The sequence below is a fragment of the Miniopterus natalensis genome, chromosome 8 (genome assembly GCF_054644295.1).
Source record: "Miniopterus natalensis isolate mMinNat1 chromosome 8, mMinNat1.hap1, whole genome shotgun sequence".
NCBI classification, from domain to species: Eukaryota; Metazoa; Chordata; class Mammalia; order Chiroptera; family Miniopteridae; genus Miniopterus; species Miniopterus natalensis.
Window position 1 is genome coordinate 35,555,435 of NC_142088.1, and position 144,179 is coordinate 35,699,613.

At 39.0% G+C, this 144,179-nt stretch overlaps 1 protein-coding gene across 3 annotated transcripts; it reads left to right on the forward strand.

The window, feature by feature from the left end:
- The first annotated feature begins 72,643 nt into the window (after positions 1–72,643).
- On the forward strand, positions 72,644–121,007 carry CWC22 (CWC22 spliceosome associated protein). 3 transcript variants are annotated; one of them, XM_087819736.1, is made up of 21 exons: positions 75,947–78,142; positions 82,544–82,712; positions 84,912–85,049; positions 88,628–88,695; positions 90,017–90,127; positions 92,632–92,883; positions 94,918–95,046; positions 96,721–96,889; positions 97,261–97,314; positions 99,332–99,467; positions 99,563–99,769; positions 99,855–99,917; positions 103,931–104,035; positions 105,349–105,430; positions 108,515–108,575; positions 112,154–112,231; positions 113,067–113,219; positions 114,609–114,736; positions 116,294–116,395; positions 116,491–116,711; positions 119,524–121,007. In XM_087819736.1, the coding sequence occupies exons 3-21, from the start codon at positions 85,023–85,025 to the stop codon at positions 120,108–120,110; spliced, it is 2,733 nt and encodes a 910-aa protein (XP_087675862.1). In that variant the 5' UTR covers positions 75,947–78,142; positions 82,544–82,712; positions 84,912–85,022; the 3' UTR covers positions 120,111–121,007. The 3 variants fall into 3 exon arrangements, with proteins under 3 accessions (XP_016066582.2, XP_087675862.1, XP_087675863.1); XM_016211096.2 differs by lacking the exons at positions 75,947–78,142; positions 82,544–82,712 and adding an exon at positions 72,644–72,713; XM_087819737.1 differs by lacking the exon at positions 82,544–82,712.
- The last annotated feature ends 23,172 nt before the right edge of the window (positions 121,008–144,179 follow it).

Sequence of the window (144,179 nt, forward strand, 5' to 3'; positions counted from 1 at the left end):
CTTTGCTTTTAGCTGGACTAAATCCCCAGCTATAGCTCTTCTATGACTGGACTAAGAGAAATGGGACTCTGGAAACCCAGAGATTTAATTCCACGCAAATAAAAATCACTCATCCTCCCTTGTGAGTCTCAGAAAATTTTTTTCCTCGAGATATCCTAGGGATCCCACCCCTGGCACCCAGTGGGGAAAAGGGTCCCCCGCTTTGTCCGATAACACCTTCTAGTTCTGAAAGTATAAGACTCTAGGTAGACTAGAATCTGTTACCTAAAGCCTATGCAAAAGTGACCAGTGAACTTCAAGAGAAAGAGAAAGCACATGGTAATTTTTTTTAAAAATCACTGTAGTTATGCTTCTGACAGTACAGTTTTAAAGTAATTATGCTTAAAATTTTGTTAAATGATTTTTAAATAACATTTATGGATTTACCCTTCAAAATTGAGGGAAAGTGTTATATTTCAAGTTTTTATGTAATACAGAGTATCTTTCTCCAAAGAAATGAGGTTCTTTAAATTTCAGCTTATTGGGTAAATTTCTCCATATTATCAGTATATTATTCTAAAGGCTTGTACGGCAGAATCTCAAAGTGTGGGCAAAACCACAGGTGTCAGATCACCTAAGTTATATTTAAAATATGCAAATTCAGAAACCCCATCCCAGATATATGAAAGCAGGATGTCTAGGATTTTGCACTTTAAAATCTCCCCAGTATTCTTAAGCAATAAACTCACAAGGCTAAAGTACTTACATGCTCAAAACAGAGTGGAATATCTGCTGTTTTGGAATCTGCACTTGTGAAAAAATTCATTTTGTAATAGTGACTAAATAAAATCTCCAGTTGTCAACATCACCTTCTATAGAAAATCAGCTTGGTTTAATGATTAGGACTCCGCACCAGAACCAACAAGTGTTTCATTCCCTGTGCCACCATTTCCCTGATGAATGATATCAGTAAATGATTTAAATTCATTGTGATAAACAGGATATACAGTAATTCCTTTTTCCTGCCTCACAGGCATAGCATGAGGTTAATTAAATAACAGCTGCAAAATACTTTTAGCTCCTTAGAGAAAGACATTATATAAGACGTTGTATTATATATGCAGCATTCTTTCCTCTCCTATGAAAATAGGGCTAATTGTTCTTGAGAGCTCAGCCCATGGCGGAGAAAACAACCATGACAAGGCTTTCACAGGCATTAAATCCACAAGGGCAGAATTCTGTAACAGTTGGTGTCAGGCCCAGTGAATGCTGTGCTTCTATTCTTTGCACAAAGACCACTGCCATCTTGTGGAACACAGTCACTGTCCTTATCTTGGGCTTCTGTTTCATTGGTGTGAAATGGTGACAAGATAATTTGGGTTTGCTGCTATCAGGATTTGTGACATACGCAGTCTCAGTCATCCTGAGGCCTGTTATCTGTGGCTCATGAGGGCAATGTGAGAACACCCGGAAGGTCAGGTAGTGTTAATGGAAGGAAGAGCTTTATAAACAAGACATTTCCCAGGGGCTTTGAACTCTACTTAACTCTCAAATGGGGCTTGCCACATAAACCTGCTTTTGTGTTTCATTATAGTCTGGAATTAAGGCTAAAAAAGAGGGGAGGGAAATCATCGCTGGCGATCATTAAATCCAATGATGATTGCTCTGGGAAAAATATGTCAGTCTGTAAATGTTGTTTGCATGCATTAGTCAAAAAATGAGAGGGGCTGATTACAGAAAATTAATAAAGACCACCAAACAGCCCTGAAGTCTATCAAGTTTGATAAATAATTGTCATATTTTGATAAACATGATGAATTTTTTAAAAAATATGTCTTTATTGATTTCAGAGCGAGGGAGGGAGAGAGATAGAAACATCAATGATGAGAGAGTCGTCATTGATCGGCTGCCTCCTGCACGCCTCCTGCTGGGGATCGAGCCCACAACCCGGGCATGTGCCCTGACCAGGAATTGAACCGCGATCTCCTGGATCACAGGTTGATGCTCAACCGCTGAGCCACACCAGCAGGGCAAACATGATGAATTTTTAAATCTATCCCATGAAAATAGTTTTTCATGAAGAAAGATTCCTTCCTTGCTTTCCTCATATCAGTTGAACGACTTAGACATACCTAGAGAAAATATAGCAAATGTCTTTCATTTATTCAAGAGAAAATTTTGCTTCAAGAAGTAAGACTACGTGATAAAAGATACTCTTGCTGAGCAGAAATATTACCTTTTACTTCTATACAGCAGGAATTCCTTGAGAACAAATATGTTTGGGTTTTCTTTATTTGCATTTTTAAAATTCTCTGTGGCTGAGTCAGCCTTAGGCAAAAAATAAAAATAAAAAAAATGAAGAGATGAAACTTGTCTTTGATACCCTCATCTTCTCACTTTTACAAATATCTTCCCTCAGGTGGGAGTTTTCTCACCTCCGCTGTGAGGCCTTCACTTCTCATCAGAAAACTGAAATCTAAATCAATATACACTAAAACATTAGAGACTGAAAACATCCCTCCACTGAGGAGACAGGCACATCTTTGGATAATTATCAGTCAGTCACTGCTTAATCCAAAGGTAGAATATCAAAAGGAAGATTCTAGAAAACTGGGCAGGGAAGAGAGTCCAGTGAATTTTTTTTTTTTTTTTCTAAAACCCAAGATTTCATTACACGGGCAGTCATCTATCTGTTCAGCTTATTGGTTTTTAAAAGTTCAAAACAACACTCGGGCAAGAATGATATCCTAAGTCCTTTGAATCAAATGCTCTCTTCTTACCCCAGCCTCAAATCTGAGCACAGTTGTTACAGCCAAAAGAAATAAAAATCAGATGACCCAAAGTGTCAAAGAATAAAGATGAGTTTACTGAAATATCTTAAAGAGGCAGCAAAAGGAGGGATGCCAAGTACAACACAATTCAGAGACAGTTTTCCTATAACCTGCTTTCGGTAGGTTTTTCTCTGAACTTCATGAATCAAAGCAATTAATCCCCTAAACTTTCCATCTTTGTGTTTCCCAAAGCACCCCCATCCTTCCGCCCATCACTTACCTCCAGGAGAAACGTTTCCTTTATGCTGCATTTCTACCCAGCGTCCCAGCCAGAACACCAGAAGCCCAAGAACCTGGCAGTGAAAGCAGAGAGTTCCCCCTGCAGTGTGGAGAGAGGGTAAAGGCTATGACCACATAGCCATCAATAATTTTCTCCTTTAGCATAAGAATAATATCTTATCATCAAAAAGGGTAGTCGTCTCTGAGCATCATTTTATCCCAGTCGAGGCTGGTCCCCACGCAGCTCCCTGAAGTGTAACAAGTATGCAAATAAGCGGTGCACTGGAGGACACGTTGCTCAGGTCTAGGTGTACCTGAGAATTGCATGGATTGCCCTTCTCCTTTGCTAGCGGGAGTGGGGTCCTTGGGGTACCACCGGAATAAGGATTTCAGGAGGCCCCCATGGGGGGATGAGATGTGGAGTTACAAAGTCCCGTTTCCCTTAATCCAGTCCTGGAAGAGGTGCAGCTGGGGATCAGGCAGAGCTAGAAGCAAGGCCAGTGTCCAGAGTTTCCGTCCCAGGGTGGAGTTGAGTCCGGCACAGCATCAGGCTGGTTCCAGCCCACCAGTCTATTACGTGTGGGCCTCATGGCCATGAGCCACGTGGGCAAATGCAGGGGAGCACATGCCCTGCAATAAGAGATTCGGGAGCCCAGCGCACAAGAGAGCAACAAGAAAGAGCGCTCCTTTGTTTAAGAGCTTGAGTATCTCACATCTTCCCAGGCTTGCAGTGGCCACACCTCCCCTGGCCAATGACCTGTTCCCAGCTGTGACTGACAGGCAAGTACCTTGGCTATGTCACCCAGATTTCACTGGGCATGCATCTGTTTGGCCTTCCCTTTGTCCTTTCCAGTTAATTAATAACTGGATTCATTACAATATCACTGGTACACAGTCACTTAATGATAATACTCATCCTGGAGCACCACTTCCCATGCCATGGCCCAGCACACTCCAGCTCCTATTTGAAGAGCCTCTGTTAACATTGACAGGTGTTCTCTGGCAGAGATTGCTAGGTACTTTCTCCCTCACTCATAATTTGTTTCTCACAGTGATAAAACTCTCAATTTTTTAGCTGAAGGCATGGCCGCCCATAAGAAAGAATATATTTCCACTTCCCACTTGTCTTTCAGTTAAATATGGCCATAGAAGTATCTTCCAGCCAATGATATGTGAGCTGAAAGGATGGTTCATCTTCTGATTTGTGCTCTTAAGAGAATTCTCAGTGGCTTCAACTTCCCCACTTTCCCTTTCCTGCTGGCTACAGTGAGGATGTGAGTGGGAACCATCACGGACCATGTGGATGAAGCAACACACTGGAGAAGACAAAGCAACCAGATAGAAGGAACCCAGAGCCTTGATACTTGGGTCTGAGTATACAAACTCAAGAGTCTTCCATCATTTCCAACAGCACCCTGTGCAGGCATCTCTTGAGCCACTGGTTTCTTTGGATTAAATAAATGGCAGTTTTCTTATCCATAGACTGTAAACTCAGGGTAGACAGACTATCCTGTTAATACCTGTATTCCTGTATCAGGTACATTGTATGTATACAATAAATATTTGCTGGCTGGATAAATGGATGGATGGATTAGTGGATGGAGAGATGGAAGGAAGGAAGGAAGGAAGGAAGGAAGGAAGGAAGGAAGGAAGGAAGGAAGGAAGGAAGGAAGGAAGGAAGGAAGGAAGGAAGGAAGGAAGGGAGGGAGGGAGGGAGGGAGGGAGGGAGGGAGGGAGGGAGGGAGGGAGGGAGGGAGGGAGGGAGGGAGGGAGGAAGGAAGGAAGGAAGGAAGGAAGGAAGGAAGGAAGGAAGGAAGGAAGGAAGGAAGGAAGGAAGGAAGGAGTGATCAGTCTGTAGTCACTCAGATTCAAATATTTTTACCTTATAACTTGTAGTCTGCAGCTTAAATGCTCCATGAATAGCTCTCCTGTCTCAGGATGGCACTCGCTTGTCTGGCATGACTGACCACATGTTCCTGAACTTTTTGACCGCCACTAGCAATACTGCCCACTCTAGCTTCACAATTTGCTGGTCGGCTCATGCTTTTAAATTCTGTTTTTCCCTTTGGGGATTTTCTTGACCTTTAGTTTTTACTGTTCTTTCTGTTCTCTCTTTTCAGCGAGTCAGACATTATTTAGCCTGCCTTCAGAATGCAGATGCAAAACACAGCAGTCAGGGAAGCACCTCTGGGAGTATTGCTTCCACTCCATGTCCCTTCCCTCTTTCCATCCCAACCCAAGACACACGAACACACACCCTCTCTGTGACCTTTCCCTGGGCTCCTTTCACAACTTTTCCCTCCACAGCTACTGTGAAACAAGGGTCAAAATGCTCCTGCTTATTTTGCAAAAGCTGCAGCTGGCATTCAAACTGCTGCTGCACTTGCAGAAAAATCATTTTCAATATTTGTTCTCCTTTAACTCTTTCACAATCCACTTTATGTGTTTCATTCTAGTTATTAAACAAGACCTATAAAGCACAATCTTGTCCTTTAGAGATTTTATTCTAAGAACTATATATACATACATACATAATATCAAAAAGCCCTATTCCTATATGTAATATGTCTTTTATTGTTACGATGTACTTTATGTTTATCTCTCTACAATAGCCTACAACATCGTGCTATGAATTGAGCTCATTTGCCTCATCCATGTCTTGGAGTTGGAAACCAAAGTCCGGGCAATATTCATTAAAAGGAGACCTGAGTAAGTTATTCTGTTTTCCGTTTAAACAGATAATCCATTTCAGATCTGGCTTCTCTTACGTACAAATTCACAACTCTCTGTGGCTAAGCCAGTGTTCATCCTTCCATCTGGCGAACTGTTTTTAATTTCTGCATGAATGCCAGGAGAGTTTCCTTTAATCATGTACCTATAATGTACTGAGTCAGCTATCAAAATACCTTAGGCCCCTCCTACAGAAATACTTGGAAAACCATACAGTACATACTCATTTTTTACTCAGCTAACCCACATATTATCAGTGCCAAATTCTGATAGCTCAGCTTTTTTACTGCCTTTTATATAGTCATTTGTCAGACTTATAGCTTTCTTGTTCCATTGTCTATTAGCCCAGTTCAAATACTGCCATTTACTAGGCTTTACTCAATATAATCCTCTCAATTTTTCCTACTGAATTTTAGGTTTCACTCCTGAAATATCCTTCAAACCTCATTTCACGCGATAGTGCTAATACATTTCAAATTGATGGGCTTCAATCCAGGAAAATACATGGCAGGAAGCTGAAACATGACTTGTGAAACTGTGTTTCCCAGACCATTTCTCAGAACACTTGGAAAATAAACTGTGGGTTTGATCATTCTAAATTTTCTTTATAGTGAACCTAAGGTAAATATCCCAGATACACGTGTTAAGATAAAGCACCTTCTCAGGGTGAGAATCATTAAATTACTTCTGTTTAGCAAAAGGGATGCTAAGTGTCTCCAGCATGTTTTCTTAAGGCAAATATAAGTGACATACACTTTCTGACACAAAAATGTTGAGGCATGCCCAGCTGGAGTGGCTCAGTTGGTTGAGTGTCGCCCTATGCCCTGAAAGGTTGCTGGTTCGATTCCCGGTCAGGGCACATGCCTGGGTTGCAGGTTCAATCCCCAGTTGGGGTGTGTACAAAGGGCGACTGATCAATGTTTCTCTCTCTCTCTCCCCTCTCTCTAAGCATGTCCTCAAGTGAGAATTTTTTTTTAAATGTTGAGGTACATGACACAGTCACAGGTATAAATAACCACTTTCCATATTTTGACTATATGCATTCCAGTGCTGTTACTTTCACCCTTTAAAAAAAAAAAATCTTTAAAATTGGTGAAGAAATAAAATAGTCCCATACTGTGGGTCCTTTGTGTTACAAGCCACAGAGGAGACAGTCTGGGGAGCAGAGAAACAAAGCTGGGTGCTTAAAAAGGTTAAAAGTGGTAAAATGGCTAGCCTTGAAAGACTATTTTAAAACTGATGAAATGGCTACTTTAACTAATAACCCATTTTGAACATACATATTTTAATTCTGAAATTAAATTATTAAAATTAATTACTTAATCTGTAAATTTATTCCAAAATTGAAACCAACAAAGTGGGAAGGGCGGGAAGAGTAGTGCTTGCCTTTCTAAATCGGGAACTTTTTAAGCAGCAGGCCTCGCACAGACGTGAAAGGAAGGGGAGACCATGAGCTCTACAGAGACACCAAACCGGCTGACTGCGTGATGGGATGACCGGATTGAGGGCTGAAACCAAACCAATGAATAATTGATAAGAATATCAAGTGAGTAAAGTAGCAGGTCAGAAAGGCACAAGCCACTAAATTAGAAAGACAAGTCCTGAATGCCTAAATCTGCCTCATTTGCTTTTTACGATAGGTACCTGTCATTTTTGTTTAGAATTTTTAGACCACTTTAAATGGCCAGGGTAAATTAGAGATATTTTCTCCATCGATCACCACTCCCTTAGCCCCTGTTTGCTGATTGTGCTATACACATTTTCTATTAAAAATAAAGCTCAGTAAAATCACAAGGGAATTTCAAAGTGTCTTTATAGATGGTACATTCTGGAAATGAAAAGGGAAACTCCATCAGGTTGTTTAATAAATTCATTTATTGATTAATAAGTATTTAATGTATAATTGATTTAGTTCCATGGGCAAAACTGTCTATGTAGCATGAGCTACATAAGTCCTTTAACATTAAAAAAAAAATCTGCATTTATTTTTCATTATTTCAGCTGGACGTAAAGAAGATATTTTTATTTTGTTTTGATGTTATCATTGGCTCAGTAAAAATGAGTCTAATGTAATGTTTCTAGAATTAGTTGTGTGTGTGTGTGTGTGTGTGTGTGTGTGTGTGTGTGCAGTTTTCAGCAGTTTTAGGGAGGAAAGTTATGTTTTGGATCTTTTTTATTCCCTGTTGATCAGAAGTTCTCAGAGAACTCTGCAAACACATCTGGGACTTTTGCTGATTCTTCTCTTTAGGTAAAATTATATACATATTTTCACTTATAGTAAGTGTCCCTCCAGGCTTGTTTGTTGTCACTGTTTATAGTGTAGTTCCAAACCTTCTATAAAATACTTTTACTTTGACATATATAAGTCTTTTAAGAATTCATTTGGCAGCTGGCCCCACTGCTAACATGCCCATTATCAGCAGCATGCCAAGGGGAGAGGTACCTTACTGAAGAGAGTCAAGAAGTACATACACTGAATGAGCATTTATTGAGCATTTTCTTTGTGCCCAACACACCGCTAGGCAACAAGAATATGAATTTGACACCAATCAGTCTACATCTGAGAAACACATGCTTTTATCATTGTTAGTTTATATATGTATTCATATGCATATTCAATCATTCATTTGATAGGCACCTAACAATATAGTAAGAAGTACTAGGAACTATACTAGTCCAGAGTTAGAAATTATATATATATATATATATATATATATATATATATATATATATATATATACAGCCTTCTGGATGATCACTGACAAAGGAGAGAGGGGAGATGTCTAATGGAGAATCTCTGTGATAACTAAATTAAGGGAAATATGCCAAAAATACTGTGATAGCACAGAGTAAAGAAAATTGGTTTTATCCAGGGCCACCAAGAAAATCCATATAACCATTGCACATGCCTGAGGCAATACTGTTACACAAATAAGGAAAGGAGTCCTTGATTTTCTCATGCATTTGGGCAAGTTTCCTACCAATGTGTCTCCATTCACCCTAAAAGAATACCACCTTTAGACCACCCACCAAACGGCTGTTTGGTCACAGTCACCACTTGGCATCTGCTGAGATGTGCAGCAAGGGTATTAATTACTGCTCACCATGTGATTAATGTGGCTGATAGTTCTTGATGAGGTCAGTGTGTTTTGTGGATCTTAGATTAATGATTCCAATTTGACAGACAGCAAGCCACTAAATGGTTACCAGGTGGCAAAAATATTGTGTTACCCTAGGCAGAACTGAAGCGAGTAATATAGCTAAGAAATCAGCTCAGAGCAAGATTAATTACTTGAAAGCAGTTTTTCCATATTTTCCCAAATAATCTTAAACAGAAATTCTAATTTTCTCCCATTGGTTATTTTTAGGAAACAAACTGACTTCTCAGTGGTTTCTACCAAAAAAAAAAAAAAAATCAAAGAAATTATTTGAAGATAAAACATAGACTGGACTCCAGTGCATCTTGGTGAGGGATATCAGTTTATGACGCACAATGAATGTCTATCTAGCCTTTGGATGGAAGGGGCCACATAAATGTCAAGAAATTTAACCTTATTGCTTACAGATTTAACCATTTAGATAAACTACATACATTTATGAGAAGACATTTAGCAGAAGACATTTCCTGAGATTCTTCAAGAAAATTCTATTAGCATATTGTCTTAAACGAAGTGCCTAATTCTAAAAAGAGATAAAAAGAAACAGAAGTCAAGAGAAAATCTAATAGAAGAAAACTGAATGGGACAGTTATACTTCTGTTTCCGCTCTAGTGAGAACAGCAAAACCCTACCGTACAACTCTCTTAAGTCTTCCCCAGGCCGTGAGCTCCTGGAGGAAGCAGCATTCATTACGTACTTTTATACTCCCAGCCCTGAGCACAGGGGCCAGCATGGGCGCTGAACATTTTGCTGAGTTGTTTATTAACCACATCTGGAGCATGGAGACGTAGCCCTGGCGTGCACGCCACTGGGCACACAGGACCTCAGCTTCCCATATCTGGAGTCGGTCTGCAAAGAGGCAGGCATTGCCCGTGCCCGAGCACACAGGGCACAATGTGTGAGGCGACAAAAACAGAACTTACAGTCACTCTCCTTCAGGACCTTCATAGAGTTCCTAAAGCGGGATTACTGCTGATGGGTAGGAATATTTTTTGTCCCAAGGACGGGAGCATTTCACCTCACAATGCTTTCTATGTGTTCCACTCAAAAATATTGGCCTAACTTATGACCCCTCCACTTATGCAACTTTTATTATCATAAACAGGCTGCTAAAGTGACAATAAAATCTCATATTGTTAGTCAGAGTGACACTTTTCAAAGGTCAGTGGTCGTGTCACTCCTTGGTAAACCCCTACAGTGACTTTCCCATTTCCCTTTATCCCATTGGTAAAAGCCAATGTTCGTGTAAAATGGTCTTCCTTACTTTCCTGACCTTCCTTTGTCCCTCTTTGAGCCCTGTCAGTCCTCTCCTGTCAGCTCTTGCACTGAACTCACAGTTCCCTCACCTTAGAACCCCCTCTTTTCACTCCCTTCCTGTCTTCAAGTCTTTGCCCAAAGGTCGCTTTCTCAGGGAGGTGCGCCCCAACCATGCTTACAGTCAGCACCTTTCTCAGGGAGGTGCGCCCCAACCATGCTTACAGTCAGCACCTTTCTCAGGGAGGTGCGCCCCAACCATGCTTACAGTCAGCACCTTTCTCAGGGAGGTGCACCCCACCCACCCTGCACTTCCCATGCCCCTTATTCTGTTTGTTTTCTGCACAGCACTTATAGAATACTCTAACATACTATACATGTACTTATTTATTCCATTTAGAATTGGCCTCATCTACTAGAAAGCAAGTTCCATAAGGACAGGGACTTTTATCTCTTGTTCTCTGCTGTATCCTCAGTTCTAAAGGGGTGCCTGACACATAGGAGACATTCAGTATTGTTGAATAAATGGATCAATCAATCACCATGGCCTTTGTATACAGGAGCTGCACACAGGAGTTCATAGAGATTAGAAAAAATTAGAGTTTAATTTCCTACTGGGATGGGAGAGTAAGGGACCACTGACGAAGTCAAGCTGGACATGCTCCTTCCCCAACATTTATTATAAAAGATTTTCATAGGCACCCAATAAATACTGTATTGGTAAGGAACAAAATTAATAAGAAATGATCCTTATTTTGAAAGCAGTTTTGAGGCTTGAGGAACAATGAAGAATGTTTCACTAAAGTAAATTTACCAGCAAAGGAAGACTCTGGTCCTGGACTTCACCTGTCAAAGCTTCAGGCAGTCTCAACTCTGCAGGGAAACCCCTTCCAATGACACATATGTCTAAGTGAGTGCTACAGGCGTGTCTTGTTTCAGTACTATTCTAGCCCATTTTAGGTAACTAGCCCAAAGTCACTTACAAAAGAGTTTCTAATAACCAATACAAACTCATAAAGCCTACATATATGAAATATTTCCTCATGTATTTTCATAATCAATTTTAATGTTTTATGATGTTTAAAAATGGATATCCAGGAAAAGCACATAAAATTATACCCTAATGCTTACGGAAAATAAAAGTTCAATTAATAGCAATTAACTTGAGAACCTTGTTCAAAATAAATTAGGTGAGAGCCAGGAGTGGTAGATGTCCTCAGCAGTATGCCTCAAGGGGCTCTAAACTGTGATGAATTTCCACTATATAGTGCTCTCTATTTCCTCGCACTCAGAACATTTTGGGCTTTGGGTGTGTAAAAACACAAGAATCTTAATTGTACAATTAACTATAAAAGCAAAAACTGGTTTTAAGTCCCTTTGGAAACGTAAAACTGTTAAATCACTGTTAATTCCAAATTTAAATTAGTCGTGTGTCATTTAAATCTATGATGCCATTCATTGTATAATGCATCATTATTCTATGTCACCAAGAAGGAATAAAATGTCAGTTATAATTGTGAAATGTCATTGATTATTAGATACATCCCAATTTCAGAGATTTTAAAATGAGAAAAATGTCAATCTGAATCAATGAATCATTTACTAGTTTTTAGGGGATTTATAACCTAGGTGGCCAAATAGTCTCTTTTTCTAACAAGGAAAAAATAAGAGTAAATTAATTTCTTGAGTAAGCTACTATTTAATAAAAATGCTCTTGTGACAGACACTACAGATTATCAAACACTACCCCAGAGACAAGAAACACTGCTGACTATCCTAGAATGAAGGAATTCTGACTGGCATGAACCATACAATTAATCACGATCCACAAGAACAAGATCTTGAAAAAATTAGCCTCGATATAAAAGAAAATGCATTTCTGCTATTGTCTTATAGAAGGAAATATGATGTTTCCCAAAAAGTAATATTATCTTAGGATAATATTGGCTGTTCTTAAATTCATGAAGTAATTGATTTTCTCAAATTGTTTTTAGTGGAATTCTGAGTTTTCACAAAATGGCTTTGTCTAATGAAAATATTCACCAATATGATCTTTTATATCCAATTCTTTTTCATGCTGTGCTCTAATGGGAAAATAGAAAATGTCATTCTAAAAATTGTTTTGACAAATAGCAGGTAAATCACAAAACATACGCAAGATAATGCTCAGAATGAGAAAGGGTTTGGCAGCCAAATAGCCAAGAAAGAAAAATGAAGACTATTAGTACAAAGACTGAAAGCATTTACAGAATTTCAAGAATGCGTGACTAGATCCTTCAAGATGGGAATTATAAACAATAAGAAATGTCACGCAGCAATTTCATTTTATGTAGAACCATGTAAGTAAATGTACCATTTGATTTGATAATGAAAATGTGAAAAAGGTAAACTGTTAACAAAATATAGTCTGCAGTAGCTTTCAATAATAGTGTATATGTTTTAAAAGGAGAAAGTCAATAGATGTAAGATTAGAAAACATTATTCATCTCCTTCTCGCAGCAGGGTGATTCAGCCTGCTGTCGCCAGGCATGCTACCTCACTGTTCCCCGGTGCAGTTCCTTTAATAGGCTCAGATGAATGCAAGCGTTTAACTATTTTAACATATCAACAACAGAAAATAAAAGCAGCTATTGAAACAAAAGATGTGGCTTCCCACTCATTGAACAGGTTTATGTCTTTAGATAGAAAGGCACTGACACCTGAAATTGGTATAATGCCCTAGGAATAGGGGTTCACCAATTAAAGGACAAATTACGGCCAATACCAGAGAGGTCTCTCAAACACTTTGCCATCCCTCGTAGAGAAGTGCTTACCGTCTGCCAGGGAGTCTGTGTGTGTTCATTTTAAATGTAAACTGACTCTAAGCCATGATTTCAAAAGTTTATCACTTATTAAATAATCTTGGTCCAAATGCAAGAAGCTGTCTAAATTATTGACAGGTCACACTGCCTGGGACCTGTGCACAGTGATGAGGGAGGTCGCTAGAATCCAGAAAACCTGTCTGAGATGCAAGGCACGAGCTAGCCCGTAGCTTTTGTTGTTGCATAAGGCACCACAAACCTATAAGGGATCACTTGCAAAAAGAGCACTAATCCTGCAAATGAACCACTTCAAGATTTCCATTGGTTTGGCGCTGACCTAGCCTTCAGCCCAACTGAAAGCTAAAATCGCCTTAATTTCCACTTTAATTTGCTTTCCTTCCATTCCCACCTGTTATTCCTTCATTGGGCTCCTTCTTCCTGAGCCGCCCAATTTTCTCATGGAACCTCTACTCACAGAGTAGAGCTTCGGCAGAGGAAGAACCTAACGAATTATTTCTTTTGGTGTACGTTTCCAAAGGTGATGCCTAGGGAAGGACTGGTAACGGATCACCTACATTGGAATTTCTGGAGATGCTTTTTAGGTCCCCCTTTTGGTGCAAAGGCCTAAGCTCAGCCTCATCTCTGCTTTTATGCCAAGTTGAACCATAGTTCATATTTCACATGTCACAACTATGTTTCCTTCCAGGCTTCATTCTACCCGTTATTAAGAGTTTTGCAATGAAGTGTATAGGAGTTTCCAGAATAAATAGAAAATATTCACACATACTCATAAAAATATTCACAAAACTCACCTTGTTCAATACAAAAGGAGTTTTGAGATTAGAGAATAATTTCCAACTCCAGTGAGTAAATCTATGGAATTATGCAAGCAGCTATTATACAATGTTTTCGTTCTAACTAATCAGCATGAGCTAATGAGATGAAAATAGCCTTTCATCAAGCCCAAGCAGAATGTTTACTATTATAGCCTTTAAAATAGGGACTGCAGCCTGAGGGCACCTGAGAACATGTGACCAAAGGCAAAAAGGGAAAGGATTTTGTGGTTTAGAATATTTTAAACTCAGAACATTGATTACAGTGTATATTTTTGGTCAAAATTCTCCTTTTAAGTAGGGATGGTATGCTCTAATTTGTAGCCACAATTGTGGATTTTCAGGAAGGAAGGAAAAGAGGGAGAGAGGGAGGGAGCCTGAAAAGGAGGAAGGGGGAAGGTTGTAAGGGAAGGCCAGGGATCCTTTTCTGTCCCACAACAAAATCTCCCTATTTTGAATATTAAAAGCACCCAAGACAACAAGCTCATTGTTGAAATTTACACTAGGGTATGCGGCAACGACCAAGGCTTCTTCATGGAAACAATTTTGCTACAAGGTTACTCCTAATGTTCCCAGCCCTAGAAACACACGAGAACCGCCGGGGAAGGTTTAAAACTGCACTGAGGCCCTGGAGCTACCCCTGAGACCCTGGCGGGGATCAGCCTGGGGTTCAGCCAGGGCATCCCGAGATTTAAAAGCTCCCGGGGTGATTTGCCCGGGCTGGTGCTCAGCGCTCATTAAAAGACAAAAGACAGCTATTGCAGACACCGGTCGGGACTGACGCCTCCGCCGGGCCCGGGTCAGCGAGGTCGGCCTCCTGCTGACCCTTAGAGCCTCCCCACATCTACTCGGGGACCTGGGGGGCAGTGGGGGCTCGCAGTCTTGCCTAGCAGCTCTCCGACCCTCCAATCGATTTCTGGTTCTCCCCCCCTCTGGGTTCTGACTCCTGCTGCAGGAGAGAAAGACAAATAGCCGGGCCTGTAAAGGACCGCGCCGCTGGGTCCCCGTTCCTGGCCACAGCGACCAGCCAGAAACTGGGGTTCAGCGAGGCAGGGGCGGCGCAGGAGCGACGCTGCCACCCGGCGGCCTTCCTGGGTATCTCACCCTCCTTTCTCAAGGGACATGTCCAGGACTCACCACGCTCTCCCTCTTAATTTACAGGCTAGAAAGGGGCTTAAACGTTCCCCTGCAATGGAGAGGCGAGGCGCCCCGTGGTGACGGGCAGAACCTGAAGGGAGGGCGGAGCCAGCCCTCGGGAGGTCAGATGGCTCAGCTCCTCTTCAAAAATGTCCTTCACCCGCCTGTCTCTCCTTCAAGGACTTGCAGGAGAGAGGCTAGCCCAAATGGGGGAGAGTTCTGGTACCAGGAAGGATGTAACGCGGCGGTTCTCACCTTTGGGGTGCATTAGAATCACCTGGAGGGCTTGGGAAAATCCATATTGCTGGGCCCCCACTCCCTGGGTCTTCCCATTCAGCTGATCTGGCTTTGGGCTTGAGAATTTGCATTTCTAACAAATTCCCAGGTGGTGCTGCTGGTCCAGTAACTGCATTTTGAGAACCACTGGACAAAGTGGCAAAGATGAGTGAATTGTTAATAGTAATCTAATAAATCCATCCGTCCCCTCAGTCAGCCTAGGCGACAAGACTGGGTGAAGCATCCACCGACTCGAGCAGCAGCCAGGGTCAGAGATGTCACTACGAGATTGTTCCTAGATATCAGTGGAGTTCTATAAAGAACACAAAAAATACCAGCAAAGCAGTGGTCTGAAGTATAAACTGGCAGCTACAAAACAGTCAAGGGGATGCAAAGTACAGCTTAGGGAACATAGTCAACAAATTTGCAATAACTACGTACGGCGCCGGGCAGGTACTGGAAATATTGGGGGGAAACTTAAGTATATGATTATCTAACCACTAGGCTGTACACCTGAAACCAATACAAAATAATATTGAAAGCAAGCTGTAACTGAAAAATAAATTTAAAAAAGGAAGTGGCCTGCATGAGGATTGGACAAAACATGTCTGTTCACTGTTTTGCTTGGGGTTCTCTGGGAGCCTCTGGGAAACATTCATGCTCTCTTACCTCAATACCAAGTCATCCCGACCCATTTAGTTTAGCAGGGAGCAGACCTGATTCACACACCAAAAGCACCAGCTACATACAACAGGTTTCAAACTGAGGGTTTTATAGAGACATCCAAGGACCAAAGGTACATTCTTTTGCATTTCAATGGCTCCATCTAGTGGAATTTTGTTTTACATTCAACAGCCTAAAATGTAGGTGGTTTATTTTTGAGGGGAACATGCCACATCATTTGCTAATTATGACACAAGTCAGAAGAGTAAGTAAACAAAACAGTAAACCGTGGCTGTGTGAAAGACATTTTTGAAATTAGGCGTAATATTTTTTAAGAAAACAGAGCAAAGCCATTAGCTGAGGAACTTGCAAACGCAGAGAAATATGTACACATAGCTTTTGTAGAGAAGTCTGGTAAGAATAGGCAGTGAAAATGGAAAAATTATATTATGTCAAAACATTATGTTCATGGGTTGTACTTAAATGCTAAACCTCAAATCTCCTCATAATAACTGACAGATTATATGAAAATAAGGGTAAAAAAGCTTACGTTCTGTATAAATGCAAAATGATTCCTATAACCACACACCTTATAAACAGCTGAACAAGTTAAATTCTCTGCTCTCTACTACAGACCCCAGGAAGAGTCAGGGTAAGGAGGAAAAGAGATGCTCAATCGCTGCCGCTAGCCCTGAGAAGGAATCGAACAGGAAAAAATTCAAAATGTTAAAACTCTGCTTCACTGGCCACAAAATGTTCAGTGCAAAACTCTTTCCTAGGTGAGCTAATAGCTTAAGGGTAACTATTTGCTGAACATAAGTTACACATTAACAAGAGGCAATTTAATTTCTCTAATCATTGCTTCAAACATGATCGGCTGACTGCTGCTTTCCTGCTTCTGAATATCTCAGGCAGTTCCACTGATGGCTGTTCATTTTTATGATTCATAAAAATAAAATTTTACCTAGACAGGGCTAGTGAAACTGATGAGCGACAGGGGTCTGGCCTGACCCTCCTCCTCTGACTCCGACGTCATGAGGCCAATCTGGGAGCTTGTTAAAAATGCAAATTCTCAGGCCCGAGTCAAGAGGAAGTCCTTTCAGCATTTGTTATCTGAAATTAAATGCAGGGTCTCCCATTCTGTCGTTTGTGGTATAGCAATAACACACGACTGCCTTGACACTTTGCTGCCTGGTCCCACACCATTCCTCAGATATTTTTATAAATATCGTTGATAAAAATCTTACCTGCCCCCTATTTCTTACCCTAAGTAAGATTTCAAAATGTCCAGTTCTGAAATTACATTTAAGAAAGTACATGTAATTCTATAGAGAACTGTGTATATATTATACTTTAGTACCTTCACCTAAGGCTTTATTAAATTGTATTCCTATTTCTTATATCAAGAATCCCTGTTCGAATAAACCTCCACTGAACTATATATGTGCTCAGTGCTATGCTTTGAAGGAAAGATAAGTATTTTAGGTCCGGTTCCCAAGAAGCAGACTCTCTGAGATGGGGATTCGAGAGCAAGTGATTGATTAAGAAGGTGCTCCCGGGGGAAATCAGTGAGAGAGAAAGAAAGCAGAACAGGGAGGAAGGCCACTGGGGGATGTGTTTCATACTAAGTCCCATGGAGGGTGGCCTCAACCTGAAATGAATCCAAACTGGAAGCAAAGGAGCCGGGCTTTCGTGACATAAGGAACCTGACATCGGCCCAGGAAATAAAGTTCAGAGGTGCTGGCCACTGAAATCAAAACCATGACAAGGCTGGGGGACTGAGGGGGGCAAACAAATGGGTAAAAGAAAACGAAGGGACCTGGGTGGAGCACCAACAGTCCACTTCCAACAGTCTACTTCCAGTCTACTTCCAGCGTCGAACTTGTTTCCTTTCCCTTGGCATTCTAGATGAGTAACAACAAAAAATTGGATGCCAATATTAAACCAAATATAGCCAAGTGAAAAGAAGTCACGGTACAGCTGAAGCCCATTGCGGCAAACTTTGCCACAGGTTGCAATCAGCTGGGGTCTAAAACACACTGACAGCTGACTCCACCCCTAGGCGGTCTGCCTTCTTTGGTATGGAATGCAATCCAGTCGGAATTCTGAAAGCCTCTCCCACCTCCAGGTGATTCTAAACTCCAGGAAAGTGTCTGAACCGCTGACCCAAGGCAAGAGAGACCAGTGTGAAATGTTTCCACGGGGGAAGATACATCAAGAAAAGGGTGATGTTTAAACTGGGTCGGTCTTGAAAGACGGTTAAGATGGGAGTAACAAGAAATAGAAGGAGCAGACGTTACCCGCAAAAGATATAGCAGAGTTGAAAGGCAAAAATTAGCTTGATGATAAAGAAAATAAGGGGACCAACTTGAAAAGTTCTTGCTGAGACTAGTGAGAATAAGGTTTGATAGATAAAGTGAATCTCTATTACAGGTGGCCCAGGAGTCAAGCAAATAGTTTTGAACTTGACCCAGTGAGCAACCACTGTAGATTTTTTTAAAATAGAGGAGTGAAATAATAGAAGTGGTGTTTAAAGAAAAGTATTCCACAACAACACAGAAGACAGATTCAAACTGCAGGAGATTTGAGCTCCTGAGGTCTGCCGAGAGGCCATTTCCGTAATCCTGGTATTTGATGGGGTCTCCACTAGGGCAGCAGCTGTCAGAATTGAAAGGAAGGCGCAAATACAGAAAGGTATTTTAAAGAAAGGAGAGGTCTTGCAGCTTGGCTATAGAAGCCAAAAAGAGGAAGGAATTAAAGATAAGTCCAAACTTAATAAGCGGTTGTAAGTATTAACTGATGTGTTTTCTCCACAAGTATATTAACACCCTGACCCACTTTCAACTGGGCTGTGGGACATGAGGCAGGCTTTGCTCTATTCTGAGATGTCAAAGAAAGATTTAAAAAAAAGCAAAAAACAATCCTTTGCTTTAAATGAAAGTTAATAATAATAATAATAAAGCTTCACCGTGCACACAACAGAAAACGTTCAAGGAAAATTGTTAAGGAAGATTTCTCAGCCCTCCCTCCACGCAGACTCTCCCTGGAAAGGTAGATAATTAGGGGGGAGAAGAGATCGTAGATACTTTGGACCCTGCCCACCCCCATTCCTCTGACTCCTCCGCATTCCTAAGTGTGGATCAGAGAGAGTCAGAAAAATGTGCAGCCCTCCTTTATCCTTAGGGATCCAAGGATGGAGGGAAACAAACCCTCCTTTTTGTTCCCCACGTTGGCATCGGGCTTGTGAAGTCAGGGGCACGCATGTTTTGATGATGCCCTTATCTGTTGACAGCCCCCGAGAGAGATCCCCGGGCAACTGAAGGTATTTGAGACTCGGTGGCCCAAAAAGGTGTCCGAAATGGTGATGAAAAATTATGGCAGCAGAAGGTGACATTGGACCCTCAGTTCCCCCACGGTGGGGCAGGCAAAGACATCTTGGCAAAAGGAAGAAGCGATGCTGACAACCCAGAACGATGGCAGGGGGACTCTGCATCTCAGCCAGGGGCCGAGTGGGGCAGAGCAGGGCGGAGGCAGGGATCCCTCCCCACCCACAACGCACCTCTGCAGAGGAAAGAAGAAGGGCAGACAATATTTTCACATATAAACATATAAAATTATATGATATAATAAATCTATATGTATTTATGTGTGTATATATATATGAAATGTAAATATTAAACATGAGTGACCGGGAGCTCGCTGAATTTGACTGAGTTTAACGATTAAGACATAGTTAAGGTGACAGCTTCCCTAGAGGTGATGGGGTGGCTTCGTCGCTGCGAGAAGGAATGCTGCGTGCAGTGAAAGTCGTATTGACTTCACAAGGTTTCGAGCTAATAAGACAGGAAAAATGGTGGTGCCAAGGTGATGAGTCTGGCTTGGGGGCATGTCAAGTTCAAGTAACAAGGCAGGCGGCAGAAATGTTCTGTAGGCTGATGGAGTGCAAACCTAGAGCCAGACTAGAAGATAAAGGCAAAGTTACAGACTAATTCAGTTGTCATTAGAATGGAGGTGATCACTGAAGCCCGGTGAATGTGCGAAGGAAAGCACATCTGCAGGAGCTCTGAACCTCCTGAACCGCTCCTGTCGGCCATAAAAGTGAGCCCGGTACTTTAAATATTGATGGAATTATCCAACTATATAAAAGGACACAATACAAAAGGTACACGTTTTTCCTCTGTCTTTTTCCTGTGTTCATTTTAATCAAATGAACAAATCAGGAGAATTTAATAGGCCTCTATTTTTTCAATTCTTTATTTCACTAATTTATATACTTTAAATTTTTCAAATAGTATAGGTACATGGAATGGGAAAGAGATCTCAGAAATAAAAATGTGGATTGCTGAAATACATGACAAAGGCTGAGAGATAAGGTTGAGAAATTTTCCCAGAATAAAGAGCGAAAGCAAAACACAACAAAATCCAGAAGATGGGAAATAAGAGAGAAATGACAGGTGATATAAAGGAGTCCCAGGAGCTCCAACCTTCTAAATAATATAAGTTAGAGAGAGGGGAAGGGGAAAGGGAAAGGGAAGGGGGGGGAGGGGAGGGGAGGGGAGGGGAGGGGAGGGGAGGGGAGGGGAGGGGAGGGGAGGGGAGGGGAGGGGAGGGGAGGGGAGGGGAGGGAAGGGAAGGGAAGGGAAGGGAAGGGAAGGGAAGGGAAGGGAAGGGAAGGGAAGGGAAGGGAAGGGAAGGGAAGGGAAGGGAAGGGAAGGGAAGGGAAGGGAAGGGAAGGGAAGGGAAGGGAAGGGAAGGGAAGGGAAGGGAAGGGAAGGAGACAGAGAAGATAAAAGAATGAAAATTATCAATGAAATAGTAGAATTTCCCAGAGTAGTTTCTACAGTATATAATATTTACATATTCATTGTACGGTAATCTCTGTTTATTGATTATTTCACAGAATCAACCCATCAGCAAGTCACAGAAAATATCATTCTAATTCTAGCATAGAGCATACATCCTATGAGCCTTGACAATGTTCACACTGTAATTTAACACCCATGGTTTGAGAGGTACAGACAGGGAAGAAACCTGATGGAAGTATGGGAACCCAGCAGTCTTCAAATTAAATAGCATAGAGGGAAGAGAAAGTATTTTAAGGTAATAGACTACAAGATAAAGTTTTGAGAATGTTATTAAAAGTCGTAATAGTGACCAACAGAACTAGAAATAAGATCATATCTGACTAAATAAGGAAGGCAGAGAAGACGAGGTGGTGAAATACTGTGTGACTGGGCAAAATTCCTGTGGTGGGCAGCCTCTAAGACGGTCCCCAGTGATTCCTGCCTCCTGCTATTACTCTCTTTGTAAAATCCCATTCCGAGTCTGTACTTAGTGACTCACTTTTAACAAATAGGTTATAACACAAGTGATTAAATGCCACTTCTTGGATTAGGTTATAAAGGGATTTGGCTCCACACAGGACTGGCTCTCTCTCTCCAGCGGCCATGCTGTGGTTGTCCACATGACAAGGAACTGAGGGAGCCACCAGCCTCTGAGGAACTGAATCCTACCAACAGCCATGCGCCTGAGCTTGGCGAGTTCAGATGAGAATGCAGCTCTAGCTGACACTTTGATTACAACCTCTGAAATACTCTAAGATGATTGACTTAGCTAAGTCATGCCTGGATTCCTGACCCGCTGACTGTGAGATTAGTGTACTAAAAATTGAATCACTCATTTAGAAGAAAAACCAAAGAAGCTGTCTAAGAATGAGAAGGTTATGGGCAAAAGTAGGAAAATTATTAATGCAAAAATAACAGACAAAAAAATCCAACTTCAGAAAATAGGCCTTTGCTGCAAATTAAAACCACAATGAGACATCACCTCACACCTGTCAGAATGGCTATCGTCAATAAATCAACAAACAAGTGCTGGCGAGGGTGTGGAGAAAAGGGAGCCCTCGTGCGCTGTTGGTGGGATTGCATATTGGTGCAGCCACTGTGGAAAACAGTATAGAGGTCCCTCAAAAAATTAAAAATAAAGTTATCATATGATCCAGCAATTCTACTTCTGGGTATTTATCTTAAGAAATCAAAAATACTAATTTGAAAAGATATGTGCATCCACACATTTATTGCAGCATTATTTACAATAGCTAAGACACAGAAACAACCTAAGTGTCCACCAACGGATGAGTGAATGAAGAAAATGCAGTGTGCACACACACACACACACACACACACAATGGAATATTATTCAGCCATAAAAAGAACTAAATTTCACCATTTATGACACAGTGGATGAATGCTGAGGGTGTTATGCTAAGTGAAATAAGTCAGAAAGAGAAAAACAAATACCATATGATCTCACTTATATGTGGAATCTTAAAAAATGAGCTTACAGATTCAGAGAACAGACTAATGGGTGTTAGGGGTGGGCAAAAATGGGTGAAGGGGGTCAAAAGCTAGAAAATACCAGTTATAAAACAAGTAAGTCATGGGAATGTAATGCACAGCCTGGTAATGTAGTTAATAACACTGCATATTTGAATGTTGCTAAGAGAGTACATCTCCAAAGTTCTCATCACAAGAAAAAAAAATTGTAACTGTAAGGTGACAGATGTTAGCTAGACTTAGTGTGACCATTTTGCAATATATACAAATACTGAATCATTACATCATCCCCCTGAAACTAATATAATGTTATATGCCAATCATACCTCAATAAAAATATTTAAATTTGAGGATATGCAAACTGTTTGGCACAGCACTTCTATCTCTACCAGTGTACTTGAGAGAACTGCTAATAGCATAAGGATGCACATTGCTTTAGCAGCAAAAATTTGAAAATAATGTAGATAGTCACCAAACACAGAATAAATAGTCTGTGGTGTATTCATTACAAAGCTTTTGAAATTAAAAAGAGAACTACTTCTATATCGTGAATTAATCTTGAAAACACTGTTAAATAAGAAAGCAAATAAAAATCCAACTATCTATAGTCACATTATCTCATAGTTAATGTTAAAATAAAATTTAAATAAATGCCCAAATTTTGGCTCTTGAATTAAACCTTGAACTCTGTTGTTTAGTATTGTTTCACACATTTCAGTAAAATCAACTCAGGCTAATTCATTGTGCGTACTCCTAAAGGACACTGGGATCTAAAAATAACTGAATTCTTTACTTGCAAATATACTCTCTGATTTATAACTGAAATTACAATGTATAAAATTCAATAGAGATAATTAATGGGCAGTAAAGGATTCTTTAAAAAGAAGTTCAATAAAGTGAAAATGTCATATAGGACACAGGCTCAAAATGAAAGTTAAAAAAGCAAAACACCGAGCACGCTGAGGGAAGACAGGGCCCCTAGAGGTGTTCAAAGGACGTCTAAGAGCTTAACCTCCCTGACCTCAGCATAGCAGAGCAGAAAATAAAACTTATTTAACGTTCCTTGGGCTTCAGAATGCATTGTACATTGAAGGAACACAAGATAAATTATTTAGACGGTTTCAACCAATATTGGCAAAGTCCCAAGCTGTCATAAACAGGGTTTAAAAAGCTTGATACCGCATAAATAATTTATAGTTTCTAAACCAGAGAACTTCTAAATTTGAAACCCTGCATTGAATAGAAGACTATCAACCGCGGGGCACTCATCTCCCTTCAGGAGCTGACTGAGATCCTTCCTAAAAAGGTCACCATCCTCAATAAAAGCACAATATTTTATCTCTTATTTCCTTTTCTCAGAAACGTAAGCCAAACACAGGACACTGACGAGATAAGCCACAGCAATTTTTAAGTAAGCAAGGACGACAAAAATGCTGCCTGCCTGCATTTTTTGTATTTATCACGGGAACTGCGCGTCAAATTACCCTGAACCTTCCTTGTCATAGGACGATCAGGTTAATTCTGTATTTTCCCAAGTTCTAGATCGTAAAATACACCCACGATATAATGAGCTTTTAAAGTGAAGCCAGACTTACAAACCCCTCGGGAGGAAATCCGAAAACAGAATATTTCTAGATTTTTATAAAAATGCTTTCTCTTTTACATCTTCTTGCCCACAACTAATGGCATCATTTTTTAACGCCTCGCCTCTATCAAGTGTACCCAAAGCGCTGGCCAAGGTTCACGCAGAAACACCTCCTCCTCCCACGCTCGCGCCCCGCTGCTCCTGTAACAGGTCACTCAGGCTGCAGGATGGACGCAGCAAAGGCGACCGACGCCCAGGCCCGGGGGCGGCGCGGGTCACCTCCGGGGCGCACGCGTGGGGCCCCTGCGCATGGGTCACCATGTCCTGAAGCACGAGGAGAGCCCCGGTCAGCCGCGAGTCGTCCGGCGGGGGTCCCACCGGCGCCCGTCTGCGGCCAGAGGGAAACGGCTGCCCGTGGGCGGTCCCCGTGGGCCCTGGCCTCGGCCAAGGGCTCTGCCGGCCACCTGTCTGACTTCAGCGTGTCCGCAGGCAGTGAGTGCTCCACGCGACAGTGCCCCTCACACACGAGCAGATTAGCCAGCCTTCTTTTTCAAGAGTGATCACGGCACCCTTCCTAGAGTTCCTGTGCATTTAAAGCCCGGTCATGCGGCCCCAAGTGACCCACCGCTCCTGCCTGCCACGCCTTCCCGCCCCGCCCCGCCCCGCCCGCCCGCAGGAAGGTCCGCCACTGTCCCCACAGCCTGTCCCTCAGCCAAGAGGTTAAGGGAGAGCTTCGAACTCAGCCCGCGGGGTCGTCTCCATTCTCTACACTTACTGGGTTGTCTCCAGACTATATAGTATAAAATATATACTATAAAACATAGATTCTGACGGGACTAACCACTTGCATGTTACCCTCACTTAACCACTCCCCTGGAGCTGTCATTATCAAGGTCACAAATCACCTCCCCACTTTCAAACCCAGTGGCCAGTCTCAGGCCATCTGATCTGACCTGTGGGGAGCACCTGCCGCTCCCTTGTCCTTGACGGACTTTATTTGATTCCAGCGCAGCCGCCTTCCTGGTTCCCCCTTCTCCCCGGCTCGCCCCCCTCAGACGTCTGCTCTGACCCCCCCCCCCCCCCCCCCCCGCAGTGCCCCGGGCTCAGCCCTCCAACTGCCGCTTCACTCCCTCTGGCGAAGTTGTATAGTTTTAAAACCTGACGCCTTCTGCACGCCCCTCTCGCGCCCAGGCCTCGGCCCTGAAAAGCCCCCACAGCCAGCCCTCTGCCGCCCTCTGCGCCGAGATGTGCGGGGCCTCCCGAGCCTGCCGCCTCCAAGCCGGGGTCCTGGGCGTCCCTCCCACCCCCCCGCAGTCAGCCGCCAACCGGGCAGCAACACAGTGGCTTTCCGCTCACAGTACATCCGGAGTCCACACATGTTGCTTCACTGCCTCAGGACCATCATCCTCATCCAAGACATTATCTTCTTTTATTATTTGTGAGGCTCTTAACAGGTAACAGTTTTAAAACTTAGACTGGAGATATCAGGGGAAACACTTCGTAAAGTAGATGATCGCCTAATCAATACGTTGTACACCCAAAACCAATACAAAATAATAGTGAATGTGAAAGCACGGACCATGAAAGGAAAAGACTGACAAATTGAGGGGAAAAAAGTTATACCAGACATAACAAAAAGCCAGCAGTCTACTATCCCCACCTCCAACTGCCACATCGAAGAGGCAACTGTTTTCATATCTTTTAACTTTTCCTTATGGGGTTTGTTGCCATTTGTTTAAACAATATGCGCATGTTGCTACTTCCTGTCTGTCTGCTTTAGATATCTATTTACTTGCTAGAATAACATTATTTCAATATCTTGTAACACACACTTCTACTCCCTATGCCCCATTATAGTTACAGAGTAGTTTTTGATACAAACAAATACTAAATTTTATGCTATTGTAATTTTGCAAATCTTATCCACAATTGAGCCATACTGTGACCTTTGCTGATGTTTTCTGTCTTGAATATTTTTTGTTTGCCCTAAGTCAGCTTACTCATTTTATCAGTGGACATGTTCATCAATTCGTCTCTAAACCCACAGCCCAAAATGTGGATTTCTCTTCAACAGAGTCAAACACATCAGGCAATCTCTGCATTTCTCTTGTCTGTCTTGGAGAAATTACTCACGAAGCCTTTTATGTATCCTTTATCCAGACTGGTTGCTCTCTAGGCCCACAGCACATCTGACTGTGATCCATTGATTTTCTATCACCTTCATCCTAGGAGTTTCCTTAGCCCCTTATCAATGTTGGAAACCTTATTTCCAATAACACTTGATTGATAGTTTGGCTCAATATAGAATTCCAAAACAGGTCCCGTCTCTTTTTATTTTTCTCTATTTTCTAGAAATTTCTCAATCTTTCTATTACTTGTGATGATTTTTTTAAAAATTTCTAGTCCAACCATTTTTTTCCAGGGACTCTTTATATTTTACAAAGTACTTTTATTTATACCATCCTTTCCTTGTTTAGGAGATGCCATATCTTCTATGCTGCACATTATTACTAATGTTAAATAAAATCTGATTTGTCTCTGTTGCAGACACAAGGAAGAGGGCACCTCCCCACTTCTCGAAGTCAGCATGGCTGTATCTTACTTTGGACAAATAATTGGAGGAAAAATTACCTGTGTCATTTCTAGATGGAAATATTTTAAATATTTCCAGTGCTCTAACCCTCAGCCACTCTTTTTTATAGTGATGGTGGAAATATGTACTGACAGGGAGATCCAAACAGCTTGGAATACTGAATACATGAGATACAAGAGCTCGCGAGAGACACCTGGGCCAGCTGCAGGCATTAAACAAGCAAGCAAAAAATATGTAGTTGTATTTAGGCACCCAGATTTGGGGGCTGTTTGTTAATGAAGTATAAATTATGCTAACCTGACTGATTCAAACGTTGATACCACAAGTGGGGCATCACCATAATAATAAACATTAACTATGTAACAAAGGCTTAATTCCCGAATAGCAGGTGCTGAAGGAATTGATACCAGAGGCAGGAAAACGGCAATTCATGCTATGTAGTTGCAAAATATTTAGTACAACAATGAACTCGAATACAGGTTGTGTTATTATCTTGTCCTTCCAAAGGTAGAGGTAGGAAAAATAGGACTGAATTCAACGATATGTTTCTGTAGATAATATGTGACAAAAGATTACAAGAAGTAGATAAAAAGTAGTAACGAAAAGAATGAAAGAAAGTGAGTACAAAGTTTGAGGAATTATAGGTTAGAAAGAAGTAACTAATTTTCAAACAAAAACAATAAACTATAACATTGCGAAAGTGTTAAAATAAGGGGAAGCTCATTAAAACTCAGTCTTAGCAAGGATCAAAATACAGGTATAATTTCCATAACCATTATCAAAACCTCTGAGAAGTTTAAATGTCCTAAGGCCACTCAGTAAATTCTTTCAATTGGTTCAGAAGCATAAGGAAATGCTAATTGATGCCTCTCACAAAAGTCTAATAGACACAAAATCTTGAGCTGCTAGATTTCCTCAGAGGTGAATGCTCCAATCTCCTGCCGGGGGAGTATAAGCCTGTCCAGAAGAACTCAGGGGCTGGAGGAAGGGGAAGGGCTGGGAGGTTGGCTATTCAATATGAAACCTTCATTTAACCTCATTGCTCTTTAAGATGACACCCAGCCCGGCTGGCCGTGCCTCAGCAGTTGAGCGTTGACCTAGGATCCAGGCGATCGGGGTTCGATTCCCAGTCAGGGCACATGCCCGGGTTGCGGGCTTGGTCCCCAGTCGGGGGCGTGCAGGGGGCAGCCGATCAATGACTCTCATCATTGATGTTTCCATCTCTCTCTCTCCTCCTTTCCTCTCTCTGAAATCAATAAAGATATATATATATATTTTTTAAAAGTGACACCCAAAGCTCCAGAGAATAAACCTCCATTCTCCTGCTCAATACATATAATGCAGCTATTGTCATCTCCCAACCCATGGTGGTGTGTTTTTTCCTGAGTTCACTTCTTTTTGTCCCTCCTCTGTCATTTTAGCTGAGTTACAGGAAGGAACAAAGGCATCCAACCTACCATATTTAACTGGAAGGACACACTGCCCTTTACCTGATCTCCCTCCTCCTCTCCAGTGCCCTATAAACCATTCTCAGTACCACAGCCTGAATGGTCTTTAAAACACAACCCATATTCTTTCCTTGTATTAAAGCCTCTAATGGATGTCCACTGCGTCAGAATCAAATTCGGCCCCGATCATGGTCTACAAGCCCACACCTGACATGAGCCTTGTGTATATTTTGACCATCACATCGCTCGTCCCCTCATTCTCAGTTTAAGCCTCTCTAGATGCTTGTATGTTCCTTGCACATGCCAAGATCATTTCTACCTTGGGACCTTTTCTCTTCCTGGTCCTTGTAGGAATCTTCTGTCCCTAAGTTTGCACAAGGCTACTTATCTTGCATTTAGTTCTCAGCTCAAATATGACCTGTTCAGAGATGTTCCTGACCGTAGACAGTACTCAATCTATGACAGTCTAATTCCACCCCAATTCCAGCCTGGGTTTTTCTGTATTTTTAAAGATATCAAGTCTGGAATTTAAAACCTTCCAACAAAGAAATCTCTAGGCTTATACGCCATCATCAGAAGAAACATCAATCTGGCACAAACTCTTCCAGAAGTTAGAAAAGGAGGAAACAGTTCTCAATTCATTTTATGAGGTCGACATAAAGAAAAAACCTAATGCACATTAACAAGTCAGGAAACTCATAAGCTAACCTCTCCTGAGCTTGGATGCAAAATCCTTAAGCAAAATATCAGCAGCAAATCTAACCCGGCAGCACGTCAAAAGGATAAGACACATCATTACTCTGGATTATTTCAGAAATACGAGATTAGTTTAATATTTGAAAATCAATCCGTGATTTTCCCACAATAACATAATAAAAGAGGAGAACCACATGAGCAGCTCACTAAACGCATATTTGATAGAAGAGAAGTTCTGTGATCTGATACTAAGCCTCTACAAGAACACGACAGCAAACATCATTCCTATTGGTGAATTATTAAAAGTTTTTCCTCTAATATTAGGAATGAGCACCTTCTGGTGCTCCTATCACTACTGCTATCCAACTTTTATCCCGGAGGGCCTATAAAATGCAATAGAAAAGAAAAATAAATAAGAGTTGGAAAGGCCAAAAAAAAATGACTCATTATTTGAATATGTTATGACAGGACACTTTGGAAATCCAAAAATTTCTTCCAACTTTGAGAATCAATAAATGAATTTTCCAAGGTCAAGGATGTAAGGTCAGCACTTAAAAGAACTGTGTTCTTCTAAGCACCCACAAAAACTATAAAAAAACGAAATTTTGAAATTATACTGTTATAACGGCATTACAAAGGACACTAGGACAATTTTACATCTGTATTTTCAAACAGGGAATCTTGATGTCTTACTCACACCACACCCAAAATTCTACAGCTGGATTCCAGATTGAAATGTGGAAGGTAAGCTATAACACATCTGGAATAAAGCATAAAAGAAATTCTTCATGAACCTGGGGTAGGCAAAGATTTCTTAAACAGTACCCAAAAAGTGATAACCATAAGAAGAAAAAAAATGATATAGTTGTATAGATTAAAATTTAAAACTTCCATTCAACTTAAGACACCAAAAAGAGTGAGGGCAAACCACAGAGTGGTAAAGGTAACACTGCCACACATATTTCCAACAAAGGACTTGTATCCAAAGTAGGAATCTATACCTGTGTCTGTATCTGAATCTCTATCTATATCATCTACATCTATAGCTTTATCTTTACATCTATTCATTCAAGTCAATATCGCAAAGATACAAAAAATAGACACCAAAGCTTCATAAAAGAGGCATCTCAATCACCGATAAACATGAAAAAAAGCTGAAATTCATTAATCATCAGGAAAATGAAATTAAACCACAAGGGTATAACAAGACACAACGGAATGTCTAAATTTCAAAGTGGTGGAAAATATTGAGGTTTTAATGAGGATATGCTTCCTGCTCCACTGGGAGGAGTGTAAGTTGATATAATCACTTTGGAAAACGGTACTCTTTACTAAAGCTGAAAACAAACAGGGCTCCCAGCCTGTACACCTACCGAGATGCATGCGAATGGTAACCTAAAGGCCTTCAGGACAGCGTTCATCGTGGCACCGTTCACAACAGCCAAAAAACAAAACCAACCCCAATGTCTACTGGCGTCAGAACAGAGCAACCGGTTACGGCACATCACCCCGTGGACACTGCGCTACCCAGTGACGAGGGCGCACAAAGGACGGGGGTCATCATCACAGGAGGGACAGCGACTGCAGTGGTGTACGGTGCAGGGCCTCTGGCGGAATCCCATTTCTTGATGTGGTTAAGCAAGGCTGTTCGAGAACATCTTGAACTATCCTTGAGATGTACACCTACCGTTTGTACAATTTATTTGTTATAACTCAATTAATATTTTACTTTTTTAAAAGGTTTGTCAGATTGTTATATGGAGAGAGCCATTTGAGATTATGGCCTGGACACTCAGCAGCACAGGAAAGGATATGCAGATTCTGCAGGTTGGTTCTTGTGCACTGTAGAAGCCAACTGACTTTTCCTGATGCATCTGGGTAAAGGGAGTGAAGTTACATCTTAGACGGAGATTAGATAATAAAGAAAGCTTTTCATAGTTGAACAGTGAAAACACATTTTGTCTAAATTACCCTTAGAAGTCCATTAAAATGGTAAAATATTGGAAACCCCCTTCCTTTTTCTAAATCTAAAAAACTAATTTTTCCTTCTAGTATTGGAACACGTCACTCTTTCTGTGACTGAGCACGTATTGGCTGGCATGTAGGGGATTATGGTACATGGGAAATTGATAACTTCAAATGTGAGAATAATACTAGCAGAACAAGATGCCCAGAGGAGCTGAGAAGGAAGGAACAGCAAGCAGATTGACAGCTCACAGAAAACACTCACTCTGGAGCAAACCAGCCTGGTGCAGAGGTGGGAGGAGCCGCCCACCTGTCAGCCCACCTGTCAGCCCACCTGTGGGCTGTCCTCTCTGCTCCTCTTTCCACCCCTCCCCTCTCCTCCCCACGCCTTTCTCTCTTCCCTTTAATGGATCTCTCCCTCTCCGCCCCCCCCCCTTCCCTCTCTCTCTCTCTCAGTCCCTCTCATTTTTTTGGTCAAGTGCATATGGTTTCATTAAATGTGCATAAATATTTGAACATGGAACAAAATCCTGTTCTCACAGATATGCTGACAGTTTTTCAGATGGGTGGGAATACATTATTATTAGAGAAATAGCTACCCTTTCTCTGAAGCACCATTACTCTAATTTATATAATTTTTTCATTTGGTTTGGGAGATACTAAATGCTAAGGATGACCTTGGGCAAGATGCTTCATTTCATCAACCATAAAGCGGGGATGATAGCTCGTGGCTCATAGGGTTGCCATCACCTAGAACAGGGACTGACAAATAGTAGGTACAATACAAGTATTTTTAAAATAAGGAAGTAAATAAAACTGACCACTTGGCTATCAACACTTTAAGCATGTAAGCTGAGAATAAGAAATTCACAATAAAAATGAAAAGGCTCTTTGACCTCCTGTATTTATGTTAGTGTTTCCTTTGCTACTTTGTCATAACAAATCCAACTCAATAATATTTCCTTCCCAAAACTATATGTACTCTTCATCCACATCATTTAACCAAAAGTCATAAGCTGCTTTCATGTTTCCCTCTGAAGCACTCATTTGGGAAACAGGCCTTAGCACAGCTCTAAGATACTCACCTGGTCCATGCCCTCAAGCTCTATGGGACAAAGGCCTTTTTCCAGATTTATCACAATGGAGTGGCCTGGTGAATTGATTGTCCCTGCCAGTCATCTCTGCATGAAACCATGAGGCAATGCTCGCCTTATTTGTAAGGCACCACCTACCAGGCCCTTCGAGGCATTGGAGGAAACCCATGATAAATAATAAAACACAAACTGATTAGGGCCACACTAGCTCTCAACAATATACATGTCCTGCTGATCTGAGTAGAAAGGGAGGGAAGAAAGCATCTTATAGTTTATACCCACACCACATTAGTACAGAAATTTCATTAAACATTGTATATATTTTCACCAAAATTGATGACTTACGTTTTATAGATGCAAAACAAAAGAATTATTCTAAAATAGTATAATGCCTGGATAGCATTCTATAGTTATTTATGATTGTTTTCTTTTTCCTCATATTTTCTTTATTCTACCTAAGTGCTATGGACTGAATTGTGTTCCCCTCCGCCAAAAATACTATATTGAAGTCCTACTCCCACCTCACTCTCAGGTGATGGTATTTGGAGATGAGGCTTTAGGAAGTAATTAGGTTTAAATAAGGTCATGAAAGTGGGGTTCTCAGGATAGAATTAGTGCCCTTATAAGAAGAGACACCAAAGAGTCCCCTCTCTCTCTCCTCTCTTCTCTCTCTGCCTCTGTCTCCATAAGACTCTATGAGAGACCCAGCTGATAAACCCTATCACATAAATATTCCATATTCTCATTTTACTATTTTTCACAAGAATTTTGTGGAACAAGATTATTACTATTCTACTTTATAAAAAAAGAAACTGAAGGCCTACATATCAGGTTTAGGTGCTTAAGGTTACCTAATAAAGTAAGTATATGTATATAAATATAAATGTAAATATACATATAAATATAGAGAGAGAATATAAATATATCTAGAAACAGATCTGTAGTAGGAGAGATTAAAATTTTATAGAATTGAATTTTTGTCTTTTGTGTTTGTGTGCATGCAAATCTGGTTATAGGAAAGATTACAGAAAGAATATACTGGGGCTCAATATTATCTGAAGAAAACCAACCTTGTGAAAGCAGAAAAGGCATCTCACCAGTTCTAATTTGCAGTTACAACAGCACCTTGTAAACCTTTTCAAATGTATCTAACATCTTCCAATTAAAAACTCTCACAGGAAACAAACATACTTTTCAAAGAAACCACAATTTTAAAATAATTCAAAATATTCTTAGTAATGTAAGAGATCATTCCATACTTTTATATTAAAAATCCACATCCACAGGATTTATTTTAAGGGAATGGCAGACTTTAAGACCTGAACTCTATAGACATGTACCCAGAGCAGTGTCAGTGTTACACCTGCTGTAATAAATCCAGTCTCCCCAGGATGCAGGAAGCGAACCTTGTGCACAGAGGTTAACTTCCCCACCTCGGGCTTTCTGAATTTATCCTGTATCAGCATAAAGCTCCCTTTTTATATTTCTTCTTTGACAGCATCACTCCAATACCCAGTTGGCTAAGAATGGCAGGGAGCTAAAATACTAACTGAAAGAAAGAAAATTGAGGCCACTGGGTTCTTCTCAGTCACAAACACAAAATTTTCCTTAAAAACAATGCTACAGAAGAAAAACTGTCAATATGCATATGAAAAATGTTCAACATCATTAGTCATTATGGAAATGAAAATTGAAACCACAATAAAATATACTATGTAATAACGAAATGGCTAAAACAAAATACTAACATTCCATTTATAGGTATTTAGTAGGGGGAAAAAAGTTTTTTTAAAAGCAGTGAGGATATAAGTTTTGAAAAACACCATCAACTTAACCTAAATGATACCTAATAAATAAGGTATACGTAATCTTTTCAAGTGCACATGGAGCTCTTTCTGGGCCATAAAGCAAAACAAACTTAACAAAGTAGATTCTTGCTACTTGATTTCAAGACTACTTCATTTCAAAGCTACAATCATCAAGACAGTTTTGGTATACAGCTAGGCAAAGAGCTCAATGGAGTGGAACAGAGAAATAACCCCATACATCTGTGATCAGCTGATTTTCAACAAAAGTGCCAAAAGGAAAGTATAATATTTTCATTAAATGGTGCTGGTGCTGGAACAACTGATATCTATAGAAAAAGAGTCACATCCCCTAATCTATACCATATATAAAAATTAAATTAATATGGATTATAGACCTAAACATAAAAACTAAAACAATAAAGCTTCTAAAAATATATATCACATATCGTTTATAACCTTGAGGTAGGCAAAATTTCTATTAGCCATTAAAAAATGATAAATTAGCCCTCGCTGGTTTCCTCAGTGGTTAGAGCGCTGGCCCACGGACTGAAGAGTCCCAGGTTCAATTCTGGCCAAAGGCACGTACCTCAGTTGCATGCAGGCTTGATCCCTGGTCTCTCTCTTCCTTCCACTCTCTCTGAAAAGCAATGGAAAAAATATCCTCGAGTGAGAATAAAAAAATAAATTACCAAAATTAAAATTCTCTTAATCGCCCTGCCGGGCGTGGCTCAGCGGTTGAGCATCGACCTAGGATCCGGGCGATCGGGGTTCGATTCCCGGTCAGGGCACATGCCCAGGTTGCGGGCTCGATCCCCAGTCGGGGGCGTGCAGGAGGCAGCCGATCAATGACTCTCTCATCATTGATGTTTCTCTCTCTCTCCCCCTCTCCCTTCCTCTCTCTTAAATCAATAAAGATTTTTTTTTTTTTAATTCTCTTAATCAATGAGAGTCTTAACACTTGAACAGACTGCCCACAGACTTGGCAAAAATATTTATGATACATATACCTGACAAAGGACAAAGTGATTTAAAACTGACAAGACTTAGACATTTAATAAGGAAGGTATTAGAAAGGCTAATAATGCTCATTAATTGTTAGGGAAACGTAATTAAAACCACCATAAGATATGCCTACACACTCACTAGAAGGGCTACATTGAAAAGGCCAACACCACCAAATGTCAATGACAATGTGAAGAAATCAGCACTCTCCTGCACTGCTGGTAGGAGCGTAAGATTGTCCAATCACTTTGGAAAACAATTTGGCAATTTCTCCACAAGCTGAATAAGCCCTTATCATACTATCCAGCCATTCTACTTCTAAATATTTACCCGAGTGAAAATATACACCCTCAAAAAGCCTTGTACAAAAATATCCTTAGCAACTTTATTCATAGCAGTCAAAAGCTAAAAACAACTCACACATCCATCAACAGGTAAATGGATGAGCAAATCGTAGTATATTTATACAATTGGATACCACTCAACAATAAAAAGGAATGAATTGCTGACACACACAAGCATGCGTGAATCTCAGAAACATTATGCTGAGTGAAAGGCGCCAGACATAAAAGAGTAAATACTGTATAAATGCACTGATATGACTTTCTAGAACAGGCAAAAATAATGTGTGGTAAAAATATTCAGAGAAGTCCCTGCCTCAGCAATTGTGGAGATTAAATGAGAAGGGATGTGAAGGAAGTTTCTGAGGTAGTGGGAATATTCTGTATCTTATTAAGGTTACACGGTTAGATTACAGGGGTGAAAGAGTTTCTTAAAACTCACTGAACTATAACACATAAGATCTGTGTGTTCCGTAGTGTACATTTAACGTTACAGAGAAAATCAAACGCTAATGTGTTATTTCCAAAATGTAAGCACCAATGTTGAGATAAGAGGGCATTTGCTGTAAGAAACTTGTGGTACTTCTTCAGCGTTTCTAATCACTAGAGTAGCTCTGTTTATGGATTGCTAAACAGAATCTCAATCTCGTTTTAAAAGATGTTTCTAACTACAAAATCTGATTTTTTGACCAATCATTTGAAAAGCTGTTCAATTCCTAACCCTGTAAAAGTTAGGACTTCAATCTGGTCTTCGTACTAGGCCATTATGAATGTTAATTTAAAACATTTCAAATGTAAAGTAAAACATTAAATCCATATATAGGATAAAAACTTCATAAAAATTTAAAGATAACATTATATTCAACACAGTAAGTCTATAATTTTCTTAACCTCCCATTCAATATCAAGTATGTGGGATGATTCCAAAATTTTGATATTTTAAATAATACTATTTAATATTTATTAAACATATTATAATATTTTTAATGTTATTTCAAACAATATGATGAACATCTTAGTTGTATAAATTTAAATTATAGTACCTGCTCTTGCTAATTAAAAACACATATTATTTCCCTGAGCCTAAAATTGGTGTGTTCACAGATTTGGCCGTGTCAGTGCCCACAGAGCCTCTTAAATTTTTAAATTTTATATATGATGTTTCCTCCACAAGCAACACTGAAGTGGTACATTAACAAAATTATCCACATTTATGGGAGAAAATAATGAAAAAGCATAGTTTTATTGCAGCTATTCACATTTGCTATCTATATCAATTCCATTACAGACTGATTTGGCATGATCACAACACTAATAGGTTAATTCGAACAATTTAGACATTTACAATTACATATTTAAATTTAAATTGAATAAATATCACAGCAGAGCTGAGGATGAAAGTAGGAAATTGAGGCAAAAAAAGTCTGAAAATCGGTCAGAATTTTAAAGACCTACTCTGCAGCCAGAGGGAAGAAATGAAAGCTTAAACAGTGATATAATTCAGAAAATAGTGGGAAACAATGAGTTGGGGGGCGGGGGGAGGGGAAAGAAAAGACGAGGGAGAGGAGAGGGGACTTTCCTGTGAGTGACATAACATCTCTAACCCAGCTCCTTAGGGGAATTTCAAGTAGCCGATGTGAGACACCCACGGTGACAGGGGCTACATAGAAAATGTGCCTCGAGGGACATCATGCCAAGCCCACAGTGATCTCTCCTCCCGCCTTTCTCTTTCTGCCTAACAAGGACCAAGGACCAATAAACCAAAATAAAAGGTAGGAAGAGGGAGAGAAACAATGGGGGGGGGGTGTATATGCACACGCCAGCACATGCATGTGTGAGGGGCGAACCCCTGAGGGGACACCCATGTCTGTGCCCACAGCCGAAGCAGTGAACACAGACCGAGGAGCTGGTGTGAAAGGCAAGCTTCTGGTTTGCACAGGGGGAGCCCTGATTCTGACTTTCAGAAATAATTTATTTTGTTCACCTGTCATGAATATCCCAATGGCTGGAGACCTCCGTGAGAAAGAAAAGAGCTTCAGATTCATCAGGGACGTAAGCGAGGGGTTTTACATATCTTATAAAAGATGCTCCTCGCGTTAAGCCCTCTGTCTGGAAACCGCAGCGGGACTCTGCCCGGCATTAGCGTGAGTCCAGCTCGCCCCGTCGAGGACCGTCCCTGCCCACTGCGCCGGGGGCCCAGCCGGGCCGCTTGTCAGACCACACGGCGTTACCAGGCCCCTGCTGCTCTCAGCTGATTGCTTTCCACTCAGAACCACCCGGGCTCTTCTGCCAGATGTAAATCATCTTATACTAAAGAGCTTTTGAATACAAAGTCAATGAATTTGTTTTCTGGAGGCCCTAATGCAATCCTTATTTGATTAGGAACTCAGACTTGCTCACTGTGGTCCGCAGGCACAAAGCGTGTTGTGCTCCTGTAATACAAATGATGTCTATCCTAAATACATGACCGTTCCACCAAACTGCAAAACATTCAAATGCAATACCTCCCTAAACTGGAAAAATAAGCCATAGATTATGTTACCTATTCCAAATTAGAGTGCAATTTCATAGTCTCTATCTCAATTCCCGAAAGTGATGTAGAAAACATGTGTATGAGCACATGGGGGTGAGAGGATTGTGTTTGGGAGAGAAAAGAAGCAGAATTGGACAACAGACAACAAAACTTTGCCTCCCTAACCTCCAAGCTGGTGCATGGGAAATATCCCCAAATATTGTGGAATTGACTTAGTAGTCAAGTAGCCTGGGTTTGAAATCTAGGACAAATTAACTCTGAGGTTTCTAGTAAATTACTTCACATCGGAAAGTCTCAATATCCTCAGATATATTTTTTTAAAAAAGGTTTGATTTTATCAAATCTAAGAATTATATTATTGTTTTCAGGTAAACTGAGTATACTGTGTACATGGCACAACTATGATTTCTGCTTGTTCGCCATACATTTAAGTCCTGGCTAAAATGTGAACAGAAATGGAAAAGACAAATTAAATAGAAATGATGCCTCAGGTCATTTTTGAAAAGCAAAAAGTTCATTATTCAACAGTTACTCATTGAGCACTATCAAATCCTGAGCACAGTACAGGGCATTAAATTGTAGAGAAATGAATAAGTAAGTGGGAGGGTAAACAGCAGAGGGGAAAGAAGGGAGGGAGGGAGCTAGCTAGTTGCTTAGTTGGAATGCAAGCCTATAACAAATCATAAGAACAGAACTTCCCAAAGTAATACAACACTGATGAAATATGTTATATGATTTTAGGTAATATACAAAGAATTTTTATTTTAGTGGTTATTATATATACATAAATTATATATATAAAGTAACCATTAAAATGAAAAGTATTATATATAATTTATATATGATCTATATGAAACATGCCATATCATACTTATATTTTCAAAAATATTGATTAAAATAAAGTGAAAAAATATGTTAGTTGAATTAAGGTCAATTTAAAAATATATTACATAATAATATAACCATTAGGTGTAGAAAGCAAAAATCCTAAAAATGCATTAAAATGACTAAACATGAGAAAATACAAAACATAAACCTCTGATTTCTTGCTGCCACTCTTTTGAATTCATGGTCCTTCCCATAATTCTGTAATTTTTACATTTTTAGACTAGAGAAGAGTAGCATATCTCTAGACCCAGGTTTTTAAAATTTTACAAACACACACACCATAAGCCAGTGCTCTGTCAGCAGATGGACTCTGTTATCTACGCGTGAACAGTCGATAACTGCAAGAGCTTCATGGAGGGAAAATGGAGCTAGAATAGAAGATATAATAATAACCATTTACTGAACATCTACTCTGTGCCATGCTTGGGACTTAACATTTCTAATCTTTATAACAACCTTGAAAGTTAGGGTCTTTTCCCCCCAATTTTACCTATAAGAAAACTAAGACTGAAGGGGTTTTTTTCCGATTTTTTTTTTTAATCCTCACTGAGGATATTTTTTTTATTGACTTTTAGAGAGAGGGGAAGGGAGAGAGAGAGAGAGAGAGAGAGAGAGAGAGAGAGAGAGAGAGAAACATCGATGTAAGACAGAAATATCAATCAACTGTCTTCCCATATTAGACCCAACCAGGGATTCAACCTGCAACCCAGCCATGTGCCCTGACCAGGAATCAAACCCAAAACCTTTTGGTGTACAAGACGATGCTCCAACCAACTGAGCCACACCAGCCAGGGTTGCTTGTCTATTTTATCTATCCTTCCAAATTTACTTGGGGCATATGTCCTTCATATAGCCAAAATAATTTTTGACACATAATGCAAATAGAATTATTGACAATCTGGTCTATAATACCAGATGACCTTAACATTAGTATGTAATAGAATGTAGGAGAGAAAACAGGAAAGTGAAACTGCTTAAGTTTTTCTTTAGATTAATTTTAGACCTTGATAAGACCATAAGCAGATACACTGACCTTATGTGTGTGCAAAAAAATTTAGGGTAATCTTCCAAAGAAGATAAATAGAGTGTGTAACTTTCAAATAGCCAGAGGAAAAATTTTTTAAAGGTGTAATTAAAACATAATTAATCCAAAACAGGCAAAGAAATAACAAGAAAAAAAGAAAAGAAGATGACATTAATAAGTCCAGATGAAAGGACTCAATTCCTTAGATAAAGAAAGAGGCCACATGAAGAGGCCCATGTGGACAGGATCTGAGTCTCTCCCAGCCTTTAGTCCATATCAATTGGCAGACATGTGAGTGAACAAGTCTACAGATAATTCTAGCCTTTGAGACTTCCAAACAAAGTGAGGGGACACAGCCATGCCCACTGTGCCTCATCCAAATTCCTGACCCATATAAATAATGGTTTTTAATGCCAATAAGTTTTGGAAAAAATGTATTCTATACCTATAGTAATGAAATGCACAAATACACACACACTCACGCATAGACACACTCATAAAGCAAAAGAGAGTACTAATGATAAAGTGAATAAAATATAAACTATTAGTGAAGCCTGGTAAAAGGTATATGGGAGTGATTTCTACTATTTTTACAGCTTTCTAGGGATTTGAATGTGTATCAAAACTTAAAGTTATTGAGGGGTAAATGAGGTCACATAAGCAGAAGTCCTTTGTCATCTGTAAAGCACTATTACAAATAAATTAATTTGCTAGTAGTATTTCTTCCAGGTAAAATAGTGTGCTAAAACCAAAGCAGACACAAAAATGTCACTAAAGATAGATTATAATCTTTCTAAAATGTAACATTTATGCTGCTCCTTGTTGATAATAGACAATAAAAACAGGCATCCTGTCTGTATTTTTTTCTGCTACTACTTGTTAATATGTAAAAAAACATTGGACACAATACACATTGTTTAACCTTCTTTCTAAGTGAGATGTGCTGTTCTTAAGGAGAATTGACAAGCTTTTCTTCCTCAAATTACCCTAATTCAGTAGCATACCACATTACAACACAAGGGGGCAGTGTTTCTTCAAAAAATTATTCTGTCAGATGAGCACTGTAACTCACTGAGGTGGTGCAATGGAACGTCTTTTAATGATATGTCAAGATTAAAACAATTTAGCATCCATGTCAACTGTAACAGCCATTGGGACAGAATCATAGTACTACTTTCTGGAAGCACTTGAATAATTCCTAAAACAAGAAGTTTGTGGGTTAACACAGATGTAGAGATGAAATGTCTGCCAACCAGAATAATAAAAAACAATATGTAGTTCTAGTCCCAGCTACTCGGCCTGTCTTCAGACTACGAACACATTAGGAAGCATGTCCCTGTTTCAGCAGCAGAGCAATTAGTAGGTGCAAAAGAAACATCGAGTGTTACCCTGGAAACGGGCAGCAAGAATCGTTCCAAAGAACTCTCTACTCCGTGCTTACAGTACTGACTTATATGAACTTTGGTTCAATATATACAAGTACGAGAGATATGTAGCCCGATGGTTCCTTTTGATGGTAGCTCTAATAGTCTTTTATTCAGGGGTAAAGTCATAGGTCAACAGGAATCACCTCTCTAATGGGCTGAAAAAAATAAAACATGTAACAGTACAGCATGGGCTGAAAGCAATGATCACTGAAATGATTCTAACTATAGGTCAAATGGCAGTGCGGATCAGCCTCCTCAAAGCCATGTGGTTTTATTAATATCTAGGCAGTGCTCACCATGCCAGGCTATCTTAAGCTTCATTTAGCTGATTTAATCTCCTTACCAAGACTGAGGCAGACACTGGTACAGAGGCACAGGTTAAATAAATAGCCAGGGCTGGGCTGCAGTCAAAATTAAACCCAGAAGGTCCAACTCCAGGCCTGTGTTCTTAATCAGCACATGATAAACTGTTTTTCACAAGGCTGAGTTCTGTGCTAGCATCTGGGCGGCCTGAATTTCAATCTTCCACTGACAGTGTACCTGTGAGGCTGGGAAAGCAGCATCATTTCTCGGCCTCAGGGTCCACTCCATCCCGCCCACTAACCACCCACCACCACCACCACCACCTCCATAAATAAGGAAATTGGACTAAGTGATACACAAGGCCTTTCTTTGGCTCAGTAATTCATGACAGTCTTATGAAAGCAGTTATCAAGCTGATGCAAAGTACTTGTATTTTTAGACACCTGCCTTCTGTGATCACTAATAGCAGCAAAGAAAACGTGTTTTTTAATTTCTCAAAGATATACGATAAATCACCAGGTTATTTCTTTGAGTAAATGTATGGCTATCTCTTATCTACTCTTTATCTGCAAACAGGTTTTGATGTAGAGAGCCATATATGAGTACTATATGTCTATATTACACAGGAGTTGAGGAGGTACTCACATCAAGAATGTAGGAAGGGCACCAGATAAGGAATTTCTGGGCAGTAAATATGAACTTTACCTACTGTACTTTACAACTCTGACTATAGCTGATTCCAATTCTTTCACTGGGATTTAAACAATGTGACAGCTTTGAGAAGCTTTACAACAGAACAGAACAGAAACTGCATGTGCTTTAAAGATTTTCTGACTGCAACTGCTGACCTTTTCATTAAAATTTCCAGAAATTTAATGCAAACACTAAGATCGTATTAGGAAATCTTACAATCATTTTAAGAGAGGTCTCTAGATAGCCTAATAGAATATCAATTCAGCATTCAATTATATTGTTTCACAATCATCATGAGTATTAAAATTGTTTCTTAAAAGCATAATTTCAAACTAGCCTTTTTATAAATGGAAAGAAATACTCCCTTCCTTTAATGCATTTTTCAACTGTGAGTATCTTAAGTCCTCTGAGATTTTTTAACATGAAGTTAATTTATTTCTGCTGTATTCCTATTCAGGTTGATGTTACCAGAGGCTTATTTGGAGAAAAAACACAACACATTACTTTCAAATATAAAAAAAAAATTACAGCTCAACTAGGTATCAAAATTGCTAAAATTTCATATTTGAAATAAATTCTAGAGGCTTAAAAATCTAGGGAGTAGCTTTTTAATAAAATTTTAAACCTTTAACATTTAGTATTCTAATTATGAAATAACAATATCATCCTGTCAGACTTTATAATTTCTGATTCATGAATTAACTTTGGCCTTTTCCCCTCTAATGAACTGCTGTGGGAACAACAATAATTTTTGAAAAATAAGCTTCATTAACCACCTTCTTACACCATATACAAGAATAAACTCAAGCCCTGCCAGTGTGCTCAGTGGCTGAGCGCCAACCCACGCACCGAGAGCTCACCAGTTCAGTTCCTGGTGAGCACATGCCCGGTGGCAGCTCAAACCCCAGCAGGGGGCCTGCAGGGGGCAGCTGGTTGATGTTTCTCTCTCATTGATGTCTCCCTAAAATCAATAAAAACATGTTTAAAAAAAGAATAAACTCAAAATGGATTAAAGACTTAAATGTAAGACTAGAAACCTTAAAACTCCTCAAAGAAAACATAGTAAAATCTTGGACATTTCTCTGAGTAATATTTCCTTAGGCAAGGGAAACCAAATATTATATATATGTGTGTGTGTGTGTGTGTGTGTGTGTGTGTATGAACAAATGGGACTACATCAAACTAAAAAGGTTTTGCACAGCAAAAAAAAAAAGTTTTTGCTTAACAAAATGAAATGAAACCCACTGAATGGGAGAACATACTTGCCAATGGTACATTTCATAAGGGGTTAATATCCAAAATTCATAAAGACTCATACAGCTCAACACCAAAAAACAATCAATTAAAAAACAGGCAAAGGACCTATTAGACACTTCTCTAAAGAGCACATACAAGATGGCCAACAGACAAATGAAAAGATGCTCAACGTCACTAATCATCAGAGGAATTCATATTAAAGTCCCAATGAGCTATCACCTCACCCGTCAGAATGGCCACCATCAATAAATCAACAAACAAGTGTTTGGAGGGGTTGCGGAGAAAAGGCAGCCCTCGTGCACTCCTGGTGGGAATGCAGACTGGTGCAGCCCCTGGGGCAAGCAGTATGGAGTTACCACAAAAAATTAAAAAATGGGACTGCCTTATGACCCCGTGATGCCACTTCTGGGTATATCCAAAGAAACCCAAACACGAATTTGAAAGAATATATGCACCCCTGTCTCACTGAAGTGCTGTTTGCAATAATGAGGCTATGGAAGCAACCCGAGTGCCCATCAGTAGGTGAGTGGATAAAATAGCTGTGGGACATATATATACAATGCAATATTACTCGGCTATATATAAGAACAAAATCTTACCATTTTGACAGCATGGATGGACCTACAGGGTATTATGCTAAGTGAAAAAAAGTCAGTCAGATAAAGACAAATACCATGTGATTTCACTTATATGTGGAATCTAAAGACCAACACAAAGAAACAAACAAAACAGAAACAGACTCATGAATATGGAGAACAGACTGATGTAGCCAGAGGGGAGAGGGGCTGGGGGCTGGTGAAAAGCTGAAGGGATTGGGAAGTATAGACTGGCAGTTACAAAACAGTCATGGGGATGCAAAGCACAGCACAGGACATATGGTCAGTAATATTGCAATATTGTGTGTGGTGCCAGGAGGGTACTGGAAATATCAAGGGGGACAGTTTGTAAGGTATATGATATCTAACCACTATGCTGTAGACCTGAAGCTAATACAAAATAATATTGAATGTAAACTGCAATTGAAAAAATCAGAAAAAAATTAAAAATCAAAAGTTTTAAAAAGAAAAGAAGCTTCATTAAGGCTGAATAATCCTCCTCTTCTTTTGTTTTAATTTTTTTTATCCTGAGGATATTCTTTTTCATTGCTTTTTCAGCAAGTGGATGGGAGAGAGGAGAGAGAGAGAGAGAGAGAGAGAGAGAGAGAGAGAGAGGGAAAGAGAGGAACATCGATGTGAGAGAGACACATCAATTGGTTGCCTCCTGCACACACCCCAACCGGGGCCAGGGATTGAGCCTGCAACCGAGGTACATGCCCTTGGCTGAAATCAAACCCAGGACCCTTCAGTCCAGAGGCCGACACTCCAATCACTGAGCCAAACCTACTAGGGTGAATAATTCTCCTTTTCTATCTTCTTAATAACTCGCTTCTTGCTGTCTGGTACATTTACAAATCAGTACAAATTAATCCTATGTGATAGTTCTAAGGACTGAACATATTCTTTCACAGACTGAGCAATAGTAATAGAAATTTTACCATTCAGCTTAAGTTATATTTTCCTACCTAGAAGTGGCCATTATCCTATAACATAAAAACTAAAAGAATTTTATTTCATTATCTTCTGATAATCCTTCAAATGTTAAGAAATAGTCAACAAAATTTTAATATCTTAAAGACTCAAATATACATCAATGTATTTTTACGAGCAATCCAGACCTAAAATAATAGCCAAAACTTTCACAGAATTCTTCTCCGAAATCCACTCAAGTCTAATAGTTCTCAAAGGACACATTAGATCAGACGAAAAAGCTTTTTCGAGAGTCATAAATGAAACTAGAAAACAGGATTCCAGACAGTAATAACATAATGAGCAAACTAGCACTATTTGTGCCAAAATTAATTGGAAAAGTTGTTTGGATTGATTCTTAGCATGATTTAAGCTACATTTAAACAAAAAAAGCAAAACTGTATCTAGGCAAGAGTACTCAACTTTAATAAACTTCAAAAGCCATTCTGAATTTTATTACCTTATTTTCATCTTGTAGATTTTGCTATGTTTGTTCCTTATATTTTCAAACACTGTTATGTTTGAAAGGCAAAAAGGAAACTAAATGTCCCAGCAAAGTACCTGTGGAAACTGAATTATCATTAAACCTCATAACTTCCTGGAAAATACATTATTTTCCAGAGATTTTCAGATGAGGGCCTCCCGACTTGAAAATAATGGCTCTGTGCTATTTATCAATGTGCCCAGAAAGACTGACCTGGGAGCAAAAATCTTCTCATGGCATACTTCAAAGCTCTTTACGTGGAAAGTGCCTGAACCAAATGGTTGATTTGGACTTCAGAAGTCGTAGGATTGGCTGACAAGAGCTTTCATCCAACCCAACAGATGTGTACTGAGGGCTCACAGAGGCCTTGCTGGGACCTGGGACTAAAAGTAACAGTGCTCCTACCCTTGAGGGCCTATAACTTAAGACACATATACAGAGTTACTTACAGAGTCAGCATTTAGTTAGATTCCCATAAACATCTGGTCCCACATGCATTCTCTTTCTAACCCAAATTTCTCCCAAGTGCCTTCTGACCATAGATCACGAGAACAAACGTCAGCCATACTTCTGGTTTTGGGTGACATTTTCTTCTGGATCTCCTACATACCAATATAAACTGGCCTCTCTTTGAGTTCAACAACTTTAATGTTTGCAGGGGCTCTTGGCCTCTTCACTACAAGAGGGCAGGACTCAATTCTGTGAAACCTACACTTTCTGGACTAACTGCAAGACAGCTAGTACTATCACAACTTGGAGATTATATGTAATGGTGGCTCTCTGGTGTCAATTGTGGGATATCAGAATAGGTTCCTTTCCAGATCCCTTATCTGCTTTTAACAGTGCATGTGCCTGTAATCACAGTCATTCCTTCACTAGGTCTAAACCAGCCACGACAAAGCCGTGGAAGGCGTGTGCCTGCTCTTTCCCCATGAACCACAGCAGGCCTCAGTTACCAAGCTCTGGGTGAGCGAGGAGGACACTTAGAGTGCTTCTCAAACAGCATTATAATCCATCTCCCATTTGTAGTCTAAAGACTGTCTCTAGGTGCTACCTACTTACCAGCCCTAGCTGAAAAAGCCCTCTTAAAATGCATATGTCCCAGTCCAAAAGGCAGTCATCATAACAGATTCCAAATGAAGGCAGTGTTGTCAGTTAGTATGTCTTTTCTATGACCCAGGCACTAAAACTGTGCAAAGCCTCCTCGCGTTCCCAAGCAGTGGCCATCACCAATTACATACGGAAGAACACTGGGCCTGTCCACGCACTGCACTGAATGCATAACCACCAGACCCGAAGAGCCTTCAGCCTTCTGAAATGTCTCCTAAGGGATCTAGGACAACCATAACTCTCACCTTGGGGAAGAAGATCTGGAGAAAAGAAGGAATGCTCCATGGTTTCCGCCACTGTCATCTTGCTCAGTACAACACACTCTAGCAGTCTCACAGAGAGAGAATCATCGGAGAAGAGTAAATATGGCCTCTGCTTAGCACATAAACTTTGCTTTGGGAGAAACTCCCATCCATTGGGGCAAAGAGCAGATCTCCTTCATTCATAAATTAAAGCCGAAAAAAAACCTTTCCAATCACAGAGCAACTCATTCCTTTCCCAGATGAAAGAGCGGATGCCCAGGGGGCAATGTGATTTGCTTAGGAGCATGTATTGGTGCCAGGGCTGTTCCCCAGACCCAACTCCTCCAGAGCGACTCCTTCCCTGTGTCCTTTCCACACCAAGCCCACATCAAAAGCACCCTCTCCAGCCCCAACCACTTCACTTTTATGAACTGACAGCAACTTGAGCAAGGAAGAGAGCCAAGGCAGTCTCTGCCTTGCTCACTCGTGTCTCAGCACCTGGCACTATTCCTCTCCACAGAGCACTCTGGAGGGACATTGACCAAGGGAACGAAGTGAAATGCATATTAGCCAACAGTTGTCTTCTACTCCCCTCAGCAAAGGCCAGCTACCCATAAAAGAAATTCTGTTGAATATGTCAGTCACCTGTTACTACACAAGTATTGATTTCCATCTATGTTAACTGCTGGACAAAATAATCTCATTCTTTGAAACTAAAGATTTGTTTTTCCACCCTATTTATGTTTTTGGTTTCATAATTAATATAGTCATTAAATAGGAAGAGTTGCTTCTTTTCACTTATCACCAAGAGGCCAAGATGTTTACTCATAATTAATGATCAGAATGCTCTGAGGTGGGCAGCCTGCCCTTTGCCTGAAGTGCCATTTCATCTGCAGGAACGCAGCTCTCAGCTCATCAAGCCACGTTAAAACCATACGTTTCTTTATTTAAGCACACCTGTTCACAAAAGGCAATGCCAGGATAAAATTAAATTTTGAAAGGGGTAGGAATACATTATTAAGGAAAGGATAATGGATTTTTACAACATCCTAAAAAAGAATGTTCTCTCTGAAGCCTTCAGCCTGGTCGAAATACATACTATGTTATAATAATTTCTTCATTAGAGAATTCTTGAACAAAGATTAATTCTATGCTTATGGTGTTTTTAGAAATTGTTCTGTCCTCGGTATCCCAGCGTCATTACAATAGAAGGTCTTGGATATGCCCTAAGCCTCTTCAGCAGTCTTGGCAGAAAGCATCTGTCAGTGTTTCTCTGCAGTGCACTTGTACAATTTGGCAGGGAAAATTCTTTGTTATTGAGGACTATTCCATCAACTGTTGTCCACTAGATGTCTGTAGCACCCCCAGTCACAGGGACAACCAAAAACGTTCCCATTTTTCTCGACTTAGTCTCCCAGGCTACACCTGGGTTCCCCCTCCCGGCACTTCATGGCCTGGATGCTCTCTCAGTGCAGTAAGTCCAGGACATTGTAGGCTCATATCTGTTCCTGCTTCTCAGGGATCACTGTCCTGCATTGTCTACTGTCTTGAAAACCAGTTTCGTATATTGTTTTTTTGTTTGTTTCTGGCAAAGCTAAAGTCAGTAGTTATTTTTGAAGCTTCATGTGGATGTGAATATGATTCTGAATTTTTAAAAACAAGATACAGGCTTTGATGGGAATAGGAAAGAAAGGAGACCCGAGGCCTAGGGAGGGTCTCAGGGGTTGGGGGCATTTGGAGGGAGTGAAAACAAAGAACAGGAAGGTGTCAGACACTTCTACTCTACCTCCCAATTTTCTTTAGGGATGGCCTGGGGGAAAGAATTCAAGAAACTCTAGACTCTAGGCTTATATTTATGATTCAGCATTTACAACAATGAAAAGAAAAAAGCAATTACTCTCTAAGACTACCTGGCCTCTGCTCCACAAATAAGCAGCTTACATGAAGCCACCTTCTTTATTACCGGTGCTCTGTAAATTGTCCTTATACATATTGATGGGCAGCACTCTACAAGGCATCCGTGCTCCAACACGGAGATAAGGCTGTCAGCTCCCACGACAGACCAGATCTACAGGCACCCCTGTGTTCTGCATCTTTACCCCTGCCATCTCCTCCCACTCTCCTCTTCAGTCTCCTTTGGGTCACCGAGCATTTAACTGGTATCTGACTCACCAAAATCAATTCCTGAAAGACCCCTGTCATTCTAACCCACACAGCCTTTTACATCCCATCCTCTTAAATAATGAAGTTATGTGGGTGAGTCTGGGCAAATCTAGCAATTTCAAAAGTAGATTCTTCCAATGCAATGAGCAGAGGGGACACTTAATGAGGTTTGGTGTTTTTTTTAATTTTATTAGTTTAGTGCTATTTCCCAATAATAAGAAAATAGTATTATTTGCATGTCTAGTGATGTCTTCTTTAGAAAGGTACAAGACCCTGGTATAAATTTATTGGCAGGCTAGATGAAAAATCTTTGGTAAATAACATTCACTGATTTATTGCAATGAGGAGATATGAGTCTGCCCATGGTCTTTTTATTTGAATAAAAACTAGATTTCTGTCCTCTGAATGTTAATCCATGCAAATCTACACATGTTATTTGAATGAACGGAAACTGTCAGCGTGGCTCCATTTAAACAGCATGTTGCTTGGACTTATGCTGGACAGAGCAGGGCTGAAATGCGGCAGGTGTGGATATGCCAGATGACAGTGAGTCAGACTGTTCTTGGAGGGATGAGTCTGATGATGCAAACCATTAAGAGGGAGGGAAAAACACCAGATAATAAATATGTTCTTCTTAAAGCATGGCCTCAGTCACTGACTTGGGGGGAAAAAAATAATGTCATGCTTAAGAGCTGGGTTGATACAGACAGCCTGCTAGTGAACAGCATAATGTAACGAGCTCTAATCTGCCCTTCACCCAAGGAGAGCAGCAGTGATTGCTATACCATTTCTTTACAAAGTGGCTCTATGTGTATCCTTCTATGTAAAGGGTAAATTAACTCTCCCTCACGTGTTTAGTAAGATTCAACAATAGTCTCTGACACTCTTTACCCACAGGTTTCAGCTCAGAAATTCCTGAGAAAATTAAAACCAGGGCATCAAGTCCAAAAAGGATCTCCTTTCTGCTTATAAATTTAGTTTGCTGCTAAAGGTATGGTGTTTGGCAAGCAGAAGCCCTTAGCTCCATGGGCCCTCCAAGTAGTGCATGCTACCTTCAATCCCTCCTGGGCTAGCCCAGGCTAGGAGATTTGCCTTAATTTCTTGCTTACTGCTGCAGTCTGCTGTAAGGCTCTCCTATTTAAAAAGGACTGTGAACCTGGTTAGCTATTTGAAACTGCTCATGTATGGAGACAGGGAGCCCTGTCCCCTCTACTCTCAGCTGCAGTCTAGGGCCTGGTTTGGAATAATGTGATGACCTGGTGATGCCTCCCCAGCTTTGCACAGCAGCACTGCCGAATCCTCCTATTGCTATCTGCCACCTCCCGGACTGGACCAGCACTGAGGTCAAGTTTACTCTGGGATCAGCCTGCTGGCTCCCCAACTTGAAGGTAAACCTTAGAGAAAAGGTTCTTCTCTCTAGGTCCATGAACCCTGGGCTACTCATGGATGAGTTTCAGACGATCTATGAAGCCTCATTAATTTTATGTATAGATGGTTTGAGATAGTTTATGTATATATGCAAATGAGTTTTCATCAAAGTTCCAAACTATCCATAGCCCAAAAGAAGTTTAAGATCCATCATCCAGGAGAAGTAATTGTTTTTCCCGTCCCAGTTTCTTCTCCCTACTGACGAGCACCACTGAAATCCCCAAAAGTACAACAAATGAGCAAGACAGAACTATAGTAACTTCAGACCGGGTTTCACAGGTCAGCTGCATCATTCCAAAATGTCCCTTTACTCCAATTTCTCTTTCACATTCCCCACTTGTGGTTAAGAAAAATCAACAACTGCTATTACTTAATGATGCAATATTAAGACAGCTTCTTAATGGATGTTAAGTTGATTTTCATTCAATTAAAACATTTGCTTGCAAATTGCACAGGATATCAATTTCTAAGAATACACTGTATCACAAGGTTTATGTTTCTTTTCCTTCGCCTTGCTGTCCCTGCTGCTTTGATTCAGCTATTGTAGTTTAAAAGAGGAAAATATCCAAACTTAATTGCAGTTGACACTGAAGAATTTAAACACATGCTAACTGGCTTCTTTGTTTGAACAGCCATTCTCATACTGAGCTTGTGATCTTTGGAAACTAAAGCTCTCCTATCAGGTCACCATTCCTAACTTGTCTCAGTTCTTGCCGATTTTTTTTTTCCTTCTACTTTTTTATGGTGGTAAAATATAGAAACATAATTTACTATCTCAACCATTTTTCAGTTCTGATTTCTATAGGCTATCATTCATAGGTAAAACAAAACACACTTTTTAAATTAAATTTCATTTTTCCTCAAATAATAAACTTGCTGATTTATGTTTTCAGACATTTTCTTCAATTTCTGTCCAGCTCTCTTCTACTCCCTGGAAATGAAGTTAAGGTAGCTCACTGGCCCTGGCCGGTGTGGCTCAGTTAGTTGCAGTGTCTTCCCATGCACCGAAAGGTTGCTGGTTTGATTTCTGGTCAGGGGACATACCTAGGTTGTGGGTTCAATCCTGGTGGGGGACGGACAAGTACAGCAGGCAACAGATCAATGTTTCTCTTATTCATCGATGTTTCATTCTTCTCTCTCTCCTTCCCCCTCTGTAAAATCAGTAAAACATATCCTCAGGTGAAGATGAAATAAATAAACAAACAAACAGATAAACAGCTTACTGTTTGGTTAATTCTGCAGGGAAATTGCCAAGAAAAAAGAAAGACTTCTTGGACTCTTCTGTTAAGTCAGGGATACGTGGGTGTGTGGGTGTCAGAATTTGTTTTGCTCCATTTTGTTGTCATTGCTTTTTCCAAATAATAACTATATTCATGTGCATTTATGTTCCTGTAGGAAAACACATGCAGCATTTCAGCATGGACACTCAGCACAGAGCGAAACGGGAGCTTGTGTGTGAAAGGAGGCAGGTGATGGAGAACGCAGTCCGTGGAGTTAGCTTTACAAGTCAAGTTTTTAAAAAATTAAAAACAAAACACTTACAGGGCATCAGAGTAGCCCTTTCCCCTTTTCTCCAAAACCCAGCCATAAAAGGCCTCACCCTTCAAAAGCCCAGGAAGAAGTAGGAACACACCTCCCCATTTCCAGCCACGGAACTGTAATTGGGGTCATAAATATCTTCAAGATTGGGAAGCAGCTGAAACTATTGTGTATTTAGTAACGGAGCGGTGGGGACAGTGGTAAACTGAAGACTCCGCACCTGAAAACCTTCAAATTTAAAGAAAAAAAAAGAAATGCCAACCAAACAAAACACATCAAGTAAACTCAGCTGTGGTTCCAACAGTTTGCTCCCCGGCACTTACAGGATCCATGTTTCCGATGCAGCTCTCACGGCCAGGGGAGGGACTCCAGTAGAATACGACTTGATGGGGATCTAAGGAACTGGACAAGAGGCTCCAGGGAGGGATAACAAATAAGGCCACCGTGTTGGTCATGCCCTGTCACTTCCTTCCCATCTGCTGAAAGCCTCAAGAATTAGTCAAGCTACTCCTACCTTTAGTAATGCATCTTTTGCTTCCGTCTAGGGCTTTTCGCCAGCCAAATGAGAAACAGTAATCTCACAGCATTTACCCTACTCTCTAGGCCTTAAAGCAAGCACGGAACAACTTTTGTGATTTTTCTCACAGCTTTACTTTTTATAAAGATAAAATGTGACATGCAGTGGAGCACTGCACAGTATAAAAAAGAAGGAAATCCCATCATTTGCAACAACATGGATAGACCTTGAGGTCACTGTGCGAGGTGAAATGAATCAGACAAATAAAGACAGATACTGTGTGATCTCACTTATATGTCAAATCCTAAAAAACCCAGACTCGTGGAAGCAGAGGTCAGATTTGTGTTTGCCAAAGGGGAGAGGAGGGGACTGGGTACGAAAAGATATAAACTTGCAGTTATAAGATAAATAAGTTCTGAGATGTAATATACAGCATGGCAACTATAGTTAATAATGCTGTATTGTATATCTGAAAATTGCTAAGAGAATAGACTTAAAAGTTCTCATCAGAAGGAAAAAATCTGTAACTATGTGAGTTTGAGCGGTGTTAACTAAACTTACCACGGTGATCATCTCACATCTCATATTTGATAAAGCATATATCAAATCCCTATGTTGTATACCTAAAATGAATGCAGTGTTATATGTTATATGTCAGCTATGTCTCAATAAAATTGGGGGGAAATGCGACTTTCACAATGTATATGTATATAAAATCACCACAATGCATACTTTCTATATCTTACAATTTTACTTGTCAATTATACCTCAACGAAGCTGAAAAACAAATAAATGAATAAAAATGTGACTTAAAAGATGGCTTACTACATACCTAGTTTGTTTGTTTCTCTCATTCTTCTGCTTCAACTAGGAGAAAAGATAGAGATGGCACAGGTGATACGGGAAGGCTTATGTGGTCAAACGCATGGTGATGCGGCTCATGGAGGCATGGGGGCAGAGTCTCCGGGTCGGCAGCAGGGTGGGGCAAAAGGTACATTTCGGGAGATGATGGGGAAATTCCAACAGTGGGGTTGAGAAGACGAGGGTAGGAAAGGGAATGGGGCCGCCTCGGTGGTTTACAGGCTTACTTTTCCCTGCCTCTCTTCAACGTTTTCCCTCGTGTTTCCACAGAATCCACATTAAAAGATAGAGAAGAAGCAATATATGGGATGATTTTTGAAAAAGCAATCGGAAAAGAAAGGGTGAAAAGATGCGAGGCCGGAGTAGGTAAGAGGGAAGGGGACAGCCTGGGCCCGAGGACTGTCCGCGTGGGATCCTGATGAATGGGAGAGCCCGTCCTCTGCTTGGGCCGACACCCAGTGCAGTGGGTTCAGCCGAGCTAATCCCTCGCGGTCTCTCGCCTGTATTCGTGGTGGGCACTCAGTAAACATCGGAGCAGTACTTCCCCCAAAACATCAATGGCTGGGCACCCCTTTAGCAACGGTTTCTTCCTTCCACCTGTCTTAATAGCATAGTTCAGTTGTCATGTGATTCTAGACTCAACTGAGAGCAACATTTGAAATATTTACTTGGTTTCAAACACAAGTATGTGTGTGTGTGTTCTGGCTGGTTTATGTTACTAAAGTTAAGCAGAAAACCCTTCTGTATTCCTTCAAAAAACAACAGTTAAATAATGAAATTAACTGAAAGGCAAAAACTCTGTTAATCAATGAACAAATGAATCACAAAAAAAAAAGAGAGACAGAGAGGGAGAGAGTCAGAGAGAAATAGAGAGCAGAAGTTGTTTTGTAGGATTCATTTTTTTTAAACTAACCAAAACATACTGAGTGGAACCTGTGACCTTCCCTTTTTCAACAAGGAAAAAGGAAGTCAACATCTCAGATTAACAATTTTGCTTGGAAGCCTCTCTGAACAATTTTTAACTCGGTTGGCACAAATGTTTTCTGCCAATTAAAATTGTGCAATATTCTCACAAATGAAAACACTCTTGGCAACTATATCTCCTTGAGAAAAATAAAATTGAGAGTTGATTTATTTAAGTGCTTAATTTAAGAATATCTTAAGTAGGTATAATAACTAATTATTTATTTTTAAAATATTATAAACATTCTAAGTTACTATTTTGGGGCACTGGGAACAAAATCCCAGGAATTTCTTCATTATCAAAATAAAACATGTAAAATAGTACCTAATAGTTCACTACATAATAATTTTCCAAGTCTGAGAATTTCTAAAAATTATTCAAGCCATTTCCTGTTGATCCATCTACTACAAATTGGTCTTTTTATCTGCTACAAGACCAAGGCATTGGAAACACAACCCAGAAGCATCAGAATGATTTAGGTAATAAAATTTAATCACCAAGTGGCTATGTAAATAAAACAAAGGACAAAGCATATAAAAACAGATCATTCACATAAGAAGAAACACAAATGGACAATAACAATTTGAAAAAAGATAGCATAACTCATTTTGAAGAGCTTGAGGCTCTCGACTCAGACCACCTAGAGTCAAGTCTAGGCTATCACTTCCCAGCTGTGTGACCTTGGAAAAGTCACTGATCTCTTTATGCCTTTTCATCTCCTAGTAAAGATGATCAGATATTCTACCTCACAGGAATACTTTCAGAAGTGAAGGAAGCAATCCATTTATGAAATTGAGCAAACAAATTGCCTTTGCAAATGCACTCAATAACTGTTAGCTATTATTACTATTATAAAAAAAAAACAGACTCAACCTCATTAGCAATCAGGAAGCTTACAAATTAAAATAAGATTTTATTTTACTACATTATGATGGAAACATTTCAAAAGGGGATTGATAGCAGCCAATGTTAGCAAGAGAGGGGAAAAAGTGGTGCACACATATACAATTAGTGGGAGTACATATCAATTCTGTTCTCTCTGGATGGCAATTCAATGTGAAGGAGGGACATGGGTTGTAGGAGAGAAGAGAGGTAACATATACATATGCAGTGCTCCCAAACTCATCTTACTAGAGGACATTGCTTCATCATCATCATCGTTTGTTACACTCTGTTCCTTGCAAGGCATTTACCGGAAGTTGTTCATTTAGCTGTTGTTTTTGACAAAACAAGATCAAAAGAAACTGAGTACACATAGATATCCATATTTGTGCGAGTGCTCTTTTCTAACCCAATTAATTACAAACAACACTTCTATTTCAGTTACTCTGTAGATCTTTAAATTGAATCTCTATTTAATAAAAGAACCGTGTGATATCTATTGGTTCTTTATTGTAAACAGTCTTTGATGTATAAATACTTCATCTACACTTTTTTTCTCTCTTTTTCTTCTTTTTCTATTGAGAAATGTTCCCAAGACTTTATTCTTCTAACCTGAACCAGGCTGATTTCATACATTATGGTGACAAAATCCCCTTGGCTACAACTAAAAAAAATAAAACTAAAATTATAAATTGTTAAGGAGTAGCTGTGGTGTAACAGTAAGAAAACTAATCTAGTCAAGTAGCCTGAGTTGTAGCATTTTGAGACCTCAGGCAAGTCTCTTGACCTAGCTGAGACTCAATTTTCTCATTTGTAAAGCATAAGAATGCTATGATTTGCTAAAATCATTATATGGGGGAAAATATCACCTCAAATTTGTTTTGTTAATTTTGAAACAACTTTCTCCTCTCAGTTTCTAAGGCAATAGAGGCTAAGACCTTGTAGGGCCTCCCTTGATACCATCCAACTCTAAGAAGGGCAAGAATTTCACTGAACCAGTGCTGAAATGGGATCTTCCAGTTTTCAATATTATCATCACTGTGGGGAAGGTTAGGAAGGAAGAGAGGGTTGAGAGAGGGGAGAGAGGAAGATTTTTAAAGGGGATCAAAGTTCTTTCCCTCCATTGGGTCATTACAGGAAGAAACAAAGGGACCATAAATCAAGCCAGAGGGATCAGTTCTCTCTTTCATGGCCCCCGGAAGAATAAAATCAAGAGAGACCTAAGAGAAACAATGGGATGAAAGAAACCTGGGAATGCAAGATGGAAGAAAGCTTGGGCCTAAATCTACTCTAGACCTTCATCTAGTATAAACATAATCCCTCAAATAAATAAATAGATAGATAGATAAATAAATACATAAAATCCCTCAGATCTTGGATCTGGGTGACATGGAATGAAGCCTGAGCCGGTGCAGCAGTTGAGAATTTCCTGTCTTATTTGTGATGTTCTAAGCATGGTTCCAAGTGAATCTAAGGGCACTTGAAATTTTAGGATTAAGGATTTGGCTCTAACTTGCTCAGTAAAAAGGTTCAAGCTTTGAAGTCACACAAGCTCTGGAACTGGCCTCCTCCTCACTTCCTCCTTCCAACACACACACATACCATTCACAAGACTGACTTTCCTGCGATGATCTTTAACTCCTCAATCTCAGTGTAGGTTAGGGCTCTGGAGGCAATGTCCAGAGGCCTGGTCTTTCATTACTTGAGACCTCCAGGCATAGGACAACCTGTTCTAGCAGAGTATGGGGCATTAGGGACAGAGCTTTGAGAATTATTTTTACCTCCATGATCAGTATCACCTTTCTGGTGACTCTGTGTATAATTAGGGTCCCCAAAAGGACACTCCCTCTGAGAAGTCTTGTTTCTTTGGGGGCATCAAATGTGTCTATAAAGATCATTAAGTTTCTAAAGGCTTATTTCTCAAACCAGGAAGTCCTGCAAGCAACTCAAAGTGAATAATTCCGAATCTCTGCATTCCTAAAGACTTATTCTGGGGAACCCTCGGGAAGAGTATGGCAAGTACAGGGAGTGCACACTCGGATCATTAAAAGTGATGAATATCCACCATTACTTGCTGTCGCTGGTTGATGCAATCTGAGGGCATGTCCCAAAACTATAAATGATGTTATTTAGAAATTAGTTAGCTAACACAGAACAGTATGACTTTTCTATGTGTTAAGATCCAGAAGTGGTGATGCCCAATTTGATGTCAACAGGGCAGTTAGCTGTGGGCAAATTAATGAAAAAGCAAAAGTCCTCATTTACCTCCTCCAAACATCATTTACTCTACACTCTGTCTCTTTGACCCTTCAGCACACAAATCCCTTTTCATGCCTCTCTTGGGCTGGATACTCCTGTGTAGTGTCCTCCTCTGACTGGCTCACCCCAAACACTGCTGATTACCTAGCTCCTTACTCCATACTAACTTCTAATCAAAGCTCGGCTTCTCATATATTCTAAGCTTAATAGACTAATTTTTTAGCTTAAGAATTGTTTATTACTAAGAAGTTAAAGTCTGTTAAGCATTATTACTCATTGGTTCATTAGGTTATTAAACTCTAATATATTAACAACAAATTCATGAGGTCCACAATATTTTTCCACAATACCCTTTGCCAGAGTTAGTGACGAAGCAATCTTCAGCAGCACCCCCACTTCAAATGCCTCAAGCAAAGGTTCTGTCATGCATCAAGACACAGTACCACATTAAGGACACACAGAAGGTCACCATGAAATGATACCTTGAACTCACCCTTTCCCCCAGTATTAGCAAACGAAATGTTTTACAGATGGAATGAAGAATCACAGAATGACATCACAACCTGCATTTTTTCTTCTCTATCGGCAAACCTTTGGTGGCCCAGTCTTTTGTTTCAGAACACCTGTAACTATAATTAGCAGAGGGGATGAAGGTGCTACACCAGGAAAAGAGAGGATTAATCTGGATACCCAGACTTTGGTCATATGGTAATTTTAGAGGATGGTCATAAAAGAGGTTTCGATGGCTAACTCATTTGGAAAGGAAAGTGGAAAAATATTCAGGGTAAAAGCCCTGTTTGGAAATAAAGAGTGCATTTGACCAAGAATGCATTATTTATTATATCTCTTGAGAATCCAAGTACAGTAATAGTGACTAGAAGGTATGAGGTTTGATGGAAGCAAATAAGGTTTTTGAGTGAATTACCCCTTGAATTTTAACAAACTCCAACCCCTTTTCAGGATAAAGACACATGGGAAAAAAAATAAATGGGAACTTCCTCAACCTGATAAAGGGCATCAATGAAAAACATGTAGCTAATATCATACATAACAACAGAGACTAGATGCCTTCCCCCTACGATCAGGACAAAGACAAAAACGACCTCTTTCACCATGTACAGTCAACATTGTACTGGAGGGTCAAGCCAGGACAATTAGGCAAGAAAAAATAAAAGACATGCAGATTGGGAAGGAAGAAGTGAAACTCTATTCACAGATGACATAATACTGTATATAGAAAATCATAATGAATTCACTAAAACACTATTCAAAGTAGAAAATGAATTCAACAAGGTTGCAGAATACAAGGTCAATATACAAAAAATCAATTGGATTTCCAAACACTAGGAAGGAATAATCTGAGGATAATAATAATAATACAATTCCATCCACAAAAGCACAAAATAAGAAAATATTTAGTAATAAATTTTACAAAAGAAGTGCAAAACTTAGGAATCTACAAAATGTTGAAAAGAAATTTTAAAAGATCCAAATAAATGGAAACAATCCATGATTATGGATTTGAAGACTTAATATTGTTAAGATGGCAATACTCCCCAAGTTGATTTATAGCTTCAAGATAATGCCAATGAGAATCACAATGGGTTTCTTTGCAGGAATTGACAAATTAATTCTAAAATTCCTATGAAATTACATGGGACCCAAAATAGACAAAACAATCTTGAAAAAGAACAAAGTAGGAAGACTTACACTACCTGATTTCAAAACTTACAACAAAGCAATGGCAATCAAGACTGTGTGACACTGGAAAAAGAATAGATATAGTATATTCATGAATTGGAATAGAATTTAGAGTCAAGAAATTAAATCATGTGTCATGGCCAACTGATTTTCAATAAGGGTACCAAGGCCATCTAATGGGAAGTCTTTCAACAGATGGTGCTGAAATCACCGAATAGCCCATGCAAAAGATTGAAGCTGGACCTTTCCCCACACCACATACAAAAATTAACTCAAAATGGATCAAGTACATAATTGTAAGAGCTAAAACTATGAAACTTGTAGAAAAAACCACAAAAGGGTAAATTCCATGACCTTAGATTTGGCAAAAGATTCTTGGATATGACATCAAAAGCACAAGCAACCAAAGGAAAAACAAATCAGTTTAACTTCATCAAAATTGGAAATATTTGTGCTTCAAAGGATACCACTGAGAAAATGAAAATAAACAACCCTCAAAATGGGAAAAATATTTGCAAATCATGTATCTGATACCGAACTTGTATCCCAAATATACAAAGAACTTCTACAACTCAATAATAATAGAACCACCCAATTTGAAAAATGGGCAAAGATTTTGCATAGATATTTCTCCAAGGAAGATATAAAATGGCTAATTAATGCCCTGGCCAGCTAGCTCAGCTGGTCAGAGCATCATCCTGATACACTCTTTTAGGTTGTGGGTTCAATCCCTGGTCAGGGTGCATACAAGAATCAACCAGTGAGCACTGGCTGGTGTGGCTCAGTTGGTTGAGTGTCCTCTCCCACACCAAAAAGACTGTGGGTTTGATTCCCAGTCAGGGCACATACTTAGGTTGCAGGCTTGATCCCCGGTCGGGGCACATATGGAAAGCAATCAACTGATGTTCTCTCTCACATTGTTTCTTTCTTTCTCTCTTCCTTCCCCTCTCTCTAAAATCATAAGCATATCCTTGGGTGAGGATTTTTTTTTAAAATGAATGAACGCACCAATGAGTGGAGTGGAACAACAAATTGATGTCTTTCTATTTCTCTCTCTCTCTGTCTCTCCCCCCTTCCTCTCTCTAAAATCAATAAACATATTTTTAAAAATTTAATCTTAAAAAAATTCTTTTAAAAAAATGGCTAATCAATGAATAAAAAGATGTTTAACACCATTAGTCACCTGGAAAATGTTATTAAAATCACAATGAGATAGGAGGTTAGAATCAAAAGCCAGATAATAACACATGTTGATACGGATGTAAAGAAATCAGAACCCTCATACACCGCCAGTAAAAATGAAAAACGGTGTCTAGTAGTTCCTCAAACATTTACACAGAGTTACCATATAATCAAGCAATTCTACTCCTTGTATATACTCGAAAGAATTGAAAATAGGTATTCAAATAGTTGCACACAAATGCTTAAGCAGTACTGTTCACCACAGGCAAAAGGAAGAAATGACCCACATGTCCATCAAATGATGAACAGATAAGCAAAATGTGATCTATCCATATAACAGATACATTACTCACCCATAGTAAGTAATGACCTGCTGGTGCATGCTACAACATGAATGGGCCTGAACACATTTTGCTAAGTAATAGAAGCCAGTCACAGAAGACTACATATTATATTATTCCATTTATGTGACATACCCAGAATTTAAAAATCTAGAGAGATAAAAATAGATTCGTGGTTGTCTAGGGCTGGAGAGGAAGTGAAGGGAAATGGGTAAGGAGGGTAATAGCTAAAGTGAATGGCGTTTCTTTTTGAGGTGATGAAATGCTCTAAAATTGATTGTGATCGTAACATATTTATGAATATTAAAACGCATTGAATTGTATGTTTTAATGGCTGAATTGTACAGTATGTGAATGACATCTCAATGAAGTCGCTTTTAAAAAAGCATTGCTCTAGTTTGAAAACCAAAAGTTACTGGCTCCAAACACAGAAGAAAATAATTAAATGTCTATAAAGAAATGTTATGTTTATTTCATTGATCATTAAGTTTAATGTTAAGAACAATTTAATTATCCTCAACAGCAATTTGTAAGTTAGATTGTCTCATTTTAAAATAATTCTCTTGTAAGCACGATGATTCTTTACAAATCAGAGCTAAACATAAATAATTTCAAAAACAAAACTATAAAAAGCATTTACATTCTGTTCACTGCACAGAAATTACATTTAATGGGACATGTGGGTACATTTAAGTGTGTTTGATATGATGTAAGGCAGTATTTCGTAAAGTAAGTGTTGGAGGCTTAGTTTTAAAATGTCCTGCTCTTACCATGCCTTTCCCCACGGGCAAATGCCCAGACTGTTTGTGAGTAAAAAAGCCTTACGAGTTTCAGTTTCCTTCGTCTTGACTCAACATGTTTTGGTTTCCAGGGACTCTGAGCTCCAGCTTTCCCCTCCAGGTTTTGAACACTAGTTATCTGCCATCTTTCACACTGAGGCTTATACTTTCAGGTAAAAAATGAGGAAACTGTGAACAGATAAACCACTGAGAAATTAGTTCATTTTCATGCAAATGTCTTTAATGAGAGAAAATGTCTTTGTGTCCAGAAAGAAGGTCTAAAATGCCAATCTAAGAACGCCTGAAATGAAATGGGCGTAGAATATAAAATTATTCCTCCTTGAGATAAAATTATAGCTAGTTGGTATTTAAATTTATTTAAATTCAGCCAATTGTTAAGATAGAAAGAGCAGAGAAACTCTGGAAACAGAATATCCTACGTTTGGATTCCTTGTCTCATTTACTGGTTGTGTGTGTTTTTGTGTGTGTGTGTGTTTTAATAAATCTTTATTGATTTCAGAGAGAGGAAGGGAGAGGGAGAGACAGAGATAAAAACATCAATGATAAGAGTCATCGATGGGCTGCCTCCTAGATGCTCCCTACTGGGGATCGAGCCCGAAACCTGGGCATGTGCCCTGACTGGGAATCGAACCATGATCTCCTGGATCATAGGTCGATGCTTAACCACTGAGCCATGCTGGCTGGGCTGGTTGTGTGATCTTGAACAAGTTGCCCAAGTTCAGTTCTCTGTATAAAAGAGGATAATAAATTATACATACATCATAACATTATATGGGGGGAAAGACTATGCAGCAGTAGGCACTGAAAAAACTTCTCATAATATTCTGGAATATGAATATAAAATAGCAGTATCAGTAATGGCACCATTGAGTCATTCAAGAAATGTCACTTGATTCCTAGTAATTAAGAGGATTTATTCTGTTTGTTCTAAATACCAGAGGTAGATTAGACACTACTGATAAACCACAATGACATCTCCCCTAGTCCCTCCTACTCTCTAATCTTTTATATCTAATGAAATAGTTCCAGTATAGTTAGTTCCCTGAGCAAATTAAGAACAGACTTGAGAGCAGGGCAATCACTGGAGTACAAGTGCTAGGCCCTCAAGTTTGCTGATAGTAGAATAACTCTGGTCATTCCTTCCTCTCTGGTATAGCACTGGATCTGCAAACTGCCTTATGTCACAGGGACATTGTGAAGAATTAAAGACCTAATAGAAACTCGTAAGATGATTGCAGGTAATCAATACCTATTGAATTAATGAATGGATAAGTAAAGCAGAAAAAAACTAAAGGAAGGAGCAAAGAAAAGACAAAGTCATCTTCAGTTGTATGATTCAGAAAAAGCAACTTGAGTAAAGTCAAGAAACATGTTAATAGAATGGTTAAACCTAAATGTTTACATATGTCTGATGTGATTTTGTTTCTCTCTCAACTTACATTTCTTTCTATTCCTCACTGTCCTTCACAAATGAACCCTTACAAAACTGTGCTGGACCATTCATGCAAGGGCACATGCTTAGTGATAGAAATTTTCTAATGGGATGTGGTGAGGAAGTTAGATTCTGACCTCTCCATACACCTTCTCTGGACCATTCAAAGTTCAGCTTGAAAGAGGTGGAGTCAGGGAAAAGCTGGGGCTTGATCTAGTTAAGTCAATTTCTACAGCAGTCTGGGAATGGACCATGTGGAAAAGGAAGTGACTGGCTTGTTTATTTTCATTGATATTTTCCTACATGCAAAAATAAGGTCTATATATTTCCTACTGGTGGAAGAAGGAATCAGGTAAAAATTTGAAGGTGTCTTTAAAACAATTCTAAAATCTTGCCCATCTTTCCAGAAAACCTCCTGAAAGCTTTTGAGATAATGCTGACACCTGTAAGTAACCAATCCAGAAAAAAAAAAAAAAAAAGATGAGTACAATTTTACTAGGTCCCAAGGCCCAGAGTCGCACTCAGAGAAATATCTCCAAGGAGGCCCCATCCCATCTTTGGTCCACACTGATCACTGCAGAGATGCCCCTGTGCTGACTCATGATGACTGCATGTTGGTGCCAGAAAGGACAAACCTTTACTAACCTGGGATCCTGCCTCCTTCGTGTGCGAGTAGTCATCTTCTTGCAATCTTGCTATCTTACCTCTCCCACATACCAAGGCAATACCTTCGAATGGGGCCCAAGTTCCCCCTACTTACAGACTTACCCGCCTCTGTCCCTCCAGTTCTCCCTGCCTCTCACTATGTGAGCCTCTTCCCCTCCACTACAGTGTATACACATGCCACATAACAAGGTTTCAGTCAACATCGGACCCCACATATGACAATGATTCCGTGAGATTATAACGCCTAGTGTATCGTAGCCATCCTGTTGTGGCACAATGCGTTACTCACGTGTGTGTGGTGACGCTGGTGTAAACAAACCTACTGCACTGTCAGCTGTATAAAAGTATAGCACATACAATTATGCACAGCATATAATACTTGATAAGAAGTCACTATGTTACTGTACTATACTTTTATTTTTGAGCAACATTCCCAGCAGATCTGGTGGCCTCACAGTGTGCCTTTAAAGAGCAACGGACTTCCAGCTTTCAGAAAACATCCACTCACCTACTGCTGTCCACCCGTGGCTCCCCCATCCCAATGCGACTCTTAAATTCTCTATTTCAGTGAACCCATGCCCACTGGTTGTCTCGAGATCCAACTTAGGTAGTCTTAGATTTGTTTTTCTTTTTCCCCCCAGTTTGGCCCAGTGGTTAGAGCCTCGGCCAGTGGACTGAAGGTCCCAGGTTTGCTTCCAGCCACGGGCTCGTATCTCGGCTGCAGGCTCGATCTCCAGCCTCGGTCAGGGCGTGTGAGGGAGGCAGCCAATTGATATGTCTCTCTCACATCAATGTTTCTCTCTCTCTCTCCCCCCTTTCCACTCTCTCTGAAAAGCAATGGGAAAAATATCCTCGGGTGAGGGTTTAAAAAAAAAAAAAGAAGAAGAATATACTATACTTTTTATCATTAGAGGGTATTCTTTCTACTTATAAAAAAAAGTTGCCTGTAAACGTGTGCCCTGTTATACTGGCAGCAGTAACATATCATGTTTACTGCATCTCTTGATTGCATCATTTTCTCTTGGGCTTGATTAAATCTCCTGCTGTTTAAAATGTTTAGATATACAAATGTCAGAGCATCACAATTGCCTAAAGTATTCGGTGCAGTAATACGCTGTAGAGGTCTGTAGCCTGGGAGCACTAGGCTACACCATCTAGCCTAGGTGTACAGGAGGCTATATCTCTAGGTCTGTGTAAGTGCACTCTGTGGTGGTCACATAATGATGAAATGGCCTAATGATGCATTTCACAGAACGTACTCAAGGGATGCATAACTGCACTGCCTTCCAGAGATACGAGCCTTCTGAAAACAAAGGCCTTCGAAATTAACTTTACCTTATTTTTTTTACTTACTAGAAAATTTAAAATTACATTTATGGCTTGCATTTTTACATTTCCGTTGAACAATACCATCTATATATAGTTTATTAAAGGGTCTCCAGCAAAAATGAGCCGCAGATGCCCACACCAACAACCCAATCATTTTGATTCAATATCGTCACATACTGGAAATATTAAATTAGGAACAGTGATAGAAATTAGAGAGAGGTTTTTTTAGATGGAGTTTGGTATAGATTGAAATTTGTGCCTACTGTTCTAGGGACAGAAAATTTAGATTGGGGGAAAGACAGCTCTTTAGTAAAATACATTTTTATGGGCCTTTAGGGGATACAAATAAAGGAGAAAGTGGGAATTGAGGTGCTTGAGACAATGAAAAAGAAGTGTGCTCCATTTTTCTTGTTGGTATGTGTTATCTCCTCAGAGATTATGACAATGTTGTCTAGGTTTTGTTTCTTCTTGAGAAAGCTTGAGACAGAGCAGGTGGGGGCCCTGGACCCTGAGGGAAGGCAGGAGTAAAGGGACATCCATCTGGGGAAAATTAGTCAAGCCCTGGACCATAGTGGCAAAGCAGAGGAAAGGACAGAGATGGCCTTCCAAGGAGTCCCTTAGCTAGGGCATGCCTAATGGACTCTAGGAGATATGGCACCTCATACTTCATCTAGGTTTGTGTAAGGAGATTTTTGAAAGTAGAGAACCATTCATGTTCCTCATGGTGACTCTTACTGTGAACTGTGCTTAGGCATAATTCCTAGTTACTGATAAAACACAAAAATATGGGAAATATCTTTTCTTTTTATTCCTAAATGCTCCAATATATTGGACAGCAACTTTTAAGCCATCCAAACAGTCAGCATTTTCCCTAGAACAGCTCTGAGTATAGGACGAAATATCTGTTGTATCCTAAGACAGTGTTAACTAGTTTGCTGACTGCAGACATATGACTTTTCAAATACTACCAAGTGGTATTAAATTTTAATGCAATATATACCTAAACTTCAGGCAGTGAAATCCCCATTATTGCTTTTTCGGGGCACTTTCATTCTACTTAATCCAGGGATTACAGAAGACATGCTCCAGGATTAAATGAGATTATAAAGACTCTCCTTCTTCATCATATACTTGGGCTCTTTTCCTTCACTGAATTGCTTATTCAAATGTCCATAATTTTCACCAAATTGCTTATTCAAAAGAATTAGAAAACAAAGACTTTTAAATAGGTTATGTCTGATTTAAGTAGTAGAAAGCTCAGCACTCAATCTGCTCTTCCTCCCTGGACCAGTTCTTTCCTTTCTGTTTTTCCCATATATTCAGTCTCCATCCGAAACTTTCTGTTTCTATAAGAATCCAGGATTTTAAAAACCAAGCCAGGAACACCAGCACGCCTTCAGCTTCCCATTCCACCATATCTCTTTCCTGAGGAATGCTCCAAAGAAACTAACTGCTTGCATGAGGGAATGGGGGGAAAAATCCCTAGGAGCAAAAAATGGTCAATATTTCCAAACTATTTATTCCGTGGAAGGCACCTTATTTTACATATAGCATCTTAGTTCATCCTTAAACAACTCAAATGTTGTTTATTGTATTGTTAAATGGTGTAAATGCTATTACTATCCTCATTTTAGAGTGAAGAGAACTGAGGCTTGGTAGGTTAGCTTTATCATAAAGCAGCCTCTGAGATAACCTCCTGATATTCACACCCTTGGGTCATTCCCTCCCCACCCTCTGACCCCCCAAGTGTGGGTTCACCCTGGCAATTTGATTCTAACAAAGGAATACGGCAGAAATAATGAGACATGACTTCTGAAATTAGGCTGTGCCCTCCCTCACTTGCTCACTCTCAGGGACACCAGCCACCATATGTGAGCTGCTCCAGGGAGAGGTCCACATCAGTGGCAGGTAAGTGATGACTCCAGTCAACAGTGAGGACCCGAGGCCTAATAAAAACCATGTGAGTGAGCCCAGAAGGCACCCTCTCCAGTTGGGCCTTGAGATGACTGAAGCCCTGGCCAACACTTTGATTATGGCCTTGGGAGACACCCTGAGCCAGAGGACTGGGCTAGGCTGTACCCAATTCATGACTCTCAGGAAATGTGAGATAGCAAGCATTGCTTTAAGCACTAAGCTTTAGAGTAATTAACTAATGCATTTAAACTTAGGTGATTTGGCTCAGGACATCCTATTTCCCAACTGCCTGGGTAGTGCTGAGATTCCACCACACAGCACACACCAAAATCACCTCCTTCTCTTGTTCCAAAGAAAGATTCCTTGTTTTCTTGAACTACAAGGTCATTATTGATAATTCGTTTTGGATTATGACTCAGAAATATCCATTCTTAGTACCACTTCATTTATTTCTCTTCGTTTCTCTACTTTTTCTTCTTTCATGGCTATTAAGCTCCCTTTTTTGCTCCTTTTTACTCTTAGATCCCATTTTCCTCTTCATTTCCACTTTCTCCTGTTAACTGTTTTCTCCTGCTTCTGCTTTCACTTACAGAAAAAGGCCCGATTTGCCTTCTGGAAACTTAACATTTGTCTGAAAAGAACAGCTTTCTGGAAACATCATCAGAAAGAAAAACACAGGTGGGGGGTGGTGCAAGAGAACCCTCTTTTTTAGTGGGTTTCTTGTTTTTGTTCCCACCCATCTCCCATATCAAAACATCCCCTGTGGCACTTAAAAACTGTTGGCCACCCCAATTAAAGTGTTTTCATAGAAACTGTCAGAAATAGTTCCAAGCACACTTTTAAATTATTACATGTGGGTTACATAAGCAGTGGAGACTCGTTAAAACGTTCAGAATATGATACGAATTGAGTCACACAACAGTGGGTCAGGGCTTCAGCTTTTCAGTGTGACTAACACGATCAGCCGAGATTTAGGGACCCTGGTCCAAAACAAAGCTTAAAGAAAATCAACTAAAGAATATATTTTGTGCCTTCCAGGAACCTATACTCCTAGTTTTAAATATATACATATGGCTACAATTACTTTGTATTTGGATTGACTGTGCTTTCAAGTAGCTGTAACAGAACCAATCGCATTAGAAATTAGATATGGGATCCAAAGGTAATTCTTTATTTGATTTAAATTAATTAAAGAGCCCTACCCACTGGACCCTGTGGAAGAAAAAACAAACAAACAAGAAAAAACAAAAAAATGTTAAGCCACTTCTCTAAACCCAAATGACTTAACCTCTTTCTGCATTTCTCATAATAACTCAAATGGCATGTTAGGTGAGACAGTTCTTCCTAGAACTCTGCAGACATTTAGCATCCTGTGTCCCCTCTTCATCCCTACCTCCTTCCTCTAAAAATGGAAGTAACAGATTAATGACAACACCTTAACCACCCTTACACATTTCCAAACACCCCCTTGCAGGTTATTACTGCTGTCCCTCTAAAAAACAAACAAACGAACAAACAAAAAAACCTAAGTAATGCTCAGGTATTTAGGCAAACTTCTAATGTGCTGGATCCATCCCCACCCACCTCTTCTCTAAAAGGACATCTGAGCTTTAAAAGGAAAAGTGACCAGTGAAGATTCTTAAATCAGCACAGTGTTCTCAGGTCCTCTGGTCTCCAAGGAAATGGTCATTACTCAGCTGACTGCCCTTCCCAGCTAAAGTCAACAGCTGGTGTCATTCATGAGCTGGTCATCACATATAAAGTCAACCCTGTTGCTACGTGATTAAATGAGAATTATTCTCAAATGTGACACTGAGAATAACCTTGTTGCACAACTGATTTATCCAATTATAGAGGAAATATTGTTTTTTGATAGAAAGTTATATTGCTATGAGAGTAAGGACATTCAGTAAAATAATTTGTTTCTCAATTCTTAGGTATCTGTGAGAATTGCATTCTAAAGGCAGAAGATTTGAAATAGCTTCAGAAGAAAAAGAAAGGGCTCTCTTATATATCTACAAAGACACAGAACATTAAAATACCAAAAATATTCTGAATAAATTACCACATTGAAATTTCAACAGTTTATTAAGTTCTCTGTGATTAATTCTTATTTTGCTAGGCCTTGGATGAGGCAGTTAGCTTTGATGACCTATGTCTGCTTTTTCCCAGAAAAGAGCCCTGGAAATCTTGACATGCTCCACTAGTCCTTTCTAGAAGTTCCCCAAACAATGTCATCCTAGATGATGGTACCCAAGACTTTGTTCTTTTAAAACAAATTTCTAATAAAGTACAGTTTGGAAACTAAATAATTATATTAGTTTCAAGCGTAAAACATAACGATTCGACATTTATATGCCTTACAATGTGATCACCACAATAAGTCTAGTAGCGGTCACCATGCAAAATTATTATATTGACTACATTCCCTGCACTATATACTACATCCTTGTTGCTTATTTACTTTGTAACTGGAAGTCTGTACCTCTTATTCCCTTCACCTTTTTCACCCATCCCCCCACCAACCTCCACTCTAGCAACCGTCAGTTTGTTTTCTGTCTCTATGCGAACAGGACTATATCAAACTAAAAAGCTTCTGCACAGTGAAAGAAACTATCAACAAAATAAAGAGACAACCGAGTGAATAGGAGAAGATATTTGCAAATGGTTTATCCAATAAGGGGTTAATATCCAAAATCTATAAGGAACTCATATAACTCAAAATCAAAAAACAAACAATTCAATTTAAAAAATAGGCAGAGGACCTAAACAGACATTTCTCCAAAAAGGACATACAGATGGCCAATAGACATATGAAAAAATGCTCAATGTCACTAGTCAACAGGGAAATGTAAATCAAAACCACAAGATATCACCTTGGACCTGTCAGAATGGCTATTATAAAAAAAAAATCAACAAAAAGCCCAGCCAGCATGGCTCAGTGGTTGAGCGTTAACCCTTAAACCAGGAGGTCATGGTTCGATTCCCGGTCAGGGCACATGCCTGGGTTTTGGGCTCAATCCCCAGTAGGGGGCCTGCGGGAGGGAGCCAATCAATGACTCTCATCATTGATGTTTCTATCTCTCTTCCCCTCTCCCTTCCTCTCTCTGAAATAATAAAAAAATTAAAAATCAACAAATAACAAGTGTTGGGAAGGATCTGAAAAAGGGAAACCCTTCTGCACTGTTGGTGGGATTGTAAATTGGTACAGACACTATGGAAGACAATATGAAGGTTGCTCAACAAATTAAAAACAGAACTACCATAAGACCCAGCAATTTCACTTCTAACTATATACCAAAAAAAAAGAAAAAACTCTAATTATAAAGATATATATGTACCCCTATGCTTATTGCAGCATTATTTATAATAAGATATGGAAGCAACTTAGGCGTACAAACATAGATGAATGGATGAAGATGTGGTATATATGTACAATGAAATATTACTCTGCAACCAAAAAAAGGACTGTTCTTTGAAATACCCATAGTTCAGAAATGTACCCTAGTGCAGTCTTTTCCAAAGGGTTCTAAGACTGTTTTTTGCTGAAGACACAATCACTAGCCTGTTGTCTAAACTAGTCTCAGGCAAGCTTCAGAGAGAAGCAGAAGCCTGCTTAATAATGAGACTGAATTGCTGTGGTCAATTTATTACAACACCAATAATATCAGAATAAAAAATTCCCTATTAGATATCCCATAAAAGTTTAATCAGTGTTTCCCATGAACTAAGAACCTATTATAGACCGTGAGGGCAGTGACAAATGTCCAGGGCCTTCTTTTAAAATCTATAATTTCTGAAATTTTAAAATGAACTTAACCTAGGGAAGGCTCTGATCTGAATTCTTCCCATGCTATCCTTACAATAGTGGTGAGGTAATTAAGAAATCTGCAGTATACCACACAAACCTAACTTTTTCTGGCATCTCTCTAGTGTTAATACCTATTGTGGCAGATATAGAAATGCACCCTTCAGATGTTTAGACTTTCCTTTAAGAAAGGACTTGCGGCCTCCAGCTATTAACTCCTTCAGGTTGGCCTCAGCTTTTGAGCTCAGGACATGATCTTCTTGGAGTGGCCTCAGCTAACAACCAAGATGTGCTACAAGGCCAAGACTTTTGCCCAGCGCAAGACCCTTCTAATAGGTAATCCTCACGCTGGACCCTTCTGCTGGGCTTTCAGACACTGTCAGATCTGCATTGTAGTCTAACTATTCCTGCCCAATCTTGCTTCCTGCCTTTTCCTTTCACAGGTTCTCCCCAGGAAGCTTTTTTATGCTTCTGTCTCTACCTCTGTTTACTTCTCAGAGGATCCAACTGGTACCAGGAATGACCCCAAAAAGTGGTAAATTGGGATTTTGAGACTGGATCCCTCACTGCCTGACTGGTATTAAAAAAAAAAAAAAAAAGCCCATCCCAGACAAATCAACTACATTGGGACCTTCCCATCCCGAAAGGGGCAGCAGTTCCATCTCATGGAAATAGGTCACTTATTTTGGGTATGCATTTGCATTTCCTACCTACCATTTTTCATCCAGCTGAGTGGCCAAGCAAGATGTGCTACAAGGGCCGAGACTTTTGCCCAGTGCAAAACCCTTCTAATAAGTAATCCTCATGCTGGACCTTTCTGTCGGGCTTTCATTTTGTAAGCCCAACCACAGACATAGAATAGAACACAATATAGCATCTGACTGGGAAAAAACACTTCACAGCAAAGGTGATGCAGGAGGAAACCTGTGACCACAGGTTCCACTGGTTGTATCGCATGCTCCATGTCCCAGAAGCTGCCGGACTAACAGAGCACTGGAATGGCCTGCTAAGGGGGAAGTTCAAGAACCTGCTAGAAAATAATACTCAGCAGGAACGAGGTGCTGTTCCCCAGGGTGCAGTAGACCCTGATATGGCTCAGAGTCCCCAGTAGGAACAATATATGGGTCCAGGGAACAAGCGATTAAAACAGGAATAGCCCAATTTACCCTCATTCTCAATGACCTACTTGAGGACATAGTGTTTCCCGTTCCTACAACTCCAAGCTTTGTGGAAGCAGAAGTTCCAGTCCCCAAAGGCGATATGGTCTCGCTAGGGGACACAGCAAGACTCCCACTGAACTCAGCTTCACGGGCTGCCTAGCACTGTGGACTTCCTGAACTCCGCGATCCACGCGGGCATCTCGTCGTGCCACCTTGCCCAGCAGTGACTGTGCATGGGCAAACGCAGCAACACCTGTCTGAGAAGGAGATTACTACCAGGCACTCAGATGTCTCAGGAACCAGGGTTTTCACACCACCCCTTTAATCTGAGACCAGCAGAGGGCGAGGGGAATTTAGAATGAACAGTGGAGGAGAGGGGCAATGAGTGCAGCTGTGGCTCACAGATGGGGCCTGTAGTTTGCCCACTAACTTCTCTCCTCTCCGTTTGTCTCCAGGAAGAGGCCCCCTGGGACCCGGCGGCACTCTCCCTGGCTGTGTACAGAGAGTGAATCTACGCGGTGCAAGGGGTGGACTGGGACAGGCACAGAGACTGCTGCTCAGAAACCTCTTCAGCAAAAGGCCCTTTTCCATACCTGGGAGGCGTGTCCTTGGATGACAGTCTTCAGCTGTTAGCACTTTGGAGTCCACCTCAGGTCTGGAGGAGGCCGCATTCCCTTGGGGAGGCTCCGGCCAGCGACCGACCAAGGCTGTGCTGCAGAGGCTACCAGTGCACCCGGGCGGGCCTCCCCCCTGCCCCATCGTTTCCTCCCTTCTCCTCCCCTTTCCCCCTTCCTAACTCCAGCACACCGTTTGCTTACAGAAGGACCTAAAATAGAGGCATCATCTTCTCTACAGAATTAGCTTCTCATGACTTCACTTTGTTTGTGGTCCATTCCTCTCCCATTCACTTGGTCTTGGAGTCTTTTCATCTGGTAGGCATGGAACCCTTGGTAATATTTTTGCTTAGGTTCTCCGTCTAGTTATTGAAAAAGTCTTTAATAACGTGTCTGCTCTTTTTAAGATGTTCACGGGCAGTAACTACTAGGATCTGCTTTTTGCAATTGCGAAGAAATAGTTTTAAAGTATTTGGTTTTGCTACGTCCAAACCCTACCAGGTTTCCCACCAGCCGCCCAAACGTACTCGCTGGCGCTTATCCAGAACTACAATTCCCGTCGTACATTGCGGTCTTCACAGCCTAAAAACTACAATTGCTTACGTCATTTCCACCCTCGCAGGCGGTGGATGCTGGACTTTGTAGTTTATGTCCATTTCTCTTTTGCCGCCGTCTGGGGAAGGAGGAAGCGTGACCAGATCGACTACCCTGAATGTGGTATTATGATACGTTTTTAAAAATAAGTTACTAGGATAACGTATCAAAGCCAATGTAGCGTCAGGTTTTTATGTATTTCACGTTCCGCTTTTCTCCTACTTCGGTGCCCGGGAAGGGGAAGTGACGTACTTCCGGTGTAATGGCGGCGCGGTGGAGTTCCAGGTAATTATCTAACTCCGTAGACTAGCCACAGGCAGCGAACCGGAGTGGGGGTGGTGGGTTGCCGGACCGGGCGGGGAGTGAAGGGGGCCCAGGAGCGGTTGCGGGGTCGCGGGTGCGGCCGTCAGCAGCGCCGGGGGGCGCGTGGCTGTCTTCCCGCCGCGCGCGGGCCGCGAGGCGGGCGGCGGAGGCTGAGCGGGTGGGGAAGGGGCGGCGGCGAGCTCCCCGCCGGGTCTTTGTGGCGGAAACCCGGCGCTAGCCCTGCTGCTCTCTCCTTCCCTGTGGGGTGCGTTTCGGGCTCGAATCCCTTAGAGCTCGAGTCGCTGGGGCGCGGGGCCCCTTTCTCTCGGGCCGCAGGCCATGGGAATGGAATTAATGTAGTTAATTAAAAAATAGTGAAAGTTCCACTCCCGTCCTTATCGCCGGCGTGGCTTCCCTGTGCCTGCTGCTCTAGCATGTCGTTTCTTCATACATTTGCCCCGTGAGTAATGATTCTTCCCAGGGGTTAGTCTCGGGGCTCTTTGTTCCTCAGGACGTGTCGCACGGCCTCGGTCACCCTCCTTCCTGCCGTGAGTCGATCACCCCCCTGAACGGGATCGCTCCCCGATTTGGCTGTTCAGTGGCCGCTTCTCCATTGAGGGCAGGGTCCTACAATACCCTTGCATATAGTAGTTAATTTCACTGAGGCCAGCTGCAACACCGCTTTAACCTGCTTTCACTTAATCCTCACAATTTTTTGAGATAAATAAAGAAGGAAAAAAACTGGGGGAAAGACTATTTCAGAGGCAAGACTTTGTTGATGGAAAGTGTGGTAAGAATTCCCTTGGCATTTTTAGGTGTCCGGACTCAGACTCGGGCTTCAGAAGACCGGTTTACCCGCCCCCTCTTTAACTTCAGACTTTGGTTTTAGGATTGTCTGTGAACTGCAAAGTTAACCTCAGTTACCACCCGGCTATGGAAAAGCAGATTTAGAATTGGCACTAAAGGTGTGATTTTGATGAAAAGAAGCGGCGTTTCAGGCAGCCTCTGCAGGAGGAGGAGACGCTTGTGTTGGTGCTGGGTGTGGAGTAGTAAGCCGGAGATTCAGTGTTGCTTCAGCACGGACGGAGTCTCCCGCTCCGGGCAGATTACCTAACATCTTTAGTCTCAGCAGCCTCAGCTGAAAATTGTGATTAATAGTAATACCTGCCTCTGTGGGTTGTTTTGAGGATGGAGAAAAAGACTGCATCTAAGGAAGGCATTGTGCACAGTGCCTGGCATACAGTTTTAGCTACAATGTCATTGGTACTACTGTAACATAGTTGATGAATTCTGTCTCAGTTCTTGTTCTTTGGTTCTGAATGTTGCCCTTCCACATTTATGTGCCCAGGTCACTTCTGTGGAACCTTTCCCACCCCATTTGGCTGGGGCTCTGATACTTCAGAGACCAAGAACATAGGCCCAGTGATTCTGAAAATTTGCTTGGAACTTGTTAGTAATGTAAATTATTGAGCTTTATCCCAGTCCTGTTGAATTAGAAATTGGGGTTGGGGGGGGGGTGGAGGGGGCTTTTCAGTGTCTTTTTTACCAAACCATCCATGTTATTCTCATGCCAGTTTGAGAGCCACTGTTCTAGCCCATCTCCTAGGGATCTGTTATGGTCTACCCGCACCCCAAGAATCAGGTTTGCTGCCTTCCTTGCTTCAAAGTATTTCATCTGTGGCCAGCTAGTATAGCCCTGTTATGCCACCTGTCCTTCCCCACTTTGGATAGTTTAGTTCCTATCACTTCTGGAATTCTGACACTTCCTAGACTACTTAACTGTCTTCCTTAAAGCAGCCTTAGCTATATATTAGTTTTCCCAGCTTTTGGATTGTGCAATCCTCCCTAGTAATTGTGCATTGCCAAGTGGCCTACAGTCGCTGTTGTACCTGAGACCACCTAAGACAGTACACAGTGACACATGTATTTATAAAAGCACATGCCTTAATTCGAACATTTATTGCCCACTTGTATTTAGTATGAATTTTGTACTACCTGGTGTATCCCTAACTTGGTATAAGTCATGGCTAGCCTAGGGCTAGTTCAAGAAAAAAGTGGTTATTGGTAATAGAGCTAATCCCATTGGTGACTTTGAGGGTTTCCTTGTTGCATTTCTCTACTTTTCTGTTCAAGTCTGAGAATCCTAGCATGTGAGGGTAATGGAACAAAAAAGGCCTCTGGTATAGTACTTTCAGCAAACTTCCAGACTTACTAAACCTATAGCCTAAATATTTTATCTTGGTATGTGCAGTTCCCAAGTGGACATTGGAAGAGACATTTCAGTGCCTACAACAAAGTGCAAACTTTCAAAGCATTTTCTTCAAAAATAATACATCAGGAGGAAGCAATGGATTAAAGCAAACCTTTGCCATTTGTAGCCAAGCTAATAAGTCTTTCCCACTGAAGAAATACCAAAAAGGTGATATGGGCTGCTTTGGCCCCAGGGACATAATGGGCTCCTGTCATACAGAATAGGTTAGCTAATGGGAATGAGAGACCCTGTGGAGATTTATGTTTAACTTGGCTTGGAGCCTGACTCATAAATGAATTAGGCTAGACAGAGTTCAGCACTTCTACCTAAAAAGTTACCTTGACTGTCCTTCCCTGAATTCATTTATTAGGACAGCTTTTTATCAGGACAGCTGCTGGTAGGAGCCTCTGTAGTGGAATGTAATGTGTGTGTCTAGGGACTACTTCATAAATCTCTGGAGGTCACCACTTCCAAGTTTTCTTAGAATGGGGTTTACTAGATGGCTCTTGAATCAAATACTTAGAAAGCCCACTTTCAAAGCTGTGCTGTGAGAGTTGGCAGAATATATCCAGCCCATATACTTAATTGGACAAGCTGAGGAACAAAATTTTGGGGAGGGAGAACTAAGTTGTGTGACTGAAGGCATACAGCACGCTCAGTAATTAGACTTGTTCCTGTAAGTTAAAATAACAGTATTTGAGGGTCCAGTTTCCTCTTGCAGTACCATAAAAGGAACTGGTTTTTGTTTTGGTTTTTCACCTCAATAGGGAGATTTATTCAAGCTGCTCATCAGGTTAATCTGGGGTGAACACAGATAGCGGATGGCACCTAGTAGTGCTGTGTTGCCGTTGATGACAGCTTGGGGGTTCCTAGAAGTAGGGGTTGATAGGTGGGACAAGGCTGCTGTGGTATTCCTTGGTAAAGTTGTCAAAATACTATTACAGGGAGTTCTATGTAGGAAAAAATAGGAATAATCATTAAAAGTCCACACACCCTCTTTTATATTTAATTTTAGAATTGGAACCTGTTAAGTGGCAGGCACTGTCCTAGGTTCTGAATATATAGCAGTGACCAAGAACTTCACATATCCAGTGTTCTCCTAACAAGGTCATTTATGCTTTAGCTTCATGGATATCTTGTGTTCCATCTCATTTCTGTTTAATCTTCTGTATGCATCCTGTACTCTACTCAAACAACTGGGAATCCCCTAAATTCTTTTATGTCTCTTGAGTCTTTACACATCCATTTCCTTAATGACCTTTTCCCCTTTTTCATCTGGGGAATGACCTTCTCCCCCTTTCCTACTTGTCCTTCAAGATTCAGGTTCAAGATTCTCTTTTTTCTTTATGCCCCAGACCCACTTACTTGGTTGCCCTTCCTCTCCCAGTAGTATTGTGTTTGTAACATTGCTATAACACATAGACTGTTCTTCTCTGCTTGAGGAAAGGAACTTTGATATCTCAGATCTCAGTGCTTTTTGTGGAGCTTAAGTCATACATTATCTTACTATACACATACGCTGCCTTTAACCCTCTATGCTTAATTTGTTTCCAAATAATAGGGGGTAAAGTAAAAAAGAAAAAGACCATGAGCACACTGCTCTTTCTCTTAAGCTTATCCTTTCTCATTCTTATACTTTTCTGAAGCACTTAATAGAAGTATCAGTTATGGCCCCAGCCTCATCATTTTTTTAGTTTTGTTTTCCTGTTTGAGCAGGACAAAATTTTCAATTTTTATGACCTCACAAAGGAGACTCTTCTGCACAAATACAAATTTTAACACAGAATGAAAAAGGAAGTAAGTGATTGGAAACACTAGAGCTGTTTCTTTACTACAAGGCATATATTAAGTAAAGTGGTGAGGATTATGGTATATGTTTGAAATTTAAGATTTTGTCTCTTCCTTGTTATGAAAATGGGTATAAATTTAGCTTAATACTAGACCAAGAAAACCCTTATAAATAATATTTGTTCACTGAATGAGATGCTGGGACTAACGAGGAAAGTTAAATCTTTTTGCCACGTAATTGAGGTAATGGAGCTGTGAACCAAGGGAAGACAAGGTGGATTTAGGAGGATGTGAATACAAGTGATTGAGGGTTTAATAACAGTAGAGATGTCCCTTGGGATTTATTTTTATTCAGTAACTAGAGGGACTGCTACTGAAAAATTCTTTTCTATAAGAGAAAAATATATGGAAATAGTTGATACAGTAGACATTGAGACAAAATTTCCATTTTATAAACTTAGAAGGAAATTTGGAAAGTGTGGAATAATACTGAATATATTATAGTGGAATGTGCTTTTCATTTAAGACCTGGGTTTCCCTTTGGGCAGCTTTGCAGGTATTTAAAGGATCCTTTTGCCCTGCATGGGTGAAATACAGTGGAGCCTTACCTGTTAGTGGTATAAGTATATAATTTATATTTTTAGAGGCAAGTTGCTCAAGTTTTTAGAGCCAAGAGATAAAGACCTTGTGAGAAATCTTGTTAGAGATCTCAAAAACAATTTGCCTTCTTCTAAAATGAAATGAAGGTTGTCTCATTATGGGATGTTTCCTAAACGGAGGCTTCCCCCTACCTATCTCCTATAAGGTAGAATCAGTAGGATTTGGAGACTGACTGGGAGTGAGGAAAGGGAAATTTTACTTGGCTAGCTTTGTAGGTAACATCTTAGAGGAAGAGCTAGTTTGAAGAGAAGGAAATGATGAGTTCCAATTTGGACTTAACTAGTTCAGGGGACCTTTGGACACCCACATGGAGGTTTCCTGTAGGCATTTGGACATAAGGATTTTGAACTCTGCAGAGAAGATTGGGCTGGAATAAAAGTGATTCTTGTAAATGTTAGTTGAAGGGGGGGTTAGAGATGGTCTTCCAGAGGGAATATGGAGAAAAGATAAGGACTGTTTGTTTAGTAAATTTGTATTGAGAGCTTGCGATGTTGGGAATGTGGCAATGAGCAAAAGAAAATCCACGAGCAAAGATTAACCTCTACGGAACAGTAAATGTTAGACAGAGTAATAGAGACAGGAGGAAAACTAGGTGAACCCAGTGTCTCTGTAAGCTGAGAAGTGAGAACTTCAGGAAGAGGGGGTAGCAGTACCAAATTCTAAAGCAATGTCAGATGAAAGAAAGAAATAGTCCCTGGATTTAGTAACCTTGGTAAGTACTTTGGAGTAGTGGGAGTGGGAGACCGTATTTTTGGTTACTTAAATACCAACCAATATGGACTGGCGTCATGATGTAAGAAATTAATGAATAGCAATTCCCAGTTTATAATGAGTTATTTTTAGTATGAATATTAGTATCACTGAATTCATTAAAAAGATAAGAACTTTTAGATTTTGTCTTTTTTTTTTACTCATCTGAGTCTGTCATAAGATGTTCCCAAATGGTGCCATCTCCTCTACACAGTCAGAGACGAGTCAAAGGCTTTTTTATTGTGTTTATTTCTCATCACTTACAAAACCCTAACAGTATCCAGATACTATCTGCACAGCCTCCAGCCGTGTACTTAAACATATGAATATTCTGTCATTAAAATGGTTATGAGTGTGCAGTGACTGAGAATAAACAGCAGGGAGTACAGGCCTGTAATTCTTTATTTGTGATTCTTGGACATTCCGAATTTTTCAGATTTTAGAAAAGAAATACAGTGCAGATATATTAAGTAATCCCCCTTTTGAGGTCCTGGCAACATGCTCTAGTCAAACACATTAATATATCTGCAGCACATCAAATGAGAGTCTCATGAAGTCTCTGGTTGGTGCATGTTAAGTTTTGCTGCCATTTGAGTTGAAAACAAGCTTAAAAAGAAAAGTCTTTGTATTTTCACATTTCAGAATTGCAGATAAGGGGTGTCACCCTGTACCTGGTGACTTTTTCTGAAAGGGATAGGAGGAGTGTGTTGGCCTTTTTATTTTCCTGAAATTGTAAACTATGTTAAAGTCAAATTACATCATTTTTCTTATGTGGTATATCGTGGGACAAAATTTTCACTAATATGTGCATATCCAAAAAAATAGCAAGAAAAAAAATGGTTTTCTTAAACAGAGGGGTTTTCCTTCAGTACAGACAGGAAAAGGCCATGGCGGTTTTGTCATCAATGCCTAAGAACTGTTCCCTAGCTGGTTTTGCTCAGTGGATAGAGTGTTGGTCTGCAGTCTGAAGGGTCCTGGGTTCGATTCCAGCCAAGGGCATGTACCTCAGTTGCAGGCTCAATCCCTGGCCCTGGTTCAGGGCACGGGTGGGAAGCAACCAATCAATGTGTCTCTCTTACATTGATGTTTCTCTCTTTCTCTGTCTCCCCCCCCCCCCCCACTCTCTCTGAAAAGCAATGGAAAAATATCCTCAGGTGAGGATTAAAAAAAAAAAAGAGCTGTAGCCAATCTGTTGCTACTGTCTGTTCCCTGAGAAGGAAAAGCACTGTTTGGAAGGGGCAGAGGTTTGGATCCTATTCAAGGATTTTCCTGAGGATCCCATCCCTCCCACTACATTTTTTTTTTTCATTTAGAACAAATTTAAACTAGTTTTTATTTTGTTTAATATTACCATTTCCCCCATTAGACAACTAAGATTTGTGGGTATGTTTTTTTAACTGTTGAAATGTCTGAAGTTTGCCAAGGCTGCTGTTACTATGTAGAATGCAGAAGAGCAAACTAAAGGGAATCCACTTTCCTTTTAACAGTTTTATGCTAGTATATTTTGGTGAGTTCCTCTAACCTGGGTTGAGGACTTGTAAGGGACAATGGTAGAAGTATTCTACTAAATTAATAGAGAAAATAGTGCATTTTGGCCATTGGTTAAATACTTTCTCATTTTCTGAATTTTTGAGCTAACTGCAGAATTTAGTTTCATAGTTAACAGTTTAAAGTCCTTCTTACAGATGTTATTAAATATTTTGCGTTCTAATGCTTGCTAAAACTGATGGCAAAATCTTCATTTTTAAACTACATCTTATAAAATCTCCTCCTTGCTCAGGAGAACAGGTGTGGTTTTGGTGAGTTGCTTACTTGTGACAAGGAGAGAGAAATTTAATAATTCATTATAAAATCCTCATAGTGGTGGTAAAAAGAGCAGTGAGAGCTATAAACTGGGTAAATTGCTCTCGTTGCAGGAATTTCCAATTAGTCCAAGTATCAAGTATGCACGTATTGAACTCTCAGAATTTCCCTTGAGGCATATTCTGTATAAATCTGGATGATGATAGTACTTTAAACATTTTTGTTGTTGTTGTTAGAACTGCAGTACCAGTCTACATTACAATATTGTCATTTTTCACTTACATTTGGGGACATGGAAGTGTAACAGACTATACTTGATTGCCAAAATATTATTTGGTGATAGTGATTGAAGGGTAGAAAGAGGAAAGATGACACTGATCAGAAAGAAAACTCATTAAATTTAAATAAGTAAGGTAAAGTTGAAATAAAATACATAGAAAATTGCTTTTTTTTTCCCTAATGTGTTGGTAGGCTGAGAAGAGAAATGAGGTATAAGATCCAAGAAGAATATCAAAGGAAAATACTAAATTTTGCACAATAGAGTTAACTGATTTGCTCATATTGTATCTGGTCATAGTGAATTCTAGGTAAGCTGATTAAAAAAAGGTATCCTTAAAATTATTATTATGCATGTTTAAAAAGAAGCAGTGTTTCATATTAACATCAAAACTTTTGCTATCTGGAACTTTGGAAGAATGGGTCAGTTTAGGATGGGAAAATTTTCTGGATAGTAGAGACTATACCTGTTTACATATTATTATTTGTCTGTTTGGCATCAGTTTATTAATGTAGGCATTTTCATTGTGATGCAGTAATAGACGGTTATAGCATAAGATAAAACTTTTTGAGTTTTAGCTCTGCCATTTACTAGCTGTAATTTATTTGGACACATTGCTTCAAATTTCTGTACTTCAGTTCTCCCATTAAGAAATAAGGCTAAAAGTAGTACCAAAACAGGATAAGTATGAGGATTGAAAAGATTGAAGTGCCTGGTATAATGTCTTTGGGGATGCAATAATTTATTATTATTCATATTGCTGTTGCTATCTTATTCTGAGTTACACATTTCTGACTTCTAAAATAGGAGATGTAGTTAAATAGTTAATCTCTGTATATCCTGGAACATCGTGAATGTGCTACGGAACCTATTAGTATAGATGGCATATTTTGTTGCAGAGCTACTGTATAATATATGTTGATAGTTCTCCCATTGGCTGGTTTTGAACAGTGGTGGTTAGCTTGCCTGCACTGTTGCATATCAGTCCCTTTGGGACACTTGTCACCATGTTATTTTAAAATGACTTTTGTCTCAGTGGAATACTTGAAATATATTTGAAGAAAATGCTTTTTAAAACTTTGTATATTGTCATTAGTGCTTAGAATAGCTCTGTTATTAACTTGGGCACAGTGTTTAGGTAACGGGTGATTTTGAAACGAGTTTTATTTTAAGTATGTACTAAGATAAGTTCTCTTAGAAAATATGTATCTATAAGAATATAAGTAATTGTGAGACTCCAAATATTACCCTATTCTCATTCTTCTACACAGAAAGCCAGGATGTGCATATGATGATGATTGTCAGCAAATTTATAATCTTACTGGATTAGAAAGTGTTCTCTTCCACTATTTTGTCCCCAGTGCAGAGAGAAGAACTTCAGCCCACCTTTTTAGAAAGAAGGCTGGATAGGGGATATTAATCAATTGAGTTAGTGTTGAATTGAAGTTAACATGGGTTCTTACTATATAAAAACATCCCGTTTTAGAATAGAGCAAATTGTTCAATTCAGGAGCCACACATTATATTTGTTAAGTTTAGTCTCTTTTATTCTATATCAACTGTTATGCTCTTTTTTCTTCTTTTTATCCCCCTTGCCATTGAATTTTTGGAGAAACTGGTTTATTTGTCTTGTATGTTAAAGCCCACCAATAAAAACTCACCAGTAAGAGTCCTAATTGCTGCAGCAAGGGAATTGTTTGGTGCCTCAAAAGGGGTGTTTAAGAAAGGGTACTTAAAGAGTTTGTGAGACTGGAGGTAGTCATCAGATGGTCTTGGTAGAGATTGGGCAGAATATGTAAACTGGAGAGTTGTGGGAACAGTAAATGGTTCTATCATTAGAACACGTACACTGTAACTCCTTGAGGTATACTTTTTGCTTTAAACAGACTATGTATTTTAGATAAAAGAAAAGTAGTCTTTCCTATTTCCTGAGAAAGTTACCATTCCTAGTGTTTTTCATTTCTTCCTGAAAATCTGAAATCCATCTGGTATTATTTCTCTTCAGCCTGAGGAACTTCCTTTAGCATTTCTTGTAGTGCAGGTCAGCTGGTGATGCAGTCTTAGTTTCTCTTAGTTGTTTTTGTTTTTTTAATCAGCAAATATCTTTATTCCATCTTCATTTTAAGATTATTTTTGCTGGGATTCTAGGTTAACAGTTGTGTGTGTGTGTGTGTGTTTAATATATCCTTATTGATTTCAGAGAGAGGAAGGGAGAGGGGGAGAGAGAGAAACATCAGTGATAAGACAGTCATTGATCGGGTGCCTCCTGCACGCCACCTACAGGGATCGAGCCCGCAACTCCGGACATTTGCCCTGACTGGGAATTGAACCGAGATCTCCAGGATCATAGGTTGATGCTCAACCAATAAGCCCCACCGTCTGGGCAACAGTTTTTTTTATCTTTCAGTATTTTAAAGCTTGTTCTGCTGTCTTCTGTTCTCCTTAGTTTCTGGTGAGAAGTTAGCAGTAATTTCAGTTATTTTCCTGTATGTAATGTCTGTTTGTTTGTTTTATTTTCTTACTGCTCTCAGGATTTCCTCTTTGTCTTTGATTTTCAGCACTTTCACTCGACTAATATCTTACATACACATATCTATATATCTATATATATATTTATGCCTTTCACCAAATTTGAGGAAATTTTGGCTAATTTTTAAATGTTTTTTCTATCCCATTTTTCTGTCTTTTCTTGGACTTTAATTATACATATATCAAACCTTTTGATATTGTTCTACATATCCCTGATACTGTTCATTAAAAATTTTTTGTCATTCTTTTCTTTAGATTGGATAATTTCTATTGATCTTACTTCAAGCTCACTGACTTTATCTACATTTTGCTGTTAAATCTATCCAATGAAATTTTCACTTAATATATTTTTCAGTTCTAGAATTTCAGTTTGGTTCTCCTATATCATTTGTGTTTGTTATTGTTATTTGAGTGTGTATTTTTCTGAAAATTTTTATGTTTTTATTCCTTGCAAGCATGCTTTCCTTTGCATTTTTGAATATGCTTTAAAAATTTTGTGTGCTAATTCCAACATCTGGATCATCTCAGTGTTGGTGTCTTTGATTGTCTTTTTTCTTACTATTAGGCCACAGTTTTCTGATAAGATTTTTTCTTTAATTGTGTCGTGGGCATTGAATTCTATTACATTTGTCTGAGGAGTAGTGATGTTTAGGCAATTAACTTGATTAGACTTCAATTGCAAATTCTCTCATAGACAGCTGTTCACATCTAAGTTCCCTTCTTTGATCCTTAGTAGGGCGGTATTTCATACATGTGTTGGTACAGGACTAGTCAGAGGTTTGGGAGAGTTTATACCCAACTCCCCTGCTCTGGCTCCCTCCCATCTGGGAGTCCCCTAGTGGCACATTAGCCTAACTGCAGGTGCAAATACAGAAGAGGTCTGTGCTTTAGATTGAAATTATATTTTATACATTGATAAGTTTGTAAAGAATCTCATATATATTGCATTTACTAACCTTGATACCGTGATAACCATGGCAGTAGAAACTTTTTTGACTTAGTGATTGTGTACATCCCCATCTATATTAAATGGTAGCAACTCTGTCACTTTATAGTGTCAAAGTTATTTGTATATATGGCCTAATGAAAAGAATATTTAATTGGGTGTCCTCAGTCTAGGTTTCTACTTATGGCCCACCACTAACTATTATAGCTTAGGGCATTAAAATGACTTATCTGACCTTGAGTATTCTTATCTTTAAAAAGGAGAAATTGTACCAGATAATCTGTAACATCATTCCTGGCATTCAAATTAAAATTTTTTCCTAGTTGTATTCAATTATATTGGTACTGAGAACAGTTCTTCCTCTAGGTTCTCTACCTCTTTTAATTTTTTTTTAATTTTAATTTATTTTTGTAACTTTATTGCTATACACCATACTATAAACCATTTAAATATGCAATTCTCATAAACCCTAAACCACTTAGATATGTAATTCCAATAAAATACTTGAATGGCAGTTCTATGTAAACATAACTATCAATTTAGCATTTTTCAAAAATTCCTAAAATTTGTTTAACAGATGGATATTGAAAGACATTTTATTTTATCATTTAATGTTGATGACTAGGTTTATTCTGAACCAAATTCTTAGTTCTCATAAGTGCATACATCTGAAACATTGTGCCTTTGATAGGTCACATTGATTATGTTTTAGCACCTTATATTTCCATGCAGAGTAAATCTCTGAGTGATCATTATTACATAAATATTGGATATTTTATTATTTTATATAGAAACATTGGATATTTTATACTCAGTTTATACAGAGTTTCTTTTATAATTGTTTCCTTTGTTCACTTGTTTGTTTGTTTTTTTTATAATGTCACAGTACTGTTTTATGATGTAGGTATGTCTGTCTCACTGAGAACAAGTTGAACAGTTATCCAACATCAATTGTTAAATTAACTTTTCTTCCTCTCAGTAGAATAAAATATTTTATTGTGCTTAATATTCCTTTTTTTTTATTTGCTCTCTTGTTCTGAATCTTTTCTACTAATATGTGTTGTTTATACATTGTTATGTGGAACTATTTTTAAATTATTGGTTATATTTGTGCCTACTGACTAAGAAAAATAAGGTGATCAAAGTTAACAAAGCTTTCTTTGGTATATTTTATAGGTGACCCTTCCAGAAAGAAAAAGTAAACTGTCAAAGAATTCATACCATTCAGCCCTTGTTATTTGGACCAGCTTAAGGAGTCTAATTTATAGGATCAGCCAGCAACAGAAAATGAAAAGTAGTGTGGCACAGATAAAAGTAAGTGTTTGGAACTTGTAATAAAAAAAAACAAACTTGTAATCAGTTACCTATTCTTTAAACAAAAATGCATTTCTATAATTTAGACATTAGAACCAGACAGTAGAGTGGCATCATACACATAAGTAAATTACATGGTATGTTAGTGTTAAGTGCTCAACTTGTGCTATGAAGAAAAGAAATAGGGTAAGGTTGATCAATAGCATTGGGTGTTGCAGTTTTTAATAGGGAAGGCCCATTGAAAAGGTAGCCATTTGAGCAGAGAATTGAGGGATATGAGGAAGTTAGCCATGCAGGTGTCTGGTGGAAGTGTGTGCCAGGCAGAGGGAACAGCAAGTGCAAACACAGTCTAGTGTGGCTAGAGCAGGCTATGAAAAAGGGACCATAGGAGGCTATGAGGTCAGAGCAGTAATGGGCCAGTAACTCCAACTGCTTTTAGAGCTGTGTCTCTGCTATGGGTGGACTTAGTGGGAGAGCAAACCATTCCACTTTTCAACTGCACAGATCTGTAAGTAGGCATATCACTTCTTTAAAGAAAACCAGTAGACTCTGAGCTCCTTTAACAGCAGGCACTGGGTATAAGTCCAGGTGCATGGTAAGTCCTTAATAAACTGAATTGATAGACTTACAGACTGAGGCAGGCTCTGCTGCCATCATTTCTAAATTCTGTCAACAATGAGAAAAAAACATTCTCCAGCTTGCCTGCTAGGTACACATCCAGCCTGTGCTTACATATCTCCTTTGGCAGGAGGCTTACCATCTCCAAAGCTAGCCCCATCTACCTTCGTAGATTGCTCTGAAATCTCTTTGGGACTTGTACTCATTTGGCCAAAGGCAATTAAACAATTAATTAATTGTGGGCCTGGTAAGTGGCAGATTGTATTAGGAGCTGGGGACATAAGGAAAAATACCTTGTGTGGAATTGACTCCTGACTGAGTCATGTTAGATTGCTCAGATTCAGACTGATACCTTTTATGCAGAGGGAGAAGTGTTTATTCTCTCTCAGAATCTTCTTTCTGCTCCTCTTAGACTATGCTTCTCCACCTTTCCCTCTTGTGTTCCTGATGGGTCCTCTGATAATCCCTTCAGCCTAGAAGTAAGTGTCTTCAGTCAGCATACACTTAGTGGCTTGGACCCCCTAGGCAGTTATCAGTTTAGTCTGCCTCCCTCTCTGTCCTGCTAGCCATAAGCAGGTCCAAGGTAGCTGGGTTGGGCGCCCTACTTCAGGGGAAACTCAGATATTCCCTTGATGTTATGAGGACTCATCTATGAGGTTCAAGAGGCTTGAGCTGAGGATCGCTTGTTTTCCTATTGAGCCTTACTTAGCTTCCTTAGGTAGCTAGAAGCAAGCCCCCTACCTCCTTTAGCCCCTCCTCTCCCTTGCTCTTGAAGACTTGTTCCCTGAGCCCACTGGATGCTCAGAGCCTCTGGACTCAGGCTCCCTGCTTCACTCACCTCCTTGTACTGCTCTCTACATTTTAAGAGACTACAAGTACTGCATGGTGTACCATATTTGTTTTGCTAAATGAACAATTTAGAGAATTTTTAATGGTAATTTTGACAATATGTTTATTTTCAATTACTGCTCTGACTTATAATCTAAAGTCTGATAAAGGAGATTGGGAAATTCCTGTTATTATTTGGATTACTCTTCAAAATGATTTTTCACATAGTGAAATTCTATTTACCTACTAAAGCCCAGTTCAGGTCCCCCTTCCCCGCTGCCATCCCTCAGTACTCTATACCATGGTGATTGCGCCGTGCTCAAGATCTCCTGTTAGCTCTTGCCACGTGTGCCAGTCATCTGTTAACTCGATCATATTGACGAATCCTGATTCACGATTTCAATATTTTTGGTTTCTCCCTCTTTCTCACAACAGATGTTGTGGAGATGTGTTAAAAATCATTAGCACAGAATTGAGGCCATCTCCCTAATGTAATCAAAATAATTGCAGTGCCTTGTAACAGAAAAAGTAGGCTTTGCAGTTTTATTGTCTCTCTTTCTCTCCTTTGTCTTTTCCTCCTCCTCCCTCTCTTCTCTCTCTCAGGAACATGTAGTCTGATGTTTAATTGTGGGACTCTTTAGAACCATCTCTCTCCTACGAGATCATAAATCCCTTGAGAGGTTTTCCTATCTTTTGCACCCTCCACAGTGTCTACCCAGGAAGGGCTATGTCTTGTAAATAAATCATTAGCAAATACTATGTTTGACGGTACCAGGAATTGAATGAATCTTGTGTTCCATATTTGGCTTAAGATCTTGATATCAGGTTTTATGGAAACCTATGTATACATGTTGAACATTTCTACTTCATTGTGTTGCTAAGTGAAATAATTTTAAGACTTACTTTCACATATTAGAACCAGGGTTTTAAGATGGTTGCTTTGAGTGTAAAACTGCAGCCTAACTATGGCTCCTATAAATTATAAATTTGATCACATGCTTATTTATTTACATAGATAAGTTTGGTAGTGTATATTATTTACAAAATTCAGCAGTTAATGAGACTGAGAATTTGCTTGTGATAATGTTAGACTCAAACTTCTTTTGTTAATTAGATAATCATAAAATAAGAGGAAGTTTGAGCAATTGTTTACATTTCTGTGCAGTGTAATTTTCTGTTTTTAAATGTATCTTTTTCCCATTAAAGAGGCAAGCATCTAAGTGTGCAGAACAAGTTACTCATTATTTGATTTATTTTTTCTTAGATTTCAAGATTAAGATACTTTTAAAAACATACTGTTTTTCTTTTCTTAAAGTTAGGTTAATTAAAATTATTTTATTTCTTTAAAGAAGCTTATCATTATGAATATTGACCAGTGGTATAATAAATGTATCTATTTATGGAAATAAACATTTTGGCTTCTTAAATATATTTGGATTTTTAAATTAGGGTATGTTCTCAAACTGGATGGTTCGTATCTCTGTCTCATGTGACATGCTTCTTCAATCTCATGTTATATTGAAGTTATTTGTATGTCTGTTATTTTTCAAAGGATTTGACACAGAAGCTATATCTTTCAAGTCATGTCTTTTAAATCCTTGGAGCCTAATGTAGTGCCATACATATCAGACACTCAAATAATATTTCCTGAAAACAAAAATGAATGCATTTTATAAACATATTAGAGTTGTTCTTTCTAGCCATTTATTTTATCTAGAATCATTAACCTGGACTAAAGTTGTGATTATTATAAACCAAGGGAAATAAGAAGGTAAATACAGTATTAAGACAGGAATAACCACAAAAGTGAGTTCTTGTTAGAAAACCTCTGGCCTTTAGTCATGTTTTTCACCAAAAGAAAGCTTTGATCTTATTTTTCACCAGGCAAAGCCTTTATAAAAATGGTATTCTATAAATTTATAATTTATTATACAGGAATAAAATATCAAATAGGTGGAATTGAAAATTGAGAAATATTTTCATCTACCTTGAAATTTTTTGGTTAAAACATTTTTAAAAAATATTTTGAAGTAATTTTTAAAGCATTTTCAATTTTTTGAGATATATATTTCATCATCTCTGTGTTTTTTAACATAATTTTGTAAGTGCTTCCTCCTTTTTCCCTTTGAAAGCACTCTTCAGCTCATGACAGAAGGGAGAACAACAGTTCATATCAGAGGACCTTCTCTCCAGAAGACAGGTAAACAGTTTTATGTGTTCTGAATTCAGTTTAAATATTTTATAAGTTTAAGAAATTACTTAGCTCTTATGTTCCTAATTTTAGGGTGAACAGCTTCTTTTTGATGGTTTTATAAAAATATTACTTGAGTGCGCTTGAGGACAAATCATTTTGACTGAGTGTTCTAGGTCTTTCTAGTAAATAATTCTAGATTTTAAGTAATTTTTAGGTGAGAGGAAAGAACTTTAATATCTCCAGTACTAAACAGAATGAGTTTGTAAAAGTGGGAAACTGAGTTGAAATTACATTATTGCTGCTTTTGCTGTTACTACTATCCTTTACATTTACAGAGCTTTTTATAGTCTTTAAAATATTTTTTATATATCATAATCATGTTAAGAGCAAAGTTCCAGAAATATTACTATTATATTCATCATGCATTCATATGGGGCTTCAGTTATTTCACTTAGTAAACTATGACCATTAAAGTAATTTGTGAAGGGGAAAGTACCCTCTAAACTTCCTTTCATTTGTCTAATCTCTTTCTCACTACATATGTACTTTCCTCTTCTACTCTGCTGTCTCTTAAAACCTTTGCTTCATGGACAAGTTGTCATGGTTTGCAACTACTTACTATCTTTCATCAGTCACCTACTCTCTATATTTAAAAAAATAATCTCTCTACACACAGAACACACAGTTTTTATGTGTGTATGTATAAATTAATTGTAAATGTGTATATAAAAATAGATTGTTACTATGCATATTTATTGTGGGGGTGTGTATTTAACTTCTCTTTAAGGGTCTCTGATTTTATTGACCTTTAAGATTCAAGTAGCAGATTTTATACTATCCATTCTTGTTTCGTAGTAATTTCAGTCCACTGTCACTGCCATCCAAAAATATAGTTTCAAAAATAATAGCTAGAAAAGTCTTGGAGTGGAATTAAACTGGCCTTTGTAGAGATCAGCTGATGAAATTGGTCTCATTTGTTCAGTGTTTTGATAAAATGAGTAGATACAGACTAAGCAAAAGAAGTAATTTGCAGGATAGTGTTTTTTCATGCTGACTATATACGATATCCAGATATATGTCTTGCTAAGGACAATGTGAATTAGGATGACAAGTTTGGTTAAGTGAATTCCAGCAGTTGCTATGTTGTGCACAAACTGAAAGCATTTATGATCAAGACTGAATGAATGGGCGTCAATAAATGAGCTGTCTGTTAAAAACAGTTTGATGACATTTTTTAGTTGTAGAGTTGCTTTACATTAGCAATGTATGACTTTCCTAAGTATAACATAGCTGTTTTTAACTTTGGCTTCCTTATTTGCTGTGTTAGATATGCAGAACAAGAAAGATCCCCTCGGGATAGAGATTACTTTGATTACAGCAGGTCAGACAATGAGCGTTCAAGAAGAGGCCGTTCTTATGACGGTAGCATGGAGTCACGGTTAGTATTTGAAATTTTAACTATAGAAAAAGTGTATTTGTTTAAATTTTCTTTATGCTTTATAATAAACAATAATAGTTAGCATTAAATGGATGCTCTAACAAGGACTTCATGTGAATTAACTCAATTGCAGCAAGTATATGAATGTAGATACTGTTATGTCTTTTTATACATTTAGGAACTGAGGCTTAGAGAAGTTAAGTCATTTGTTTGTGTTTTAGAAGCATGTTAGTCTCAAATCTGTCTGACTCTGGGGCCAAAGCTCTTACTCATTATACTGCATGAGGAGTTGGCTCATGCGTGTTCTTGAGATTCTTTACTGAGTGAAAGAAAGTCGTGTATATTATATGACATAGAGTGATCTAATTTACTTTCCTGCATAATGGCAAATGGACATTGAAAATGAAGTTACCAATCTGTGGTCTTAATCTAAATATAAATTATTCTTAGTCTTGGAGAACTCGACCACCCACCTTATTAGTCATCTAGTTTCAAAAACTTGTCTACCATGTTTTATTGTCCACTAATTTCCATGTCCTTTTTGATGTCTCTGTCATTATCCACTCCATGACTACCAAGACTGTACCCCTACTAGAATTTTGATCAAATATGTCTGCAATTTGGAGTTTAAATGCATTATTTGTTATCTGCAATCAAAAGTTCCTTCTCACTGCTTACTTTCTAATATATACATAGTCCTAAAATGTCAGATTAAATATACCTCCAAAAGCCAGGCTCATCTGTCACCTTAATGGCACCTTAAGAAGAGCAACCACTACCACCATATTTAGTGAGCTAGGCTTTTTAAATATTGTCTCAAATACAAACTAGATACAGTTTTTCACAGTTTACAAATGAGAATTGGGTTTGAAGTGATTGAGTAACTTACCTGAAGTTGTAGTTATCTATCTGGTAGGTGATGAAACTAGGATTGAAACTCAATCCTGACTCTAAAGCTCATGATTTTTCTATCAGCCCTCACTATTACTTCACTGTAAGTCTGTGTTTTGTCCATTGTATATACATAAAGTCTCATTTGATCCACACAGTCACACTGTGAAGTAAGCAGTCTGTGCATTATGTAGAATATAAAAGCTAACAGTCCAAAAGCATTTGAAGAGAAATATTTCTATTTGGACTCAAAGAAGACTGTCTTGCTCATGTACTCTAAAGGAACAAGGACTGTAATTGTAAGGACACGATTTTATCACCAGTTAGTTTTATTTGGTGGTTCTCAGAAGAATCATAAGGAACGTCAGTAAATCCCTGCTGTAGCTGCTCTCTTGGAACATGTTACATTCATAACAAGAAGCAATTCAATTGCAAATCTGCCTGGATTTCAGAGCATCTGCCTTTGTGACTAATGGAGGTTTCTATACTTCAGTTTCAAAACATGACTTGCTTTCTCTGTCTGTAGGTTGTGTTGTTGTATATTAAGACAGACCATCTCAGTATGCCCTCTAGATTTAGGTAAAATTTATTCAGCGGTTTCCTGGTAGTGCAGTACTTGCATTAATATAGATAATAGCCCGACCGGGCGTGGCTCAGCGGTTGAGCGTCGACCTGGGATCCAGGCAATCAGGGTTCGATTCCCGGTCAGGGCACATGCCCAGTTGTGGGCTTGATCAATGACTCTCTCATCATTGATGTTTCTGTCTCTCTCTCTGTCTCCTTTCCTCTCTCTGAAATCAATAAAGATATATTTAAAATATATATATATATATAGATAATATGAAACAGTTTTTATTTACTGTATTCATATAATCACGGTTGCACAAAGCATGAGCAGAATGATCTGAGTTTCCAAAGCAGTATATTTATGTGTAAAAAATAGCAAAGTGGACAAAGTTAGCAAAAGGCAAGAATGGCTAGAAAATGGTTGATTTTCTTAAAAATAGTTTCAAATAAACAGAACCTTCTGATAATCTGAGGCTCTTAACAAAAATACCAGTTGTATCAAGAAACAATTTCAAATATATAGTCTTACTCCTAAATTGTCATTATTGATGATAAACTGTGGTTTCTCCTTTATCATGTATATCACAGGCCAGTTTGTCTTCTTAAAACACTATTTTCATGTCACTATCCCACTCAGAAACTATTAATGATTTCTTAAAGTGTGTTGCTTTTAAGATTTCAGTCTGACTTGAACTACCATTATACATGATTCTTTATCATTTCCTGACTGGTCTTTTCATTCTGGCCTGAGCACCCTTACTCAGTTTTTCAGTAGTTACTCCACCTTCTACTATTTGCAGAAAGCCATTCTCCCTTCCTTCTCCCTCCTCCCCTTCTTACCCTCAATATAAATTCTGTCAAGCCTTGAAGACCTAATTTAAGTTACATTTTTTTCTGTGAAGCACTTTCTCACCATTCTACACCACTTTTCCTTGTCTGAACTTATGGGACTCACTTATGGTCTCATTCATTTGATATGAAGAAATATGTTTAAGAATGTATTTTATATTATCTTTTTTTCCATTTTCAAAAATTTAATGTTACAGAAGTAGGGACCGAGAGAAACGCAGAGAAAGAGAAAGAGAAAGAGATGTGGATCGGAAAAGGTCCAGGAAATCGTCATCTCCTGGGAGAAGAAGCCCAGACCCATCGGTAACCCAGAGTTCCTCAGCTCAGGATGAACCTACTGCAAAGAAGAAGAAAGATGAGCTGGACCCTCTCCTTACTCGTACTGGTGGAGCATACATTCCTCCTGCAAAGCTCAGGATGATGCAAGAACAGATTACAGATAAAAACAGGCATGTTGATATCACTAAGAATACAAGGCAATGATATCCTCATTGGAAAAAACAACAACTATGGTCTAATTAACCTTGGCTGTTGAGAATGTACATTAACCTTGGCTGTTGAGAATGTACATTAGTCCACGATGATAGAGCTCTCAGATTAGACTTCTTTCCTTCTTTACTCTGTAAGCTCCATTGGAGCTCTGCATGCTATTTACACTGACATTAGCTCATGACTTCTTTATTTCTTTGCATGTATGAATTTAAAAATTTGAGGAAATATTGCTTAGCTGTTTTACATTATTTCTTTCATAGTTGCATGCTTACCTATTGCTACTATCTATTTTTCCTGGATAATCAAGAATATTGATATTTTTGACCTAAAATGAATCTCTTTGGTTTTCCCAAACCAGGAGTTGGCACACTTTTTCTGGAAAAGGCCAGATAGTAAATATTTAAGGCTTTGTCTGTTATTCTGTCTTTGTTGTAGCTACTTGACTCTCAGGAATACAGCCATAGACAATATGTAAATAGATGAGTAGCTTTGTTCCAATAAAGCTTTATTTACAAAAACAGGTTGTAGGCGGCATTTGGCTCATGGGTGTAATTTCCCAACCCCTGTACTAATCCATAGAACTAAATCAACAATTTTCTCTTTCCCCTCCTTTTCTTAAACCGTAACATCTTAGACTATAATGTTTTGCTACACTAAGGCAAACATTCAAAATTCATAGATGAATATTCACACTCAAAATACCTTTCCTTCCCTTTTTAAAATAATTGGGATGTTGAGGAGCTATATAGGAAAGTGTAGCTAAGTTTTCAGACCTTTTTCTGTAGTGGAATGAGATAATACCTAGAAAAAGTATGGTCCAAGATTGAAATGGTCACTCAGTTATCAGGTAGTTTGTAAAAAGATTCGGTTAGAAGGTAGCTATACTTGAAGAAAAACAGATTCTGGGTGAGCCAAGAGTGTTCCTACATCTTTTGTGGGTATTTTAATGGCAACTTGAAAGTACTTGAGAACCTTATATAAATGAAATCTAAATGTGTTTCTTAAGAATGAGCTTGAAGTAGAAAGGTCAGTTATGTAAAAGAAAATGTAGAGACTTGAAATAAATTAAAATTAAAAAATTTATGTGCTAGAAAGGGATATTAGATGACATTAAATTTAAAACTGATAAGTATGTTTCTCTTTATGTGCCATATTCCAACACTTGGTAGTGATGCTTGGAAGGTTATGTTGAGAAGGGATTTGGAGATGGCTTCTGTGGCTTGTGGGAGCTTCGTGATCATGTAGGCATTTAGCTCTTGTAGAAGGCAGTAGTGGCAGCATTAGTGAGAAGTATTTACTGTCTCTAGTCCAGCCCAAAGCAATACTAATTGTAAAAAACCAGAAACATTGCTGTTAATCCAAGTCTTTCTTATGAATAAAGTTGGCAGAGTCAGCAGTATATAAAATTTTAAGTACATTCCTGGAAGATCATTTTATATACAGTCGAAGTCTGTTTATAGGTTGTAAAGGGAACAAAGAGAAATGGAAATTTCTAAAAGAAATCTATCGCCTTTGCTTTTAGTAGGTACTTAATCGGGTCAATTGTAGGCTTCATAATTAGGAAGTATAGTTTTACTTGATATAGTCTTTTGATCAAAGTTTAATAGAAGTGGTGATTATCAGTAATATTTTTATTGATCAGGTTAGTTATTAAGTCATAGATTTTATTTCTTTAGAGGTAGTAGCATACCAAAAGGTTGATATTGGAGAGCAGTGGCAGTTAAAAAAGAGTGTATCTGTCTAGCATTCAGCTGGTATAGCTGTGGGATTACCGCATAAATGTAGAGACGTTCTTTAAAATATTTAGAACAGTCGTTCAGCCCCATGATTTCATATGACTTTCCCTTTTCCTATAATTATTATTTCTTTATAGTTTAAAACATTCATTTTAAAAATAAAGGAACTAAATACTTTTTATGTTCTTATTATAACCTCTTGTTATTGTGATTATTGACTAAATTTTAATCTTTATTAAAATCTATATTTTTTAGCTTAGCATACCAGAGGATGAGCTGGGAAGCCCTAAAGAAGTCAATCAATGGTCTTATCAACAAAGTCAACATTTCTAATATAGGTATTATTATTCAAGAACTCCTTCAAGAAAATATAGTTAGAGGAAGGTAAGTATCAGCTGTTTTATTTGCAATATTTCATAACAGTTTTTCAAAGGAACATAATACCTACATGAACAATAATTATTCATTTATTATGCTACTTTATTTCAAAGGTAGTTGAGAATATTTAAAATGCAGGTTTTGGGCCCGGCCGGGCATGGCTCAGCGGTTGAGCGTCGGCCTAGGATCCAGGCGATCGAGGTTCAATTCCCGGTCAGGGCACGTGCCTGGTTGCGGGCTCGATCAGTGACTCTCTCATCATTGATGTTTCTGTCTCTCTCTCTCCCTCTCCTTTCCTCTCTCTGAAATTAAAGATATATTTAAAAAAAATAAAATGCAGGTTTTTAAAAAAATGTAAACTATTAATAAATAACCTGTTTTTCACTATTAAAGGCTGTATGGAGATTTTGCTTTTTGAGAAGTTTTGATGTGATACAATGATTTTTGCAGACGTTTACTGACTGAATACTTCCAATAATTTAAACTCATGAGGAATAATGAATATCGTGTGTGGGGGGTGTGTATGTGTGTTTATGCTTCCTCACACCAGTTTAATTTCTAATGAAAGCAAAGAAATGAGGAAGATCAATAATAAGTTTTAGAAAAGCAGAAGAGAATGTCTTAGCATTTTAAGTAGTTGGTGATGTTTAAAAGGGTCAGGAAACAGAGATACCCTATATTCATTCAATTTATTGTTTTAAAATCATTTCACATGACCCTGGTTCCTTATGTCAAAAAACACTGGGGATATAAAGTAAGGTATAGCATGTTGTGGGGATATAGAAAGGTGACCTAGAGGCAGCCACTATTCTTAAAGGTGGGTAGAGCTCTTTTATTTTACTCAGAAAGAAGCAGACTCAGAGAAGTTTTGGGGTTGCTTAAGATCTTACCATTTACTGAGTTCTCTTTTCTCACTTTCTACTCTAGTGATTCAGTTGTCATACATAAACCTGATAACTGTTAAGAGAGTGTTTTCCTTCCTTTTGGCAATCTAATAACTATTTGTCATTATATTGCTAAAAATAACTGTTTAGCCCACTTTGCATCTCTCTCCTTATCAAATGCATACAGAAACATTGCTTATTTTAAAATGAGTTAAAGTAGAACCTTTTGTTTTGCTCTCATTGTTTCAGCATTATTCTTGCACTGCTTTGTGTTTTTATCTTTCATATGAGTATTCCAGGTCTTCATTTTTATTTTACTGAAAATAGGCTTAAAGATGGGAACCACCCAGATTTATCTTTAATCACATAATTCTATATAAAATAATGGACCAGTAGTGGAAATCTTATGTTGTCTAAATTTATACTTTTGAAGCAGGTCTTTCACTATTTTGAAAATGTTAAATTATTTCTAAGAAGTTTAAAAAACTCAAGTTTATGACTAGATATAACAAACAGAAACTGGAAAAGAGGAATTATATTTTGAGAGAAAAATTTTTGAAGAAAAAATTGTAGTAAAATCTGTCTGTTGTATAAAAGCACAAATTGCAGTTTATTTTCTCAAAAGCAGTTTTTATTTATTAGAAAGATAAACTCTTCCCCTAGATAAAGTCGTATAAATTTAGTCCTGATTTAGCATTTGTGATTATTTACAGGGGAGTAATATTACTGGATTTTAAATGAGGTTTTTATTCTTCTAATTAAAATGGTGATTATCATTGATACTTTTTTTAAACAGAGGCCTGCTGTCCAGATCTGTTTTGCAAGCACAGAGTGCTTCTCCAATCTTCACCCACGTTTATGCAGCATTAGTGGCAATCATCAACTCAAAGTTTCCACAAATTGGAGAATTAATCCTTAAGAGGTTAATACTTAATTTTCGAAAAGGCTACCGAAGAAATGATAAGGTATATATGATGGGCTTGTAAGACAACTGCCACATAAGGGCAGACTAATAAGCAGTATCAACAGTAGTGAGCAGTGTTGATTTCTACATAGGAATTCTTTTTTAAAACTGCATATTTCATGAGAACTTTTTTTGTTCTATTAAATATCCCTGGCCACTAATGGTGAGCCACAGAAATGATGGCTGAAGCTGTAGAATTGTAACTGTTTTGCCAGAAATGGCACTCTCTCACCTGTATTAGTTCTTTTAACTTTAATATAAAATTATCCTGTGTATTACATATTTTAAATAGTGTGTAAACTATAGATTCTATAGATAAATGAAACTGGTTTTAGTTTATAGATTAACTTTTTCTCTACCTTCACTTTTTAGCAACTTTGTCTGACTGCTTCAAAATTTGTGGCACATCTTATTAACCAAAATGTGGTAAGTAATTATCTTCAAAACTTGGTGCCTTTTAGTGACATTATATCACACAGGTTTGATGTGCTCCAGTGACACATCTCTGTTTTTGTTTTTGATTTTGATTTTATAGTCCTTGGGAATAGAATTTTGGATAATATTTTAAAACTGTAATAAATATCTTTAATATTCTTTAATATGAAGAAGAACCAGACATTGTTTTATCAAAACGATCTCTTCATTTTGTTAACTACAAATCATTTTTTCAGAGAAAGTAATTGAATTCAGAGAAAGCAATAAAGTTGGTATCTCCTCCACTCTTTTTCCCTGTGCATGGTGTTCATGAGAACCTAATAATATCTGATTAAAAAACCAAAAAAAACCCTAGTCCCTGCAGCTATGTAGTATATGTAGTCATATGTTCATAGACTCAGTTTATAAAATATGGTAGGTTAAATAGTTGTAATCAGTTTTAAATACAAATAATTTTATACATTTATTCAGCTTTTGTGTTTATTTTGTATTCAACCACTGTTTGAGAGTTTTTGACTCACTCCTGTTTCAACTTGAAGATAGTAAAATTGCTCTTGTTCACATTCAAATGTTTCTTTCAATATATATTATCATGTTTAATATTTAGAAGAAAAATGTTGAAGTCACACTGCATCTTAATTCTCTAACATTAAATGTTATTTTAATTCTTTTCTATGTGAAATTCTTTTCAGTGTTTACTCTTAGAAACCTTAGATTTATATCTAATTGGCTATATTATAACAATGAAAACTTGCTTAAGACTATGAAAACTTCAGGTCTTTATCAGCATAGCTGTATGTTTCAGTTTTATAATATATATTTTACTCTTTTTTTTTAATGTATCTTCATTGATTTCAAAGAGAGGAAAGGAGAGGGAGAGACAGACAGAAATGACAGACAGATGAGAGAGTCATTGGAGATTGAGCCCGCAGCCCGGGCATGTGCCCTGACCAGGAATTGAACCTCGATCTCCTGGATCCTAGGTCAATGCTCAACTGCTGAGCCACGCCCGGCCAGGCTATTTTACTTATATTGGAGATATTTTTGACATTACTACAAATAGTTAAAATGATAAATATTTTAGATCTTCCCAACTGTGATACAGGGTAATATTTTCTTGTCACTTATAACACTGTTTGCCCCTTACCCCCCAAAAAATAGTATGCATTTTTTATCTTGTGCTCAACATAAAAAAGTTAACTTCTTGAGTTGAGATTTAGACTTTTCCCTCCCATCTTAAATAAGTGTCTGACTTCAGAAAGGCTTGTGTATGGTGTTTTGTAACTTGATTCCTAGTTCTTTTTCTTTCACAGCAAAGCTTCCCAATAGAATTTTATTCCCACTCGATCTGGCATTGTTTATAAGTGTTAATTTTTTAATATGGCCAGTGTAAATAATTTGATTTAGTTAAAAAAAAAAAAGTTTAAAACTGTCATTGTGTACCGGAAACTTAGATATTTTCTGATAAAATAATTATTTCTGTAATTTAAGAACTATTTTCTATTTAACAGTTGCTGATAGAATGAATTGGAAAATGGTTATAAAGATTTGTGGTTATGGAGAATATGCTTCATATAGTGACTATGAAAATATCTCAGATTAAAATTAAGTCATGATTTTTAACTTATATTAAAATTTAGTCATGATTTTTAACTTATATTTTGAGGTTATTTATTGCATTTCCTGTAGATAATGTGTGTGTTTTTTTATGTAATGTATAAGAAGAATATTTCTTATGGAAATAAGCCAGATAGTTTTATCCAGTGTCAAAAATTTAGATTTTTTGAACAGTCATTTGGAAATTCTTAACAGATGCATAATGAAAGTGAAAGAATAGTTGTATCTCATATTTGAAGTATTTTTATATACATTATAAAACTTTACTAATCATATATACAATATTAACACTGCAAAAACCAGATTTACTAACTTTTAAAAATACTGTCAGTACTAGGTTTATATCTGTAAAAGCATTTTCTCTGTCCCCTATGTCTTTATTCTGTTTAAGGCACATGAAGTTTTATGCTTAGAGATGCTCACTTTGCTCTTGGAAAGACCAACAGATGACAGTGTTGAAGTAGCTATTGGTTTTCTCAAGGAATGTGGCCTCAAATTAACACAGGTGTCACCAAGAGGTATCAATGGTAAGTGTATATCCTGGTTTTGACACTGAGCTTTTGTTTGAGTAGTACAACATTTAGTGCTTACTTTATTGTCTTTTATTTCTGTTTAACTTTAGCTATATTTGAACGCCTTCGAAACATTCTTCATGAATCTGAAATTGACAAAAGAGTTCAGTACATGATTGAAGTGATGTTTGCTGTAAGAAAAGATGGATTCAAGGACCACCCTGTTATCTTAGAAGGACTTGACTTAGTGGAAGAAGATGATCAGTTCACCCATATGCTTCCTCTGGAAGATGACTATAATCCAGAAGATGTTCTTAGTAAGTCAGTGAGTGATGGTTGGGAAGTGGGGCACCAACAAATGTAAGCACAGAAAATAAATACTTAAACTTTTATTTTTTTAAGATGTTTTCAAGATGGATCCTAATTTTATGGAGAATGAAGAGAAGTACAAAGCTATTAAGAAGGGTATGTAGAATTTTATTAAATAATTTATTTTGGTTAAGTGGAAGCAATGTTTGTACTTCCAATACTCATAGAAAGGTATAGATCACTGACTGCACCTAATGAAGTCTGCTCTTATTGAAACTATTCTCTTCACTGCTTTTGCATGCATTATTTTCCACCCTAGTGCTTGCTCATGGTATTACTTCATTCTAAATCATTTATATAATTTTTCCTCTCCTCTTTCCCTGTGTTTCAGTTTTGTAACTTTTAAGTTTTATCCCTCGTAAGAAATATTCATGTATTACTAGTGGACTTGATTTGACTTTACTACCGCCTAAGAATTACTAATTTAAATGACATCCAATTTAATATTCAATTAAGTGCTATACTTCATTATTTCATGAGAGCAGGCTAATAGCCTTCTGATAATATCAATCACAGTGTTTGGGTATCAACGCTTAATAGATAGATAATTATTGTTTGTTCATCATTAACATATTGTAAGCATTAACTTTGAACAGACTTTGGTTTGTATTTTGTCTTTGCCATTGCTAGCTAAGTGACCTGGAAGAAGTTATTTGTCTGATGTAAGAGTAAATTTTCCTTGTTTGTGTAAAGATAAATAAAATACAGTGCTTTGTGTTGCCACAGAGCAAGTATTTAGATAATGATACTATTTTTTTTCACATTTCTGTCATCTTTTTTTCTAAAGCTAATATTCAGGGCTACTTATATAACTATATTTATATAATACTTATATCACATACTTAAATATTATAGTTATATGATAACTTTATGGATTTATTTTCCTGAATTGTGATTTTACCTGAGAAGTACTTACTCCTCTGAAAGCTCCTAGGAAAAGAGAGCAGAGACCTAGAACTCTGTCACTGCCTGCACTCTATACTTTAGTCATTCTTAAAAGTGGCGTGTTAAAGTGGAAAGTAAAGGTGTAAGATGCTTTTTATTTCTATATATTATCCTAAAAATCTAGTACACTGAATTGGCTTCTCCTCTTAGATGCTGATTTCCTTGGGGAGTTTCAGTGCAACCGCCAGAAACTAAATATTTTTCCAAACATGGAGAACTCCTTAGACCCATTTTCTTTTTTTCTTCTGAACTTCTTTTTCTAGTCTTCCTAAAACATGCTAAATGGTTTTATTTATTATTTATTATACCTCGTATGATTTTTTTTTAAACTGGGAATTCCCCACCCTTTTCTTTAGGGTTTAGGCATTTGGCCAACGCTAGGAAAGAAGCACTTTTCTTGAGTATGGCTCTTCTTAAACTCTTTGGTCTCAAGATCCCTTTCTACTCTTGAAAATTATTGAGGAAAAAGAGCTTTTGTTTATATGGGTTATAGTGATAAACATTTATTAGAAATTAAAACTGAGAATGTAAAAAATGTTAAAATAACAGCATTCAACCTAGTGCATGTTGACATGTCACATACTTCTATGAAAATTACTTTACACAACAAAGAAATTTATGAAGAATGACATGTTTTTGTATTTTGTTCAGTTTAATGTCTGGCTTAATAGGAAACAGTTGGATTCTCATATTGTTTCTGATTTCAATCTGTTGCAATAGGTTGTTTTGACGGGTATACGAAAAAAATTTTAGCCTCACACAGATATGTAGCTCAAAAAGAAAAGAGTATTTTAATAATGGTTTCAGATAATTGTATATATTCCTCCTTAACACTATGCCAGTATTTAATAGCTAGTAGTTTCTTAAAGATAAATTACAATGTAAAACCTCAAACAATATGCATGAATTTTCATATGCTGTTAAATTAAAACCATTTGGCTTGTCCATCTGAATGAATATTTTATCGGTGCATGATTTTGTAACATGCTGCATTGGTCATTTGGAAAATACCAGTTCACTGAGTTATGCCCATTTTCCAAGTATTAATACGTTAGCATTATCAAAATTAAATTAACAAGTTAATATAAAATCAAGAAATCACATTTATTAATACTATCACCTGTCTTGTCAGAAAAATCTAAGTATTGGGAAACTGTCAAGCTCCCAGGGATGGATACAAGTTTTCCAAAGTTCTAATTTCCTCCTGAAAACTCTAATTTTATCATAGTAGCAAACAGTTATTTTCCTTGAAGTGACAGTATCACTTTGTTTATATTTGAGTAAATGTGTGCCAAATTCCTAACAACTCTAGGTTGTGAACCATTGTTTGAAGTAAAAATGAAAAAAGCTGATTCATCTTGCAACTCAAATGATCATATAAGTACTTTTCCTTGAGATAACCATCATCTTACATCTGTCTTTAACAGCAGCCCTATGTGTGAACTTTGTGTTTTGTTACTCAGAGTATTATAAAGGCCTCTATCCAAAGTCTGAGATTTAGTAAAGTCAGTAATTTTCTACTACTTTTTCAAGGACATTCTTAAGTGAACCTGAAACTGGCTTTTTCCTTCCTGCTGGAGTGTGGAGGCAGCAGAGCACCGCTGCCCCTGCAGTTGGATGCTTTGACTTGTGCTCATGCTGCAGCAGGTTAACCCCCATTGCTTTTGGACCGTCATTGCAGATGTCAGCACAGTGAGAGGAGGGTAATGTCTTGGTATTACTATGAAAATAGTTTTAACCCCACGGACCACCCACCCCGGGACTCACAGACCGTGCTTTGAAACCACTGCTTTATCCAGTTAATGAAATTCAGTTGTCATTGCCTAAGCAATTTCAGTAAATAGATTCTAAAGTGAACAGATGAGACGATGATGTAAACAACTAGACAATTCATTTGACCTTCATTCTTTCATAAAATATTCTTCTAGAGCTGGCATAAAAAAACGGTCGCAGCAGGAAGTGGGCACAGCTTTAGTAATTAGCACCTTAGAGTGACTCAGGTGTACTTGTGTTTTAGGTCTTACAGCATTTGGGAAAACAGCAGGAGTGCCTGTCTTCCTCCTATTGAATACTAAATAGTTTCCTCTTTTAAAAGTCTGTATAAACCATGTTATATAATAATAAACTAGACACTTCAGATTATTTCTAACATTTGTTAGAAATAGTCTTGAGGATATTTGTATGTCTGCTAAGGGCTGAATGACAGCTCTATGTGTTTTTAAAATGATTTATTCTTCATAGTATGAAGTTCTCTGCTAACATTCAATATTATATGTGGCTCCTGAGTTATACTGCTTAGTAAATAGAAAGACATTAGAAATTTCCTAAAAGTGAATTGGCCCCAAAACTTTTATTAAAAATTCTCTGATCATAATAGAAATGAAAAAACTGAAGTGTTGGCCAGATTTGTAAAATCTTCTATCAGGCTAATAGAGCACACACTGTTGGATAAAATATAATTTTAGTTTTTGTTATTTGTGTATTATTAATGTGATGACTGGCCTTATAAAGTCTTATTTACATCACTATTTTCATCCAGTTCTGAGTGTGGGTTTTAAGTAGTTGTATTTTAAGTAGTGATAATCCAATGAGCTGCTCATCTTACCAGTTTTCCTAAAGCCTTTTAAACTTTGGCTTCTGTTTTACATATAGAAAGTCTGGATTGAGTGTAATGTTCTGTTTAATAGGTATACATTTAAATAAAAATCTCATTGGTGTTTATTTAAAGTGAATGCTATTATGCAATTGTTTCTTCTCTCTTTTCTGTCTTTCAAAAAACACTCTTAGCCTAAATTCTTGTTTTCTATAGCAAGCCTTAGCTTTTTGTTATAGACTGTCTTCTTTCTGATGATGAACTAAGAATATTTTCACTCCAGTGTGCTCTTGCTCTTTTGGAAACTTTCATCTACTTTTTCTTTTTCACCCCTTCCTTGTTTCATGGTTACTCTCTGTCTGTCAGAAGAATGACACGTGCCTCTCTAGTCAAATTAGTTACAGTGCTCTCTGACCACGTAGGCAGTGACAGGAGGCCTTGTGATGATCTGTGTGGGTTGATAAGCTGTTACACCATTATGGATTTCAGTGAACTAATTGTCTTCAAAGAATGAAATGCATGGGTGTCACTTCCTCATTAATATTTTCCTAAATTTACTTTGTTCTTTTAGAAATTCTTGATGAAGGAGATAGTGATTCGAACACAGACCAAGATGCTGGAAGTAGTGAAGAGGAGGAGGAGGAAGAGGAGGAAGAGGGAGAAGAAGATGAAGAAGGTAAAACTATAACCTGCTTAAATTGTACTATAAAATACTTTGAAATTAAATTCATTCTAAAGTAATTCTCCAAAACAGTGGTTCCCAATCTGTGGGGGTGGGGGATTCGCTACTGACATCTACTGGGTAAAGGCTAAGAATGCTGTTTAACATCCTGGAAGTCACAAGACTGCCCCCCAAAACAAACAAAGTATCATCCAGCTCAAAATGTCAGTATTGCCAAGTTGAAAAACCTTGCTCTAAAACTATTAAACGAGGAAATTCATTTTTAACATCATCATAATTTTAATTTGACGTTTTATGTCTTCGATTATAAACTATGAAAAAGGTGCATTCATGTTGAGTGCGTATGATTTATGTAACCGTGGCATTAATGTGACAGATGAGAATGACTAGATATTTGCTGTTCATTTAGGCAAAATAGACTTGGGAGGCTAAATTCTATATTTATACAAAAGTAGGCATGATGTTCTTCCTCTTCAGTTTTGATTACATTATATTTTACAGAAAAAATTAGCTCACTACTTTAGTTGAGTATCAGTTAAAACATCAGAACCTACCTATACTTACTGGTCATTATTTACAATGTATTACATATTTGAAAATGTTAAAACTATCTCTTTCCCTTTTAGGGCATAACGTATTTTAGTTCTGTCTTAGAGTATGATTGCTCTTCTGTGATGTATTTTATAAAAATAAGTTTAATTTTTTTCCATTGTCTTCCTTGTTTAAAACATCTTACTATCCGTGTACTACATTTTACTTTAGAATTTCTTTGTTTTATTTGAAAACACTGTTCAAATAAAACTGATTAAATATTTAACAGGAAAGTTTTCATGCATTAGAGAAGAGAAAATTTTGACAAATACACATATTTATATTGGACCCATCCAACTTGTCACAGTAATCCCAGTGTTCTCTGAAACTGTATTTCTACCCATAAGTTATAGTTCTTCCAGATTATGAACATACTGTTTAGAACTCTAGAAATAATGTTTAACCAGGCAATATTATGAGTGCAGCCTTTTATAGTGTCTAAATGAGCAGGTGACACAGAAACAAAAATAGCTTTTCCTGGCTTGGTTCTGGACTTCTTTGAGCTAACAAAAGGTATTAAAGTACTTTACGATATGATGGAAGACTTGAAACAGTTACTTTGAATTCTACAAATACTAATTTACACTATAGAAAAGAATATTGTTATTATTAAACTCGAGATTCTAAATGTATTTAGAAAATTATTATATAGAAATACATTTTCAGTTCTTCACATTTATTTTCGTAGGTGCATAATTTTGTTATGTTTCTTTCAGGACAAAAGGTGACTATTCATGACAAAACGGAAATTAATCTAGTCTCATTTCGTCGTACAATTTATCTTGCTATTCAGTCAAGGTAAGATAACCATAGCTAAGTTGATTCTTCTTTTTAATAGCAAATGAACAAGGAGATGGGAGTCTCACAATCTGATGAGAGAAAACTTGATACTATTTTAGGGATTCTCAAACTACCTGAGTCTCTGCCCCTATCTCAAGCCCAGGCTGATAGGTCCCTACTGTTGGTTCTTTGCTTCAAAAGCAAATTGTCTTTACTTATTTGAGAGATCTGTGTTACATAACTAAGTGTGTTTTTATTTGTTTTTAGCTATGTTATTTCTTATAGTTAGATATCACTGATAAAAACCTGAAAACAACTCTGTATTACAGAGCTAGCACAGTGTTTAATTGCATAGTGGAAATTTAATATTTTTTCTAATTTGTTTTCTAATTCTGGTTCTAAGGAGAGAAGTATTGTATGTTAACTCTTGGACACTGATTTGTTGTGCAAATGGAAATGTATAGAAATAGAAATTAGGTTTAGGAAGGTTTTTAGGACCCTTTGGAGCAATGTTAAGTAAGAACTACTATCATGTGAAAACAAAACCTTTTTCCCTTTGAAGGCTGTGAGTTTGGTTTTAAAGAAAAGTAAATGAAAATGTTAAATGTTTAGTATATCTGCTGTTTTGTATGTGAATCAATCTATTGATTTAGTGGGCCCAGTGTTTACATTTTACACCGGAGGAGGAATGTTTTCTCTGTTTTGCTTTGTTACTAGGTTTTGTATATTTCCATTTAGTATGATGTAATAGCAATAATGATTCATAAGTAGGAGTCATCTTGTTTTCATTCTGTCTGAAAGCTTTTTGGCTTAGATTCATATTCAAGAAGAAAAGTTAAACAGTTAACATTGGTTAGAAATTTTTTGGTTTATCCTTACCTATTGCTTTGCCTTTCACATGAAAGAAAAAAAAATATCTTTCTTTCATGCAGGATTAAAGTGGAAGATGAGGAATTATTGTGTTAGATAATTTAGAGTTTGACCTTTTATTTGTATGTCGTTTTTTAGAAATTCAACAGTAGTAAGTTGTAAACAACAGATTCATTGTTTTAATACTGCTGTTAACATGAACTTTGACGAGTTCCTGTGGAGCTCTTTGAATAATTATTTAAAAGCAACCTTTTTTTTTTAAAGCTGACCTAACCTTAATCTCTGGATCACAGAAAAAACTTGAAAATTAAAGCATTAAGACACAGTGACAGCCACTATTATGTAGTGATACCCATTGCAATAACTACTGCCTTATGTATTGGTATTAAGAGTCCTCAGCCTCTAAATACCTAGTAAAAATAATTTATATGACAAAGGTCAGTATACTTAAAAGCTCAAACAAAGTTTAGGAAAGAAACACAAAGACTGATAGAAAAGTATTTAAAGGATATGGTTGGGAGATTCATATAGTGGATTATAAAACATAAAAAGTATTAGTTATCAGACATCACTAATAAGTACTATTGCTCATTAAAATAACTGAAGTGGTTTATTTCATTAAAGCAACAGTACTCAGTACTAATGATTTTAGTGAGATGCACATAAACAATATTAATGGGAATTTAAATTGATAGGCTCTTTATGGGAAGCCTTTCAGTAACATGAATTAAGATCTAAGTGTCCATTCCATTTAACTGTTCTTTTTCATTATTATATTTCTTGAAGAAATGCATATCAATAGAGAATTATATACAGAATTATTCAGTGCAAAAAAAAGGAGACAATTTATTAAACACAAAATAATCAAAATGTCCAGTTTATGCCACCATTGAAAATGAGGCTGCCCCTGACTGGGTGGCTCAGTTGGTTGGAGCATTGTCCCATGCACCAGAAGGTGGTGGGTTTGAGTGTGGTAGGCAATGGATCGATGCTTCTCTCACATCTCTCTCTCTCTCTGTCTTTCCTCTCTCAAACAATAGACATATCCTCAGATGAGGATAAAAAAAGAAAAGAAAATTAGGCTAATGGGGCATTGTTATGGATATGGGCAGGGGGTCTGATATAATGTTAGGTGGGAAAAAACTGTAGAGTGTATAGGACTGTGACTGTACTATTATCTTTACTGGATAAATAGGACTATCTTAGAAATAATACATTAGAAAAGAAAATGTCATGTCTTTTTAAATACTTTTTGGCATTGGTGTGTTATTGACATTTATAAACTGTACTTTAATGTTTTAATCTTAGTGCTAAATATTGTTTAATATTATCTGTTATAAAAGTTCTTTCCTGATAAATAAATTTTCCTAAAATAAATTTTTTTCATTTTAGTTTTTTTAAGAAATTCTATTGCATTGTATCATTCTGGGTTATTACCCTGTTGTGCTTATGAAACCCTATAAGTAACAGAAGCTGAGAAATACAGATGAACTATAAAACTAAGTTCATAATTGTTACATTCTAGTGGGTAATTATTTTATACTGCTGTTATCAGAAGAATGAGGATTTGAACATTATACGAAAAGTGCAAATATATTAACATTATTAATCAGGTTCTCATTGAGTTTGATAATTCTCTTACATGAAGCAAATGGAAGATATTTTAAACACAATTTATATGAATGTTTTGTGAAAGCAAATTTTTTACTTGTAAGTGATTTTGCTTATTTGCTATTTTTATACTTAGTGTTTATAAAATGCACAAGCTTTGTGTTTGGGTGTGAATCAAGATAACTTGTAAAAATGGTGATTAAGCACTAGATGTCATGCTGGGCTCCTGGAGCATCTTCTGCCACTTCCTGAGTTGGATCAGAGAGAAGTGGAAATAATTTAGTAGTGTAATAAAAACTTCAGTCTACTTTTTGTGACTACAGATGTTCTATTCAGGACATTTTAAGTAAATGGAATCACATTATACCTGGTTTTTTGTGTCTGACCTTTTTCACTTAGTATAGCTTAAGGTTCATCCGTATTCTAGTCTATTATCAGTACTACCTTTCTTGTAGAGTTAAGAGCTATGTCTTTTTTATATACACAGTATAATAATATGAAATTATAATACAGTATTTAAAACAACTATTAAAGTAAGATTATTGTATATTATAAGAGTACTAAAATTTAACTATGCTGCAAGTTTTTAACCTAACTATTGTGAGCATTTTATCTCTACAGTTTAGATTTTGAAGAATGTGCTCACAAATTGCTGAAAATGGAGTTTCCTGAAAGCCAAACAGTAAGTTGATACTTTTTTTTCTATTAGGAAATATATTGGTTATAAAAGTGTTTAGGACAGTTAATAAGTTTCATGAATTGAAAATATAACTTAGTACTAAATATTTATTATTTAAATTTAGATTTCCTAAAATTTACAATAAATCAAAATTTAAAATAACTAAAATAAGTTAGAATTTAAAATAACTAAAACTCAGTAGTCTTGGCGTGTTTCATATATGCTACTCCTAGTGAATTAAATTGGCTACTTGAATGCGATGTGGGAAAAGGAGAAAGTCTCTGAATCACCACTTTACATAAATTTCTGAGTGGTTGCCTGTAAATCAAATTATGGCTTAAATATAATAGGAAATTTGTTCTTTAATGAATTACCTGGTCCTTCTACTTTATACACTAAAGCATTATTTGGGGGTAGAATTTATAAAGATCATCATACATGTTGTTACATTGCCTTAATTAATAATCTGTATCACTTTTTTATCCATTCATTCAACAAAATTTATTCAGCATATACCATATGTATATGTCAGGCACTATGCAAGGTGTCAAGTGTTCAGCGATCTATAAAGTACATATTAGACCCGTTTTAGCCCATAAGACTCATAGGTGTTTTTTAAAATATATTTTTATTGTTGAAAGTATTACAAATGTCCTCCTCTTTTCCTCCAGGGACTGATAGTCTTATAACTCAGTATACTTCACTGTTCAAAGTATCATAGAACTCTAATGCCAAGGATTGTAAAGACTGGATTAAATAGGTTATCTTGGGTGGGTTTTTCTAGTTGTATTCTTGTGTATGTTACGCGGTCCATCTAGACTTTAGATTGTTGGAACCTGAGCCAAGGCTTTTGGGGTTTTGTTTTTCACACTTTGCTTTACATGCACTAGACTGAGCACAGATGCTAAGCACAATAGGCTGTTTGGATTCTAGTTCTTCTAAAAGGCCTTGACTCTCTGAGCTAAGTTACTATTAGCTGTAAGTCCTTTGTTTTAAGGCTTTAAATATGATCCGTTACAGGGATTGGCAGACTATGTCCTAGACCATTGCCCATTTTTGTAAGTCAAGTTTTATTGGAATAAGCCATGCCCTTTGGTTGTGTATGGCTTCTTTTGCCCTATAGCAGCCAAACTGACTAGTTGAAACAGAGACCCGACTGTATGGCCTCTAAAACCTAAAATATTTACTGCCTGACCTTTTCCAAAAAACCTTTTCAGCCTTTGTTCCAAAATATAGATTTATTCTTGAAATGCCCTAATATGGAATTTTGAGAAGAATTCATTCTTCTCAAATTAAAAAAATTCTTTTTTCCCTCTTAAAGTTTATTAGTATATTAATAGTGTACCTGTGTGTACTCGAGGTGCACTTGATGTGTTTTCATTGGAAAGAAATAAATTTGTGAATTAACCTTTAAAATTATAGTTGAAACTGAAATTCTTATATGATGTTGTCACATTATTTGAGGAATATAATTAAGTCATTATAAATTTTATTAATATTAATCCAGAGGATAATATTAGGACTAACCTCAACATATTCGATAACACATGGAAGAATGTCTGAGTGCATCTATTTTATGCACTCAAAAGGACTTCTAAAACTGCTATAATATTTAATTAAAATGTTAAAATATTTAATTATTATAAGCCACAGGGAATAACTCTTGTAATTGCAGTTAGTCTAGGGAAGAAAGTAATTTGTTTTGTAACTAGCTCTGACTTTATTAGCAATGCTATCAGCATATTACCATGTTACACTGTTTACAACCTGATTAACTCTTATGTTATTGTAAAATACAGTGTTTGTAGGAAAGCCTTTTAATATGTAAAATTAACATAATAAGGCAGAAGTCAGAACGTCTCATTTTAAGTTTTTACTTATTAAATTAAATTATATTAAATTTTTACAAAGTTCATCTTTTTAAAACTTACACATTTATAAACATTTATTTAATAGAGGTAACTTGTGACCAATCTTTAAAAAAATAATAATCTAGCAGTATAAAGACATCTAAAAATTACCCTGTATTGTGAAGTAAGGCCTTTCCATAGCTTGTTTTATAAGTAGAATATCAGCTTCTAGAACAGCACTCTCCAAAAGAATTTTCTGCAGTGGTGGAAACATTCATATTCTACACTGTCCAGCACAGTACTCTTTTGTGGCTTTTGAGTACTTAAAGTGTGGCTAGTGTGATGGAGGAACTAAAATGTTAACTTTATATAATATTAAATAATTAAATTAAAATAGCTACATGTAGCTGCGGGCTACCCTCCTGGGCAGCAAGATTCTAGAGTGTGTTCTGTGCTTCTCTAGGGCCCCTTTCCTCTCCTTTGTACATAAATATATGCAGTAAATATATATTGACCTAATTTTTAAATGTTCACAATATTTACTTAGGTTGTATCCTGTGTTATTAAATATGACAAAATGTAAAAATTGCTAATTGAAAATATAAAGGTAAATTAAATAAAAGTAAAAATTAACTGAAAGAAGTATACATTATATTTCCTAAGCTTGCTTTCTGTTTATAGAAAGCAAATATATTATAGTTACTGTATTTGAAAAAAAATTATTTTAAACTTTTCAATAAGAAGTGTTTTGTAGAAAAAGATACTTAGTCAATTCTACAGCAGTGGTCAGAGAATGAATTTATGTATTTTTCATTTTGTCTCCATTGATTTGTCCATGTTGCCTGAGTTTCTTCATCTGTGAAATTGCTATAATCAATACATATTTCATTAGAATTATTTCAGGAGTTAATAAGTAATATTTGTTAATTACAAATCATTTGTGATATTTCCTGATCCTGATTTATTCTTGGATTTATTAGTTTAACAGAATTTTCACATTCTGGCATATGAATAGCTGATCAGACAATATATTATTCCAGCAGTTATATAATGATCCCATCTATTTGTATAGATTAAGCTGTAGACCGATCTATATGCATAACATTTATATTGAGGCTAGAAAATTCAGCCATAGAGGTCTTTTTCTTTGTTCTTCTAAATATATTTTTTTCTTTATCAACCAGAGTTTCATTTAAGTTAATATTGAAGCGTGTGCCTATTTGTTTTTCTGTAAAGACTCATCATGTTCTTCCTTTTCTATACTAAACTAAATACATTTCCTAATAATTGAGTTTAAGTCTTTGAAAGGTGTATAGCTAAATTGTTAGATATATTGGTGAGGTGTCATATTGGTGACCTGTATTTAAAAGAATTGTGTATGGAAGCTTTTTAGAATACAGTTTATTCAGTGTCTTTTTTGATGTTTCTGTTTCATATACTAGGTTCTCTTAAAGTGGTTCACACTTACATAAATTTAGAATTTTATAATTAATCTAATTAGCATGAATGATATATGGAAAGTGTCTGCCGGACTGAAGGCTTTTAAAAATTACAGTTAGCATAGATTAACTTGTTTTTAAATTTTGTCTTAATCACTAAAGTTCACAAAGTCCTAGAAGTTTTGTTTTTACGTATCCTTATTTAAAATTTTAGGCTGTCTCTATTATATTAATAAATTATCATACAACATGGATTCATCGTGTTTTGAATCATTGTTATTTTTCCAAATAGAAAGAACTCTGCAACATGATACTTGATTGCTGTGCTCAACAAAGAACATATGAGAAATTTTTTGGCTTATTAGCTGGGGTGAGTTCCAGCTTTCTTTTTCATGTTGGAATTTAATGGAATCACTAAGGCAGTTTTTAAGACAGCAGTGTGGTGATAGCCAAGAGGGAAAGAGTGTGGAGATAGGTGGAGGTGGGCAATGGAGGGGAAAATGGAGAAGGAAAGCTTGGGGCTGTGGGCACACATTGGAGTAGCAGATGATGTTTATTGAGTTGTACACCTCAAACCTGTATGGTTTTGTGAAACAATGTCACCCCAATACATATAATTTTAAAGAAAGAATATTGTGAATTAAAGTGTCTGCTCTGTGGTCTGGTCTAATATAATAATATATCTTTGCTAAAAGTAAATTGTTCTTCCCTTCCTCAGGTTTCCCACTCTGCACCTTCCTCCTTTCCCTCTTCATTTTTGTAGTCCTTTACCATTGCATAGCACTCTTCTGGAACTTTCGGAAATTCTTCATGCTTTGTAAAAATTTCCTAAAGAGAACAATTAAGTACTGTCTTTTCAAAGTCTGAAAGCAGCTCTGAAATCGTGCATGTTTAAGTAGAACAAATAGAGCACGAGCTAAAATAATTTTTAAATCCAAACTTTACCTACAGAGAAATATATTTGTATAGAATACAAATGTGTCTGTGATTTGTATAATTTTGTATAATTTGTACAGTTATGCTGTGTATAATTTTGTAGCATATACTCCTAGGTAGATAAGGATAATGTATATTCTTTTTTGAGCATCCCATCATATAGCACAAAAGGATACGATATACAAAATATTTATTTTTTATTCAGTAAATTTAGAAGGATTTAATATGTTCATAATGGTATAGATACTCAAATTTTTTTTATTTAATAGCGATTTTGCATGCTAAAGAAAGAGTACATGGAATCCTTTGAAAGTATATTCAAAGAACAATATGATACCATCCATCGCTTGGAAACAAACAAATTGAGAAATGTTGCGAAGATGTTTGCTCATCTTCTATACACTGACTCACTTCCATGGAGCGTAAGTAGATGGTGGTCACTGTTTATACACCCTTTCTAATCCCCTGTTAGTCTCCAATTTGTATTAAGTATAATATAGCCATACTTTTCCTGTGTAGGAAATGTACTTTAAAATGAAATGGGTAGAAACTTTTACTATAATAGCTACCTTTGAGATTGTGTTCATATAACATGGTATCAAAAAGCTAAGTGCATAAATATATGAGTGTAAGAAATACCATTCTGGATGATATTAAGCAATGGTTTTTAATAGTGATGGCTATGAGTATTTTCATGAAAATTATTATAGATTTTTGTCTTTGTAAATATACATGTGTGCACACATTAATATACACCCAGGTTTGGTAGTAATGCATTGCTGAGTTCCTGCTTGTTTCCTGAGGGACTGATTATCAATGCTTCCTCTAGTTAGGACATGAGAGAAATGTTTATTCTATCAAGACGTGTCCTTTTTAGCAGACATTGAATTTGGGTAAGCAATAGGGAGGAGTTTATGTAATCACAGAACAAGGAAAGGTGTTCTTAGTGAGGAAGTATGCACTGGATTAGAATCTGAAATGCACTCATTAAGCCGGCATTTATTGTACAACTACTGTTCATTCCACAACCAGTAGAAAGAAACTGCATTCAGGAGTAAACAAAGAAGATCCCATTGTGGACTGCCAGAACCTGATGGAAGAATGAAGCAGCACTGAGCTTAGAAACACTGCATAGATTTTTGTAATTTTTAAGTACTAAGTATGTCCTGCTACATTAATGGGCATTTTGTAAGCTAACCTAGGAGCCAAATCATAATAAACTTTTTTACTTCTTTTTTCCCTCTTTGGGAAAATGAAATTAAAGTTTTAAACAGTTGAAGCAAAGGGGCTCCTGGAACACATAACTCAACAAACTGGAGGTTGCTTTTGTTTTTGTGTATTGTAAAACACCTCTCCATGGAGCCTTACTATTCAGGGTAAGCCATCACTTTCTGTCTTTACCCTTATCGTGGATTACATGTGCTATAAAAAACTATAGCCTAATACTTAAGTTGCTTTTTGCCTCAAACCTTCATATGCCCAAATTTTGATGAGTGAGATTTAGGAGCTAGTAGCCTCTGCTTCAGCATTATATACTCAAGGTAATATATCCCTGCTGTAAAAAGCACGTTACTCAAGAAAGAGCATGAACTCTGTTTCTGTAGCATCTAACATTTTAAACATTAGCACAGAGAAGTAGTCTTAAACTTTTCCAAGAAATAGTACGTATCCCTCCATGGGGAGATAGAGATAATTCTGATTGAAGGTGAGACTAAATCATAATTTCAAGAGAAACTTTGAGTATAAATATTGGTCACTTTGTCTTGTCTTTTGAACAAAATTAAGTTGTCTTTTTTCATTTTAACTCTCAGGTTCTTGAATGTATAAGGCTGAGTGAAGAAACCACTACTTCCTCCAGTAGGATTTTTGTGAAAATATTTTTCCAAGAGCTGTGTGAATACATGGGTCTTCCGAAGCTTAACGCGAGATTAAAGGACGAGTACGTGTGTCGTAAGCACTTTTTACTCTGCCTGTCCTCAGGGCTTTGCTTCACTTCAGTGACCCGTCAACCCTCGGCGTAAAGCAAGAGTTAAGCCCCTAGACTTTCCTTCATTAGTTACCACTCTGAATTGCATGTTCTATGGCCCAGGACAACATGCAACTTTTAATGATGGTTTTTAGTTCAGTAGAGAAAACACAGGATTAATGCTTCTTTCAATTTAGTTAAAACCCAGAAAATGAGTATTTGTAGATTTATTTTCATTTTTACCCCAATTTTGAGCCTTAGAATGATAATTAACTTTTATTATCATGGACAATTATGAATATGTACACATGAATATGTAATGTAATTGTTCAGATTATTACATTGACCTAGGTCTTATCCCAGGACTATTATGTAATCTCCATTCCAGCTTTATCTGCTGTTTGTTCAGGTTGCCCATTGCCACTCCCAGTGGCTTCTACTCCATTCACACTACTGAAATCATCCTTGCAAATCTCCTAGTGACTACTGCCAAGTCAGGCAGCCTTTCTCAGTCCGCATGCCCCTTGACTTCTCGGCCTCCCTCACGCGGTTGACCACTTGCGCACTGTAGCTCCTCGCTGCTCATTCTCCCTTACTCTTCTCAGTCTCTCTCTTCTCCTCGGCCTGCCTCTCCAGTGTACACCAGAGGTCTGTCCTGGATTCTCATGCTCGCTCTCTGCTATTCCATCCGCTTCCCTGGGCTTTTTATACACTCATTTTTTTGTCCTTGCCTACTTTCCCAGGCTCACGTTGTAAAGCTCACTCCAGCGAGCTGCACTCCAGCCACACCAGCATTGCCCAGCTTAAGCAGGCCTGACTCATTCATGCCTCTTTACCTCTATTTCCAGAGTTAAGAATCCCTCTCTTGTTCTGTCCAGCAAACTCTTAATTATTCTTATTTGTCACCTTTTTCTGTGAAACAGTTTTTCCTGACTATGTTGGTTAGTCACTCACTATGGCACTCAAAACCACAGTATATTATTGGGGTTTTTTTGTTCCACTCCCTAGAAATAATAATTATGTGCAGTCAATAAACATGAATATATTAATAAATCATGAATAGACATGATTTCTCCCTTTTGTTGACTACTTTTCCCCCTCCCCCAGAGCTTTGCACAGTGCTGTGTATGTCTGCATGTATATATACAAAGAGGATTATTTTACTTTTCTGTATATACATTCACATATATATACATGTACATAGACATATGTTTGTATATGTTACATACATATATCTTCTGTGTGTGTGGTATGTGTATAAAATAGTTTTTTAAAAATCTCTGTTGTATAGTTATAGAAATCAAGTTTGGTAAATTATGAGAGAACCCTATTCATTTAATTTAGATACCATGTAGCCTAACCTAATAAATTATATAAATAATTTACTTGGTTGTATTTTATTTACTAATTTAATACATAGAAACTCTGAAAAGTGACTGTATAAGAACTTTGCCTTTAAATAGGGAACTTTATATTTAAGCAATCTGTTCTGTTCTCTTTTATTCATTTTCTCTTCTTTTTTTTTTTTAGAACCCTACAGCCATTCTTTGAAGGGTTATTACCCCGAGATAATCCCAGAAACACTCGGTTTGCCATCAACTTTTTTACTTCTATAGGTCTTGGAGGTTTAACGTAAGGATTATTTTCAGAATTTTATTTTCAACTTACAAAATTATGTCACAATTGCCTTCTAAGCAAAGTCTAACAGAGATCGTATTTTTAATTAGGGATGAATTGCGTGAGCATCTAAAAAATACACCAAAGGTCATCGTGGCACAGAAACCAGAAGTTGAGCCAGATAATTCCTCCCCTTCCTCCTCCTCTTCGGCGTCCTCCTCGGCAGAGTCTGGCTCCTCTGCTTCTGGCTCGGACAGCAGCGACAGCAGCTCGGAGTCTTCCAGCGAAGACAGCGATTCTTCATCCGCCAGTAGCCAGAGCTCTGCCTCAGGTACGAAGTTCATAGTCAGTCCTGCTCTTTTCTAACAAGTGTATTGCTGGTGATGTTTACAATGAGAGAAGTAAATAATATCGTTTTTTATTTTAGATTCAGTTGTTTAAAAGCCACGGTTAATAATAGAAGTGATCATTGACCACTGTTTCAGTCTGTAGTAAATTACAACATTTACAATGCTAAGATTACCTTTTGGAAGCCTTTTTGTAGAAATGAAGATATTTCATTGGCAAATATTTATTTGAGTGATGACTGAAATATCATTCATTATGTCTGTAATCTAGTTTACAGGAGCTTTCCTGATGTTTATGTTTTAAGAAATTTTGGTTTTTACTTTTAATAGTGATGCTTTATGGTAGTTATTGACATGTATCACACATTTAGTGGATATCTCATAAGTGTACAGCTATATAAAGAGAATGTGTTTTTTGCTAGAGTACCATAAAAATGATGTGTTCTTAGAGAGTCTCATCGAAGAGTTTGATTGGTGTATCTTACTGGTGACATTAACTTTGATGACTTAGTTAAGGTGATGTCTGTTGGATTTCTTCATGGAAAGATTTGTCTCTGTAAATTAGATCTTAAAGGGAGATACTTTGATGCTATGCAGATCTCCTCTTCTCTAACTTTCACTGTCCAGTTTTCACATCCATCTTTGGATCTTGTTTGGAACACTTATTACTGTTTTGGTGTTTGCCAAATGATGATTTTCCTGTTTTTCTCTTTTCTTCTACATTTAGTAATTGAACTTCCTCTGTAAAAAAGATTGTCCCTTCCTCCCATTTATTTAATATTTTATCAGTGTGGACTCATGGATGTTTATCTTATTCTGTGGGTTAAAGTCCAATACTATAATTTATTTTGTTGTTCAGATCATTCCAGCTTTGGCAATTAGGAGTTCCTTCAAGCTGACTCCTGCGTTCTTTGGACATATCGCTATCCTCTTCTTGGGCACTGCCTTCCTTTATAGTATCTCAGGTAGTTCAAGATCTTTATCGCCTTTAAGCAGAAGATTTTACATTTATATCCAGCCTTTCTAGTTGTTCTTCAGCAAGAGCAGGGTCTTCCATAGCCTTCTCCCTTCTACTTGGACCTGGAAGTGCTATAGTAGAGGATTTTTTCAACTGTGCCATTTTTCTGGAAAGGTCTTGTGTTTTTTTCTGCAGGGTCCGCTCTGCTTTCTTCCACCGTAGTATTTTAGTCTGAATTAGAAATAGTCTAAGTATGTAAGGTGCATGTTATTTCTACTTCTTTTTAATGCATATTTCAGAGAGGGAGCACCTTTCCCTGTAGCGTTAGAAGGTTGTAAACCTGGTCTTTTTTTTCTTATTCCCTGGCTTGTTACACTTCAAAGTGTTTTTACATACTATGTGGCAGCCAGAACGGTGACACTCTTGGTGTTTTATATTATTAGAGCAAGATTCCGTTTGTTCACAGGAAGTCTTTTTGAATTGAAATATGCTAACATTGTTCATTTAACATTCACCTCTTTTAATTCTAAAGAATTTGTTATTTCATGGTATGTGTTTTGAGAACAGATGATAACACAGCATGAATTGCTGCAGTAAGGAAGCTTGCGGTTCAAAATTAATTTGCCTCATCGTACAATTTCAGTAGAGTTTTTGGTCTTATTAATAAAATGTTAAATAACATAAAAGCAGAATGAACTTCCCCCAAATTGGAAAATTGTAAAGGAGACGCCAAAGAGAGAGATTGCATATTATTATGTAGCACAGGTTTTAGTGTCAGCGAAGCAGTGAGAGCGGTGTAGAGCAGGGTCAGAGAGGCATCAGTTTCACACAGAGCCAGATGGTTTCTGCTTGGGGAGCTGCGGCTCAGCTGACCTTTTTGACAGGAACCAGAGAAATAAGTCCTTAGTGACAAACCAACTGACTGTCACGGGTAGGCATTTGGCAGAGGAAAAACAGGTGGGTACCATGAGATTTGGGTGGAGGTAGGAAGAGGATAGGTGGTCTTCTACCCTCTTTTCTTTCTGTACACTTATGAATGCGACAGAAATATTGGTCATCTCAGCACCTTTGATTTATGTACCCAGAGTAAGTATACAGATAAAGCAATTACATTTGTATTATAGCTTAAAATGGTAAGCTATTTCACTGTAATTATGTAATATTTATATTTGTGATTATATCAGTAAAATAAATTGTTCAAGGCCTTTTTAGAAGAACTTTCTCAGAAAACAAGCCTTAGTGGCTCGTATAAAGCCTATGATTATATATCTTAACCTAGCTTCTCCCACTGGTATAGTTAATACTTCTCTAATAGCACTGGAGAGCAGAACTATTGTTTTAGTAGGAAGAGATTTTTATTTGAAATACATGTATTTGTGCTGTTAAGCAAACCCAGTCATCCCACTCCCTCTTGCCTTTAGGAAGTGATGTTGCTAGCATATGTGATTATTATATTTTGATTATGTACTAGAGCTGACATATCTTTCACATGGCATAATGCACATGGACTGGAATTTCTGTTTTTGAATAAAATTTGTAACTGGAAATGTACTATTTTAGTCACTTCATAAAAGATTTTACATTTGCTCTAGTTAAAGTTGCTGTTCACTGTTTTGAGTCTAAGGATCAAAGCAGTACTTTGGTAACTAATGTTGACATATCATATACTCTCAAATATTTTGTAAGATGTTCTGTCATTAGACTTTTCATTCAGTCAATTTAGCTTTGCATCCAGTTTACCTGAGTTAGTAAACCTACATTGTATTAATAAATGTGATTGTTAATTATGAAATTCAGATTAAAACTAAAGCTAACTATATTTCATTTTGCATGTGTAGCTAAAGCTGTAAGAAAGAAGGGACAAGGGAACATGAGAAGCAAAGAAGTAGATAAATTGATCAGGAAACAACAAACAAATGAGAGGAAACAAGAAGAAAGACGATCAGAGCAAAGGCACCAAGAAACAAGGACTGAAAGAGAAAGGAGGTCAGAAAAACTCAGAGATAAAAATTCAAGGGACCCAAATTGGAGAGACCCTGTTACAAAACACACTTCAGACAGAGGTGTTCCTTCTGAACGAAATAGCTACAGCAGAGTCATGAATGACAGAGACCGAGAAGTGCACCTAAATTTGGAAAATGACTATGGCGATCCGAAAAAGAAAAGAGGAGAGAGAAGAAATTCTTTTTCTGAAAATGAGCATAGGTACCGAAATAAGGACAGTGAAAATTTTAGAAGAAAAAACAGATCACAGTCCAGAGAAAAGGACAGAAAACACTCGGGCTCTCGGAGCGATGAAGATAGGCGTCAGAATGGTGCCGGGAGGCGACGGGGGACATCCAGCAGGTGCTCTGAGCAGCCCAGAGAGTCAAAGAAACACCAGGACCGGCGGAGAGGGAAGTCTCCAACAAAGCAAAAAAAGTAATTCCCCAAAATTACACAAACTGAACATGCCTTATATTCAGTTGAAACAAATTATTTTTTACATTGATTAATGAACTTTATAGAGAATTCTTGTATAAAGCACTGGTTTGTATTGTACATTTTAAAAATGTTTTCATTTTAACATGGTTTATATAATTGATACATCTCAAGGCCCTCCACATAAAATTATTTGAAGAGAACAGTTTCACCAGAGAGGGATGTACTTCTTGCATATATTTTGTTAATAAAATGATTAAATACTTACTGAATCAGTGATTTTTTTCATTGACCAAAATTTTGTTTCTGATAATGTTTCCAATTGTCATAGAACTGTTATAATTTAATTATTATGACCTTTTATTTGTAACTGGAGACCAAAATAAATGAACCATTTCAGGTTAACATTTTTGCTTTGTTAATGAGATGCTATGAACCTTTTTTAGGAGTCACATTTTTTTATAGAGGCATTATTTCAAGTTTCATGTTATGTCTTGAACAAAAAAGATATATATAATTTTTTTCACAAGTGTTTTGGTGAAGCTAGGTATATGTTAGTCTTTAAACAGATACACAGCTATATTATTTATAATTAGGACGTCTCACATTGACAACCATTCTTTCTGGACTTCTAGATTAATGTTTACTTGAAATTCTTTGTGACAAGTGCTTTTTCTCAGCGTTGACATTATATTATTGTTGGTGAATTAATGTTTTTAATTTTTAATTTGCATTAATATGTCATTGAAAAACATATAGTCATGAGAAATGTGAACAGCATAACTGTGAAATAATTTCAAGTTTTTATAAGAATTTTAAGAGTTTCCATCATTGTAACTCTCACCAATTATTTTGTGACCATATTATTTATTAATTTTGAAATAAAATGTCGCCTCTGAAATTTTAGGTTTACTGACCGACATTTAACCCTACCTACTAAGTAGACTCCTTTGCCTGTTCGCTTTAACAGTTTATAAAACCCCTTTTAGCCCATGCCTGGGTTCAAGAATAATGGGACCTCCCTTGTAATGTTTGGCTTGCAGGCATTCTCTGATTCAAAATGTTTTCTAGTTTTGTTTAAAAGCTTGAGTATAAGTAAAAATAAAGCCCATGTAAAGAAATACTCTCTCCTCCTCCAATCCTCCTGCCCCCCTAATCTACTTATTTGGATTTTTTGCTCCTTCCTAATTTACTTTTAATAAAGCAGTTAACAGAACACCTCTCTACCTTCAAGCAGAAGGATTAGAGTGTAAGCGACCCGTCGGGCCGCGGCGGAAGGTCGGGTCAGAGCTGGACTGTTGTGCCCTCGTGACGCGTGACGTGTTTCCACCGCATCGAATGCGAGGCGTTCATGTGCCACCTGCCAGTCAGGCAGGTTTTCACCTTAGTCCTTTTAATATGTGGACAAGAAATATGTTGCCTATATTTCCAAGTTTTTACTTTTTTAGGGCCAGCATTTCTAAAGGATCATCTGAATTCTAGATATTTTGCATACATTCCTCCTCATTTTTCAGTTTTTGAACTTTCTTGCCTGCCTCGTTTCTCTGTCCCTACGACATCCCTAGCCACCTACTTCCGTGGTCAGCCCCTTTATGGTGGCCTTACAGCCCATACCACCTTTGAAGTCTCCCCTGGAAGCGTCACATTCTTGACTCGAATACTTTATGCCATTTTCATTTTGACTCAACTGATTTTTTTTTTCTAATTCACATCTGTCTCGTACTTTTATGCTTTGTGCATCAACATTTTTAGAACCCAGGTGCTTTTCCCCCCAGTCCTCCCTTTTCCAAGGTAGTCAAATACTGTTTCTGATCTTTCAAATTCTCTCATTCTGTTCCATGTTTATTCCACCGAACATTTCTTCAGTCAGACAAACTTTCACACTCACAGATGATTGAGGAGAGGGTCCAGAGTGCCTAGTGTGACTTCTAGGAAACCTGTTTACTTAAATACACATCTTTGCACATACTCCTCCAAACCCTAACTGAAACTTGCAGATGGTTTTCCTGGCTCTGCTTATTCCACTCCTTGTGTCCCCTCCACCTTGGGTGTGCCCTACAGCTTCCATTTATACCCACGCACTTGTTTCTTTTCAAATCTCCTTAAACACCTTTGAGTGCACTGTGTATCTCCAGTTAGAACATACATTTCTTGAATTAGTCCTATCTATGCATTTTATGTTTTCTGCAGATAAAAGTGAGGACTAGCCCAGCCACAGTGGCTAAATGGTGAGTGTCGACCCATGAACCTGGAGGTCATTCCTGGTCAGGGCACATGCCCGAGTTGCCGGCTCCATCCCCCACAGGGGACGTGCAGGAAGCAGCCGATTGATGGTTCTCTCTCATCGATCTCTCCCTCTCCCTGAAATCAATAAAGACATAATTTTTTAAAAAGTGAGGACTAATCTCTACCACCATTACATGCCTTCTGGAGAGAGACGAAACTCGAGTTCACCTTAGGCCAACTTCCCATAGGTAGAAGAAGATAGAAGATAGTTACTCAGAGTCAGGGGTGTGACTGGTTCATATAGAATAATTTGTTACCATTTAATTTGAATATTTTTTGGCTGACTGCACATTTACATCTGGGTTTTTATCTCACCTATCCCGCTTGCTGCCTGTTGACTTTTGAGCAGGTCCTTTAACCTCTGTGTCTTGGTTTTCTCATCTGTAAAATGGTATGATAGTAACTCCTGCAAATAGTGAATGATTACTGTGGCTTGCTTAGAACAGGGCCTAGAACTAAGTGCTCGGTGTGCTATTATTATTGTTACTGGGTTTTTTTTGGTTTTTTTTTGGTTGTCATTTAAAGCGGTTATAGTACCAGCAGACCAGGGATTGCAAGGGCAAATACCTAGAGGGGCAGGTGGATAACACAAATGAGACAAATCGAGTTGGGTAGTGAATTGGAGTCAGTTAAAGGCAGCAACAGTTGCTCAGCTCTATCCAGTTCTGTCCTGTGGAAAAAGAAAGCTGCCTGGTTTCCAAGAGAAAGAATCGGAATTTTTGTATATATTCTGATTAATGTTGGCAATGATTAGTAATTTAAAGCAGCCCAAAATTATGCAGTCTAAACAAAACGATCTCTACAGGTAAATAAGCTTGTGATAACTAGTTAGTGACTCCACTCTGAACCTTCAAAAAGTATTACTTAATTTTGAAGTGACCTTATTTGTTATACAAAGATCATTGCTTTAGTTCTTGCTGTCTATTGTAGTGGGAGGATAAGACCCTTCATCTTTCTTGAGAAACCTTACTTTGCTAGCCTCAGCAATCTCCTCTAGTGAAATTGCTGTAAACTTTTTGTCAGGTTTTAGTTCTGCACTTCATGTATCCAAAATGCAATTTATTTTTCCTCCAATCTGCATGTTTTCTAACTTAACTGCAACTGATTCCACCAATCTTCCATCACTTTTGAGTTTTCAAAGCTGTTCCCCTATCCCCAAATCAAATTCTATCAATATTGCTTTTGGGAATCTTCGGTATATGTTCCTATCTTCCCACCCAAACCGCCCCACCATGGTTCTGGTCCTTTTTCCTTCGTGGCTGGAATTTGACAACTGTTTATTGATCATCTGTGTGCCAGGTTACTGTTCTGAGGATATAACAAAGATCACACAGGGAACTTGTTTTTCACTGAGCCCAAATTCTTGCAGGGGAAAACAGAAAATAAAGTTTAAGAAATAAGTTATAGTACTTAGAAAAATGTTAGCTATTCAGAAAGGCCAAGAGAATAGTACAGTGACCACCTGTGTACTATCCACCCAGGTTCAGATTAACCTGGAGCTTTATTTTCAGCCTGTCATTCCCTTATGCATTGAAGTCCAATGACTCCTCTAGCCTATAGGAGAAATGTAGATCCCCAGCCTGTTAACTCTGAGTTTCTTTGAAGTTCAAATGCAACCTGTCTCTTAATATTTGTTGTAGGAGCTGCTGTCCTTTGAACACTACTATGCAGCAGGCATTTTAGAGTATACCTAATTTTTACAGCAACAATGGTAAGGTAATACAGCTCTCGCACCAGTGTCTACCCAGCTGAAACATGGCAAGTCCTGATTCCATGGCCATATTATCCCAATGACAGGTGAAAGCATTTTTTTCTTAACAGTTGCTCACCACACATATTGTGCTGTAGCCAGGCTGGCTGTTTAACTGTCTTGAAAAGCCACTGCTCTTCCTCATCTCTGGATTTCTGCCTCCCTTTTACCCTCTACATGAAATATTCTTTTCTGGTTGCTTGTCCAAATCTTTCAAATCATTCACATCCCTGGCCTTACCTGCTGGACACCGGTAACTCCAATCTTCTACTCCTGACAATCAAAAATTGTCTCCATACATTGCCAAATATGCCCTTGGAGGAAGTACTGTTCCGAATTGGCTACCACTGCCATGGCCCTGGCACTTAGAAATCACTCTATAGTGGACCACAATGGTAGTGCTTGTTCTGGAAACGCCACTGTGTCCACTCATAAAGCAGTGTCTACTTACACTGCCCTCTTGCTTTCATGAGGGCAAGATTTTTTTTGAAAAATAGAGTGGCAGACAGCAATATTCTAACAAATTTTTTGTTTAGCAAAATATTCTGATATCCTAGGGAAGACATTCTGGTTGACATTTTAAGAGGTAGGTTTTCTTCAAATGGTAGCATGATTAGCCTGTTAATATGATTGTCCCTTATAGGTTCTGGTTCGCACTGTAGCTCTTTATTATAACCAACTCATTTTAGAAATGGAAAACAACCACCTGAGACGATAGTATTATTTTTAATCCTATATTAGATAATTAAATTATTCACTATCCAAACAAACACCTTACTTTTTGATCAGACACTTCAGGGACAGGCCCTTGGAATCCTTCCCCAGTAGATTTTCAGTCTAGAGCATGGAACGCAGGGCCCCGGTGAAGGGCACGCAGACCAAGAGGGTGTTCATGGAAGCTGGAGCATCCACTGTGGAAAAAGCTAATCAGCAGTAGAGGGAGGTCAGTGTAGCCCAAAAGGAAACAGCGCAGCTGGAGAAGGCGAGTCCTAACAATTTTGAGTTCCTGACTTGAATTCGCTGAAGCTAGACTTCTCAGTTTAATGACACTTCTCTACTTAAGCTCCTTCGAGTTGGATTTGTACCACTTGGACAGAAAGCATCCGTATTACTCAAGGTGATTCCCGTAGATGGACAGGTTGGAATCATTTGGGTGGTTAAGGACAGCTTTCCCCACCTTACTATACTTCACTTGCATACGCTTTCTTGCAGTCCTTGAGGGTAGATGGAAATAAGTATAGACCCAATAAAAATGGCCTGTGAAAAAATATAACGAAGGACCTTCAGTGGCTCTTAATCGTGGAAACAGCTAAGTCAGTGATTTTAAATTAGGTTAATTTTAGTAGTAGTAATTTTAAATGAGGTTAATTTTAAGTGGGGTTAATTTTATTACTAGTGCTCCATTTTAAAAAATAACAGAGAACCTCATTTTTCCTAAAGCACTCTTCTCAGAGCTTGAAATGTATTGCACAGATGCAACAATTCAATTCACAACAAAAAATTGGTTTCATACTACCAGAGAAAAAGACTAACTAAAGCTATTTTGGGAGCAGTAATACCTCCTTAAAACCACAAAGATACTTGAGCACATTACCTTAACAACTAATGTATTCTCCCGATCATTTACAATATGAAATACTGAGCAGTAAGAACACTGGGAACATTTTTAATCTTCTTACACAAAATAAATGTAGTCTGAAAATCCCATTATACACAAATACATGCAGAGGCCTCTTCCTTGAAATGCAGAAAAAAACGTGAACAGTATATATTGCCACAATTTCTTAAGTTTTGAGAATAGTTTTGCTCTTGTCCTTAATACTATTTTTGTCCAAAAAAGGAGAAAATGAAACTCTTATGGATAGTTATCCAAAGGGGATCTAGAGGAGGGGAAATTGTGTTTGCAGTTAATGAGACATGCTGCATTGCTAGCCTAGGCAGGAGGCAAACACTGGTAAAGTGATTGGAGAGATGGGAGGCACCAGAGAGGAGCAGACTGTTATTGATGAGCCGTTTACTACTGTAGATACTTCTTGGAGGTCAGAAGTTCAATTTTACATGCCTTTGTTTACATTCTGTTGTATCCCCCGGTTCAAATCTAAAACCTCTTGTAGGTGCTCCATAAGCATTTGATGAATGAATGGGGAAACAGATCATTTTAGTTTGTTACTAGGAAGAATAATTTGGTATACTTTGGGATCCTTTGGGTTTTATGAAATTTTAAATGCAAGATCAACTACTATTAACCCAGTTGGAGTCCAAATGTAAGTATTTTACAGTAGATTAAGAGAAAGTAGAAGGCAAGAAGGCTTTAGCTTAAAACCTAGGACACCAAAATGAAGATAAAATATATTTATAACTGTGTTAAAGGGAAAAAATGCACAGAAGTAGTAAAGTTGAACATACATGTTCCCTGTGAGCCAGGTGCCCAACAGAAGAGTGGACACTGCATGTTGAATAGGGGAGGTTGGTAAAAGGTACAAACTTCCAGTTACAAGATGAATAAAGTCTGAGGACCTAATGTAGAACATGGTGGCTGCGGCTAACACTGTTGTATAACTGAAATTTGGTCAGAGGTGGTAGATGTGTTTATGAACTTGAAGGGGGGAGGTCCTAGCACAGTACATACATACATCAAATCATCACTTTGTATGCTTTAATATCTTACAATTTTATTTGTCAATTATACCTCGTGAAACTGAGCAACAACAAAAACTGAGCAGTAAGAACGCTGCAAACATTTTCAATCTCTCTTCCCAACAGAAATATGTACAAATGTGCACCAAAAGACATGTACAAGAATTTTCAGAACAGCAATATTCTTAATAGTCAAAACTTGGAAACAACCCAAACGTGCATCAATAGTAAACTGGATAGATAAATGTGAGCTTTAGTCATAAGAAATACTACACAGAGAGTAAACTATAAAACCATGGCTGTATCAACAAAATGAATTGGTCTAATGAGTGTATGTTGAACAAAGGAAGTCAGACCCAAGGGAACACACCGTATGAGCCCAACACATAGGCAAAACGAATGTATCAGGATAGTGGTTACGACTGGGAAGGAGAGAGGGCTGGTGTTGGCAGAAGGGATAAATGGGACGACCGGAGTGCTGATATTGTCTTATTTCCAAACATAGGTGTTGGTTACACATGGTTCTTCATTTTGGGCTTATGTGTTGAATTGTAAACCCTTAGGACTTGTACACTTTCTGTTCAGTAGCAAAAGCGAGTTAAAAGAAAGCGATGTCTAAAATTTCCTGTAGTAAACTGTGCTCTTTCCAACCCAAATACAATTGTAATCATGGCCTCTTCACTATGAACAAAGATGTATGATGGGGGAGATAGCAGAGTGGCCACGAATTTCTCTAATCTCTCCCTGCTGCCTCTTATCAGTAAGAGGCATGCTCTATCACTCCACCAATAAGACATCACTGACCAAAAGATACCCAACACTGAATCTGAGTTTTTATCTGAACCCTAGTTGAAATTTGAACCCTTTATTCAATAGGAATATATTTTTACATCTCTGTGAGGGATTTGAATCTGGGCATATGACTTGCTTTGACCAATGGGTCGTTAGCAAATGCCATGCACAGGGAGGCTTGAATAGGCCTTGTTCACTGGGGCTTGGCCTCTCCTGTTGCTGAAAAATCCTTCTTCCACCAAGTCCGGGAGCCCAGGCTAGCTTGCCGAATGATGAGGCCATTGCCATTCCCCTCACCCACACTGAGCTAACTGCCACCTATATAAGTGAGCCCACCCCACCCACCAGGCCAATCAGCCTGCCACGCACCAGACATGGGCAAGCCCTGACCTGTCTGGCACAGACCAGAAGAACTACTAAGCCAATGCTCAGAACTTTAAGAACTGCCCGGCCAGCATGGCTCAGTGGTTGAGCATTGACCTATGATCCCGAGATCGTGGTTTGATTCTCGATCAGGGCACATGCCCGGGTTGTGGGCTTGGTCCCCAGTTGGGGGCTTGCAGGAGGCAGCCGATCATTGATGTTTCTATCTCTCTCCGTCCCTCTCCCTTCTCTCTAAAATCAATAAAGATATATTTTTTTAAAAAAGAACTTTAAGAACTAATAAATGTTTGTTCTTTCAAGCCACTGGTTTTGGAGCAGTTTGTTATACAACAAAAGCTAATTGATATGCATAATAATAAAGCTAATTGATATGCATAATAATGACCCGTGAAATTTTTGCAAAGCAACATAACCCCACATACTATCGCACACTTAATAAATGATTTGAATAATGATGGAGATTTCTTTTTGTTCTAGTCTTTTCTCCTAAGTGGTCAGTTTTACAACATAAATCCCAATATTTAGCTTCACAAATGCTAAAACATTTTAAATGTCTATTGCATTGTTTTGTTGAGGTGTTTTGTTTTGTTTTACTATACCAGCCTCTTTGAAAGCTCCCGGAATGACCTTCCAATATGTTAAGGTTTTCTCCACAAACCACGCTGATCACTGTTTTCTATCTGTTTAGAAAATAGTCAAAACTATTCTTCAGCAGCTGAGCCTTTTTTTTAAAGGAATACATTTCCTGTTGGAGAAATGTTGAGCAAGTTTACTATGGAGGGTTGTGACCATTCTTTCCTTCAATCCTTTGAAAGAAAGACCTCTCCATTTTGGGAATATCTTAAGGATATCTCTTGATCTTGATCCCTACCAACCCTATGATTTCAAATGAAACATAAAAAAGAAAGTTCAGAAAAAGTTGCATGTATTTATTGCAATGTAATAAAACTCAATTTTTTTATCATCACCCGAGGATATGTTTATTAATTTTTAGAGAGAGAGAGAGAAAGAGAAAGGGAAACATCGATGTGAGAAAGAAACATTGATCGGTTGTCTCCCATATGCACCCCAATCGGGGATCGAACCCACATTCTTTTGGTGCATGGATGATGTTCCAACCAACTGAGCCACCTGACCGGGGCAGACTGTCAATAATTTTTATAATGTCCTTGCCTCTAAGAAACTGGAGGCTTCTATTATGAGTTTTTAGGAGAATCCCACATAATCAGTTAGTTCTGTGGACTGTACCATTGCAGGCTGTACCCCATCTCTTGGCCCCTGCCCCCCTGACGTGTGTTACTGGTACGCGCCCTCCTGGCAGAGGTTCAATAGCATCACCTCGAAGCGAGTCCTCGCGGAGAGCTGTTTCCCAGGGAATGCTGTCATCTCTGTTCCCAGTACCTTAAATTTGGAAGGGACAAAAACAAGCCTACATGGAAGATATTTTGAAATATTAACTGGTATTTTTTTTCCCTTCTCTCCCATCACTTTCTATTACCTGGTGCACTCTTTTCTGTGTTTAAGTCATTAGACAGGAAACACTGACCTCAATGGGAGTTGCCCCCGTAGAAACAGAGAATACAGATGGCAGGTCTTGGCTTTTGGGTTTCAAAATAGAGTTCAAGAGTAAGGCAGAGGTATTTGGAAGACTATGTGATGAAAAGGAATTAGTTTTTCTTACTCCCATCTAAGATAAAGAGTCTCTGAACTTCAAGGGGGAACAGAGAGCCCCACATAAATTGGAAATTCTGCCCTGGCCAGTTTTACTCAGTGGTTAGAGTGTCAGCCTGCAGACTGGAGGGTTCCAGGTTCGAGTCCAGCCAAGGGCACGGACCTCGGTTGCAGGCTTGATCCCCGGCCCCGGTTGTGTGTGTGTGTGTGTGTGTGTGTGTGTGTGTGTGTGTGTGCAGGAGGCAACCAATTGATGTGTCTCTCTCACATCAATGTTTCTTTCTCCACCTCCCTCCCTTCCTCCCTCCTTCCCTCCCTCTCTCCCTCCCTTCTCTCTCCCTCTCTCTCTCTCCCTCCCACTCTCTCTGAAAAGCAATGGAAAAAATATCCTCAGGTGAGGATTGAAAACAAATAGGAAATTCTCAGGTAGGGAATCCTGCACCTTGCTGCTCTTTTGGGTTTTCTGGGAAGGCGACAAGCCCTGCAGAATTTTTTATATCACCACAGCACTGGAGAGTATCTTAGAAATGTCCGAACAATGAACAGACAGGAGAGCTTCTGAGACTCAGGTAGGAGAGAGAAGTTACCAAAAGATTTTTCCGTGAATAGGACACGGAAAACCTGCGGATTTGTGGTTTGGCGCCTCATGGGAAGAAAAAAAAGGCGCAGCGGCTGATACAGTGTGAAACCCACTAGGACTACGGTAAATGAGAGCTCAGGCATTTCAGGCTTTGCCAGTATAGGAAAGTGGTGACAACTGAAATGTTCCAAGACGCACCCGTGACAATCCAGAATGAGAAACTCAGTCTAGGGGAGAAAATGAGGCGCAAGAAAACCACGATGTCACTGGATCCACCCCAAATTGACTGTATTAACTTTCCTGCCACTAAACAGAATGATTTCCAGAGTTGTTGGGTGAAAATAGGATTAACATCTTTGGATCTAGAATAGAGAGGTGGTACGTAAAATGCAGAGCCGGGTCATAAGGAGCATTGTAAACTGTGCTGGGGAGCCATCGCCGGGCTTCACAGCTAGTTGGCAGCTGTCTGTTTTCGGAATCATCTCCCAGAGTTTGGGGAGCGAATTGGACAAGCAGGATGAGAGGAGGGGGCTGCGGTGACAGGGCCGGGTGGTGGAGAGATCTCGGGAGAGAGAGGAGGATTCCCAACTGAGGGGCTTGCGTAGGGGAATGTTCACTTGCAGTAGACATAATCTCAGTGATAGTTCATGAAACTTCCATCATGTTGAAAGCAGCTTCATGAAGAGAAGACTGAGGACCCCTGAGATCAAAGCCAAGTTAATGTATCAAAGTCCCCCCTGGGGAAATGGGTAGTAGCAAACTTACCTGAAGAACTCACTATTGTGTAGTGCTTAAGAGTCTTATGTTATTTAAGTACTTATATTCTGGCTCTTCTGTATCCAGTCGGGGTGTAGGATGTAGAAAGTCACAAGAAAGCATTGCTTCTACCTTAACAAGAACAATCCGGACAACTTACAAATTCATCATTTGTTTGTTTGTTGTTTGCTTGTTTTCCTTTGGGGCACGGAAGAGAGTTGACAGTGCAAAGAAACCTAATGAATTACAATTGGGAAAGTGAGAGGAGAGGTCTGCAGATGCTCTGTCCCCGGTGGAACAGCTAGAGGAAGAAGCTGCCACAGAAGTGGGTAAGAAGGAGATGGCTGGTCTTACATCAGAAACCCTGAGACACCCAGGCAACATTTCCTCGCCGTCACATCCTTTCCACGTGCCTTCACGGAGTCATTACTAGAAAGACTGGGAAAGGGCAGGACAGTGGAGAGATTTAACCCCCACCTTTAAAGGCTTTCCACACAGGTGTCTGCATTGGTTAAATCTGACTGCACTTTACACTAATATTTGTGTATTTCACTGTATATGATTATACCCCAATAAGTATGGCTGGAAGCCAAAAGGATACTTATGACGATTTAGGCCACTTAAACATTGCAAGCTAAGCTGAACTTTTATTAGCACCATGCTCTAACCAGCTGAGCTAACTGGCCAGCTATCTAAGCTGTACTTTTAAAATAGGAAACAGTTTTCACCCTTAAGCATATTACATGATAGCTTATTTTTTATATTAAAAAAACTGAAGCAACTTCCAATGAGATTTTTTTAAAAAAAATATATCTTTATTGATCTCCGAGAGAGGAGGGAGAGGGAGAGAGATAGAAACATCAGTGATGAGAGAGTTGTCATTAATCGGCTGCTTTCTGCACGCCCCCTACTGGGGATCGAGCCCACAACCCGGGCATGTGCCCTGACCGGGAATCGAACCGTGATCTCCTGGATTCTACGTCAATGCTCAACCGCTGAGCCACTCCCGGCCGGGCTCCAATGGAATTTTTTTAAATGTTATCTCATTGTTTGGCTTAAATGATTTTGCAAACTATAATTTTATGGTAAGTTGAATACAGGACTTTAAACAAATATTTTGCTTTCCCCTTTATGTATTATTATTCAACTAGTTATTAAATTATGTTGAAGCCTAAGTAAAGTCTCTAACAACCCACCAGTGCCCATGCTTCTCTTACCAACGGGTCTTATTCTAATTTTCTCTTTCTATAGACACATTAAGGCAAAAATCAACCTTATTTTTGCCACAGATTCTGTTTAAAACATGTTTAAATCTCAGCAGTCTTATTATAATTTTACCAGTCCCAGAACTCTAATTAATTTGTCATTAAATATGATTAAGAAACAGAAGTAATTCAGTGTAAGAGCCTGCATAAGTTCCAAAGAGTAATTTAAAAGCTTCCTTAATTCATTGGAAACTTTTACCCACCAGAGAAAAAACAGAGCCCAGGGGAGTACAGTTTATAGCATTTAAAATTTTTTTTCCCTTTGTAAATAAAAGACAAGTTCCTAGATAATAGTATCATCTGCATTTGCTATTTTATGAGAAGACATTTATTATGTTAGGAAACCTATGCTTTCCTTTTTAAGTGTATTTATCAATATATTTTTATTGAAAATTTAATACAGTTTTATGAAGGAAATTGTCAAAGTATCAGAAAAGTTAGGAAAGTAAAAATACTCATAGTCTCAGGACTCAAATGCAACTACAGTTACCACTGTGGAGCATTCCTTTCAGGATACTGTAAAAATGGTTTTTAGCCCTAGCTGGTTTGGCTCAGCAGTTAAGAGCGTTAGCCTGTGAACTGGAGAGTCCCAGGTTCGATTTGGCAAAGGCCACGTACCTTGATGTGTCTCTTTCACACCGATGTTTCTCTCTCTCTCCCTTCCACTCTCTCTAAAAAGCAATGGAAAAGATATCCTTTAAAAAAAAAAAAAAAAAAGGTTTTTTTATCAAATATTGACTGCATAATAATATTTTAAAAAGCATACATAACAGCAATAAAAAGGAGCACCTGTGTACCCCTGACCAGTCTTAATAGATGTTACTGTGTACTTCAAGCCCTATATGCCCATATGACCCAATTCTTCACTCCATCCCACAGGTAACTAATATTCTAAATTTAATATTTATCATTTCCATGCTTTCATTTTTGGATTTACCACATACGTGTCCTTGTAATCATTCTATCATATCTCTTAACCTCCCTTACATATATGCTACTTTTCTCACTCTTTTTGCAACATTCTGGATACTTTCTTCAGATCTGCCTTCTGATTTTTCTAATTCTCTCTTAATCAGTGTCTAATATTCTGTTTAACATATTTACTGAGTTTTTTATTTCCATTCCTTAATTTCTTATTTCTAAAAGTTCCATTTATTTCTCACAAGTTTGTTTGTTTCTTCTATTTTAATGAATTCTCACTCTGTTCTCATATTTACAATTCTTTTATTTTATTTTATTTATTTATTTAATCTTTATTGTTGAGAGTATTACAGCTATTTACCCCCTTTTTTCCCCCATTGCCCGCTCCACACAGTTCCCACCCTGCCCCAGGCCTTCACCACCCTGTTGTCTGTGTCCTTGGGCAATGCATAGATGCATATAAATTCTTTGGTTAATCTCTTTTAACCCCCTAGCCCCTTCCCTGTGAGATTCGTCAATCTGTTCCATGTTTTCATGCCTCTGGTTCTATAATTCTGTTTTATTTGTGAAAACATATATTAACTTCTTTTCTGTTTTGTGCCTAGCTTAGATATATAAAACTTTGGCAGGTCCGATTTTGCTGTCTGTTATTTCTTTTCTTTTTTTAAAATTTATCTTTATTGTTGAAAGTATTACAGTTGTCGCATTTTTCCCCCCAACTGACTCCCTCCACCTTGCTCCCCCCCCTCCCCAGGCCTTCACCCCGTTATTGACTGTGTACATGGGTTATGTATATATGCATATAACTTCTTTGGCTAATCTCTTCCCAGCCTCCACTCCCCTTCCCTCTTTCCTCTGAAATATGATCATCTTTTGCCTGCATCAATGTCTCTGGATCTATTTAGTTCGTTAGATTCTTTTGTTCATTAGCTTCTTCTTAAAGAAGGCCCTTCAACATCTCCTGTAGTGCTGGTCTGGTGGTGATGAGCTCCTTTAGCTTTTTCTTGTCTGTAAAGCTCTTTATCTGACCTTCAGTTCTAAATGATAGCTTTGCTGGGTAGAGCAATCTTGGTTGTAGCTCCTTGTTTTTCATCACTTTGAATATTTCTTGCCACTCCCTCCTGGCCTGCAAGGTTTCTGTTGAGAAATCAGCTGACAGTTATATGGGTGCTCCCTTGTAGGTAACTAATTGCTTCTCTCTTGCTGCTTTTAAGATTCTCTCTTTGTCTTTAACCTTTGGCATTTTAATGATGATGTGTCTTGCTGTGGGCCTCTTTGGGTTCCTCTTGTTTGGGACTCTCTGTGCTTCCTGGACTTGTAAGTCTATTTCTTTCCACAGGTAGGGGAAGTGTTCTGTCATTATTTTTTCAAATAGGTTTTTAATTCCTTGCTCTCTTTCTTCCCCTTCTGGTACCTCAATAATATGAATGTTGGGCCTCTAAAAGTTGCCCCAGAGGCTCCTTACACTATCTTCATATTTCTGGATTCTTTTTTCTTTTTGCTCTTCTGGTTGGGTGTTTTTTGTTTCTTCATGTTCCAAATTACTGATTTGATTCTCAGCGTCCTCTACTGTTGATTCCCTGTAAATTATTCTTCATTTCAGTTCGTGTAGCCTTCATTTCAAATTGGTACTTTATTATGTCATCGATTTTTTTAGTTATTTTCATAATACTCTTACTAATATGGTTGAGCATCCTTATAAACAAAATTCTGAACTCTGTATCTGTTAGCTTGCTTGGTTCTAGTTCATTTAGTTCCTCCTCTAGAGATTTCTTCTGTTCCTTCCTTTGTGGCTTTTGTCTCCACATTTTGGCTGCTTCCAGGTGTTTGTTTCTATGTATTAGGTAGAGCTTCTATGTCTCCTGGAATCTGTAGAGTGGCTTTGTGTAGTAGGTGTCCTGTAGCGTCCAGTGGCTCAGCCTCCCCAGTCACCTGAGCTGGGCCTCCTAGGGCTCCCCTGCGTGGGCTGTGTGCACTGTCCTGTTGTAGTTGAGCCTTGGTTGCTGTTAGCGTCACTGGGAGGAATTGACCCCCAGGCCAATCAGCTGTGAGGACCAGCTGCAACTACAGCCAAAGAGCTGCTGTGCTGGAGACACCCCTATGGAGCAGGATTTACTTCAGTGGAGCTTTGGTGTTCACCAAGTGCGCCCCTTGAGTGTGTCACTTGTGGATGTGGTAGAGTTGTAATCCAGCGTGTTCGAGTCTGACCACCAGGTGCACTGTCTCTGGGGCCTCCTGGGAGGTGCAAAGTCAGCCTGTGCCAGTGCCTTGCCCAGGGCCACCCAGCATGAGCTACTCAGCAAACCGTAGTTGGCTGCTAATTGTGCTGGGCTTGGAGGTGTCCAGGAGAGGCCAAGCTATGAGCCAGTGCAGCTGCCGCTAGTGCCAGGCCTGGGGCTGCTTATCAAGCCCTATGGGGCCCGCTGCTGCTTGTTTGAGAGATTTAGGAAAGTCCTAAGCATGAGGCTCTAGAGGCCACTTGCACAGAAAAGCCCCTGGAAATGGCCCGGATGAGGGGCAGGTGGGGAGGGGCGGGGCCTCCAGGAATCACGGGGCGGGGCCAGAGGTGTGAGTCAGGCACTGGCTATTCAAATATGGTGCCCGCCTGCCCGCTGTGTTCCGGGAGGACTGGCCAAAGGAGCAACAGCCTCCGCCAGCCCTTCAGCCTGGGAGGAAGCCGCCCCTCCACCTCTCGCCCAGATTCTAGCAGGTTAGTTCCCCCCCGAGTGTCCCAGGTCCTTTCAGGCCGCTGCCCGGCGCTGGGCTCAGGGGGAGCGCGTCCGAGTGAGTCCGTGCCGGGCCCTTTAGGAGGAGCTGCTGGGGCTCCCGCAGCCTCGGCGACCCTCAGGGACAGTCCCCGCTGGTTTCACCACCCGAAGTTGTGGGGACGTCTCTTCGTGGTCTTGGAGCCCTGGGCTGGGGGCCTGATGTGGGGCTGGGACCCCTCACTCCTCCAGGAAACCTCCGCCGCCGAGATTCCCTCCGGGGTTTAACCCTCCGCACCGGGTGTGGGCCTGCGGCCACATCTCCCGTTGAGGCCCGATCCCCCTGCGTCTCCGCCCCTCCTCCTGGTCTCAGTGCTGCTTCAGCTCCCTGGTTGTGGGGTTCTGTTCAGGCAGATTTCAGGAGGCTCTGAGTGACGGTGGGTCTGTGTTTTAGTTGTGATTTCGATGTGGTTGCGGGAGGCGGCGGGTGCGGCGGTTACCTACGCGCCATCTTGTTTCCTCCCTGTCTGTTATTTCTCACTGCCTTGTTTTCTCGGGTGTTTTTTTTCTTTTCTTTTTTTAAATGTGAGCTGATAGTTTTTATTTGTGCTGATTTTTGTGGCTGAGTTATAGGTGTGTTTCCACAGAAAGGATTTATAGTCGCATCAGTCAGAAGCATGGGGTTATTATGAACTGGGACAACTTTTTAATTTTGACTGAAAGTTTTATGAGCCACGGAGGCGGTATAAGTTTCCAGCCCTGAAACTTCCGTGAGGGTAACCGTGTGGTTAAATGTTCTGGCGTGACATTCTGCCCCCCCCCACGCCGTCGTCAGGTCTGTTTCCTTGGCGCCCCGTCCGTGCAGCGAGCTGCCCTCCGCCTGCCCCTCCCTCCCCGCGCGTGGCTCTGTGGCAGCCAGCTTTGTGTGGCGTCTGCAGCTGGACTGTGTCTTCCACAGCCCTAAACTTTGTGCTTAGTAGTATGTCGGTAAATGCTTAAGGACTGGCTCTCCAGAAAGACAAAAAATAGTTCCCTGATTTGCCGATTTCTGTGTTATAAATCCTCACGTGGCCGATTTCAAGCCACCAGCGTGGTGCACCGACTGGGAGTTGGTAAGAGGGACGTGCGGCCAGCTCTCAGCTCCCGGGCTGGTGGCGGCAGCTCCCTCGCGCCACTGCTCATGCGCCAAGTGGCTATGAAAACTGAAGGTCATTTCCCCAGAGCTGGGCATATCCCTCAGGGTGAAGGTGTAGCCGAAAAGACCCAGGCCGCCCACCGGAGGAGGCGAAGGGAGACCTTTATTAACGCATGCGGGCCCGGAGGAGGCATCTCCAAATTCTGGGCCCCGAACAAAGGGCTTGGGGCAGCTTTATAGGGTCGGAGGTCAGGCCTGCTTGTGGCATGAAAATAGTGGGCGGGGTTCCAGAGGTCAGATAAGGTTACAAATACTTTCAGGCAGGTAAGCTGATACCTGAGATGGGGAATCTTCCTAAAATGGCGGCGGTTCCTGCCTCTGATGCTATTGTTGCTGCAGCAATTATTGCATCATGATCCATGTCCCTGTCCTCCGGGTCTTCAGTTTCCCGGAGTCCACGATAATGGACCTGCTGAAGGGCTAGAATCTTGGCGGTGGCCCTTCTGGTAACAGTGGTTTCTAGGGTCCGGATGGCCGTTCTAATTACATAACGTAACGAGCCACCGGACCCAGGCCTGAGTGTCCAGGCCCCCATTCCGGTTACTAGCCTCCTCTCTGCCTCCCTGTATGCTTTCTTTTAATTCCTTTACTTACTGTGTTATCACCCCGGACTGGTTGCTTACGTTCTGGTATGCAGAGTAGATGGTCTGCACTATTCCCTGGACCTATAGCACTGGATTCAACTTCTGTAGAGTTCTTTGAAAATTTGTGAAGTTAACCCCCTTGTAGGTTATTTCCTGTTGTTTTAGTCTCCAGGTTACCTCCTTAATTGCATTCCTTTTTGCTTCCTCAAATTTCTCATGATTCATGTTACTTAATGGCCATATTAGGTCCCAACATACCTGCCGCCCGGGTGGTCCATGTCCTTGGCATTTCTGAGCCTGGTAGCCCCTAGTTCCCTGCATAACCCCTGTCCAGTGGACCTTATTATTCCAGGTACACTGAGCCTTGCTTGGTTTTTACACAGTCTGGTGGCATGTCAGTACTATAGGAAAAGGGGCTTCCCTCAACTACTTACAATACTATACCTGAGTTTTATTCTCTTTCTCGGGGTGCTGCACTGGCACCGGGGAACTGTGATAACGGCAGGGGCACTTATAGGAAGCAAACTATATACCCACACAAACAAGAAAAACTGAGGTATAGCCCCCTAAGGGCTACCCGCCCCCACAGGTTCCAGTCCTGAGGTGCCATCGCCGCCAGTCCTACTCCGAAGATTGTGGCGAGGAGCCCGGCAGCTGCGAGGTGCCATGCTGGACAACGATCCATTCGTGGGTCGGTCCTTTCCTTAGCTTCAAGGAGGGTAGCCGCGGCTGGGGCCGGTCCTCAGGTTCTCCGTTGACCTCAGGATCGGCTGCCCTCTTGACTCGGGTGTGATGGACCCAGGGCGCTGCTCCTGCAATCTTAAGGGCAGTAGGGGTTGTTAATATGACTAAGTGGGGTCCTGTTCAAGCCGGCTAGAGTGGCTTCTTCCTCCAGTCCTTAACCCACATGTAATCTCCCGGCCTAAAAGGGTGCGCTGGCCCCCCTGTAGGGACTGGGTCTGGGCCTAATCCGGCCTTGTGTACCTGTTCTAGTGTCTTCCCCAGTTTCTGGAGATACCTAGTCTTCTTGGCTTCCCTGATTACTCATAGTTCTCCCCTCGGGATGGGCAATATTGCTGGTGGTCGCCCGTACACAAGCTCAAAGGGTGTGTAGCCCGTGGAGTTAGGACCGTTTCGAACCCTGAACAAAGCTAAGGGGAGTAAATCAGGCCATGGCAGGACAGTCTCTTGATGGAATTCTGCTATAGTGTCTCCTTCAGAGTTTGACTCATCCGCTCCACCTTCCCTGAGCTATGAGGTCTGTACGCCGGGTGTAACCTCCAGGTTATTCTTAGTTGCCTTGCTAGCTCCTGGATGACTTTGGCGACAAAGGCTGGCCCATTATCACTGCTGATGGAGGCCGGCAGTCCAAAGCGGGGAATTATTTCTCTTAAAAGGGCTTTTACTACCTCTCGGCTCTTCTCAGTCCAGGTGGGGAAAACCTCTACCCACACCGAAAAGGTGCAGACAAGGACTAGCAAGTACTTATAACCCCGGCTTGGCTTGATTTCCGAGAAGTCGACCTGTAGGTCCTCAAAGGGCTGCTGTCCCGTGTTGAATGCCGAAGGTCCTTTGTGGGCTGGAGCAGTGTTGTTCTGAGCGCAGGTTGTACACCGGGCCACAGTTGTAGCGCATATGCTGGCCAGGTTGGGGAAGTAGTGATATTTCTTTAGCAAGGCCTCCAGGGACGTTTTCCCTAGATGAGTCAGGGTGTGGCATTGCCTCACTAGATTGCTCGCCCGGGTCTTGGGCACATACAGCCGCCCATCTGGCGGTTCCCAGATGCCAGTCGTAGTCTGAGTACACCCCGTCTGGGTCGCCCACTTTCGTTCCTCAGAAGTACAGTCCGATTGCATAGGGCTGAGATCTAACACGGCTCCTTCTAGAGCTGGAGCGGCGGCTGGGGCACTTGCACCCTGGGCTGCTTCCTTAGCCGCTCGATCTGCCCGCCAGTTTCCTTTTGCTGTTTCTATTCCTTCTCTCTGGTGCCCTCGGCAATGGATTACTGCCACCTTGGCCGGAGCCCACACTGCCTCTAGCGGCCTAAGTACTTCAGCCCTATTTTTAATGTCCTTCCCCTCGGCGGTAAGTAGTCCTCTCCCGGTAGATGGCACCATGGGTATGTACAGTGGCGAAGGCGCTCCTCTGTACTGAATAGGGTGAGGAGTGGCTGACCGCAGGCGTACCACGTGGGCCGGTGAGTTTGCATAATCCACTCCAGAAGGTCGATTAAGGCCTGCGGTTTTTCAGTGTACGAGGGAGTGTGATGCTTCCAGTTGAGGGGCTCTGTGGTAGTGAAAGGCTGAGAGTAGACTATCGTATGCCCTGGTAGCTCAGTCCCATCGGGGCCGACTTGCGGGGGCCCTTGGGTCCCCTTAAAGGTAGCTGTAGGGCCTGCTTGGGATGGCGTCTGGTTGCCATTGGTGAGGCTGGGACTGCTTCCGCCTGACACTGTGGTGAAACTGACGGTGGGGGGAGGTTTCTAGCTCCGGGGCCTTTGGCTCTGGAGTGTTTGGTTCCGGGGCTCTTGGCTCTAGGGCATAAGGTGGGGATGTGCTAAATGGCGGCTCTTCCTCTGGGTCACTCTTGTAGATTGGCGGGTGCCGCCTTCCCTAGGGCGGGACACTAGTACTCGGGAAGCCTTCTTCTTGGCCCTGGTGACCCCGTGGTTCGGGGCTCTGTTTCTGGCACTGGCGAAGCCAACTCGGTAGCTCCCGGGCTAGTTCCTGCCACCTGTCTATGTCTGTGTATTGGTCGGGATGTCCTGGCTTCCCTGTCACTACTGGTGTACTGCCCGGAGGATCCCCAGATTAAGAGTTCCCTCGGGGCCAGCCTACCCCGAATGACGGCCACTCGACCGAGCAGAAAGTGCCGAGCTGATCCGGGGTCATCCAGGGGTCCTGTCCCCTGAACCGGTCAAAGTTCCTAAGCATACAACCTAATACCGTTGACGAGGGCCCCCCCCATAGCCCTTCCTCCCACGTCGGCGCAGACAAACAAGGGAGGGGGATTCAGGTCGCCCGCCTGGCCGCTCCCCTCGCGGGGATTTAGGTGCCTCTTAGCTTTGGCAGGTCAGTATAAACCCCTGACCCGGATCAGACTCGCAGGGAGGGACGGGGTCCCCCAGAGCCTGACGCCGCCCTGAGCCGTATGAGGTCACCACGGAACCGCAGGTTGGGGCCCACTCAGACTCCGTGGGCAAGCGCCGTGGAGCCACACAGACACTCACTCACTCACACGCACGCTCCAGTCAACCGAGTTTAGACATCCCGCCCGATAGGATGTCCCTGCCTGTGGCCAAAGGGCCAAGAGAGGTGATCAGTCTCTCCTTCCACCCGGAGGGTGGGCCTGGTCTCGGGCTCCTGGTCCCCGGCGCACTCACCGGTTCCGAAGAGATCTCGTCCCGTGTCCAGATCCGTTCGTCCTCCCCCGGCAGCCCGGGTGGGTGGACTCCGCGGGTGGCCGTCTGCGGGGCTCTGGACAGGCGGGGACCGAAAAGACCGGGGCGCGCGCTTCCCTCCCGCCTCTGAGCTCCGCAGATCCCCCGCGGGTCCCTCACCGGTGGCAAAGCGCCTGCACGGGAGTCGTTTCCCAGTCAGGAAATGTAGCGGAAAAGACTCAGGCCGCCCACCGGAGGAGGCGAAGGGAGACCTTTATTAACGCATGCGGGCCCGGAGGAGGCATCTCCAAATTCTGGGCCCCGGACAGAGGGCTTGGGGCAGCTTTATAGGGTCGGAGGTCGGGCCTGCTTTGGGCGCAAAAATAGTGGGCGGGGTTCCAGAGGTCAGATAAGGTCACATGTACATCCAGGCGGGCAAGCTGATACCTGAGATGGGGAATCCTCCTAAAATGGCTCCGGTTCCTGCCTCAACGGGGCAGCTGAATAATTAGTTACCTCCTTGCATTTCCTCTTTTACTTTGTTTTAAGCCTCTCTATATCTCTACCAGCTTGGCAATATGTTTTAAAAGGAGGGGTTTTATTTGTTTGTTTTATTTTTTATTTTAATCCAGAATGTCTTGTTTTTAGCAAAGGGACTGTTTAGGATACCTCGTCAGCCTTATTGCAAAAAATAGATCTTCTCTTTGTTTTCTTCTTTTTTAAAAATACAAAGTATTGTTTTTATTTTGTAATTGTAAGAATTGTTAATGTTAGAAAATTTGAGAAATATACAAAGCAGGGAGAAAAGTATTAAAATAATTCATAAGTTCATAACCCAGAGCTAAATACTGATAACATTTTGATGCATATCTTTCCCATCTTTATATTACGTGTGTGTGTGTGTGAATACCTCTGTGTGTTTTATCTAGTTTCCATCATGCTGTATCTCTCATTTTGTAATCTGGTTTTTATTTCTTTATAATATTTAATGAATTTTTTTCATGTCATTAAATATTCTTCTCCAACCCATTTTTATGGCTTCATGGTGTTCTCTCACATGAGTGAACCATAATGCTGATGATTCATATTATTTCTGTCTTCACCATTATAAACAATGCTGAAATGAACATAAAAGGTGTGCGTCTGGTCAGTTCCTTAGGGTGACAAATTTATTTTCCCGTCCTGGAATTGAGACAATCTCCCTCTGTGGTATTAAACTGTTTTCCTCTTTTCTTATTTCTGCTTTGCTCAGCTGTATCTCATTCTGCAGCAGTTCACCTTTGCCTACTGTATCTCCAGTTCCTCATCATTAGTGGTCCTTTATACGCCTATATTTTTGCTTTGTCAGCCAAACATATTAACCATTTAAGAAATGGTAACACGAAGGGGGGGGTGTGTGTGTGCGTTTAAATGCAATTTTTTTAAAGGCCAAAGGAAAAGTCTGCTAAGTCTTTTTTCAGTTCTGTGTTCTCCAAAATGAATTTTGCTCCTGAGTATTGATGACTCTATTAACTATTGATATAGCCCTCTTGTAAACTATCACAGAATTGCTTCCCATCAAATGAAGGTATTCCAGTGCACTATAGCCACTTTGGCAAAGGTTTAGAGACAACAGAACAGACGCACTCGCTGAAGACAGTGTTTACAGCAGAAGAGAGTCATCAGCGTATGAAAAATTACAGTGGAGGCCAGTCCTTCCTTGCCAAACATGCTTCATCTCTCCTACTGCCCTGTGACTTGTTTTGATTGAATCTCTTCTTGGGTGAAGCATTTATCAGGAAAGAGCAAAGCAAGAGGAAGTGAAGGAAAGACTCCAGGTTGACCCCTGGGAAAGAATAAAATATTTAATATAATACAGACTTGAGGGAGGAAGAGAAGGCGATGTTTTCCAAGAGATTTGTGGTAAAAAGAGAGTGTTCGAGATATTTGTTTTAAATAATTCAGTAACAAGGGACTATGGACAAGCTGTTATAGTCAAGCTGCTTCATCTCAGAAAGTCAAGTTGTAGAAATAAAGGTAACTTTACTTCTCCAATAGAAATAGTTGGCAATCTCATATGAAACCTGAGGCTATTTAAATGCTGGGCTTTATTTCTAGAAGGATTACAGATAATACTTTAGACTGAATCCAATTTTCTCTCTCCCAGGTAAGTGAAATACCTAAAAAGACTCTCTCCTTCCCTCCTTCTTCTCCCCTGTTCCACAGTAAGTATTAAATTACCCACCAGTCATATCCCTAACGTTCAGTCCCATGTACTCAGACACATAGTATACAACCATGACTTATATCTTCTATTTCATCTATTCTTTTTTTTTTTAAATTTATCTTTATTGTTGAAAATTTTACAGATGTCCCCTTTTTCCCTCCTTGACCCCTTCACCCCACACCCACTCCCCACCCCTGGCCTTCACCACACTATTCCTTGTGTCCGTGGGTTATGCGCATAAATTCTTTGGTTAATCTCTCCCCACCCCACCCCCACCCCCACCCATCCCCTCCTTCCCTCTGAGATTCGTCAGTCTGTTCCATGCTTCTATGTCACTGAATCTATTTTGTTCATCAGTTTATTATGTTCTTTAGATTCCACATATAAGTGAGATCATGTGATGATTGTCTTTCTCTGCCTGGCTTATTTCTCTCAGCATAATATCCTCCAGGTCCATCCATACTGTCCCAAAGGGTTGAAGATCCTTCTTAACAGATGCATAATATTCTATGGTGTAAATGTGCCACAGCTTTTTTATACACTCTTCTACTGATGGGCACTTGGGCTATTTGTAGATCTTAGCTATTGTAAATTGCACTGCTGTGAACATAGGGGTGCATATATTCTTTCTGATAAGTGTTTCAGGATTCTTAGGATATATTGCTAGAAGTGGGATCACTGGGCCAAAAGGCAGTTCCATTTTTAATTTTTTGAGGAAACTCCATACGTTTTTCCATAGTGGCTGCACCAAAACAGCTTCGTATTGGTACAACAACAGACATATAGATTCAACAGAACAGAATAGAGACCCCAGAAATAGACCCACACCATTATGGTCAGTTAATATTTGACATAGGAGGCAAGAGCGTACAATGGAGTAAAGACAGTCTCTTCAATAAATGGTGCTGGGGAAACTGGACAGCTGCATGCGAAAATATGAAACTAGATCACCAACTTACTCC

What these genes read in the sequence shown, in the direction of transcription:
- CWC22 (XM_016211096.2), top strand. Translation starts at nt 85,023, where the DNA reads ATGAAAAGTAGTGTGGCACAGATAAAA. An exon ending in GAAAATATAGTTAGAGGAAG is followed by an intron (nt 95,047 to 96,720) that starts GTAAGTATCAGC and finishes TTTTTTAAACAG; the next exon opens with AGGCCTGCTGTCCAGATCTG. An exon ending in GCTACCGAAGAAATGATAAG is followed by an intron (nt 96,890 to 97,260) that starts GTATATATGATG and finishes TTCACTTTTTAG; the next exon opens with CAACTTTGTCTGACTGCTTC.